We start from the raw sequence: 121896 nt of genomic DNA on the forward strand, positions 1-121896 counted from the left end.
GGCATGGGAGAGCCTGCAGTCGCGTCCAACTCGATGGTTAACACAGAAGGCAAGAGGCGTTTCTTTGGAAGCCTCAACTATGGGTTTGGATAAAGCCTGGCTCGGATAATGAATCTTTCCTTTAACAACACTTAAAAAAGCACCATGATTTGTACTTTGCTGTCTCATTACCAGTGTCCACTTGGCAGAAGCAGGAGACTTCTCTGCCCAGAATTAAGGCTTGAACCTGGGCAACTTTCCTGCTGTCCACCCACCCTCTCTTGCCTTTGCTTTCTCTCTCAGAGACCTGGTGCTTACTTAATCATGATTAATCGCTGCCTGGATAATCAGATACAACATCAAAAGGTTGGAGATGACAGTCCAAGGACGCTTGGGAGGAAACAAGGTATACCAGGCATTCATTAGCTTTGGCATGGCAGTCATACATTAGCCCCATAACCCTTTAGTGTCCTAATTAGGCTGAAGAGGGGCTGCTAGCGTTAACATTACCAGAATTATACATATATAAGGTACATGGCAAGCAGTAGAGTTTATCTCAACTTTTGGCCACATAGTGTAACGCTCACATGAAAGTCCCCTTAGTCCTGTTTTTTTTTTGTATTATTTTCTTTTCTTTCCCTTTTCCGCCCAGGTAGCGGTGAGTCCACAGAGTGTATTATGTTAGCTCACACCCGACCACTAAGCTGGGCAGTGTGTTTGATTTACAATCACTTTTCTCTGGACCAACATAAGACAGGCTTCCCCTTCCTCCATTATTTTACTCATCTCACTTCACACTGTGAGGTGCAACCCATACTGTATATTTCATTTCTTTTTTTTTACCCCCCCTCCTTCCCTTGTTTTAAGTCTCCCTGGATGGAGCCTGGCTTGCGGTGCACCATTTTCCCAGCTACAGTAGCAGCGGTGCTGGGCCCTGTTCAACCCCATTATTTCTGGGAGCCAAATTCCCATGGTCCCAGGAACAGGCGTGCCAGCTCTGCCTTCTTGGCTCTCTTCCCTGGTATTGTTTCCTTTGTTACATCCAGAGCTGCATTTCAGCCCGTTAATGTTTGCGCTGGGAGGTCCAAATTCCCAGTGTTCAGCTTTAGAAAAGGTAACTTGAAGTTCAGAATGCAACCACTTTTTTTTTTTCTGCAGCAAATGATGTTGTTTTTTCTTTTTTTCGGTTTTATTTCTTCCATTTTTGTTCTTTCTTTTGTGATATAGTATATACAGTAAAAGCAACGCCATGAACTTGTTCAAGACCAAATTATTGCATACAAAGTAATCATAAAACCCACCCACAAAGCAAATCTTTCAACCAGGTGTCTATTCTATATTTTGTTACTAGTGCATAACAACAATTAAAACATAAGGGATTTACCTCTGTAAGAACCAAGGTTATTTCACAGTTTTTTTCCACCTAATTTCCACCTAATGAAATGTGAAATATCCCCTCCCCTAATTCTCACAACGCGACTCTCTCTCTCTCTCTCTCAAGATTACACCAGGGCGGTCACCGAACAGCGAATCCTTATTATTAACATTTTCAGTTCCGACTTACAACTCAAGCCTGGTGGCATTTCCCCATCCCGTAATCCACTTTATCAGCCATCATTCCAGCCCCGGCACCCTAACTCCTTTTCTCTGATGTCAACTCGTGTAGCCACCGTCGTGCAGCTCACACATGGGATTAAATGCAGGGTTTGTTGGCTCAGCGCAGCATGGAGGGAGCGTCTCCGACTGATGTTGGCTGTTCCACTCCGAGCCACAGCACTTGTCTCCCAGAGCGCAGACACGACGGTGTCAGGTAATTCTCTGAGGAAGAGCCACACGCCCCTGCAGAGAGCAGTGGGGGAGCCTGTATCACATCTCAGGAGTTGTAATAGCAGCTTTGAAGACTCCAGTCCACTAATCCCACATCATGTGATCATGTGTCTAATAGACCGGTTCCTAATTCACAGCATTGTGGGGGATTTTTTTTTTTTAGCTGTCACTTGCGCCGGCAGAGGTTTACAGTGGCAGAGTGTTATGTTTTTGCGAAAATAGATACGAGAGTCTCTTGCGCGTGGCTACACTTGGACACACACACACACACATATATATATATAAAGAATTATAAAAGGGAAAGCAGACATTTTGTAAAATGTTAAACAAAAGTAAGAACAGAAACGTTTTCATGCTTCTAAAGTCACCAGAAGTATGGTCCACTGTGAAATAAAACGATCAACGGTGAATTCTCAGGACCAAAGCTGTTCCTTAATAAACAGTTAACAGAATTTATATTAGGTCGGCCTATGATCAATAATAGTATCTCTGGTGACTGCGCAGACAGTAAGATCATACATCACAGAGGATACTCCTTGTAAAAAAAAAAAAAAAATGAATCAAATACCTTGAAGACTAGTTTCATACAGTGGAAATTGTCTACTCCATAGTCATAAGCTGTCAAATCTTAGAAAAGAGGAAAATGCAACAAGACCCTCTGAGTATAGTGTGTGATCATTGCAGAAGCCCAGGTCTGTTGAGGTTTGTGTGACATTTTTAAGTCCTTTTTGAGTGATTATCTCTAAGGTGCTATGCACATTAAATGGCTGAGTTAACCTTAACACATGTAAAACCATTACGCCTATTGACGACTGCAGTGTGTAATCCTGCTTTGCAGTTTGATATTGACACTCATGATCAAATGCTAAGCTCCGCTAGCAGATAGGTTGTCCCTCTCTGGGGAACTAAGAGACAGGCAAATGAAGCAGCACCAGATTGATGAGAAATGAGTGCTCTGTAAATTGTGTGTGTGTGTGTGTCAGTGGTCGTAGAGGATGTGTGTGTGTGTGTGTGTGTGTGTGTGTACTCTTCTGCTGTAAGGGATACTGCAAAGCCAATCAATTAATACTTAAAGTGGAACCAATTCTTGTTTCACTTGGGAACTTACCGAGGGCTTTGCCCCTTCATTTCAATACTGAGGTCTGCATTCCTAATTATGAGCAGTGCAAATGGATGTTAAGCCATGCCAAATTAAATCTTAGTTCATTAGATATAAGCTCTTTAAAGATTGAAAGAAAATATTTGAATTTTTAAAAAGTTTCAATGTGCAGTGTCCCATTTTTAATGAGGACGCTGCAATGTGAGGGTGGAAAAAAAAGGGAAATGCCTTTGTGTGGATGAATAATCTAACCAATATGAAATATTAAGTCACTGTTTTACCCAGTGTTTCTCCTCAGGCTGCAGTGTTAGACTGGATAATAGAAGATTTTCCTTTGGTGAGGTTCTGCTTTGAATAAAATACAGAGGTGCATAAAGGGGAAGTGCAACTGTCTAGAGGCAACTGGAGTTCTGAATTACATTGTAAATATATTCATTATTCCTCAAAAAAAAAATGCATTGTTGACAGACGTCAGTTTCATCATTAGAAGTGCTCCGAGTCAGCCGGTAAATAAGTAAACTACTTTCATTTTCTGCAGGAAAATGCGTGAAACTTCAGAACTTTAAATTTTTGACGGTGTTTACCGGCTCCATGAACCCATCAAAAATGTTGCCTTAATCTATATTGAATGTGAAAGCTTACAACAGCACTGCCTTTGCCAAGGAGCAGTGCATTAGGGCTTACCTGTAGCTTTTAATGGGCTCTCTGGCTCGGCCCGTGATGGAGGAAGCAGACGCTTCGCTGCCGCCCCCGACTCGCCTCCCTCACACACATGTGAGGGGAGTTAAATTGAAAAATCTATAGAAAGTTCCACACTGGTGCCATTAAGGGAACATTTCTTCACCGGCCGCCGCTTCCTGAAACGTAACGCACAACGTAACACACACTGTTTGCATTGTGGAACCCCCCCCCCCCCTCACCACCCCCAATTACTTCTTTTCTTTGCTCTAATATCTTTCTGTTATTTGCCGGCCATTGAGCGCCTTCGCAGAGACGGACCTTGTTCTAAAACGGGAAGCTCCGAGGCCCCCGTCGTCGTAAGAGGTTTACACACCGTCCATTGTGTAACAGCTGTAAAACACAGACCAAATTATTATTAACTCTGCATGCTGCTCCGCCTCCGCCTCTGATAAAGTGGAATCCCAGAACAACCTTTGGATTTTGGCCAATAACCTTGGAGGGAGATGGTGATTGAAAACAGTGGTGTGAATCCGGGTCAGTCATTATGTCTACACTGCGGAGACAAAGATGCAGGACTGAGCTGAGGGCGCACCAGTGCCGCTTCATGCAACAAAGAAAACCACAGAAAGGGGAGAGTACAACCCCTCTTTGTTGGAATAAACGCCAACCGCAAAAGAGAACTGAACGCAGTCACCCGAAAACATTAAAACAAAGAGGTTTGCACACTTTTTGACCTGATTTAAATTCGAGCAGGAAAGCTCCCGCTTTCGATATTTCCAAACCTCCTCTAATTTCACGATCCTTCGCTTTGTTTGATTCTCACTTCACCTGTTGGGACAGACGGAACAAAACGTCGAATTCACTCTAGCATCTTTCAGCAGGATATGACACCCAAAACCCAGGAGTGACGGTGTCTCTTTCCCCGCAGGAGAAACAAGCAAGATGATTTGTTGAGGGGCCCCCGGGAGCGACTGCGCCTTGAAAACAGGTGGCGCAACAATCGCGCTGCAGCGTGCCTTCGGGGAATATTTTGTAGATATTCAGGAATGGCACGAAAAAACAAAAACATTTCCCCCCCCCCCCCCCCCCCCCGACTGAAGCAGACGCCACCTACAGCACGACACGGAATAAGGAAGTGATTAACTCCGCTCCTGACATGTTTCCCCTCATGTCATTTTCACAGGCTTGAAAGATTTTTCTTTCTTTCTTTCTTTTTTTTTTCTCAGACTTCTTCGCGATGACGAACGCTTTCGTCGTGACTCCGGCTCTCATAATATTCAACTGCCGGGGCGAGAAATATGTCGCCGTGGTCCCGTCTTCGTCCCCGCCGACCGAGCCGCTCACAGCTGAGCGAGATAGGTCAGCGGGAACAATTTCTTCATTTTTGACAAATCACTCCAAAATGTATTAGCGGAGAGGCCGACTGTCAATCCAGCTGCCCAAAGGTCCTTACAGGGCCTTTTGGTGGGGTCTGAAAAATGATGTAATCAGCCCGTCCTTCCCTCTTACCCCGGCTCCATCCATCCTCTCTAAAGGCCCGGTCCCCTTGGCCTCGCTCTGGATCAAGTCCCCATAAGGCCCCCTGACCCCGTTAGAGGCGCATGATGGGCGGCCCTGTCACTTCAAATGGCTGCCCGGGTCCGGCCTGAGAGTCACCCCTCACTGTGAGTAAACCTCCGCGTTATTCCTGCTTTATGGGCTACGGGCGGGTAACTGCGTGGAATGGATGTGGACAACTTAGTTATTGTCACTCAGGGCGAGGGAGCGAACGTCGTTACGGGGGTCGCGGATGGGACTCGATTGAAAGGTATGAAAAGTTATGTGGTGTAGTTTCACGGTGTGCGGAAGAAAAGTATAAGCCACATTTCTTGGGACGGGGGAGGGGGGGGGGGGGGGGGACGGGGGGACGGGTCTTTCGACGGATGTTGTACATCGCAGCGAAAGCGGAACTACATACTTGGCCGCAACTTACCAAAGACAATGTTCAAAGGACTTATTTAAATTTCAAGGAAGACGGATGACTCATATATGATGTGTATTTTCACTTCTGGAGAGCTCTGCGCCTTTGATGGCGAGAGGGGAAGACGTGGGTTTGTTATTGAAGTAAAGAATAATAAGGCCACTGCAATGTTGGCCGACTCTCACTGTACAGAGACCTTGATATGAGTCCAATGCACTATGTATGCCCCTCAGAACAAGCAGGGATACAGGAAAGCATGGGCTTTTGATCCTGCTTTCCCTCTGTTGCCTTTCATCTGACCCATCCTCCAAAATTGTCACTAGAACTCGGAACGCAGAAGACACAGCCGAGTTGTGCTAATCGAACCCTCAGGGGCCACAGTGTTTTTCTCGCTCACTTCCCCTTTTTGAATGCTCCTGGACATTTTTAGTCATTAACTAGCACAGGACAGAGCCTTAAGTCTTAACAACCTTCCACTCTGTAGATTGTGCGAAACACACACAACGGAAACACAAAACACAACTCAGTTTTGATTCTGGGATTTTTTTTTGTTACCTTCTTTTTAAAAAAAAAAAAAAAAAAAAAAGCTCCTCTTCCATGAGCAAACTGTGTTGAATCTTTGAAGAGGTGCCAGGTTGGTACCAGCTCCTTTTGCTTCCCCTTAGAGGTAGAGAGAGAGAGGTAGAGAGAGAGAGCATGTTCTCCTAAGTCTCTGCATGGTGAACATGTCAGCGAATTACACACTGTGAGCAACTGATTGAGGCTACGAAGAGGAGGGCATACCAAAAGATAATATGTTTGGTTTGGAGCCGATCCGCTGAACATACATTTTTCTCCCACATAAATTTCCCCCGTCCGCCCTGCACAGCAGAGTACCCCCCCAACCCCTAGCCCCCACCCTTGAAGACAGTAGCAGCCAACCTAAATTCACTGCATTCAGCGTTTCGACCAAACCTCACCCTTTTCACCTGAGGGTAGCATTTATAATCCAAAATGTGAGTTTATATGTACAGTAAATGATGCATTTGAAAGTTTTAGTGTTTCCATACCACCAGGCAGTGGCTCTGCTAGTGGGGGAGTATCCACCTCCGGGTGGTTATGGTCAGAGACATGGGCTTAAATTCCTGGTGGTCGCATGGACGAGCCCGTGAATTCAACCGAGACATTTGTCAAAATGAACAACGATAAAATAAGAGCGTTGGCCTCTGAGGTTACTTTTCCTTCTTCTTCTTTTTGCGTCACACTCTTCCTGAATATTTGTTTTGTCCATCTTGGCAAAACCCGAGGAGCGCAGTGATTTATTTAGTGCAAATAAAAAAAATTGGATTTCATTCTCAAACGCAACAACCCAAAAAGGCCATTATGCCAGTCTTCCGCATTGATTTAAAGTTTGCCACTTCCCAGGTAACAACAAGGTATTCATATGGTAATAATCATAATATGTCAAGTATCTCCAGCCATCAGAGATGCTAGTCTCAGTTTAATGATTCTGGGAAATTGAGGATTACCCAGGATATGAGAGCAAGCCTACAGTTTTCATATGGTGTGGGAGGTTGCAGGGCTCTGTATTAGTAATCACAGGGGAGAGCCGAGAGGTGGGAGAGAAAATCTGCTTCTTCTCTTCTCTCATTCATCATAGCAGTCCTCTGGTGAGGAAACATGGCAAATGGCCAAATGAATGCACTTCATAAAGCGCAAATGTCTCCTCTGATGTGCCTCTCACTGAGGATCTGGAGAGAGGGGGAAAGATTTCCACAGATATATTATTGTCAAACTCTGCTGCCCCCGCTTCCAAGTGTTATTATGATATTGTAGGAGATCTTACAATAAGATTTGGTGACTTCACTCAAGCAGTTACCATAACAATGTTACAATGATTGCAGCAGTTTTCAATAGCCGCCTGAAATGAATGAAGCATATTGTCAGACCGGATGATACGTTTTTGGGGAAAGAAGTTATTTTTAAGCGTTCTTTTTTAATGTTTCTCGAGGTTGTAATTTCACACGGAGAAGAAATTTCTCACTGTGTAGATGAGAGTGACAATAAGTCGAGGAGATGGAAGAGAAGATGTCGAGAGAGGAACCAATTCACACCACACACACAATGAGATGGTCAGCACCACAGGGAGGTGCTATGGATCTGTATCCTCTATCACACTCACATGCACTTTAATGCATGAATTACTAAATGTAACACATCTGCTAAAATCAGTTTTGGCCTATTTTGGAATATTTGATGTGAAGAAGGGTGTTTTTTAGAAGAAGGAATAAAAGGTAACAGTGGTCAGCCTCTTTGTAAAATTCTAGCAATAAGGAAACAGAATTAATAAAAGGTGACAAACATTGGGGCGAGATGTAATACTAATACATCCATTATCAAAATTCCCTCTTGACAAGATTGTATCTTTCTATTTTAGATCGATAGATGTATACAGATAGATACATTTTGCTAATAAATTAGTAATTTCATGATTGATGGAAAAAAGAAAATACTTTTTAATACAAGGTTTAAAATACTATGATTTATATTTGAACAAACACATTGAAGAAATATACCTCCAAAATAAAAGATTCCTTGTATGTTTTACATATGTTTACCATTTCTGTGTGATTAGAGCAATTATAGCGTTTGATGTATTGCCCCTCATTGTAGCATTGTTTTAATTACAGTATTGATTCAATACAACACCTAATGCCCAAGAAACATAAATCATATTTCTCTACTTAATTGTGTGTTTGAACTAATTAGGAGCAGAGCTGCAGCGTCTGTCTCAGGGAAACAGAAATGTCTACGATTGTTATTTATTATTTATTCCCTGGGCTTTCGTGATGGAATCCTAACCTGATTAAACTGTTTGTACGTCCTTAAGTATACAATTACATATATATTTATCTACACAGTAGAAAAATTGTGTGAACATATACATAAATATACATGTTTAAATATTTACATTTCTGTATTTTCTTTTCAAATGTGAAGATAATAACAATGGCAGAATGTCTGTGTGTCCCTTTTTTTAGCATTCATACGTAGGAAACAAAGGCAAGTTGATACATCTGAAAATATTTTTTCAAGTGGATGCCTCTCCAAATCCAATTTACAATTGCCTATTCCTAACAATACTGTACCGCTGCCAATCATGGCATTGTACCGCAGCTCTGCTGCATTCATCGTGCCAACTTACAGTTACATATGGACATCTAAAGTGAGAGTGTAAGGAAACGAATGGCAAGAGAGGGCAAAGGAGGCGGGAGAAGGAGATCCAAGAAGGCTTGGCTTGTATAATTACACTCTCAAGATGGCATATTTACCGCGTCTGCCAGCGAGGTCATGCCTTCTGTCGTAGTAAACGTAGTGAAGTATGAAAGAGCCAATTACAGCACACTGGGTGACCTTTTAACAACTATTACCACATCCCATCAACACATTATCATGATGGAGATTGTGATTCCACGAGAATTACAACATTATCCTGTCACATCCAGCCCGAGACGGGCTTGTTGTGTGATGGCGGTGACAGCGCAGCTTTGAAGAATCAGCGCAATAAAAGAAGACAAGTGAAATGAAAAAAAAAAGAAAAAAAAGAAGAAGAAGCAGAGTGAGAAAGAGAGAGAGATACGGAGGCAGGACGAGAGGGGGGTTAGAACAATAGCCCCGTACAGTACATTAGCTGTGGATGTCAAGCACCCCAGTCATTCCCAATGAAAAGCACAACAAATAAGACGTTGGCCTGTTTGTATTCATTATCAGTCAGCACATGCCCCGGCTCCTGCATTAAACATTAGACTGCCTCTGATGTCTGCTTAACAGTTTAATTCCCTCCCCGCCGCTCAGCCTGTCATAATAAACCCAGCGAAGCACACACAAAGTCAAATAAGAGTGTGAGGGGGCCGCCTTTGTGTGTATGTATGTGTGTTTGCACGGATGTCCTCGTGTTTGTTAGCGTGTGTGTGTGTGTGTGTGTGTGTTGAGCAACGTACAGATCACTCATAATAGCGCGTTGCCCTCTATTGCCAGGCCTTTATTGTGGTTTATCTTATCACAGATTAAGTAGATGTTAGAGTGGCAGGCCTGTCTGCCCATGAGTCTGTATGTGTGTGAAATAGTATTCGTATCTGTGTATACATCACAGTTAAAAGCGCGTTTGAGAGTTTATGTGTCTACTTTTGTTTTTTGTTATGTGTGTGTTTAATGTGTTCCGCATGTGTGTGTGTGTGTGCTTCCTTTTTTCTTTTTTTCTTTTTTTTTTCTGTTCGCTCCCTATCTCCCCGCCGCAGCCAGAGGTTGGCACGAACACCACATGGTCATAACAGTCTCCTTGAGAAGGGGACCAGCCTCTTAGGCTGGCAGCCTGGCAGCCTGGCACAAAGACGCCAATCTCAGTCAAAAAGGGAGGAGACCAATGGGCACAGAAATCCCCATTCAAAAGAGATGATTGGATTAATTAGATAAATCCACTGTATCCAATGCAATTGTGTGCTGTCCAGAAATATGTTCATGTTATTGGTAAAGGTATGGCCTCTGACATGAGCGTTCACACACTAACCCTGGCATAAGGGTGACCATCTGCTCCCTAATCTGACAGCACTGGAAATATGAAGTCATTCACTTCCAATGAACATTTGTGTTATTAGATTTTTTTTTTTCCACTTTGATAATTTAATCCACTTATGAATTTATTCAGTGTAGCTGGCTGTGCTAATCACTGGCTATGAAAACATTGCAACAAAAGCCTGTCTTCTATATTAATAAATCACAAGCAGTGGTGCACTGTAAATATGTTTCAGCAACATTATCAAAGAAGGGGAGGGTTGCTCTTATTTCTCTCTCTTAGGGAAAATATTGTAATTACCCCTTGGCATTGTAAGAGAGCAAAACTGTTTGGAGTTTTATTTTTTCATGACATTTGAGCAGAGATATAACATTTTAAGAAGAAAAAAAACATTGGTTGTCTATAATTCATATGCTAATGTATACTCCCTGAAAAGGGTGCGACATTAGTAATTCATTCACACTATTATTGTATTTGGGCTCCTTTTTGTCCTGGTGGAAAGCCTTTATTTGTCCTGTAAACGAGAGAAGAGATACAATGCATGAATGTCTTTAAAAAGGCATGCTTAGCCGGCAGAATGTTAACTAAGGTAAGCAGTGTTGTTTTAGCCCCTCAGTAACCACGGCAATTATCTGTAAACTTATTTTTTTCGACTTCCATGCATACTTAATGCATCCCCTGTTTCCCTCTCGCCATCTGCCCCCCCTTCCACCCCCCCCCCCCCTCCCCTCCCTCGCCCTCCCTCCCTCCATCCCGCCTCACCCCCCCCCCCCCCCCCCTCCAACCCCTCCCCCCTCTCCAACACTCTGGAATTTTTATGAGATAGGACAAAAATGGGCACTTCCCTTATTAACATCTCACAGTGGAAATCAAATATGCAAGGAAAGTAGTGTATCTACTAATTAGTGCTGAATTCATAATTACTGTGCTCATTGATGGAGATACATTTGAATACGTTCATTTCCTTAGGGAGAGAGGCAGGCTGTCCGGGATAGACTGGGAGAAAAAAAAAAATCCCCTTTAGCCCCCCTCCCTTTTCTTTTGGAAATTAGGGATCCGTGGCACATGGTGATACTACCAGACTAAGATCCGAAGTGCCCGCAATTTTCTTCAGATATAATTAATCAAGTGAAGCATGTAACCTAATGAATGTGTTTGATATCCGTTCCTATTCAAATATGGGCTTTATCGCGATGTGTGCCGGAATTGCTTGGAGCCATGCATAGACGGTGACATTGCTTGCAAATGTTCTTCAACAGTTTCTCTTTGCGTGTAAACAATATCCATGCTTGTCAAGGCATGAAAAAAACCCGACAGAGAGACACATTTTAATTGCAGTAAATTAATAACAATTAAGCCGGAGGATGCTGGGAATCTTGACAGTGCTTTGTTGTTGCCCTGGAGATAATTTCACTGAGTGCCTTGCAAGTCTGACAAGCAGGTGAAAAGGGAGAAAAGAGGAACATTGTGACTGATTTTCACAGATTCAAAAACAAGGAAATACTACTGAGCCTGGCTCTTTTTCACAGTGGATTAAAGAAATACCGACTTAAATAACCAACACGTTGACTTTGGAAGTTGCTGAATTATTTCAAGCCTTCGAACCATGAAAGTTGACGGATGAGTTCAACGTCGAATCGAAGAACTGTCCAACATTCACTCCCCCCCCCCCCAAAAAAATGAAAAATGTGAAAAGCGAAACTCACTCGCAGAGCAAGGAGAGCAGACAGAGAGACAAACGGACGTAGCGGGTGGAAGATCCATAAGTCCTTACCGTGACCTCAGAGTGTCAGAGCGGCAGAGTCACGTGACGGACAAAGGCTCTCTAATTAACAGAGAGGACTCTGGAAAGCCGCTCTGTAATGAGGCACCATGCTGGACGGGCCTCCAGTGAGGCACTCGGCCCATATGCAAGGCCAGCGTTGCAGGAATTTACATACTGCAGGTCAATTGAACATATGCACACTCAAAACTGACTAATGACTTCCACTAGCGCTCTGATTCTATTTAACAGCCTGCTCTCCGGAATAACATAGTATAGAACACTAATGAGCACAACATTGGTCGGCGTACTACTGCAAATATTAATACATGTATTGAGACAAGGGGCTCAGGATTAAACCTGGTTGCAGGTGGGAGGGGGGGGGGGTACAAGCGCAGCGTTTGCAGGTGTGCAACTTCAAGCTGCACGTCTCAACCTCCCGCGCAAAGGAAGACACGCGGTTCACAGTGTGGCTGATCATCAGGGAGCCGAAGCCAATGTCCAGTAAAGTGCCCATCCTTGTCTTTTGTGCCGCACATTTACTCTGAGACAGCTGATGCCCAGTACCTGTAAGGCCACCCATTCACTATTAAACTCTTCCCCTAAGCACCCCACAGCGTAGAGAGTTTGGGGGGGGGGGGGCTCGGCGGGGGTGTGTGTGTCCATCTGTGTGCGGCTGCGTGCTTGTGTGCTTGACTGCTTGCATGTGCGTGCAAGCGTGCAGCCTGCATGCATGCGTATGTATGTGCATGAGAGAGGGGGGGTGGGGGGGGTTATCTTGAGGGGGCGGCGGCGAGGAGTTGGAAGGTGTTAAAAGAAGGAGTGCTGGTGGTGGGGGAGGGGGGGGGGGGGTGACTCTTATTTGGCTGGGTGTAAAAAAATGCCCCCAGGTCTCCTGATGGAAGAGACAGGTATTAGCTCTGAGACCTCCATAGTCCCAGCTTGCCATTAGTTTCCTCTCCAGCTGCACCAGGATCCGGACTATGAATCTGCCATGGCTGGTCATTCATCAGTTTCACAGTCCGCACCAGCACACACACACATTCCAATAACAACATTGTGAAATAGTGAGTGAGTGAGAAAGAGACACACAGAGAGAGAGAGAGAGAGACAGAGAGAGAGAGAGAGAGAGAGAGAGAGAGAATAAAAGTGTGAGAAAGATATCTTGTCATACAGAGACTTTTACTTCAGGAAGTATGTATGGCCACTACATACTGTACCTTTGACTCAAATGGAGGGTACATTACCAGTCCAGAGAGAGTGTGCGTGTGCGTGTGTGTGTGTGTGTGTGTGTGTGTGCACAAGCACGCGTGACCAAAAAGCCTGGTGCTCAAAAGTTTGTCTCTGGCTGATTGTGTACATGTGTGAGTGCAGTCTTCCAAAAAGAGGCGATGAGACGTGATATAAATTAACTCTGGTTTCTGCGCGCTGCCGTTTCGCACAGTTGAGCCCTCGAACGGGTCCCACAGAGTGATGTGGAACTTCCTGTCAAACAGGAAGCGTTTAAATGTTGGCTGGAGAGTTATGGAATTGCCTGTGGAAACATATTTGGAGAGGTCAAACGCAGAGGTCAGCACTCCGAGACTTTCCGTGTCAAGGGCCTCGGTCATCGGACCCTTTGAGTTTTTTTTCTCGTTCTGCTGGTTCTTTTCAACGGTAACGGCCTGTGATTGCAAACCAAGCTGTGCAAAAAACATCAGTGACATCACCACCGCGCTTCCCTTACCTTTAACTTTCTTTCAATTTAAATAACTTACGTTTGGATATGCTACAGTGTTCTGTTTTCGTGCCAAAAGAACCTTCTTTTCATTTTTTTTTTTTTTTTTTTTTGCTGCCCCGAGTGAGTGAAGGCCACCCGCTTTGTCATGTAGTGTATATGCTAACTCAAAAGGAAGGACAGGTCCTAGCGATTCGGTCGCTTGGGTTGATGTGACCAGGACGTGGCCGTGGCAGCAGTGAAAGCCCGGTTGAGCCACGGTGACACGTCGTCTCCATCCATCTTCAGTCTGAAACATTTTACGCTAACTGACAGAGCGTGGCGCTTGCTTACCCACCTCCCAGAGGAAATAGTCCAGACTGGTGTCTTCTTGACATGCACTAAAGAGTGAGCAGTCCGGAGGTCCAGAGGGGCATTGTGTATTCAGTCCAAGACGAAAGGTTAGATCCTCTGAAAGGAAAGAGTAGTTCAGTATATATTGTTGAAAGTGACAATGACTTTTTTTTTTCGTTCGTTGTTGTGTTATTCAAGCAAGTAAACAATTCAGTCTGTCCTTTTGGATTTTTAGACCCTGTTGTGGTTGTGCAGAGGCGCTGTGTGCAGGTATAATGTATGTGTTTGTGTGAGTGTGTGTCTTTGTTCATAACATGGTGTCATACGGACGCCACTTTAGGTCAACTGACGGAATACCTAAATTAGGGAATCCTTAAAAAATAAAAAGTGGGGAAAATATCAAATTAACATACATTTAAAAACATGCAAAGTTATTGTTTTTTCTGCTTCATTTTCCGTAAACGCTTTGGTTGTTGAAGCTAATTATTTAATGCAGAAAATACCTCAAATATCCCAATACAGATGTAACCTGCCCGCTGACGTGCTGAATTTTGTCTACACTTCATATCCCGTATCTCGGTCAGGTACCATAAGAAGGGGGGAGGCAGAAAAGGAGAATTGAGCAGTGGCTGTAGTAATAAATCACAGGATCGCTGGTGACATTCATACAATACGGATACAGTGTTAACTCAATGAGTCGGACAGCCCTAGCCTGTTCCTCCATCCTGACCTTGCCTCCCTGTCGTAATCAATCATGTTGGCACGGCACGCACGCTCCTTATTTATTATTACTCTGGACCCGCATGTACAGTAAACAATGAGTAGAATACATTGGAAAGACTGAGAGAGTGGGGTGCTATTATAAGAGAGGGGGTAAAGGTCCAGTGGAATAACCGGGGGGGGGGGGGGGGGTATATGTGTCCGGCTGGCTGGTTAGAAGAATACTGGAACAGGACAGTGAGAAACCACGGTGGCCGATAGACGTCTGTGACGTGCAGAAATCACCTACACTAAGTGCTCATTGCAACACAAAGGTCACGATATTGTCACTAGTTACAATTTACAAGTGCTGCTGTTGATGCTTTGAAACATCATGGTGTCATGTTCACACACTGCCCTTTGTGCAGAGAGTGGTTACATATAACTCCATTTAAAGGAAGATGGTGTTAAAGCTGTTTTCTTCGTACTTCAAGATCACATTAAGAAACTGTCAGACGGATGACATTTCATTCTTCGCCTTTTGGCTGTTTTCCTTTTGGAAATATTGTAATTTCACTTCTGTTATTCTCAGGTAGCAGGTGTATATCCTGAGCGACAACCCGTTCTCTTTATGAAACTAATAGCATACAAAGTCAGTGTAAATTAACTATGACCCACTGTGAAGCCTTCGTAACACCACCATAACAATCCATGAAAGCCGGCCAAGCCCCACGTCATACAGTCCCATATGCAGCCTATGCAGGGGGCCTGTCTTGGCAACAAAACAGGGCCCCAATGTACAGCAGAGGGCCCCTGAACTCCTCATGAAGGATGGCTGGCTATGAGGAGGGCCGAGGGGGAGTCAGTTTAAAACACATACCATATGCAGTTAGGAAGAGCCTCATTTATCAGCCCCTGAAATTTTTTTTTACACCTCAGACCCCCCAGCACTTTCTCCCCTCCCCCGAGGGTCCAGCCACCTCCTAACTGTGCCCCCCCCCCCCCAGATGACAGGTCGCTGAGACCGGACTTGAACTGCAGACCCCAGCTCTGATTTGTCTCTCCACTGAAACAAGGAATTGATTATGTGGGTAATCTAGTGACAGGCTGCAAGTATGCGATGAATACGTCGTGAAACACTGGGATTTCTCATGTTTGAAACATGTCAGGCTACTTTTTTTTTTTGTGATTTCTTCTTTTTTTTTCTTTTTCTTCTTTCTCTTGTAAAGTCCATCAACCTCTCCTGTCTCTTTTGCCCTTCCCCTACCCTTCCTGTCCGAGCTCCTTCTTCGCAGTTGGACATCATCTGGCCCGTGAATGGCACATTGTTATGCTCGTTCCTCGGTGGCCGCGCGAGCAGATGCCACGAGCAGCCTTCAAACGCCGGTCCCTGCACAAGGCTGCTAGCTCGCAATCGACACACAGGGCCCGTAAATTACATCCCGCCGACACACAAACACTCTGCGCTCAACTGAGTTTTCTCGGGGCCGTTTGGAGCACCATTGGAGGAGCCGCGGCATATCCGGATTTTGTTTGAGTGAAGGCCCCGGTTTCAGGCAGCGGGGGGGCAGGGGGGCGGGGGGGGGGGGGGGGCGGTGGGAGTGGCCCCCGCGGCCTAGACGGGGAGAGATGGCGCGCCGACAGCTGGGCTTTGAACTTTTTACCCCCGCGTTCCGGAGCTCAACAGCTTGGTGGTCGCAAGGGTCAAAGCAGCAAGACGGCCCCTTCCACTGAACTGGAGGACTTGTTTGGACTGGGCCCCCGTGGCCCGATTAGCTGGAGGTGGTGCTCCTTGGAGTGATCAGGTGAAGCAAAGTTTAGAAATTACATTTGCGTTGTTGGCCTGTGCATCGGCACCTCAGAGTGTATCGGGGTAGAAAATGCTTACAGATACCTTCTCGAACTGTAAAAAAAAAAGAAAATCTGTTCGATGTAAGAACGTAAAAAAAAAAACGACTTGCCGACAGTGGGAGCCTTCATCTGAACAAAACTTCAAACAAAATCATGGAGTTAAGCTTGCCAGAAGTACGGTAAATAACGCTATAGATCTACGATGGGACACAATAAAGTATGATTTGTTATGATCTTGGGAAATACATGGCTCAAAATCCAATCAAACATATCACCAAAGTGTGTTTGAGCAAGAATCATCCTTGTTGCGACTCGCTACAGACGATATTTACACACTCGAAATCCCACGTCTAGTCAACGGATGCATTGTGGCTCGCTAAGATATATGGCTTACTTTATTCATAGCACTTCAATTACAAAATCATGTATTGGGGGAAGAATAAATTAATAATAAAAACCCCTATCTGAACTTCTAATATTTTGCTTGGCGAAGGGAAACGAATTACCCTTTTCAGAACTGATGATGTATTACTAGCGTTTGATCCTTGGAGGTTTCACCATGCTCACATTCATTACTTTCAAGTGCTGAGGTGTATCTGCAATTAGAAGCACCTTGCAGTGGAATTCTGACACTCCCGCAGACTTGAAACACCAGATCACAGAATCGTCACAGCATTATTCTGCAGGAGAGGGGACGGTGTCTCCTTCGGAAAAGGAGGTAAAGACGGGGGTGGGGGTGGTGCTGGTGGGCGTGCTTAATTTAACCATGTCCCCGTAAGTGAGGGGAGCCGGTAAGCAAATGAGGACCTTTCATTAAATCAAAGGTGATTTTTGTTCTGCTAATGGCTGCCCCCAAAAAATCTAGTGCAGCGCCCGAAACATGTGATCATTCTCTGCGGAGCTCGCTATACTGCTACAGACCGGTCAGGGCTATTCTTATTACAGTATGCATAATGTAATCAGCATGCTTGTGTAATTTAATCACGCTGAGTGGGACTGTGTTAGTGTACCTTTAAAACGACAAAGCCATACAAGCATGTGGTTTGATAAAAGAGAGAATAAATAATACAATCACTCCAGTTAATGCACTTGCTATTTCACAAATGGCAGCCATTTACATGGCATAGTGAGTTCATAGTACAGAGTAGTCATGTTTTGTTTTTTTTCCACCACGGAGCGCAATTTTACCACTTTTAAATAGCTTTAGAAATATTGTCCTCAAGAATCGCCATCACCCTCAAGTCCTCCGCTGATTGGTCATGATAAGGCCAAAATGGCCTCTGTGTTGAAACACCTCCGAGAAGCAAAGGAAGTTTAGCCAAAAAACACGCTGAGCCATTATGTTAAAGTAAACGACAGCACATCCTAATGTCATTTGGCAGTGCTAGCGCGCAGCAATTAGGGCCTCTCTTAATGCGACGCTGGGAGCATTTCTCCTCAAGGTTAGCGCCTCATTTCCCCACGATGGGTCTGCGGGGCCGCACCAGATGCATTGTGGGAGCTGGCGGGGGGGTGGGGGGGGGGTGGGCCGGCGGTGGGGGGGCGGGGGCGCGAGTTAGGACAGGTGTCCGCCACCTTGGATATCTCCCCTCGCAGCTGGCACCAGCTGGCACCCCCCGTGCCCCATCCGAACGGTCTGCTCTCCCTTCTCCGTGGAGGAGAAGGAGGAGAAAAAGGAGGAGGAGGAGGAGGAGGAGTGGTGAAAGGGAGTGTCTGGGGGGGGGGGGGGGGGGGCATGTCAAGGGCAGACCTGGTACAAGCTCACTCACAGGGCACCCATGCCATGACATGACCTGGCCCCTAGGGGACCTGCCGGCGGTGAGGGGCAGGAGTAATGTGGTGCAGCCGGGCCCGTTCGGAGACCTGCTCCAGCATCCCTAATGGACCGGCGATGATGAGGCCCAGCAGTGCCAGCGGGTCAGAGGCAGCTTCTGTGGAGGACGCCGCTCTCCCCACTGGAGAGCTGGGGATGTCATGTCTGAAGGTAGTCTCTGTGGATGCAACGCAGCCATTTTGCCAAAAAGTAAATGAGGAAAGCATCTCGGAAATACTAAATAACTGAGGTGTGTACATTTTAGTGTGCAATTTAGAAATTTGATTTATCGAAATCCAATCTTTGCTTACTTCGTTTTGTTTGCCAAACAGCCAATTTAATAAAAATATATTTACTATTGACGAATCCCACACTTGTTTTGTATTGTTTAAGCAATACGTATATATTTTGTACTACATATGATACCCATGTAAGGTATCAATTTTAATATGGACAAATGAATAATGAAAAAATATCATATGAAAATGACATTAACACAATGTAAAGCAACATAGTATTCATATGGGCTATATCATCGAGAATTTTAGAAACATGCATATTCTAAATTATAGTAAATTAACATGGATACCAAAAGGAAAGATCTTTTACAGAAAGATGTTTTTTTCTGTTGTGTGACTCGCTAAATGCTGCAGGGTTAAAGCAAATTATTATGAATGTAAACTGGAGGACTTGTCTCCAGTCAGGAGAAATCACTTCACATTATAAGCACATTATGTTCCAGGCAATACGACACAGTGATTCCCTACTCATGATGTGAGTTAATTCACTTAATATGTCTTTAATGGCGAACGGCTTTTCTTTGTCTGAAATGGTTTCCACACTGACCATTATCTGAAATCAAGCCTAATGACGGCTCCGGTTTATGATAATGACCATTATCACACAGACCACCATCATGTCTGCCAAATGATCAAATGATTTTGCATTCTTACTTGTAGTCTGAATTCGTTAGTCATGTAAATTTAAGCCCTTGATGAAGCTAAACCCCCCCCTTCTCCCCCCATCGACCCCTCCCCCCTCCTCCGCCTTTCTTCTCTCACCCTCCTGTATAATATTGCACATCCGATGCTTTTTGCTGCTGTTGTTCAGGCCTTATATTGAACTAAGGCAGCTTTTGAAGTCGATAACAACATATAATATATCATCTTCGCTCTCATCAACCCTTAATGGGCAAAAAACTAACGATAACGATAATACTAACAGAGACATGAGGGAATCTCGCAGTCGCCTTCGTTACCACCGTCATCAGTTTCAGCATATAAAGGGAACAATTTGTAATAACACACACTGGCGCTTGCTTTCTGATGCCACATGAATCCTTTGAAGTGCAGACTGTTGATTACTGTAAATGAGAGCTGTTTCAGGGTGGATTGTGGGTAATTATATGCAGTGCACCCGTGGGAGCAGTGCTAGGACCCAGGGGACAGCGGTTCCACAGGAGAGTGAAGCACAGACAGAGCAACACATGCTGGGCCACCGATTCCCAGCATGAAACAAGTCAACAGGCCTGTCTTTTATTTCTAATGTCTGTGATTTACATGAAAGAGCCACTGTCACCCAACCGCAACAGTGTGTTGTATACCGCAGTTTGATTGACAGCGTTTCATATTTGCACATGTCCCTCCGCCCCTCCTCGCTCCCTCCCTGCACGACTTGATGATGATTGCAGAATTCTAGCATGGAGCATGTTGCCGGCTTAGCTACTGTGTGAAATCTGACTCCTCTGTGTATATATAGCACGTCATATGGATGGCAATTTATCGTCTGTTACAATATGGGAAATTTAAAATGCAGCATGAATAATTAATGGTGTACATTTAAATAAAGAAAGTATGAAAAGGAACACACAAGTTTTATTGATATACACAGTGTACAACTATATTGTCATTGGTTATCTGTTCATACAACAGCATGACCAGATATATTTGTTGTTGTTTGTGCATGTGTGTAAACATTTAATGATATGTTTTGTAACACACTATTATGTAGTTGCACAAATATGTGTATAAATATGTCTTTACTTGTGTGTATACATCTGTTGTACAAACAGAAAATTAATAACGTGGTCAAACACATTTTAAACAACAGTAAACGTCTTCATATATTAAGTTATTAATGTTTATAATTATAGTGGAATGATATAAGGATTCCACATATCTGCTATTGACAACGTCATATGTTATACACCATGTATTACATGTTTATGTATCGCATTATAAACACTAAATAGGGAGGTGTTAGAGTCACCAATTATTCTAAGTACACATTTTCTAATTGTCCTTATCTATCACATATACATTGAAAATTGAATTCAAATTAGGATGCAATGTGAGGCAAAGTTTCCAATCATGCTGGGAGCCCCGCAATCTCTTTCTCTTCACTTGAGCTCATTTCTCCACTAATGACTTTGCCCTCTGATGCAAGCCAAGGGATCATCAAAGGTCCTTGAAACAAAAAGGGAAATATAGCAATTACTGTGACTTTCATCGGCAAGAAAGAGATTAAAAACCCTGTGGTTGTATAAGCACCCGAGAAGCAAACCGAGATCTGTTTCACTATTAAATGTATATTCAAGCAGTTTGCTGCGGACGTTATTCATCATCAACGTGTTCGTCCTCTCACCATCTTCATTCATTTTTTTCACTCCATGCATGATAATAGAATCAAATGTATTATGCATTACTAATCACATGATAAAAGCCTGTGGTGCTGGTAACGGATGTAGATATCCAAAATGCTGTGCATGTACAAGAAAAGTCATTGCCTTTTTAACAGTGGCCTAAGGGAATGAAATTGTCCCTTAGCCTCCATAACCATTGACACAAAAGGTCCCCAAACAATTTCAAATTACTGCTTTATTTCTCTCTCTTATATAATCCACCCACATTATTAAATCTACCACCTTCTGGGACTTTACTGATACAATAATATTACAGTGCTAAGATGTTTACATTCGAGACCGCTAGCTTTCCTTGTTATAAACATGTATGCCCTTAGGACTTGTACAATATGTATGAATACTACTTGGCCTAAATGAGGCAAAGGTCATTTTGTTTTTAAAAGGGGTCAACATTACCTCAAGCAAGGGGCCGAGGCCAACACTAGAACCTGACTGAGCAGAAAATGACGCCTGATACTCACAGATGAGATCTATTATACATTAAACATGCTTGTAAATATTCACTAGTCAGACCATTCAAATGGAAAATATGGTTTAGGTCAAAAGGTCTATGAAAATGTTGTCTCCAGAGGAAGTCCCCCTAGAATAGAGGCAATGATGATAACAGGGAGAAACACCCATAGGGGACCGGGGAGAACATTAAGAGTTGTTTTACATGTTTGAATGTGGGACAGCGCTGATACCAGGGAGATAAATGATGGGCACTTATCAGACTGGACGGACCTAGAGTTACGCACCATGCCTAATGGAATGTAACCCTCCCATCAATTACACGCAGTCAGGTCAAATTACAATGAATTTGTGTCCCATAAAGTTTTTTTTTTTTTTTTTTTTTTAACAAGTGTGTTCACGCATTTTATTAGGAAAAAAAAAAAGATAACAAATAATTACACGGATATGTTCACAAATATGGGGGATAATAAGCAGAGCAGGTCGGCTTTGTGTATTCAACTATACTTATTGAAATCTATGAATAGCAAAGCGCCAGAGAGAGAGAGAGAGAGAGAGAGAGAATGATACGTGGACGTCAGTTTTATTAGCCGTTCGTGTCTCTGACGGGATCACATGGCTTGAAAATTATTTCATCATGTTCAAGTCCGACTGTGGGACTACGGTGTTATCTTCTATTTTTGTCTCTCTCGGCCGTATTTTTTCCCCGAGACCAGGAACAATGTAGTCTGACAGACATATTCTTTATGAGGGGCTCGTGGCCTCTCTAATTTGACACAGTTGTCAGAGATAAAGCTCCTTAGAGAGTGTGGCCATGCTCTGGGTAAGAATGGGGATTAAATTAACACCCCCACCTTCACATCCTCTGACCCCAATACCGGAGAATAAAACATACATGGTGACTCACTTCAACACCCCACATCTCCCTTCCAGCTTCCTCTCTGAAGGTTTGATTTTTATTTTTTGCTAAATAAAGCAGCAATGCACCGCTCGGCTCCTTGATCCGGCATCTTCATTTCAAGACGGTTCTGTAAAATTAGGAAAGGATAATTTAATTAAATGAAAATAGAAAGCTCATTTTTGACCATTTCAATAGTCTGATTATTATATTTAGATGCAATCGTGTTTTATCAACAAGCATCTTGACGGGAAACGTGGCCAGCGAGAGCAGAGCGACACACGCCTCAAACAGCTCGACCACACGGCAAACAACACACACCTCCCTCTCCTTGGTAGTTTCCTATCAAATGACCCGAGCGCGTGAAAATCAAATCAACACTGGAATGGATCATATCAAATTCTAATGAAAACATAATGTGCTCTTAAAATGTGTGTTGGCCCGGCAGCCAGTCATCCAGAGAGTCCCCCCCCCCCACCCAGATGACGTGATGAATAGGGAACACTGATGGAATATGCATCAAAGTCGGCCTCATGATTTATGTAATAGCAGTCACTTGGACACTGATTAGCTGCTCTGTCAAGCGTGTAATACGAGAGGCACAACCCCTGGTTTATCAGTCATTTATCTGAAGTGCGTCCTGATATTATCACTGGATCCTAATGTCATCATTATGCCGCACAGCATGTGCGGGCCAGTGTGTCATGGCGCCGGCGACACAGCCTGTCAGGAGTTCAAGCCTCTTCATTTGCAAAGTGCTCAGACATTCATAGCGCTATGTCAACAGTAAAATAGAGGAGCCACATCATATCAGGGACGCGGGGACGGAGGCACAGAGGCGCACTAAATAAGTGGGCACTCGAGGGTGCGGAGACATTTTTGTCACGTCTTTGTGATTGCGGCATTGCTTATGCGACGATGGGGCTAATTCTTTTGAGAGGAATGGAATAACCAAGTGTCAAAGTGAAAAGAACAAAATAACCGGTCGCCTCTTCTTTGTGTCTTTTATTTTTTTTCCCCCCCCCGCCCCGGGCCTGCTTCACGGTTTGATTTAGAGGGAAGAGACCTTTTTAGATTTACTGTACGTTCACAATGAGGAGCGCCAAGACCTCCTCGGCGTGCAATGCGAGGCCCAGAGAGACGTTTCTACCCCCGATTAAAATGCACACTCACACGCGCCGCTGCGTGAGAGGATGCCGGGTTGTTCAGCCTGTCAGGACTTTCCTGCTCTCCTGGAGAATATCTGATATCATAAATGACTCCAACTCCTCCCACGCCAACACGAGAGTGAGATCGCGAACACAGGAAAAGACACACAGGCAGTGTACGACTGAGGCTGTGACAATCGTACACTAACCGGACGGACTGAACCGCTAATAAACAATTTGTGTCATTTTTTGACAAAAAAGGTTACGGTTGTTATTCTCACAAACATCTGGCGCTGTACACTAAAAGGAAACTGTGCAACGTATAAGTCCATCAACACCTCACACAAACAAAAATAGTGAGGGAAACTGAACAGGAAAAAGAGCTCTTTGAGTCTCAAACAAAAGACATCAGACCGGGCTGCCAACACAGACAGGGGCACCACACCTTGGCAATGATGCCGCTCACAATCAAAGGAACAGTCGTCACCAGCGCAGCCGTGTTTTTAAAGGATATCTTAAAAAGATTAAAAATATGTTTCATTATGGAAAACAATTGAGGCCGGAGCCATTAGGACTCACTCACACGCACCGCGGGCTGTTTAGTTCAGCACTCGAGTTTTTCCTGTTTTTAAAATAAACATTTTGCACGTTTCAGAGTAAATATACATGACTGTACAAACAAAATATTAAATGTGCAAAACAGCTTTCGTGTGGCGGCAGCAATTAGAATGAATATACACTAAATACAGGATGACAAAAAGCAAAAGTTGTCTTTAAACGTTTTTATATTTGCACTTTTAAAACTGTTTTTTTTCCATTAAATCATGTAAAGCAAATGCAGAAACTTCCACTGTGACTGCCACATACTATGATAATTGTCTGGCCACTGAATGCAGCATTAAAATGATTTCAAACAGTATGGCTCAGAAGATCCAGCAGAGGGGGCTGCTCACTGCAATCATATGCTGATTAATTGAGCTTGATTCTCCCCATGCTGCGAACATAAGTTGTCCCACACTGTAGGCTACATGTTGGTATGTGGGTAAAGGTTACGAGGCTATATCGAAGTCACCTTTTACCACAGGTAGCCCTTCACATCATTTTTGATGAACGTTAAGAAAACCGTGATTTTCTGATTACGCTTCATCAAGCCTATATCAAACTAGGTTATGTTCATTTTTATTAATTGTGCATGTTCCTCTCTAATTAGCTAATGAGAGACAAAAAGCCGGTTTAGAGCAGAAAAATGCAAATGACTCTTAGAAAATAGCACCAAAAAGTAAATGGCAAGGCTGAGAATCATCCTTCATTGAAATGTCAGAGATAAATGGCTCAAATGTCACATCAATTAAAACGGGGGACAGTTAGTAGTTCATTAAAGAGAGAGCCATATTGCACCGTCGGGTACCGTTGCCAACCCTTACTATCTGGGGCAGACTGGCAGCGGGTCCAGATGGCACGGAAATCCTCACAGATTTCAAAATGGTCTCTGCAGGGGTGGCGTTTTTTTCCCCCCGCTCCCACCCTCACCGCTGAGATGGGGCGTGGGCCACAGGCCCACGCCGGCCTACACATTCCAAACGGAGGCATGCAGAGAGCTGAAGGCAGCACAGAAGAAAAGAAAAAAAAAATTGTAAAACAAAGCTGCAGAGGACAACAGACACTTTTGAACAATACATGACTGATAGCACTCTCTTGGTCGTAATGACTGGAATCTATGCTCCAGGCAACATAAGGCAACTTAAGACCGCATTAAAACTGTGATAAAAGAACGCTGCCCCATGTGTTCTTCATAATAACACGGTGAGTTTATTAGTCAGTGTATCAAATGTTATTGGTCGACAGCATCACATAGGTGTTTTTTTTTTAACCCACAGACGTCATGCTTGGGACCCTGAATACCTCAAAGTCACTGGGGATAAATGATTAGATAAATGTTTCAGCTTTAAGAGGAGAGTTTGTTTGACGTTAACGTTCAAAAAAATCTGTTTCCAAATCAAATCAAATATCTAAATCACTAATATTACTAGTCTTCTGTGTACTGAGGCCCCTGAAGGACCCCGAATCCCAACATGAGACCTAAAAGACAAGCCCTCTGTGTCTGTCCTTCAGCAGGGGGCGGGGCGGAGACTTCATAACGACCAATTACAGAGCGATGTTTGACTTTTGCCTCCGGTGATTGGCTGACTTGGTCACGCAGTGCGGAGAGAAACAGGAAGACGCTTTCTCTCACGCTCACGTTGCGGATGGAACCGAAGCAGCCTCCCGCACGGATACAAAAGGGCTTCATTGTAAGCTACTGAGTTAATTTACAGTGTCAACATTGGTTTTTGTTTTTACAAAAGCTGACATGTTCCTCGGTTCAAATGTCATCCGGATACTCTCATGCTGATGGAGTCATTCCGCGCGCCCCCCCCCTCCCCTTCCGCCTTTTCCACATTTAACGCGCGCGCATTTTAAACTAACTTCGCAGAGAATTGCGTCAGGCTTTGGAGAAAAGGTTTCGGAAATCAGCTTCAACCTTAAATTTGAATTCCGCACAGCAAGCGTGCAAACGTGTTGCGTGTTTGCGGCGCCACGCAGCGCTTTTCTACTCCATTAAGTTCTGACCGGGGAGCCGGTGTGATGACAAACGAATGGAATGACACGACGACACAATCTGCTTATTGTTTGTTTGTTGTTCCTCACCGTGAAGAGCTGGGTAAACACCCCTAACTATCCCGAGTTTAGTCACTTTAGTTTAGTTTAGTGCACCGAACAGCGGCACGAAACACGATGGCGCTGTTTTGTAATCAGCGTGGACTATTAGCCAAGGCCATTATTGCCCAAGTCCATTATTCTATCGGTGAGTCTATTACCAGCCTGCTAAATGGCAGCCAGTGTGTTTATCCAAAGTGCACTGTACCATTGTTTGGCTCAGAGGAAAAAGAAAAAATCTCTGCTTTTATTGTCAGTTCAGGCAAACCCCCGATGAATACAGCGAGAGCTGCACGAGTAGAAACAAGAAAGTTGAAGCAGACGCATTTGTGATCGCATACCATGACAGATGTGTTGGTGGGGTGTGTGTGTGTGTGTGTGTGTGTGTGTGTGTGTGGAGGAAGAAGAGGGGGCAACAAAGTAAATGAAACACTGTAAATGCATGAATACTTTTTTTTAAAATCACATCACCTGTGCTTAATCTAAAAATAATGCACTCCTGGATCTATTCTTAATTTTAAAGTACAGGCTGCTTAGAGCAGTGCAGTTTTTTTTTTTTTTACATATGCATTGTGCGTTGAGGTCTGCATCAGGATTATTTAGGTTGCTACATAAAATATTGGAGAAAAGTTTGAAATGAGACAATGTGATGGAGCTCAAGGTTGGCGCTTGTCTTTGTCTGCGAACCCTTTGCTTGTCTCTAAGACAAAGGAAACAACAATTTCTCACATGTGACAAACAAGAAGTAGGAAATGTTTTCTTTCTTTCCTTTTTTTTTTTTACTAGAATAAATACATATAATGATGAATGGATTGTGGGGAGAATAGTTGCCAGATTCTGATTAATCAGTTAATTATTTGCTGGCTGGCTAGCTTTTTGTTGCTTGATTAAGTAATTAGTCTAAAAGACCACATTGTGTTAGAAGTAACTTTTGAAACAGCATTCACAGCAGTACCTGCTACCTTTTTAGTGTTTATTCATTTGTAAACTAAATATCTTTTGATCTTGGACTGCTGGACCGACAAAAGAACACATTTATAAATCGTCACCTTTCTCTCTGGAAGCCTGTGATTTAAATATTTATCCCTTATACTCCATTGATAGATTAAACCTTGTATTTATTAATTGAGAAAGTACTCACGAGGATAATGGATAATAAAAATAATCATCGGTTGCGACACAACACACAGCAAACAAAGAAGTGGAAAACCATGGATGTGAATGAAATACGCTATTAAAAATGAAATAGACAAAAAGAGAGATATTGTTGTACCCTTTAGACACTTTTTAGATCAAGGTTTCCTCGGTTGAAACTCTTGCAATCAATGTGACCTTTATTTATTATAACCCCCATCTCTCAAAAACTCACATATAACATAGTCAATCATCTCTCCTTCCCTCAAAGTAAAAATAAAAAAGGAACTGCTGTCTGGTTATTGCCAGTATCCATCTCAGTCGTCAGAAAAGCTGCACGTTTTTGCTGTTGTTAAGGGCTGGAAACCAGAATCCCATCGGAGTTGCACCCTGAGGAACAAATTTAATGCTAGAAAAACATCCCGACCATCAACCAAAAATGACGGATTGAAAATAATGTCGAGCTATCTTGGGAATCCCCCACCAGACAAGGGAACAGACTGCATTGTTTTTCTCATTTATGTGATATATAGAACAGAAAGAGGGTAAAAAATGGGCAATTTATTGGTTAGATAGGCGTATTCGTTTCCATGCACAAAAGAAATATCGTATAGTAATGTTGGGATCAAGTCGCATCATGACATTGTTTGGAGGCTAGGTGTTCAAACATGTAAGTCATCACCCGTTGGTGGCCCGCTAGCTTTTCAATAGATCACTCAATGCAAATATGTGTGGGAAATTGTGAAAGTTGCCACATGAATGTGTCAATGAACGGAGTGTAATTTGTGCTTCCTTAGCGGGGCAGCGGGATGAAGAAGCAGAAGGAGAGCGGCTGCACTCAGAAGACCATCTCGTTGCGGAGCCCCCTGGGGACCATCCGAGTCAGTGGATGTGAGAATGGTGTGCACACCATCCAGATCCTAATGGATGTCGCACCTGCTGAAAGGTACTGTACAACAGCCGGGCTGCTGACGTGATAAACAAAGGTGTGAAATTTACAGGCGGACAGAATCCACTCGTGTGATGGAGTGCCACCATTCCTCATTGGAAGCAGGGCATTTTTGTAGATCCCACAAGAAATATCCTGGAGAAAGTTGGGCAAATATGAGCAGGCACTAGAAATATGAGGGGCACTAGAATACAGTTGGGCTGGAAATTAGATTTCTGATGGCATGTGGTTGTGATTCTTCCTGCAGTATATTTGAAATTTCCAGAAAAATAACTTCTTTATTACCCACAAGGGAATCGATTACAGCGGATGTCTGTAGGGTCAGCAAAGGCCATTGGGAGCATGGACTGTTCGCTCCTGTTTATTTATGTTCCCTCCAAGTTGTATGCGGTAGTTCCGAGTGTCAACCGGCACTCAGAAATGTAATGTGTGATTGCATTTCGTGCCCCACCCATCCCTCAAAACTGTGAGAATGTTGCAGGTCTTACTGGAGCGATAGAAACTGATTAAACTCTGAGTTAATAAGTACTTATTTCTGAATTTTACAGGTCCACATCCTACATCATGGATTACTTTTGATTAGATTGAAATTAAATATCCATGTATCGCAGATTCGCATTTGATAAACTTGAATGGTTTAGGAAATTAAATGCGATCCAAATGCACCCGGATAGGAAGTTATCCGTTTGAAAGTGTATGTTCAAAATCTAATTTATGGAAACCCATTAATGACCTTGTATATTATACCTCAACATGTGTTTCCTTCTCGACTGTCTGCCATTTCCTAAAATTCATCAAGCAGTAAAAACATTCCACTTGTCGTTAATGAGTTGAAGTGAGAAAATTAATAATATGGAATTTTGATTATGGAAGATGTCCTGTAACCATGCGCAAGCACCTTTTTCCGCCTCCCCGTGAACGGGGTTTAATTTGTGTGTTCAGGTTCAGTAGGAATATGCAAATGCATTTAATGATTCGCATCACTAGATCATTCCTCAGTTTAATATCATTTGCTTATGTCGGCCATAAGTGACGCCGCCGCCGCTACGTCCTCAAAGGTGCGAGGAGCCGCTGCACTAAAATGTTTCGATTTCATCTCGACCACTTGAACGCGGCGTTATTGTCATACTGGGGGGGTTAGGGGGGGGGGGGGGGCTGGAGCCACCTCAGATATATACGGTGTTACAGAATGTAAACAGGCATTAAGGGAGGCGAGATAAAGTGACAATATATAGGCTTATCTTTGCAAGCGGCTTTACATGTAGATCTCACAAAAGCCTGCATGTAGCGGTGATAGTTCAAATCAGCCATTTCCATTGATTTATTTATGACATACTAAACAAGGCTCTCTCCAGCTTTGGATGTGGTGTGGTACAGGCTTAGGAAGTCAGGGTGATAAATGATCTCTAAGAGCATATTTTGGATAAGGGAAATGGATAAGACCCATGCATAACAGAAAGTAAAACCTACAGCAGTATATTTGTGAGCGAGTCACAGCTTTGCAGGCTTATGCAACTCTGTTTGCTTTCTTTTTTTTTTTTTTTTTTAAGAATTCACCATGTCTGTCTGTGTCGAACAGCCGGTGCAGCAACAAAAGTATGCGTGGCATTGATAGATAGTTATTGATAAATGCCATTATAGCCACATAAACGCCCTTGAAGTATTGCTCACACGCCGTGACCGTCAGCTCTTTCTAATAGAAACGTCTCAAGCCCCTTTTGCTTCCTAACTGATCTTAGGAACATTTCCTAAAATCAACCTCCTCTGCCAGTCTAACGACAGCCCTGAAGGCACCATCGGATGAACAAATTCATTACATCTCAACAACCCCTGTTGGGGCCCTACACACCAGCCTCCCTGTTAACCAGCTTTTCCCCTTTTTTTTTTTTTTTTAGTTCTTAGCATGGCCTCGGCGTTCGCAGAAAAATGATACGCATTTTGTTTACAGGAGATTACTATTATCTGAAATATGACGCGTCCTGCCTCTTTCACACAGAGCACAGACACATAATACAGAGGAAATCATAGAGTATTTTTTATTAGGGTGAAAAATGAAAAAAAAAAAAAAAAAAAAAAGGGCTGGACTCCTGCCCCGAGACATTTTGTGAGCATATTATTTTACAATGCTTTGATCAATTTGTCTGTCAAGCTGGCTGAGATGTGGGGGAGCAGGGAAAAAGCAATTTAGCTTGTGAGGTCCTCAATAGAAATGTACTACAGGAGGCTGTGTATGACATGTTGCATTAGAACCCGAGTAGCCTTTATTGCCTGATAATGTCGCAAGGCAATGCTGATATCAATCACCCTTTAACAGCCGGTGTGATGTTTTTTTATGAAAAGAAGAAGAAAAAAAATAATGCATGAAGCATTTCTTGGAAAATAATTGATTTAATTCTGAGCCGAGGGATTTCTACTTTTAACAACATAAAAAAAAGAAAAACGGGCACAAAATGTGCTAGAAGCTAAAAATTGTTAAGAACAAGCTCTTTGCATATGCTACTATAGAAAATTCTAATTAATTTTACACGGATAAACATTCTTATTCTCAGTCTCATTTGCATATAGATATAAACAATATATTTGTGCATCTGAATTCCCAGCACACACCAGTCACGTGATCTGCCTAAAATCCTAAGTGGCTAAAACCAAAAATTATCATTATATTTCCCAGGCCATAAATCCCCCCTCTTTTTTTTTCTTTCTCTGACACAAAGCCTTATAAATCTGTGTGTGATTTTTTTTTCTTCTTCACATTGCACATTGTTTTTAAATAATGATTTTCATCTGTTTGTTGTTTCTGTGATAGTGGGGAATCGTACCATATGCTGCGGCAAAAGACAAATGATTAGCAAATGGAATTCTAGACAGCTGTCTGACTGAAAGCGTTTGGTTGATAGCATTCTGCTACCATAATTAGCTTAAGCTTTGGGTTAATTAACTTTCTACCTGGATATGCATAATAATAGAATTCTGCAGAAAGCCAAGGAGCTTCCAGTATATCAGCAGCAAAGGCTTGCTTTTTATTTTGCATTTCGGCTGCATATTTCAATTTAAAGAGGCGATTTAGCTCGGCGGCGTCGTCGAATGTTGTAGATTTTACTCCCCAAGCCAGATAATTCTGAAACAATAGGAGTGTATTATGTGGCAGAAATGCCATTTCTGAATGTAATTAAAGCGGATGAAAGCAATCACCAATTTTTAAACGCTTTTGTCTAGCGCAAGGCCTACTTGTAAAAAAAATACCCATCAAGAGGAGAAAAGAGGCAAGAGAACCCCCAAGTCCTTATATAAGAGGCCTTTGAGACTGAAGTGAAGTACAACAGTAATTAGTCTTTTGTATGAATTTTGCCGGCCATGCTCATGATTAGTTAAGCATATGAGAGGACTGCAGGACTGCATTGGTCTTAAGGAGGAGGGTGTTAAAGTCTATTTATCACCAGTTATCCTCACAGCTTTCCATTATCACTGACAACACTGGATGGGGCCTGAGAACAGCCTAATTGTTCTGAGGTGGAGTGTTTTTGTGTCAAACCCGTCACCTCGGTCACATTGGCATTCATAAGCAGCCAGACATTTTCCATCTATCGAGCCCTAATACCCAAGCTGTCACAACAGCTTTTACACACTACCAATGCTAGTGTGAAATATCTGAGGTGATGCATTTATCGTTTTTCTCACACTCGTGTAGTGTTGTGAATCAATGTCCTGGTTCACACTGAATAGCTTTATGGTAAATGGGTTCCGTTTGGGGCCTGTTTACATGATGTGCTCACACACCGGGAACCGTATCAACAACTTTTTTTTGTTTTTTTTCCTCTATAATTTCCTTTTCCTCCTCCCCAGCTCTCTCTCTCTCTCTCTCTCTCTCTCTCTCGTATTTAGTCCGACACGTCATTTAAATCAATTAAAACGATTATTGTGCTAGATTTGTAGACATGGCTGTGTGCTATATAAACTGCTTACATTTGTAACTAAAATGCGGTGTCATACAAACAGTGGTCTGCTGAGATATTGAATGAAATCATCAATAAAGCAGAGGGGAGACTTTTAGTCCCTTTAGAAATGGTATGAATAATTCATTGTGTAATGATATTCAGATCATTTCTGTTCTATTTTTCCTCCCCTTTTTTTTTATTTTTACATTTTTTACTGCGGCCTTAGAATATTGTTTTGCATGTTGTGAAGTGCAGTACTCAGCTGCGTATTCATTAAGGTGCTGCTCCCAGTGGCCCTTGGACCCATCTGTGCTCTACGTTTATGCCCCGATCTCCCGGGACCGTCCCAATCAGGCTGCATGTGCCATTTCCTGTGCAAACCAACACCTGTGTAACACACTACCTGTAAAACGCCGCACGCAGACGCTCACTCGGATGAAAATCTGCAAATGCTGTGGTTTCAAAAGCAGATCCTCCAGGGCCAGGACGTGGAGCCGAGCGAGAGTTACCCTTCGCTGTGAAGACGCAGCTAAAAGCAGCTCCTGCAGTTTTTTGTTTTATTTTTGTTTATTTTTTTATTTTTTTCCCCCTGTTGTCGACCAGGAAAGTTTTTTTTTTTTTTTTTTTTTTCCAGGCGCGAGGGCCGCGGCGGTTTGTTTTAGAACTTGATTGGATTCTATATCTGCGAGGCGCAGAAAGTGTGCAGCCTGCGACATACCGAGGCAATATGCAGAGAGATGATTCCGCCCTGACATCTTGGAGAGGAGTACGAGTCAATTATGCCCAAGTGTTGTTCTTGCTTATCTTCCTGCGGCACCAAACAAGGATTTAGTCAAGGATTTAGGGGTGAGGGGGTGGTGGTGGGGATCATGGTAAGCGGTTCACAACAAAACACTCAAAACTCCTGGGAGCGGGCACTGATTTAAAAATAAATTACAGAAGACGAAGCGCTAACACTCAAGGGCCCTCAGCAGTGCTGGCGTACACAGGTGAAGATTAGCCTCCTCGCTAATCAGAGGAACAAGGCAGTAATTTGCTCTGAACACAGACAGTAATTAGGACTTGGTGACACTAGATTCCCATAATGCCTTTGTGCTTGACGTGGTCAAATTCTGACAGAGGCTATCCATGCAGGGTCACTGTCCCTCCAGTCTCTCGGCCCTCTTCAGCGGAGGCTCTAAAAGGTCCCTGCAGTTACAGGGGATCCCTAATGTACTTTATGCCTCCCTCACTGGCTCCTTACCATTCGGGTAATTGGAATCTCTTACTGTGGCACTTGAGGATAGAGGCTAAAAACACTATTTGAAACCGCTCGGTAGCCTGTTGCAGATAAACATTGCTGCGTCGGGGCGCGTGGGCACACTACATAATGGAGGAAGAGTTAAGGCTCTGGTAATACACGCCTTCACTGACTCCTGTGGCTGGCCAGTTGGGAGAAGACCTAATTGTTGCCTGCGCCGCACTATTCCTTCACCACCACCACCACCACCACCTGCGTGTGTTCCTCCCCCCCCCCCCCCCCTCCTTTTCGGTGGACGTCCCGCTAATGGGAGGCGTTCGGATATCCAGAGAGCGGTTTATCCAGGGCCGGGTTGTTTTTATTCTGAAACGGAAGCGTTTGCTTCCAGCCTCCCACTCCGAAAAGCTGTCGACTTTAGTGCCGCAGCAGCTGGATCGGCATCGGAATGATCTTCAAACGGTTGAACGCGCTGCATTGAGCAAGTGGCTTACAATTGTATCACAGCCTTTGGCTCAGAGACCATCAAGATCTTGACATTCATAGAGACATGCTGGATTTTTTTTTCTCCCCTTTTTTTTTTTTTAGACAGTCATTTTAGGCTTTTTTCATGCTCTCTTGAGTCTTTGACGTCTCTGAGTTAAGTATCTGCTGCTATAAGGCCGAGGAAAATATTGGACTGCTCTCGGCCTTTTCTATTTCATCCTCTGACCCGCCATGTTACCCATGATCGGTGAAGGAGAACTCTGGCAGGCTGTGTCAAAAGTGACAGCCGATCGAGTCGGGATGAGCGCCATCACGCTTCACCGGATGGAGGCACGAGTTCTGAGTTTTTCCCCTTTTTGTGCAATATACCATTACACCCTTCGCCAGATTCCTTTCAATTAGATCCTGTGGTTAACCTGTTTCATTCTTACGTCTGCAGCTGATAGAAAAAGTCTTAGTGAAGTCTTGTGCAACTACAGATACAGAATATGCCAAAGGAAATTGACAAATTGAACGTTGGCCTTTCTTTTTTTTTTTTTTTTTGCTTTGTCTCCTTTGATTGTTTCTTCCAGGATGAATGAAATAACCTCCAGCATTATATAAATGCTCAATTCATTCTTCATATTAGAGTAGAGAAAATAGGTGCAACTCCAAAGGACTCCCACTTTACGCAGCAATGATTTATGGTAATTGGAAATTGATTGTGACAGGAGCACAATATTAGACATTTTCTCAAATCACAATCTTGTATCAAGGGAAATATTCTTTTTAGTGCAGCAGATCCTGGCTAGTTTGGAATTAGTTTCTTATTTCCTTACCTGTGATGAAATAGTAAATGCCTGAAGGACATTGAAAATAAATATGATTGGATATGGTCAAAAGATAATAAATAACAATTTGGCCGTACCCAAATTTGAACAGTTATTCACAGTTTTTTATAATTCTTGTTTTGTTTTTTGTACAATGGATGCTAAGTACTTTCAAACAATATAAAGATACCAAGAAACTTACTTTTCGAGAGTTTCTTTGCAACAAGCCCATCATTTATCGCACAGCTCTGATCTCTCATTTGAAAGGCCAAGTCTCTGATGCGCCAGTCTGGATAACACCCAAAGATCACATGATGCCACTTGATCTGTAATTCATTGAAGCAACTGGAAATGTTGCCGGCGCAGGAGCTACATCTCCACTGCCCACCTGCTCTTTAAAAACAATCCCCCATTGCACCCAGAGGTGACAGACTTCAGCCCGACTGATGTTGTTCCACCTTTTATTTATTTATTTATTTCGGTGTTGTTTACCGGCCATAACATGTACTGCATTGCATTAACTTTTACCACTGTCAATGTTGTATCACTCAAAACACGCCTCTGAAGCCGGCGCATCCATATCTGGGGGGGGGGAGGTGGAAAATTAGCCACGGTGACAAGTCTGAAGTGTGCGCTGGAGGTCAAAGGTGCCGAAGCCTTAAGCAAAGGTGCCCTGGCCTTTGTCCGGTAGATTGTAAGGGCCTGCGGGTCCAACAGGAACATTTCCACACACAATATCCCCGAGCTGTCAGTGTGCAGCGGCTGGAACATCCTCTCTGAGAGAAAGAGGGGCTGCGGAGGGGGTAGAGGTGGTGGTGGTGGTGTAGGAAGGGGGGGGTGTGGGGGGCGGTTAGAGAGGGAACAGTGGCCTGAAGATCCTTTGCAAAGAGAAAGCGAGGTGGGGTGGGGGGGGGGATGGTGGGTGAAGGTGGTGTGTGGAGCCAAAAGAGCTGGAGTGGGAGGATAGAGAAATAGAGAGAGAAGGGGGGGTTGGTGGGGGGGGGGGGGGGTGTAGAAAGGAGAGACAATGACAAGTAGGGGCTGCCTGGGCACTCACCCATGCCGACAGAGATTGCCATGAGCCATGGCCATTGTTTGAGCGGGTCTCAGTGCAGGGCCCCGCCGGTGGGTTTTTTAACCACTCGACTCTAAAACTGCCGTGTGGTTTATTTGGAAATGAGAGTATTTGCACCTTTTTTTTCTTTTCTTTTTTTTTACTGTATTTACACCCGCTGTTAAAACGGCACCCGGGAGACTTCCATCACGCGGCCACGGACAAGCAGGCAGAGCGGGTTCCCTTGAAAAAGTGACCCGCTCGGTCATAACAGTCCAGTAAACCTGGGCTTCGCATGTCCAATATAAAAACGCTGCTCAAACTGTGACCCGCAGAAGTGTAAAAACACTTTAGGGCCGTGTTGTTACGGCAGGCGGGAGAGAGACGGTCTGTGTGTTTAACAAAGTAAATGTCTATTATTAATACCATACAGGATAAGCCAATTTTGAAAAAAGGGGGCACTTAAATGGTGGTATTATTTATTTATAAGTCCTGTACACCAGTTAATGGAATTGGCGGTCTGCTTTAGATCCACAACACAGCTTGAGGTCCACTTTGCAGTAATGCACATGCTAAGAGAGGACCTTCCCAGTAGGGTCTTTAAGTGTCAAATATGGGTCAGTCTGCTTGCATTGACCTGGGGGGTGGTCAGCAGTGGAGACAAATTCAGCTGTTAAGTGATGCCAACTCAACCGTCGGCAAATTCCTGCAAGCATCTACTGATGCTAAGATACGAATCCAAGTGCAGCGCTTTGCTGGCCAGCGCCGCTCTCGCCAGAAAAGAGAAAAATCCATTTATTCTTGTCATGAACTATAAACTAGACCCAAGCAGAGTTGAAACTGTTGTTAACGCTGTGCTCTTAACTTTTTTTTTTTTTCCGTACGAGCTGCAAGACTTTTCAAAACTTTATATCTTTGTTCTTTTTTTTTTTCTTCTGCTTCCTTAAAGTTGTTTGAAATAAACTGTTAGCGCCGTTCCTTATGACCCGGCGATGTTTCCTTTCATACTACATTTCATATGTTTGTATGTATGTGTGCACTTTGCCAAACGCCTGGATTTCTGTCTTTTTATTTTTCTAGTTCTGTCTTTTCACGGCTCTGACATCCATCACGGCGCTGACAGGAGCAACGCCAACATGTGAACCTTTTCCTTTTTTTTAAGGAATTCCAACACGTCTCGATCACCAACTTTGGTTTCACTCTGCAAATTATGCCATCTTGCATCTGTGTCACCCGTGGCATGTTATTGCACCTCCCGCGACGCGTTTTAGCACCGTTCAACCAAGGATCGGGTATTATGATCGCCCCTCTGATCCCCAGCTCAACTCGCCCCCATCCTGCGCCCCCCCCCCCCCCCCCCCCCCCCCTCCCCCCCTCCCCTCCGCAGGAGCAGCGGGGCCCCCCTGAGCTGTGTGGTCAACGACAGCCCGGCAGAAACGAGCCCCGAGTTGCAGCGCTGCGTGGAATGGCTCCGGGCGTACTTCAGCGAGCCGCGGACCACTGGGAGCCTCCCGCTCCCCGGCTTTCACCACCCGGCTATGCAAGGAGGTCGGTCCTGGATAAATATTTGCAGAGCCATGACTGGGATCGGCCTTTCACTCTTAATTGTCAGTTACATCACTTGCACTCAGTGGCTCACTGTGTTATAATGAAGTATTTTATGGCTGAGGGAGAGAGAGGGAAGGGGGGGGCGAGAGAGAGAGAGATAGAGAGGGGAGAGAGAGCGAGAGAGAGCGAGAGAGGGGAGAGGACAGAACACAGAGCCGTAACTTGGTGCAGTAATCTGTGGCAGCTCTTACCACGCGTGTTGGTCTTGGCAAGCTTTTCTATGATTCTTGGCACATTCTTTGAAACTGATCGAATTCCGCTCTTGACATTTTCAGACAGGAAGCGTTTTTTTTTTTTTTTCACTGACAACATGTGAATGGTGCTAAAGTTTGAATGAGCTTATTGTTGGCTTGACCAGTCACCCAGGACGAGTGAAATGAAAGCACCCCCCCCCCTACCCCGAAAATTTGACAATTAGTGTCCTTTCAACGGCTAGTTGTGACTGCCGAGAGAATGATTGAGGGGGGGGGGGGGAAGAAAGAGGAATTAATTATCCCTTGAGCTTTTGTTTGGAGGAAACAAACAATCCTCGCAGCCTGACGACTCACTTTTGAAACCTTGACCTTGTCGCACTCCTTTCTCAAACAATCGCAGGATGTTTCTTTGTCACACGCTGACGCTCGTCGCATTTTGACCTAAACATTTTCAGAAGTGCTCATTTGGACCCAGAAGCACACCTACACGGGGAAAAATAAATGCTCTCTAATATATGCATTTAACAATTGTGCCTCTCTTCCTTGGCAATCAGGCCTAAGTTGCTCTCTAATTTCATGCAGATCTGCAGTGCTTGAGTGATGGCATTTTCAATGAGCAGGTACTCCATCGAGACCCCGTATACAGCTATGAGTCCCACGCTCCCGCGAAGGCAATGCAGAAATACATCAGGACCAATTACGATATCAACTTTCAGTGTGATTCCCTTCGCCACCAAGTGCTTGTGTACCAGCCCCAGGCTCTTTCAAATCGCATCTCATCTGAAGTCTTTGGGGTTTTAATTAAATTTCAGGATAGATGGAATTCTTCATTAGTACCTGATCTGAATAGGTGATTGTGCTGTGTTGCACCTCTCTCCCTCGCCTGTTGTTTTGGGGCTCAGTAAATACAGGGTTTAGGCATTGCGTCGCTCTCAGTAGTCAGAACCATAGGCCACGCCAGTATAAAAATGTTAAATGTGAGCATCAAGAGTATTCGTCTTTGGAGGGAGGAAAATAGAATGTTTTCTTTTTTCTTTTTTCTTTTTTGCTTGTTAATTCACAAATGTTGAGCATTCGTTTTGGCCTCAGCGCTGCTGCACCCATTGCTACTCGATCTAAACCGCTGCCTGCACGGGGTAAATAAAAAATACAAGTTTAATCAGGTCATTACAATTTGTGACAACCAACTTTTGTTTGCTCAGTTATCTTGTGGGAGAAGCGGCAACGCGACGGCGCTCTCGCAGCACTTGTCATGTAATATTGAGTTGTGACCTTCACTTGAAGTGTTGCCATGTTTATTTACACATTTCTGACAAAACAAGCCACTTTTCATATTAGCTGTCACGACATACCTGAGCACCAGAGGTGACATGAAAGAGAAGAGAGGTGCAGTTTTTCCTATAGCGTCTGACTGACTGTCACCCGCGAGTTGGGTCGTTAGAGGCGGAGGAAGGGCGCGTGCTCGCCGGGCCTGTGTGTGTGTGTGTGTGTGTGTGTGTGTGTGTGTGCGTGCGTGCGTGCGTGCGTGCACTCAGAAAAACACCATCATGGCTTCTTAAAACGATGCATATTCTTATCTCATTAATTATACATCCATATGTAACAGACGAGAGGATCTTAGTCTCGGTAAGCGGCACGGGGAATATGCAGGGAGGGGGCCAGGCGAAGGGGGGGAAGGGCGCTCTTCAAAGCCCAAATGACTGTGTTCCTGCAGGAGGCTGAACCCCCTCCCACCCCCCCCCTGTGCACAGCACAGGGCGAGATGAGACGCTCACCAGGACTCGCCCCTGTGATGTGGAGAGGAATTAGGGAAATGAACGTTTTCAGAATATCGAATAATCAGAGAATCATCAGCACCCCGTCAGCCTTCAAAAGTATGGATCCCTCAAGACTCGAGAGACACTTTGACTGGGAGTCAAAGTCTTCCCTCCCATTAGACACAAAGGATAATGAGGTAGCTGCATTTCCACTATTGTCTCCTCATTGTCACCGTCACATGAGGGGTGACTTGTCAGCTGAAAGACCTCTCCCCAAATCTATCATTAGCTGGGCTGATGGAATTCGGTTTATTTCTCCTCTCAAATTGCCCCCACGTACAAAACTATGAGCTAATCAATCATACATGCCAATACAGTCATAATCACTAGATCTGTTCGATTTTCTTTTTTCTCCCTGCGGTTCAATCTGCCTCTGCAGTGGCCCCTATCACCCCCCCCCCCCTCCCCGTGGTAGGTAATGACCTGTGACACAATTATGGGATGTCTGTAAACATGTAAGTGCTTCCTCTCAACTTTTATTTAAACAATTGACATCACTACACCCCCGGATCTAAAGAGGGCCCTGACCCCAGACACAGCGCATTAGGCTCTTTATGAAGTATGGGGCTCGGGGACTGCTCTCCGAATCATTGCTGGTCACCTCGAGTGACCTGCATGAAGTCTCTGTCACTAGCACTGATGAGGGCAAAGTTCTTTAACCTCTCTGGCGGCGGATAAAAAGCGCAGACACTTTCAAGGGTTTTTTTTTTTTTTTTTTTGTCCAGTACTGTTGGAGATGCGAAACCTTACGGGAGGGGGACAAAAAAAACAACAAATGCCGCCGGCCCGGCAACGACTTGGGGTCGTTTGTCAGTACCGCTGGCGTCGGCCGGGGATTCGTGGTCGCCGTCGTCCGGGCAGGTTGTCATCTCGCCCGCCGCTGACGAAGCGATATCAGTGTGCACGTCGTCAGGCCAAATCCGAGCCTTATGAGGCTGGGGGGGGGGGGGGGGGGGGGGCTGGAGGGGGGGGGGGATAATGCATAAAAGAAATTTCCGGGGTGTATCTTATCTCCTCATAACATTAAGTCTGTCTGCGTAAGAGCCCGTCATCTCGTTGACAGCGTGATTATTACCTGAAAAATTATTAAACAGTACCTACGGGCCTTGTTCAAGACAAAGAACTCACATGGGTGCGCATCAATCAAAAATATCCCCTTTAGGTTTTACACTTATTCCCCCCAGTTTAGGCAAATTGCCTTGTTCGCGTGGCTTTGTGTAGCGGAGAGTGACTATAAGGTAGCGAGGGAGCCTGGGGAGCAAAGGATGTTCACTCTGTAGAAGAGAGACAGGGGTGTGACATGTTTTCACACAATGCCAATTTGGAGGGATTTCTCATAGATCACTTGTCATGTGCTCTCTTAGACCATATAAATGAGAGAGAATGGGAGATCACTAATTGAATTTTCATGACTGAGTACATGTATGCACTAGAAGAGTTTCACCCCCTCTTGATAACGAGACCATTGTTCCCCATCTTGTTCTCTTGTGCGAGGTGGGGGGGGGGGAAGAAAAGTGTTGTTCGCCGGCGACACTGGAGCCCGCCGCGTCAACGTCTTGACGGTTTCCGAGGCGCTTTCTTCTCTTTTTCTTCTGCGGCAATCGGAGCCAGACAAACATGCCTCTCAGCCACTGCCCGGTAATCCCGAAAAATAAATAGATAATGCTACCGCTAAAGTGCTAATGAAATCAGAGCCGTTAATGTGGTCGGTTAAGCTCGCGGATGATTTGAAGAATTCCGCCATTTAAGTGAAGATGATATAATGAATCTACTCTGAATAGAAAGCAATTAAAAGGACAAATTGGTCTGATTAACCTCAAAGTCATCCCACTGCCACAAATGGTGTGCAACATTCAAATTATTATTATTAAAAATCTGGAGCAGATTTGCAGTCTTTTTGGCCTCTCTTAATCCTTTTAAATGAAGGAGCGAACTTTTTTAATTTTAGCTGTGACCTTTCAAAGCATAACCTAGATTTTTCTGCCATGGAAATCATTTTCCTCACATCAGCTTCTGTGGCATGTTAATGCTAGTTCTAAGGTCAAATGGAGGGACTTGGACGTATTTAGTTGCTAATGAGTATCGTAAAGTCCTACAGAGACCCTTCGGGAGAAGAGCTAGCCCTCAAACACGCAGTCCGACACGAAGACGAGCTCAAACTTGTGATTTTTAAATTCCCGAACCGCAGTCTTTCTATTTCAAAGCAGTGAAACCGGCGGCGTGCTAAAGTGTTTTCCTTGTTGTCGTCCGCCTCTCGGGCAGCTGCCTGATTAAATGGGGGACTCCCTCTTCCTCTGTTCTCGCCGTCTGTTTCCCCCCCCCCTCCCCTCCCTTCCTCCCCCGTGTCCTCTGCTTCGTGGCGAAGACGCGTTCGCCAGCCGCGTGTTGCAGGTGCTTCTGCGGGACGTGAAGTTCGGAGAGACGGTGTCCTACAAGCGCCTCGCCGAGATGGCGGGAAACCCCCGAGCGGCGCGGGCGGTGGGAGGGGCCATGAGGAGGAACCCGGTGAGTGTGGCTGTCGTTGATTGACAGGCTTCTCGACCTGATAGGGAACTCATCATTTTTTATTAGAGGTGCGTGAACCTGCATGTCGTAAGCTGCCTCTAGTCAAAGGTTAATTATGTATAAATCAGGGATTTAAGTTTTAACTGGAGACAACACGACGTCCCTTCCAGGGTGAAATTAACTTAGACAATTTGCGACTTAAATGGCTACTTAAATGTGAAAATGTGCTTCTTTCTTTCTCTTTGTCACTAAAATCATGGTCACTTGGAAGCTGTTGTAGATATTTGTGACTTTTTTTCTAGTTCATCTAGAAAATGGTTGGCCGATTGAGCGATACATTCGATATGCTAAAATAATGTGTAATATTTTATGGGATGACACCGATTTTCTCTCCCTCTGTTTTGTTTCAACAAGGTAACTGTGTGCTCCACTTAAGTTTTCAAATGAAATAAGCTTATTATTATTATTATTATATTTTTTAACTTTGTGATGCAGGGTATGTCATCCAAACTGTAGGTGTGTTTAAATGTTGGAGCATGCGGCTCCCGGCGGTGAAGTACGACTCGACCTACAGCACGGTTTTAAGTCCACACCTTTTGTTCCTGTTCCCTCGAATCGTTGCGGAAAAAAACCCCGGACCGGCATCATTTTGCCAACGAATCCGCTGTGTACGAAATGGAGGCCTAGAGGGCAGGCGGTGCGTCTTCTTTTGATCAAACCCTTTGATCAAAGCCCGTTTAGCTGGGCCCATGTAGTGCTGTGGGCACCACCGGTGAGCACACTTCTTGTGCAGAAATGCAGCCAGCGAGGCGCTCCCTCCCTCACATGTGCGGTGATATGGCTACGTGCACATCCTCATCTTGGTACCGCGCGCTTCCTCTGACTCTGTTTTTGTTATTTAAGTAGGAAGAAATATACCGCATGGTCATTAATATTCACAAAACGTGAAGGTCTTCAAAATTAAGCAATAGTTTCTTTACAGACTTCACACGACATTGCATTACCCAGTGGCGTTGCTTCTTTGGATGTCTGTATGAAATCTCAGCCCCGTGTTGTACGGACGAATTTCCGTCCTTTTGTAAGGGAGCCTGGGAGCCTGAGCCCTCAGCTCCCGATACAGATCCAGAGTCAGATTGTCAGTGTCAATTACTTGTCAGTAAGCGCTGCTCCACTCTGGCTTCTTCGACTGCGAGAAGCTCAGCGCCCTCGATCGATCCTCGCCTCTCTGTGGCACTTCTTCTTCACCAGGATTTGAGTATCGATAAGCCTGGTGTAGTGCTCCCCCCCCCCCCTCCTGCAGGCCTTGAGGGTACCCTGCTCTCCCACCAAACACGGGGAACACGATTGATCCGAATACTCGAGCAGTATTTCTCTGTCTGCAAGGTTAATCTGGGCCTCGGAAAGTGTTATTGCTGTTGATATGGGAGCGGGTTTAACGATGGATCCGAACGGAAGCGCACTGCATGTCCAACTTTTATGTAAACTGCTGCCATCCGGTCGCAATAACCCTCAGATGGAAAATGGCGGTCAGGGGCGCGGGATCCGTTTGGGATGTTTTTTGGTTTAAGTGCAACACGAACACAATGGAGTGGAGAATATTTCAAAAGCAATAATTGCCGTGACTCATTCCAACCATTGCCACTCTTCTTGTTCTGAATGCACAGTGATCGAAGTGTTTTAGGCCCGCTTGTTTAATCTTTCTCCAGCCATTTAGTTTACAAAGAACCCGGGACCCCCCCCTGGCAGTCTTCTGCAACAAGAGTAAACGCTCCACTGACTTCCTCTTTTTAATGATCACAGGGTTATCAGATCTTAATGTTGACACCCTCTCGATTGAATATTCATCCTGCTGGTGTTTTTGCCCATTAATTTTTGATTGCTTCTTTGCTTTGCACTATTAAAGAGTAAAAAACATTTATACCCAAAGACTGAGCCATCACCCCGAATGTGAATTTGTGCAGGATCAAACCCGACACTTCTAGCGTGACACTTTGTTTTCATGCAGTGCATGAACATAAAAAGCAAAAGAATAGTGCAGATTCATATTTTCTGCACGTTGGTTACTTTTAAGTCCCACCGTTTATGTGGTATATCAGAGCGTTTCTTTCATACATAATACATAACTACTATCAACATCTCCAACCCTTGTGTTGCGGTGACAATAAATGTCAGCCTGAGAATTTCAAGCAGTCAAGCTGCAATCCTTAGTTTTTTTTTCTAGTAACGCATCCTAGTTACGTGTGTACTGATGATTTTGTTTCCTGCAACCTCCTCTCTTAATTAATGAAAGACAAATTGTCTGAAAAATGTCCCTATTTACATGTAAAATTGTTTGTGTATAATATTTTTGCAGAACTTGAATGTGTTTGTTTCCTCTGAGTTGAATTGTCTCTCCCGTCTTCCTGCGCCAGGTTCCTCTCCTCGTCCCCTGCCACCGAGTCGTCTCCAGCAGTGGACAGAGTGGGCCGTACATGAGCGGCAGGGGCGACCATCTCAAACAATGGCTGCTCACCCACGAGAGGCAGAGAGGCGAGGGCTAAGGCATGACAGAGGCCAACTGTCCTTCACACACACACACACACACACACACACACACACACACACACACACAAGGCCCGGAATTTTGTTTTCAACAACGCAAAACAGGGCCATAAAGTTTGGCGTGCTTGGCACACTCGGCGGAACAACTGGAGCTTCTTGTAGATATTCGGTTTATTCTTCTTTTGTTGCATCTAAGAATAGAGATGTTGCATTGTTAATGCGATACAGAGTTGTTGCGGAATTAGAATGTACAAAAATAACTTAAACAGAGAACAGTAGGAATTACAAACATATGCTCCCGTGGGTCTCCGTTGCGTTTGCCAGATAGTGCTGGAATGGTTTTTCTAAAGAATTATTATTCCCTTAAAAATATGTCTCTTGCATTGTTGTTGTTGTTGTGTTTCTTTTTTTTTTTTTTTCCTTAGCAGAATTAGTCTTTGTACCTCTCGTCGGTTTTTTAATTTCCTGCCAAGTGAATGCTTTGTTCAACATCCAGTTAAAGGCTCTGAATTTTACTGCTACAAAGCTTTGTAGTGAAGCATTTGTTTTGTCTTCATTTAGATCACATTGTCTGCTCTCGCCTAATAATCCACCTCGAGTGGAGTTGTCTTATGCATTATATACCGCACCTTTTGTTGGACAGGTTTTAATAAATACATCTCCAAATGACAAATTGTGCCTTTTCATCACTTTAATTGCATTTAATTTAAAAATTGATTTCATGTAGTGTTGGTTCAGTTCAGCTCATAATTAATTATGCTCTGCGTCTTCTCCTCGCTGCTTGCTCTGGATGTCAGGTCTCCTTCTTTTTTGTTTCCGAGTAGTGTTTTCCATTAGAGGGCAGTACAGAACGGGAAACAGAAATCAACATTTCAACCTTGAATTCATCCTGCACATTTAATCCCTAACTTAAATGTTTATATTCTATTTTATTTTCATGACAACCCGGTTTAATCCCCTCGGGATGAATTATTCTCTCTTGAAACCGCCATATGGAGAAGAGGGGCAGCAACGGTGGTGCGTGTTAAAATGAAACCGCAGCGGCTTCAATGCAATACGTCCTTTCACTTTTCTTGTCTACACCTTCCCCCGATGGTGCATTGCTACATTCACAGTTTAGCGAGTTTTTGGACCGTGTGGTGCAGCGCCGGAGATACCCTCACTTGCCCCATAGTTATTCCTTCTCTGTTCAGCCCAGGTAGCCTAATATATCCACCCCCTGAAATGACCTCGGCCCCCTCACCTTTTACGCTCCCCATACGCTCGCTGAATACGTTTGAACTTTGCTGCATTTATTTATTTTATTTATTTTTTTGCATCTCCTCGTCCTACCGGGGCTCCTTGTGGCCGTCTCGCCGCGCCGCTGCCCGCTGGAGCCCCGTCGCAGCGTGGATGTTGAGGCAGCGGACAGGCAGATGAAGAATGAGACTCAGTCTGTGGTTTTCACAGAGGGGCTAATGATGCCTGTGGTGACTACAGGCTACAGTCGGCCCCCCTAACGAAGGGAGCTGTGACACAGCCACAAGGGGTCCCATTTAAGCCGGGCGCACTCTGAAGTGCACTGTAAGCACCCTCTTTTTTTTTCTTCTCCTTATTCTTGTGGATAAGTAAATTCTGTGGAATGCTGGGAATTTCACAGCCGGAGAAACTGTCTGTGGAGGTCTGAGGGCTGATGTTAAAAAAAAAAAAAAAAAAAAAACACAAGTCCAGCATCAGAGCTTCAAACACGCTGGCAGTAATTGGCCTTGTAATTGCTCAGCTACCCGAGGAATCTCCTGAAGATAATTCAAACCTTTTCATTTTTGCATTTCAAGGCAATTCAATATTTATCAACAAATGTTAGCGGTGTTATTATTATTGTTATTATTATTACGTCTGTATTATTTTGACGGAGTATTTTCACCATGTGTACCACTTCTGTATCATGCTGGCTCAGAGATATAAAAAAAAAAGAAAAGGAAAAAAGGAATTAGATTAAAAGAGGCCGAGACGATCTCATCATCCGCACTGTTAATCTCTGTGAAACCTTTAATTTTGGCCTAATATCTGCCTCCATTTCAGAGAGCGAGAGAGACTACACCAGTGCGTGTGTGTGTGTGTGCTTGAGCATGTTGGCCAATGCGTGTTGGTGTGTGTGCACATGTGTATGTCCATATGTGTGTGGGTGAAGTGGATGATATTGAGTCTGACTTCATAAATCACCCAGACACTGATAAACTCCCCATGCACCCACACACCGCTAATGGGCAACCCTTAAGGAGTGTGAGTGTCTCGTGCGGCGTTTGATTCAACATTTATTAACCCCCTCACACACACACACACACACACAGACACACACTCATTTGAGCACGTATATGGTTGGTGGCATCCTTAGCGTTAGTACGGGGTTGTGACCTGGCCGAGCTGTATTAATCATGGCCGACGAAGAAAAAAAAAAGGTATATTTCAGCTCATGTAGTTGAAACCACAACGACCTTTGCATTTCCTAATCGTAGTTTCCTTCTCATAACTTTAATCCTGTCTCCCTAACTCCCCTCTTCCCATCTCATGTCCCGGCACCCATCCCTCATTATAGAGCAATTTTCTGCCCCCACATCAAACACAAACAGCCTGCGCTTCCATCTCTTGCTCCGCATACACGTCGGCTTATAATTCTGATGTTATCACAACCTGCGCCCCCCCCCCCCCCCCCTTCCCCCCCCCCCCCCCCTTCCCCCCTCCCCCCTTTTGGCACGAGTCGCTTGCTGCTTACCGGGGACCCTGCAGGAGTGGATCCCGCAGCTACCTCGCTGATTCGCAAATAGCTTCTTTTATTCTTCCCTTAAAAGAAGTTTGTATGCATAAAAAAAATATATATATATAAAAAAAATAAAAACGAGAATAACTTTTTGCAACGTGTTAACTCGGCCTCAAGCGCCCACGCTGCTGCCGGGGAGCCAGAGGAGTGTCCGGCATGCAGATAGCCGGTGTCCAACAGTCAGTCACACAGGAATAGATAGCTGGATGGGCAGACATTAGACTGGGGCTTGGCTGCGCTATCGGGTTTCCTCCCCCACCCCCCCCGCCTCTGTCTGTCTGCCGGGACAGCCTGGCCTCAGAGGCCCTGACACCGAGGCACCACGCAGCCAGCCACGACAGCTGCCACAGCAACATCTAATACCAACACACTCCACGCCACGCCGCCACTACAAAGAGAAATAGCATTTCAAACATGGCATACTTTGATGCTCTTGTAATGATCTTTGTGTTTTGAGAGAGAGAGAGAAAGTGGGTGGATGGAGAATTGGTACGGTGCCTTTTTCTATTGTTTAGTTGTTGTTTTTTTAGAACAAAGAGACCTCCCCCTCTCCTTCCCCCCCCCCCCTCCACATGAGCAAGTTAAGGACAGTGATGATGAGACAGAGCAGCATTAAATGAGAAAGTAGAGGTATCTGCATGCCAGTGTGCGTTAGCGGCCTCGCGTCAGTGTGTCGGCGTAACCCTCGTGAACCCAACCCGGGGACCCCGGGGACCCCGGGGGTCCCTAATTAGGACCGGCTGATGAACGACCATACATGACGTGAGAGCGTATCAATCCAGTGAGCGTGCGGCGCGGTTGTCAGTGCGGGTAAGGAGAGTGTCTCGGGCCTGGAGAAAGTGCAGGTCTAGCCTTGGTCATGTTGACGGAAGGGGCGGCACTTCAGAGGCTCCGGGACCCCGTGGCACCAGTCTCCCTAGTCCTCCCAACCCCCCCCCCCCCCCCCCCCCCCCCCAGACAGACTGGGAGCATCTGGGCTCTGTCAGCGCCTCTGGCCCCCGCAGATCCGATCTATATGACGGGGGGGGGAGTGGAGTGGAGTGGATTGGATCAGGGAGAGGAAAAAATATGAGCCGGATTCCTCTGCCTGGCGCGAAAAATGCATTCCATGCCAGTCTGCATGTTCTGCGCGTTGTGTTCGATAACACGTCGTAGTGATGTATGATGTGAGATAGGGGGTTATTGATTAGTGCAAAAGTCCCCTCTATAACTCGTCCAATTAGGCATTAATTAAAAGTGTGCGGCAAGAAAATAGGCAAAGCCCGTTCTGAGCGAAAACATCAAGATCAGACGGACAGATATGGTTCCAGAGTTTCCTTAAGAAAGCGTGCAGTGATTTGATGAAGTGGATATAACTCCTAAGCTCCGGCGCATGGAAACCGATCCAAACACACGAGACTAATTAATCCATACACTAAATTAGGAATATAAACTGCGGTCCCAATTTAACGGGGTCGGCTTTAACTTCTCTCTTTACACTTTATTTAACTATGTTGGATGGAAGAAAAAAGAAGAAGAAGGAGCCCTATCAATGCGCTTCGCTTATTATGATTGACGATTGATGATTAAGTCCTCCAGCTGACACACACCGCCGAAGCCGGTGAGTTGGAATTGGATGTGACACATACACAGTTCTGCGTGTTAGGTAATTCGTTGACGAGGGGCCAAATTCATTTATGGAACAGCGGTATTGGCAGGCACGGACACTCTCTGCAAAAACAACGATAATCACAGAGGTTTGGCGCGGCGTGACGAGGACTCTTCGGGGAAAGGCCCTTACACGCTGCTTTGTTGGCCCGTCCCTCCCTAAGATGGAGGGGGTAGCGTCCGCCAAGCGTTCTTAAGATGAGAGACGCCGCGAGCGGGAGGAGGGGGAGGCTCGTGGTTGGTCGGCGTGGGTGACGGCTACGGGGCTCCATTAGCACTTGTTGGGTCTGTTTGGATGGGAAAGCGTGCGCTTCATTACTACATCTAGAATGTTTAGAATCATCATTTTTCGCCCCCCCCCCCCTCCACCCCTAATTCAACCCTGCTTTACTTTTTGGGTGGAAGCGATAAACGCCTTTTTTTTTCGTGTGCAATTGATGAAATAAAGGCTCCAATAAATGCTCTGTAATGCAACATGAGGGGGACCCTGTCTCAACCATTTAATCTCTTTTCGCATTCTCCATTTTTTCTGCTAATGAGCCTTATTGACAATCAAACCGAAGCTGTCATCCCCCAGGATGCAACACTCCCAGCCTCTGCGTGTTTGTCATAGTGTCCTGGCAATCAGAGCTGCCTGCAAGACCAGGCTGGCAGTTAGTGGTTCTCACAGCAGCGCTGCCTGAAAATGGCACACTTCCTGTAGAGCTGCAGCTGCCACCTCTGCTACTTCCATTACTTTCTATAGCATGCAGATGTTGTATCAACATTCCCTGCCAAGGGGACTGCAATAACTGTGAGATTCATGCCATGTTTCAGAGGCACGTCAATTTCTCAAGTGGCACAATTAAAGAGGGAAATACAGTACCAGGTTTTTCACAGGCGGTGAATTCGGAAAAGGGCTTTTTCACCTTTTTTTTTTTTTTTTTTTTGTTCCAAAGGGGGGCTGTTTCATAAAGGTTCAGAAATCCACCTCGATTTTTACTGCCCTTTTCCTGAGTTGAGCTGCTCTGTGAGCCTTTGTGCGGCAGACCTGTCGTGACCCACAGCGGATATGGAAATGGGGCTAAGGTTTTATGGGCCAAACGGATTGGACACAGTCAAGCTCAGGGGGCATGAATATTGGATGTTATTTCTGCTCCCTTTTTATGTAATCCATTGCCAATACATTATTAATAGATGATATCATATCCAGAACCACTGGACAAAGCACTACAGAGGGGTACTATGAAAGGAGCTCTATGTGTTGGAGACTGTGGCAGAAAGTACAGTTCAAGCGATATTATTTTATCACTGTAGCCTAACGTTCCCAGACCAGGCAATCTTAACGGTGTGATTTTTAGAAGAAGTGAAGTTCATCGAAAGAAAATTATAGTGGAAAAAAAGTGGGGTTTTTTTTGCCAGCGGTAAATCCCGCATTTGTGGGTTTGAAATGCACTGAAACATTGATGACGTATCAAATGACACCCAAATACAAGTTTAATGGATTTTGAAGCACCGGGATACTTTGCTCATCCTCCTTGACTGCAGTGAGTGAAGTGGAAATCTGTGCGAGGATCTATAGTTTTTCTTGCAAAGCCGACCCCCAGCGTACAGAAGCAGGGGATCAGTGACTTTTCCGATGTGCCGATTCCCACATAGGAGACTGCGCTAATGTGGGACTGTTTAAAAAATATCAAATAAAAAAAAAAAATGGATTCCCTGTTTTTCAAATGTGAAATCGTACCAAAAAAAAAAAAGAAGGTCCAACTGCGTTTTTTTTCTCAAAGTTATGACCTCGGCAGTATCCCAGTCGCGTATAAACTTCAGGAGAGTTGCAGTCGCCCCCCCCCCCCCCCCCCCCCCTCCCTCACAAAACACATCGCTCAGCAGTTACAGGAATCCTGTCCGTCCCGAGAACAGATCCTGCCCATCGAGCAGATAAACTATTCCCCACCTTCTAGTTTCTGGACACTGTACATCAAATTGGCTCAAAGTTCTCAGCGCACCAACGTCCATTAAAAGTGATTCGCACAAGCCCCCTAAAAAGGAGTTACACAGGCAGTGGATGAGTAAGGTAATATTCTCCTTTTTAAGGTCAGTTTGAATTGTTTTTTCTCATGGGAAAACGGCGGATTGACAAAGAGCAAACAAAAAAACCTCCTCTCTGAATGCATGTCCTCCACGGCCCCAGTGAAGGTTTCATTCCTTTATACCGTCCAGCCCAATTCCCAGCATGCACGGCCATTGTGGCCCTTTCAGCCGGAGCCCTCCATTGACTGCTTCATTGTCCGGCCGCTCTTTTGTGCGCCCTATCGCCGGAGCACAATCTTTCACCTGAGCGGCGCAGGAGCCGGCAGCCTGCGATGCGGTCACGTAGGAGGAGGAGGAGGAGGAGGAGGAGGAGGAAGAGGAGGAGGGGGAGGCGCCCATTGCAGATGCCAGGCCGCACAATTAACCCGGCGCTAATTAAGAAACGCTTCGGCTCCGTCTTATCAACTTCTAAAAATCTCCGGCGATGCTTGTTAATAACGCGGTTATTAGTCGTGCTCAGGCAGCCCCGCGTCACACAGAGAACGTTCAATAGTGCCGCTCAGGCTTATATTATTGAGAGGAGTGTTTTTTTGAAATATAACAATGCACCAGCAGATGTTTGAAGCGGCGCCCTCGGCAACAGAAGGCTAGTTAAGATCGATATTGCTTTCAATATTTCTTTCCTTTGACAGATAACCAGTACTGAGGAAAGTCTTGATAAGAGTGGCAACATATGGATGCGGCGGGCCTCGCTCTCTTTTGATTGCATGACCCCCCTCGACCTTTTTGCCTGCGTTTTGCGAGGGGAGGCAGGCCACATGGTACGGTGGGGGTCTGTCAGGCTCTGGTTATGGGGCATTATTGACCCAGGATTTATAAATATTTAATGCACACATTAAGATCATGGTGCAGGGTGGCCATTAGAGTTCCCCCAATAAAGAGGCTCTCACGGTGATTGAGTGGTGTGGCAGAGCGAGCGGCTGCTCGTTGGCTACAGAGGAAACCTGCTGAGACAATCTACTGTACCTCCAGCCTGCCTGCCGGGCCTCCCGGCTCTTAAAAAACACGGCAACAACTGAGCGAGCTTGTCGTTTTTTGATTGCACTTTTAACCCCCGGAATTTTTCTTTTTGTGCTTTTTTTTTTTTTTTTCTTCTTCTTCTTCTTCTCCCCCCTCCCCCCCCCTCAGTTGGTTATTGTTTCTGCGATGAGAGACAGTTTCCTCGGTTCCGTGTTTTTAGGGGAGCGCAGACTAGAATTAAAACCTTGAGCAACACGGACGGATCAGAAACGCGTGGATGCGAAAACCCCGATGCCGAGCAGATTGCGCGCCAATTGTTGTCGGACCACGTGGGTCCGCCGGAGGGAATGGAAATTAAGATCGCTCTTTTGAGTGCATGTGTCCTTTGCGCTATCAGCAGCTCCTGGACTATCGCCCCCCCCTCACACCCCACACCAGATCCGTGCATGCCGCCTGACATAATAAGCCGCGATCCGCTGATTGCCACTCAGGTGTGCCGTTGTTTAATTGTGCATTAAAAGGTGGCCTCGGACAATGTTGCCTTGATGAGAAATTGACATTTTGTGACCTGCTCTCGGGGCGACCACTCAGGATGCCAGATAAGATGGGCGCTTGTTTTTAAGGAGAACCGCCGTTCTTCCCTCATACACTCCTATCCTTCTGTTTGACCCACTTGATGAGTATAGATTTCACAGCCCCACCCCCCCCCCCCCCTCAAACTATAAGAGGTTCAAAACGATACCGGCCCTTATAGACAAAGGATAACCTTGCTCTTTCAATGTATTGATTCTTTATTAACTAGGTGGCTTAATGCAATGAAATGAGGGATTTGAATGAGCCCCATTTGGGCCGCTTTGAATAAAAAGCTTGCACTGTTTACGAATGACTACAATGAACCTTTGAAGCACCACAGATGCAGGATATGCTGATACAAAGACCAGTAGGAATATGTCACAATGTCAAGAGTGCTTTGCTGAAAAAATAGGAGTAAAGAGCAGTTTTCATCTTTTATGGATGTTACACTTTTCCACAGGTTTCAAACAGTTATCTCTATGGCAAAGTCTAAACACTACAACTTACAGACGAATCACAGGTTTGTCCTCAGAGGTTTCTACTGTCTCTTTTCTTTGTTCTGATTTTTCAGTTTGTCTGCCAGCCAAACTGTACTTAAAACTGAAGAAGTCCACAGTTGAGGAGCTATTGTGTTTTTACTGAAAATTTTAATAAAACATCACTTATTCATTTCTGTTTCCATTCCAAATGTTGACATTTTTAAATTTTCTTCCCTGTAAACACATGTAAGCTATGTGGCAGAGTCATAAGTGGTGAGTAAAAATGACTTCTATACATTCTACAAAACAGAAAAAAATACAACCACAAATGGAGTGTTTTTTTTTATCTCCAAGGTTGTCCCTCATGCACATTAGTCTCTATTGGATCTTAACAACTATCATATGGGTCACAAACAATTTATTTGACAATACAACCAACAAAGTTTTCTCCAAAATGGTCTGTATAGATAATTTAAAATCAATATAAAAATAAACAATGAAGTTTGACTTCCCCTTTAAAAAATGGACAGAGAGTCTTGACGGAGTAACACAAATTTTTGAGGATACACATGAAATATATGCACATTGCATTTCATCAAATACAAAAAGAAAACAAATGAAGGCAACAGTTCTTGGCTGAATTATCTGTGCTGCATCACTATATTAAGGGCATGACGATTAATACATACATAATGAAAAGCAATATACAAAATTTCAGAGATAAATACATTATTTATAGTTGATATGTTACAAAATTTCCCTCAGTGAGCGCAAGTGTGTATTTGAACAGAAACATGACGATGAACTACTGTACTCCTACATTCTCAATGGATTTTAATTTTGTTTGTTTTTTAATGTTTTTTTTTTTGTTGATTTCAAAAGAACATGGAAAAGACAGATGTATAAATATTTAGCACAAGTTTGGCAATATCACAATAGTCTACAATTTTAACCACATATAAAACACATAAGGGAGTCGGAGCTAGAAGGGGGAGACTGCTCCTCATCAACAAGAAACAGACTTCACAGTAGCCTAGGAATGCATCAATATACAGTGCTAGCAAAAAAGTTGAAAAAAAATGGCAAAACACACTTGCTTAAAAGGAAGCTCTAGACATGGAAGTACATCATATTCATCAACAGAGCAGTGTTTTGTACACGTCAGTGTGCTTGTTGAATCAAAGAGGATTTTTTTGTTGTTTTTTTTTTTTTTTACTTTTGAAGATGATTTCTAGCTACAATAAATTACAAAATTTAAGTTAAAATGCAGGAATGAAACATGATACGACCTTACCCACCCAACCCCCACCCTTTTAATTTGTATTTGTTGGACTTTTAAGATCAATTCTACATTATATATCTCATATATTTTCCAGTTGAAATTCAAACTGTCTTGGCCCCTGTGTATTTTTCTCACACATAAAAATACAAAAAAGTCACATTATAAAGACACACAACTGTTGTGAATCTATTAAAAGAGAGCTGGAACAGAAAAACAATTTCTGAAGTTCATTGGCAAATGTACTGTACATCAGTGTTTTTACTTTACAACCAGATGGTGAGTCCACAGAGTCCCTTCCAGTATTGAATGTGTGGTTGGTTGGACGAATCCAAGGCCGAAGCACAACCCCCGAACAGGTATACAAAATAAACCCTCCGTCGCCTCGTGTCCTCTTCAAGGGTGACAAAATGGGGAGGAAAAAAAAAAGAAGAAAAAAAAACTCCCACAGAAAAAAAGTATTGTTCCTCATGAAATCCTCTTTCCTGTAGGTTGTGAAAGTCATTTAAAAGAAAAAAAAAAAAACATTTTTTTTTTGTCTTCTTCATCTTTAAAAACAGAACAGGCGTTTGACTATACATTACACCAGCGCTTTTGCTGCGTGCTCCTGTGTGAAGTGGTAACTGGTGTAGACTGGTGCTTGAGATGATGAAAGTGCATTTACATTGGAGGGACAACCAGGCCGGACATGGCTGAAAAAAAGACAATAAGGGAAAAAGAAGATTAGTCCATTTGCCTAAAACAGTCATGTATACAAATTTGAAGCATTTACTAACATTTTGTAATTCAGTGTGTGTGTGTGTGTGTGTGTGTCTGTGTGTGAGTGCACGCTTTAATGTTCCTGTTTGCGTATGTGCCGGTGAGTATTTGCCGTGTCCTCCTGACGGGGGGGGGGGGGGGGGGAGTTTGAAGCCCTCCCTCCTGCTCCTGACATTTCAGCCCCCCCAGCATGCCAGTCTCGCTATGTGTGATATTTCTCCTGGCGTTGGGGTAATGGCAAACAGTGGCCCAGACTCCCGGGGGACGCGGCCGCGGCGACGGCGGAGCAACAACACGGTCACTTCCCACAATGCCACAGTGCTCCGGTACTAGACACTTCTCAGACTCCCCTCAGATTCCTTCCATCCCTCCCCCCTCCCCCCCCCCCCCTCGCCTCTTCACCCTCCGCTCCCTAACATTAGTCCTGCGTTTCCCACATTCCCGAGTCGTGCCCCCCCCCCGCCCCCCCGCGTCATTATCCAAGAGAGATTAGGAAAGGTAGCTTCCATTATTTTACGGAGACCATCTGCTAAGGATATCATTAGGAACTGTAGCTCACCGGGCGAGTTTATACACGCAGTACTTTCACACGTTTTAACAATTAGGCGACTAGTGGAGTGCCGGGATGATATATTATTATATTGCTCTGAGTATATTTGTAGAGTCATGGTTGAAATGCTTTTAAGTTTGCCAGCGCAGATGATGGCAAGGCATTGCTCATTAATTTCTGCACAACATGTATTAATAAGTATGAACGTGTAGCAAGATGAACTTTAATTTCCCACTTCATTAAGCCCAATGTTATTAATCTTGGGGCACACACTACGGCTAAGCTTGTTTTCAAAGCAATCATGTCGGTTGTGACACATGCACAAAACCTAATAAACATAATTACTAAAACAATTCGGGGAAGGTCCTTTCCTGCGACATCAGAGGGGATCATTTGTATGAAAGGGCAACGAGGGTGTATGTTTGCGTTGCGCCGACGTGAGACGACATTTGCACTCCTATAACTGCATGTTTGTGTGTGTGTGTGTGTGTGTGTGTGTGAGTGTGTGTGTGTGCGTGTGTGTATGTGTGAACTGAAAGGTGTAAATTGGCCTGTCAAAATGCATATATTTGTAATGATTAATCCCTCACCAAACCGGACAGAGGCCTGAGCAGCGGTATCTGACCAGTAGTCCGTGGGGAAGGGATGAGGGGGTGAGGGGGGCTCACCTTGCAGTCCGTTGCCGTTGGCGCTGGTGCAGGAGGGGGGTGGGGAGGCCTGGGGTCGGACCACAGGGGCGAAGGCGCTCTTTTGTTTAACTGCAGAGACGATAGGGGAGGGGGGGGGTGGAGAGAAGGAGGGAGAGTGGGGCGGAGAGGGGGGAGGGGGGGGGGACAGTGAGAACGTGCTGCGGGTGGTGCCGGAGAGGGAGAGGGCAGTTAAGGTAAGGCAAGGATAATATTACTTCCCGAAGGGGAGAGGGTGGGGGGGGTACGCACTCACAGGCCCCTACCATCAACATCTTGTCTGCTTGAACAAACACAGGTGGCATGTGGGGAAAAACAACTACGCGCCCGCTACTCTGCGCTACACGCGTGTTCTCCGAAGTGCTGAAGCTCCAACAAGGCCCCCGTGAATGAATAGTAAGATACCTCCACCGTCAACAACGTCCCCCCCCCTGCCCCCCGCCCCGCCCTGCCAGAAGCGGTACGTAGAAGTGAAACCCGAATGTGCGAGCTGGAATCAAATCAGCAGGGGGGGGGCGGCGGCTTAGCGCTGCTCCGGCGTGCGACGGGCTTTAAACTCACTTCCATATGGGGAGTTGGCAGAGGATCCGTTGAGGAACCCGGGGGAGCTCGGCACTCCCAGGTTCATGCCGGCGTTGCCGTAGCCGTTCATGCTGTTGCTGACGGAGTTGTAGCTCGACTGCTGCGGGGTGCTGCTGGAGATGTAGCCCCGGGGGGACACGCTGCTGGTGTTCCGGCTGTAGCCCACTGGGGGGAAGGGGGGGGAAAAAAACATAGAAATTTAGGTTCATTCATTTCGTCCATTCGGTTCACCAGAGAAATGTTCACATTCTGCAGATGTTGCTTTAATAAGGGAAGAATCTGGCGTTCCGTCGGGCCCTTTAACGGCCTGCATCACAGGTGAGCGTGGTGGTCGTGAACCTGGTGTTTAAAAAAAAAAACACGATTTCCAGCCCTATTCTGATTTTAATGAGCGAAAAAATAGAGGGGAAATGCAACTATTTCTGCGATCCCGCCCGCGCTGGGGTCCCAGGACCCCGCTTTGGCGAAGCGCTGAGTTATGGCGGCGTACCCTCAACACATACCTTGGTCGTTCCCTTGTGACTCAGACACGTTGACTGCGAGCTGGCTGCTGAAGGAGTTGACTCCCATCATGCCGTGGGAGGCGGTGTTAGCGAGCGAGGGGATCTGGTTGTGGTTGCGGGGAACGCTGTACAGGGCTTCGGCGATGTCAGCTGCCCTCTTCAGGATGATCTCCTGAAAAGCGAAGCGAAGGCAGAGGGTCTTTTGTTATTCATGTGCCTTTATTTAATTTCTTTCTTCTCGTCTTTTCTAGCTGCGCTCGGGCTTCGATGCATGGGTTCGTGGCTATATGGTGAAGTCACAACGCACGTGGCCTACGTTGTTCCAGATATAGTGATGAGAACGCCCCTGTGCTGGGCTGTCAGTGAGTCGTCAATGTTTAGCAGAGTGTGTGCACACGGACCTGGTTGTTGTGGGGCATTCCATACAGGGCTTCCACGAGATCAGCCGCCCTCTTCAGTAGCACCTCCTGGTGAGGAAGACAGGAAGATGTGAATGTTAAGACCCCGGTGGATCCGTGCCGACCCTACGCAGCGTGGTCGTGTGGAATGTTTACTCGTTTACCCCCCCCCCCCCCCCCCCCCAAAAAAAAAGCCACGAGGCGGCGGCGCCACATTGACACGGCGCTACCACTTTGCCGCTCCCAACCATGCAGAGCGGTGAATAATGTTCCCTATCTTAATTAAACTGGCACAGCGCTTTAAAAACAACACCTCGGCCCTGATTCCCGGGCTCCACGTTTGCTCCCGAGTTCAGCGCCGAGTCTCCCTCTCTTCAGAACAATAAAGTGAATTAGCTCTGGGTTAATCTAGTTCTGTTGTAATGACATTAAGGAATTTTTCAATTAACCTCTTTGACTGGCTGTTGCAAAGGACTTCACAAATGACTTCCCATCCAGCAAGAGCTGGGTGCCTGTGCCTTGGGGGAACACGGATGCTCAGGATGTGGTCTTATCCATGTCTGCACGCTTGCCCCCGCTTGACAATGCGGATTAGCCGTGTTGCTTTGGCTCTTAACACTGAAAATGAGTTGGCCCCGGATCCCGTTTTCCCCCCACTGTTTCCGGGCTTCCAGCTAGGTGGGGTTTGGCCTGTTCCGCGTGTCTTTATCTGCTCTCTGAATTCGGGGCACTTTACAATTAAATCCCTCTCAAGCAACCAGACTGCTCCCTTTTGTTTTTTCTGCAGTACAGAGGGCAATATGCTGTGTGAAAGCCCTCCTCTCCTCCTCTTTTTTTTTTTTGGAGTGCGTTTAATCTGACAAAGGCGAGTTGCAGGCACCACTGCGTTCTTTTCAAAAAGCGCGCTCGTCGTCACCTGCTGTAAGAGCAGAGATTTGTCGTCTGTGCCGTTGGAACCCCGGTTTAAAAGCAATGCAAATCTGTCGCCACGAACATCTCAGATGGCGCTTGTTTTCCTCCCACATTCGCCGTGTTTTCTTTTGCGGGGCCTCGGTAATTTGTCTGAAGTGTTCCATCACTTGGCAATAGCAGCGCGGGATTAAGACGGCAGCTGCCGTAAATGAATGTAAACACAGCCTTCGCGCCTTCAAACAGCGGCCTCCAAGACTTGGCCTGCCTCGCTCCGAGGCGCGGCGTATGTGGTGTTTACGGAGTGTGTGCGCGCGGGCCCTTTCATCCTGAGGAGCATATCTACCACAGCCCTTGATTTATCAAGATGAATCACTGTAGAAGCCACTTCCAGGGTATGCCATGCTCTCTTATAGAAACATATCGCTTAATCCACCCCAAGTTACCGGATGGGCGGCTCTTAGAATGGGCATTTACCTCTGAAATTGGTGTGTATGCTCAACGTTGCATGCATCTAGTTTGCATACAAATAAAGAATTATGGTTGTCGTGAGGCAGGTAGACTAAATGAGAGGACCAGCTGTCTTGATGTGTTCTCATCAGGCAGAACAGATTTCTCTGTCTCTCTTGCTGAGTGAGATAAAGTGGTTTTCTTTCTTTTTGTCTGCAGTTAATAATTACCAATAATCTATTCTATCATATTTCAAGATCTCCTACATGGCTCTCAATTTTAAACAACAATTAAAGCAATTAAGACCGTCGCGTTCGCAAGTCATGTTTCATTCTGTGTAAAACGTCCTCTCCCTCCTTGTCCATATGGTACTTTGCAGCAGTGACATAAGGACAGCTTGGAAAAAGGAGGAGAGGAAACGATATTGCCTCTCATCCTTAATCTGTCGTTTACCGCGTGGTGTCTTAACTAACCAAGCTGACTCGCAAGGCTATGCTTAAGTGCAACCTAGTCATATCCGAGGATGATGAGAAGTGCTGCACCCAATCAGGGGAGAAGTTTGTTTTTTCTTCTGACGGGGAGACGCTTTCATGCAGATCAGCTCACGCTGTGAATACGATTAACACGGAATAGTGTTCTGAGGGCATTTCCATGTAAATCTCAATACTACTCTAGCATAGGTTTAATTGGCTTTCTTGTCATGGAGACATATCAGAACACCCCATGTTAAATTGAAACAATTAAAGGCCTCAAATGATTTCTGTTGTTCTGTGACAAATGCGTGACAGATTTCGGCTTTTGTTTGCCTCGCTGTGCATCAAGGTCCCGTGTTCAACAACTGTTTAAATGGGGCCGCTCAGATGACAAATCACCGTAGATTTAGAGGCTGTTTTTTTTTTTTGGTTGCGTGTTTAATGCCGAGAAAAAGTGAGGCGAAGCCATTACAAATTATGTGTTGAAAAGGAATATCTAACAATAGGGAGAAGTGGTCTAAAACGGCCCGAATGTGATTCTTCAAGCACTAGATTAACATGGATGTTGTATTTATATTATCACAGTTAATAAAAGAGGGCCTAGGTTATGTAGCTTGGAGTGCTAATGCCATTATAAAACTGTAAGGCAATTACTCTGTTAGCTCTTGCCTGAGGTAATGAATGCATTTAGAAGCATAGGGCCATTAGATGAAGGTACTTCAAAGAGCACAGGAAGAGGGATTCATTTAAATACATGGGTAATTGCTTGACATGAACACATTTGTAATATTTTCTCCTTGTGGATTACGCAAAGAATTGGAAAAGAATGGGCTTATGCTCATTTTGGGAGGAAAGAAAGGAATCCAAAGCAATCAGCCTAATAATAAAACAATATTGAGTTTCCACTTTTAATTTCATAATGAATCTAATTTGTTACAGAAGAAAGAAATTGAGTGTGATATAATGTGATATCCAGTCTATTTGTCCATTACTGCCAGAGGGCACAAAATGGTATTATAAATTGTCTTTTTTATATTATGAATAGAAAATTGTTTTATAACAAGATCTTAAAAAGGAGGGTGAATTCAAAAGTCTCTCTTCACTTAACGCGATGCCCGCAAACCAATCTCCTTTCTCATCACTTGACTGCTCACACTTATTACTTTCATATTCACCCTGGACTTTGCATTGAATTTTTATACCTCCACTCCTCCCACAGGGTCAGACTGTCATCTACGATGTTGTCTTAGAATTACGAGGTAAACTTCAATCAGAGGCAGCCGCCCCCCCCCCCCCCCTTTTTTTTTTCTTCTTTTTTTCTCTGTGTAGCAACAATATTAGCGTGCATCCCTTGCTATCCATGAGCACTCCCATATTGGCTTTCTGTCTCCTTACAATTACCACGTGTCTTACTGGTCCCAGGGAGAAGGCTTGTGGAAATCAATATAGCGCAGTAATATTATCAACTGGAGGGTGAAGTCATGGGAGGGGGGGGGGGGTTAGAGGCGGTGAGTGGACTTGGTGTCGATTTGCCTTTCTGCTAATGCACACCGCGCGTCCTCCAGCTTTATCTCCTTTTTATAGAGTCTCCCTGCCTCACCTGCAGCCTGTAATGGCTGTTCTCTATATGCTGCTTCTGTTCTCATTTCAGATGTACATGCGAGCGTCAGCCCGCCGCAGGGCTGTTTTATTGCGAATGTGCTTTTGACCCCGTGAGCTGACCCTCGGATGGCAAGCTTAACAATGACGAATCACTTGGTGGGATCATTTACATGCCCCCTGAACCCCATATTTGGGTCCATTAGAGAGCAAATCAAATATTTATGTTGTTTATTGGAAGTGCAGGGTTTCATCTCACTCTGTGATTGTTTCATGCAAAGGCCGGGAGAGCGTGCTATATTAAGCATATGCACACCCAGGAAACTAATCTCGGGTTCAGCGTCAAAATCTCTCTCCCAGCGCTTTGTATTCCACAAAAGAAGTCCGGTTTCTCCGTTATATATTTAAAAAAAAGGGTCTGTGTTCAACAGAGGTGGATTTCACAAAGACGCTGTGACTTTTTAAAAGGAAAGCAGTGCAGCCAGATTGACCGGTGAAAGCCAAGCGGATGTTTACTTTACCTTTTGGTCCACGATTACAGTTGGTATTAGAGTAACATTTCATGTCTAGGTGTTGTTTCCTGTCTCCGCAGGGATCGACTCTAATTGAAACACTTCATACACGGAAACCAGGGGCTGGCTGTGACGTTCCATCTCTCCACGTGGGCCTTGGTCAAACGTCCACGGCTACCACACAGTCTGCTCTTTATTAAATTGTCCGTTGGACGTTAATGATATTGCTGTGTTGCATGCTGGGATTTAATAGATAAGGTCTTAAAAGGTTTTTACAGTATTATTAAAACTCTGAGGTGGCCACCACTTTACCACATGCCACGTGGGTTCTGAACGTAGTAATCAGTTACATTATTACACTTGACACATCTGGAACGTCAGTCACCGAAATGGTTACCGGCAGGGTGGCAATTAGTGAAAACACGCCCGTTAGATTGTATCAATAGGAAATGGAGAGAGTAAGAGAATCAAAGGGAAGAAAAAAGTAAAAGAATCAAAGAGTTTCTGCACTGGAGGAAGAAAAAAAAAAAAAGACACGTGCCCCTCGGTTTTCACGGGCAGGTCTTTTTTTTTGGCAGCCCATTCATGTGCCGTACTGGTGTGTCTGAAGCCGATGTGGCTTTCAACTCCTTCACCCAGGTTCAAAAGAAAACAATAAGAAAGCCAGAGCATAATAACATGCAGTCTTTGTCTATTAGCTGCAGTAAGACTAGGGGGTTTACGGCACAGGGCTCTGTAAACAAAAGATTAAACCAAATCGAGCCGCAGAAAATGAAAGGAAAACATGAGTGGGGTAATAAGGGTGCAGACGTCGCTCCTGACCAGATTACCATCTCCACAGACTACTGGAGAGGAAAACGCCTGATTGAGCTATTTTACCACACAGAGAGTTTACGCCTCTCCCCACACGCAAAACCAATACCATTACCACGCCGGTTAGTGGGGAAAGCCACATATGTGAAGCAAAGCTGTTACGGTTTGGGGTCACAGTGCTCTGCCTTGATGGCAATGTTGTTTTGTTTATTTGTCACATTCACGGCACTGAAGCATTAGTACCCAGACTGCTCTGGTGCGTTTGCTGTGGGGTGTCTTTGGAGCAGAGAGACTGTACTGACCTTTGGTAACCTCTCAGGATCGCCGGGGTGTCGGGGGATGACCTTCTGCAGCCTCTGGAAACCATAGTCAATGGTTGGTTCGTTTAGGGCTGGAAGAAAGAAAAAAAAAAGAAAAGGGGGAGGGGAGGAGGCCCAGGGGGGAGAAAAATTAGAATCATTTCAGGGCTAATTTTGCTGGAGACAGGTAGAAATTAATTGAGAAATCTGTTCTGTCGGAGTTTACGGAACAAAAGTCATTTCAGAATGCCCAATTTTAAAGAGACCTCTGGGGCGAGAGGATGTTTTATGAAACATCCGGGAGCATGGAGGCTGACACGGGTTCCTTTGACACTTGTGTCACCAAGTGTCATTCCATTAACAGCCGTGATGACCTACATCCCTCTGAGAATCCTTCAGAGGGACCCTCCCTCTTTCCATCTGCTTAAGAATATTGACTACAGCAAACTACAGAGCGGCGGTCTTTTAATCTAACCAAGCTTTAATAATTTGTGAAAGGCTGTCCGCACATTGATCTAGTGCACGTTGCTGTCATTTCCCCCTTCTGCACCAACTGTACTGCAACACTGGCCCCGTGAAATACGGCAGCAGATCCCATGGAGCCATTAATCTGCTCCACCCCTCAAATAGTAATCTGGGGCATGAGGCATATTGGGCGATGAATCAGAGGCACAAAGTAAATGAATCATAACCCAGACTTTGGTGAGAGCAGGGCGTTTTATGTCTGACAGTCCTAATGGGTAATTGAAGGCTTCCTTACAGCTCCGCCTGATTCTAAACAATCATGTGCGCACTCACGGGCAGGACAAGGGGAGGGAGGGAGGGGAGGGCAGAGGAGAGAAGGAGGGGAGCAAGGGAGGAAGGCAGCGCAAAAGGGGGAAGGAACGACTTAATAGAGAACATCACTTCTCAATGTAGATATCATTTTCAGGAGAGTAACTCCGCCGCGCAAGGCGCTTCATAAATCAATGGCTTTCTATGGAGACTAATAAGAGCTGCCTGCCTCTATTCATTGTTCAGCCTGTAATTTGGCCCATCACTCATTACTCAGCATGTAATTTCAGCATTAACACCGCACAGCTCGCTGAACCTGCTGAACACCAGAGAATGTGAAAGCCAGCGAATGCACACACACACACACACACACACGCATGCAAGCAGGCAGGCAGGCAGGGCCACTGAAGCACGGGGGGGGGGGGGGCACGGCAGGGAAACGAACGTTCATGTGTCTCACTCTTTCTTTTGTTCCCCAACATCTAAATACACGCAAGCATGCAGGCACTGTACCCGCTCACGCATACACACACACACACACACACACTGTGCGGCAGACACGTGCTAACACGCGGCCGTACGATCGAAGCACGCGGGCACCACTCCCGCCAAAAAAAAAACCCCTGAATACAGTAATCGCCGACTCGACCGTGATCAAGTGGAGCAAGTGTGTGTTGGAGCGTGGACGATGCGAGGCGCTAATCGATAGCAAGGATCTAGCTTGCAAATACAGCGGTGACCAGCCTTAGCGGTTAAGCACACCAGAATAACCCCCCCCACCCCCCTGCCACAGCAACATTCACTGCTGGAAATCTGATTTGACATGTCATCATGTGCCCCAAAACGACAAAGGTCCGCAATGTGGGGGAACGCCATCTTCTCCTTAATAAAAGGATTGATCTGCCGTATTGATCGTACATGACAAGGCTGTAGCAAGGAATTTGCCCCCTTTCTTTTGTTATTTCCATCCCCTTTCTTATCTATGCACTGTGGCAGTCCGGTACATGTGTACACACACACACACACACACACAAGCATCTCGGGGTGTGTGTGTGTGTGTCATGCACGTGCCCGGGCTGAGAGAGTGTGCACGTGCACGGCAGCCCTGCCAGACCCCGCTGCTCAGTGTGATGTAAATTGTGTATGTGTAAAAAGCACTCCATAATCAGGCCATCCATCATCAGAGGCTGTCAGTGGGCTCTCTCAGGGTGATACATCACGCTCTCCTGTCCTCTGCCTCAGCTGGGGCCTACACAACCCGCCAGGCATGCTGGGAACACAGCCGGAAAAGTCGTACAGTACAGGACGAGGCCTAGGTTGGGGCGAGTTGTACGGCGCGATGTGCCTTCCCCAATGATAACGACGCCCCACTTTAAACGCGGCTCCATGGTGACGAATGTTATTCGGGGGGTTAGGGCATCCTCCGACCCGCGCGGTTTTCGAGCTACATTCCTTCCCGCGGTCTTCCCGGGTTTATACACGTTGATTAAATGCCTCCACATGAGGGGAGTCTAAACGTGTCAAAGATTACATTTCAATTCAACTCATCTCCGTGCAGGTTTACACGCGGCTCAGCGTTCCCGCAGCCGCAGTCCGAGCGCCACGCGTGATCTCCACATGCCCGAGGTGTCGCCATCTCATCTATCATGGAGATGATCTTTGTAACAACCCCAGCGTAATGAAATTGGTGACACAGACCGCCATCTGCTATTGATTTCATGCAAATGCTTTTGACAGCTGATGGAGACTTGCATTAGCGCTAAACGGTGCTGTCAGTTGATGAGTTGACAGTTTTGTAGTCGTAGCATGTACACCGGTGCCGACAGACACAGACAATGTCAATAATCCTGTAAGAGCTGCTGATGGTATATACTGATATTCAATCCGGACGATGAATGTGTTTTGTTTGCATCCACTCCGCACATGATTTCTTCAGGGCAAAGATTTCCTTTCATCGTTTTTACATTGACTCATCGGGACTTCCCCTCTCCCTCTCTTCTTATACCACACACATCGACAGCAGCCGTTTCTCCCTTCTTTTTTTTGTTGTTGTTGTTGTTCCCGCCTCTTCGCTCCACGTCCCTTTCATTCCTCGGCCTCGTCATTATGTTCCCACTTCACACTCTGTCGCAGACTTTACTAAAGTGGGCAAATCTAGCAGCGCTGCCATTCGCGCGACTCCACGCATCGCCAGAACGAGTTTGGCCCTTCCGCCACAATATGATAAAAAGGGGTGTGTGGAAGGAGCGTGTGTGTGTCCCCCCCCCCGCCCCCCTTCCCTCCTCCCTTATCCCCCCTGCGAGGGGGTCTCAGTCGCTGCAAGGAAACATGAAACCCTCCACACACATCCCATAAATCCTGCACAGGGTGGGGAGTCTAGCCAAGGGGGGGGGGGGGGGGGGAACGAGGAGGGTGGGGAGGAACTGTGGGGAGGTATGATAAGGGTTGGTGGGGAGGCAGTGGGGGGGAGTGGAGGGAGGGGGAGGGGGGGTTGCACGTTCCAGTCACGCCCGCTTCCCGGCTCGCGGCCAATCAATACCACTTTCCTGTTTTAGAGGCGGGTAATTATGAGGTGGAGAGATTGTGTGACCTCTCACCCCTGCTGCATTACTCGCCTGATATTAAGATAAATTGCCTGATTTTGGGTAAACATATGCTGCAATTCAAACTGTCAGCACTGGTTTGCTCAGGGATAATTTGTATTGATCTCCTGGCTTCTTCCCCATTTTGCTTACTGACCTCATGGATAATTAGAGAAAAAGAGACACAGGGAGGTAAGGCAGGGCTTGCATTTGAATACTTTGCAGGAGAGATGAAGAGCGCATGCGAAGGGGGGCCCAGGGAACATTATGGACTAATAGAATTTTCATTTTCTATCATTTTCTGTTCGGGTTTAGACAGGTTGCACACTTTGTTCAATTACACCACTTACATATTCTACCCGGCTTGCGGGACCATAGAGAGAGACATAATTGTTTGTACATTTGTTTCCGTTGTATTACTCCAGAGATGATTAGCGTTTAACAAAAGTAATGAGAGAACAAAGTGACAGCGAATAGGTTTAATATGTAAAGGGTTTTGCAACTTTTATTGGTAAGAACACGGCGACCGAATTCTTGACCAAGAAAGAGACTTGCTGCCTCTACGCCGAGGGTTCAGAAGATCTTTTTTTTCATGAATTATTCGGCCATTCTCTCACTCTAGAGGGTAAATGATCAGGTTTCCGAATATGAAGAAATGGAATGCATGACTCGTAATGCAGCTGTGACCATATCATTTCCAACTTTCAATATCACACATGCGCACAGGCCTCCATGGCAGCGCTTCAGTAGAATTCCACTGCCTGGAATGTGCACTTCCCCGATCTTATTTTGATCCGATGCCACAATCTTTTTCGTCCTTTCCCGCTCCCAAAACACATTTTCTCCGAGAGCTCCTATAGCCGCCCCGGCTAGCCACTTCACTTAAAATGTAGAGTGGACGCCGTGTACATGGCTCCTCCTCCTCCATGTTCTCTGGAAATAGGACACGAGTAACCGCTCTACGGGAACGGTGTAACACGGCCGACGTTGGCAGCCAGAAGTGCTTACGTGGCAATACGCTACTGTGTGTCCCCCACCCCCCCCCCCCCCCCCCCTCCACGGTCTATATGGGGGTGGATTGAACACGTGTATTGACTTACAGTATCTGGGTATAAACGCAGGGAAATGTTGGAGCAAAGCAGTAAATTTAAGGGAAATTGTTCCTTGTTAAGTCTGTGAGCCTGAGTGGAAGCTTGCACCGAGCACCAGCATTCCTGCCAGCCATTACAGCTTATTACGATAACTCTATCTTTCCAGGAGATAAAAACCTAGCCTTGTTGCCATTTGCCAGCTATTACTTTCGCTAATTATACTTAACTGCTTCGAGCTTATCTCCACTCCTCCTACACCATTGAGCACTTCTTTTTTTTTTTTTCTTTCCCCTTAACACAAATTAGAGGTGGAGTGGGAGTTGGAGACAGATAAACAGCACGGGCAGAAGTTCATCAAGTGTTATTGCATTTGTGACTTGTCAAACAGTCCAACTGCAGCCTTCGAGGCACCTGCGGTCTGTCGGGTGAATGCAGCTCAGAACAACATTGTGGTGACCTCGTATCGCCGATGTTCTCCGCACTCTGGTCTCCTGGAGATGTGTGAAGAGGGAATATCTCCTCCGTGTTACCGTAAGGAGTTAAAATTGAATAGTAGGTAATAGGTCAGACATCCAGAGGTCACGCTGCTGCTCCACAGTCGATACGTTTCGGGGTTGAGAGAATAGAAAAATGCATGCAGGTGTGGAGACCATCTTAAAAAAAAACAAAAAAACAAGCCAAATTGGGATTTTCACTGCAAATCCACGCAAAGCAAACCCCATCTGTTTCACCACTGACCATGTCATCTCCATCCACTGCAGCCAGTTACCACTGAGTGATTCCATCTCCAGCAGCCACAAGATGAACAGGAAATTCAAATTTCAAAGATCTGCAGTTAGGACGAATCAATAGAGACGGATCAATGTTCATTGAAATTTCATGAACTTTGAGCCAATACAGATGAAAAAAAAGCCTAGACAGTAACAGTCTCTAGCAGATATTGCTCCTGCAACAGATAAAATGTAATTAACACGGTTAAAAGGGAGCAATGTTACAGATTGCACATCCATAATTTCAGACTGCCTTCATATCGGCTGTGTTATTAGAAATGGCCAAAGACACCTGTTCAATCCTCTTAGATGACATCTAAAGTATGTGTGCCACTCCTCGGAGGACGTCGGCGGACCTTCACACATCACCGGCCAACAGGAATCAAATGGGTTTCCCTTCACAGCTGATTGCAAGCGCAAATTAATATTGTAAAATGAAGATCAATACATGGACGGGGCACAGATCGATGGCGGCTAAATTACGGCCGCGTTTTCCCCCTCATTCAAGATGAGTTGTGTTTTCCTCTCAAAGTCAATACCGTGCTGCCTCTCTCATTCATTTCTCAATAAACTTGCCGATGAATTTCAATCAAAAGGCGGCGGAGGAGGGGTGAGTGGAGTACTTTTAAAGCCCGTCGGGTGTGGATCATACTGAAAATGGGGCAAGAAGAGGAGGAGAAAGGAGGAGGAGGAGGAGGGGAGAGATCCTCGTCTATCAAGAGCCCCCCCCCCCCCCCGGCCCCCGCCTCCTCTGTCTATCTTTCCCGTGGCAAAGGACTGATGCTGTGACTTACTGAGGACAATCCATTTTAAGAGCCATTACAAAACAGACCTCTAACCATACTGTGGGACAAAAAGTGGGTCCAATTAAAATGAAATCAATGAATACCATCCTTACTGAGCGAGATAAAAAAAACAAAAACACACACACACAGCCTTACTTTCATTTTTCTCTTGAAAGATACCCACAACAGCGAGGTGTAACGGCCGAAAAAACACACGCTCAACTGCAAGTGCTCATTTCAATCAATTTCCCGGAGCTGGATTTCACAGGTCACTTGCTGATAACACGCTGTGGAATAATGCCACAGTGTGCTTCTCAAAGCCTACCTGACAAGCTGCCTGACAGCGGGGGGGGGAGCGAGCACGTGTCACGTCAGCCCTCTAATTGGACACAAGGACCTTCCTCCGTGGAACCTTGTCGCGCTCCACACAAGCTCACGGGGGCCTTCAAAACCGGGCCCGTCTGACTTGGCAACGAGTGTCTGCCCCACTCCCGTGGAGCCGGCGCTAAATACCAGCGCAGTAATAAGACAGGCGGGTACGGGGGGGGGGGGGGACGCGCCTGGTGGATAACATGCTTTGACACAGGATAAAACTGTTGTGCCAAACTGGTTGCGACCCGCTTGACTGTGGCGATGACATTTACATTTTTTTTTTAAAAACACTATTTTTTACCCCTACTTCCAGCACTTCACGAAAGAAAAGAATTAATCTGTGGATTTACTTTGAAAGTAAAGGTTGTGTGCTTTAAATGCACAATGCTTGATTGAAGCACATTTCGTGTGCTTTTGCCAGTCCTCCCCTAAAACGGATCTGTTTACATACTTCTGTGAATGACTTTGATTACAGCCTACTTTGCTGTAGGCCACACCCCATTGCCGACCAGCAGCCGACCGAGAACCAAACCCAACCCTTGCAGGACAGGAAATGAAAAGGAAGCGCTCCATCTGATCAGCGTCTGAGTCTGAGACTTCAAAGTGACAGCAGGGCGTGGAGGAGACGTTTCATAGGCCCAACGTGCGCAGGGCCCTATCTGATTTGTTTGTTTACTTCCTTTTTGGAGTGAGAGGAGGTGGAGGCTACATGATGATTTGGTTTCGCCGTCTGAGAGGTTTTGTCACTATTTTAACATCTGATTTTCTACAAGTTTAATTTTGGTGGACGAGACATTTAAATTTAGATCGTCCTGACGTAAGAAATTGTGGTCGAGGCTTAACTAAAAAAGGGAACTGGCTCCTGCACAATGAGCCATCTTCCTTTTTCATGCCTTACAGGGCTGACATTTCTTGATCTCCACCAGTATCGAGTGAAGCACACATGACCCCTTTGTCCTTATGTTGATGAATGACCGCCTCATACCCATTTTGTCAGATTTTGGTGCAGCGGAGTCGATAGCGTCACCTTGACGAGGAAAGTTTGCGATCCATCAGCCCTCAAGGCTGTCTGGCCTCAGCTAAGGTCTGGCGAGAGCAGCTCACTGTATGGGGGCATCGCCTCCATCCAAAATCCTTCACCCAGTCTGCTGCTACCGTGTGAGCTCGAATGAGTGGATCCTATTACTGCTGCTTTACAGTGAGGAAAGAAAAAAAAAAAAAAAAAGAGAAAAAAAACACTTGACTTTTACTAATAGCTGGGAAGCCATGCTGGTCACCAAAGGTCTGAAGACGAAGCACCCTGTCAGTGCCCAGCTTGGGAAATTAGCAAATAATGTTCCCTTCCCCCTGACAAATGTGTGACAGCTCGCCTTCGCCAATCATTCTCTCCTAACGTTATGATGCATGTCCCGCATCCCCACTGGAGGATACAGGCGAAGTTTACTGACCCTCAATTTACCCGTGACAAATGGGGTCCCCGGTAAATGTGCGTTTTCTGGGGCGCGGAAGGGGTTCATTTTAAGCAATCCTGGTTATGTGGATGTCACTGATTAGGATAAATAGTGGCTGAGTGTGTTAGGACTGCTTGCAGAACCATATTACCAAGGGCCTGCATCGTTGCCCCTGGAGGGGAGCTCTTGTGGAAACTCTGGGCCAAGGTAGAAAACCAAAAGGTCTGATGCGATTAGGCCGCTTTAATTGGATGAATTGTGCGGTCAAATTCTTTATTTATGATTTACTCAGAAAGCCACCCTAACAATGCAGTAAAAAGTTTAAGATGCTGCAAATGAGGCTGAAAATGGATACTTTAAAAAGAAATCGTCTGATCAAACAAGCATGCATGTTGTAGTGCAGTGCTCAATAAAGTGTAAAGTAGAATAAAATATTCACCCAAGGCACAGCCGAGGCTTTCTACAACCCTCGCGGCCAGTCGGGCCAATGGATAACCAATACATAGATTAAACAGAGGACAGGCCAGCAAGCTCCAAGGGACCATGTTTTGTAAGAAGGTGAAAGGCATGGACTGAGATAAAGCAAATGTAGCCGACATGTCTTTCCTTTAAGGGTGTGCCGATAAGCAGCAGCCAGTGAACCACAGCCCACTAAAGTTTTATATGGTATGTCTGTTTGTCTCATTAGTGTTTTATACGTTCAATACAGTCAATGCCAACGGGATTGTTTGACGTACACATTACAGGGTGCTCTCTTTCTGAGAAGGGATTGTGGGTTTTGGAGCCGTTCCAGGTCACCGGCAGCGAGCGAGGACGCGTCCCTCCGCAGTGCCGCGTTGGCTGCAGTCTCCTCCGTGTTGACTCTTGGCAATTTGTGATAATTTCTTAAATTAAGCGAGTTAAATCTCCACAATTAGGGTGGTGGTGCGAGAAGAGTCAACAGGGAGAAGAAAAAAGAAAAGAAAAGGTGCCCCTCTCAAGCCGCGCTTGAAGCCGTGTTGTCGGATAACTACGCCTTTTGACATGACACCACCACGTTGTGTGCCCTTCCAGACAGCGCCGTGTGTCACTACATGCCCGTTTCAGTTCCAACTCATTTGCTATTGTAACAATAGGTCATTTCAAACCTATTTGCTCGTGTAGAGCTTTTTTTTTCTTTTTTTTTCACTTGAGCGAAAGCTACGGTTTTGAAACGAGCTGTTCCGCTCTCAAATACACGATCCACTCTCTTGCGCTCGATGCGTCGGCCCAGTTCGCATTTTACCGCCGAGGGAGGAAGTAGCTAACATCCTTTCAACTAGCAATTACTGTACATATGGAATCAGCGGAGTCTTAATTGTGGCGTTCTGCGTTACTGCTCCCGTTAACGGTTTCATTCATTTCCCCCCCCCCCCCCACGCGTCGTACCCTCCTACAATCAAGGTGAGACGCGCGTGGAATAGCGAGCTGGCGGAGCCGGACCTGTCTATTGGTGATTTTCTCTTTTAATTCAGGCCACTAATCAATTGTACCGCCGTTGCCTCCAGGGGTAATTGTATCTTTACACTAACTGGAAGTGAGTAGGAACCCGGCGAAGACGGCGAGAGAAGAATGGAGGCGGGTTGGGAGGAGAGGGGGGTGAAAAATCAACAAAGATAGAGAGAAGGGGACACGTTTCCCCAGTAAAAACCTGATGGTAATCATCCCAATCCGCTTAGCCTCTGTGACTAATGGGGTCTGTTCTTAAGGGACCTGGTACTTTCACCAGGGTGCTATAGAAGCCATTAATGTCTTAACTTATACACATTCTGCTGGGCGGTAGCACATGTACACACACACACACACACACACACACTTTTCTTTAAACCCCCCCCCCCCTTTGCTCGCTTTCACAGTCTCACAGAAACAGACGCACATACACTAACGCAGCCACACTACACTCCTGTTTCATTATCCCGGTGCCTTGTTGGCCTCTGCTCCGCTCCTGCTAGGGAGGTTAAACGCAGGAGAGCCGGGCCAGACTGCACGGTTGGAGTAGAAGGGGACGGATGGCTGGGGGTGGTAGTGGTGGTTGCAGCGGTAGTGGTGGTTTGGGGGGCAAAGGAGAGGGAGGGGAGGGGCCCGGGGGGGGGGGGCTTGATGAGAAACAGCTGCCCCGGGATGGAGGGGTCTGGATGGGGGTTTCCGAGGAGGAGGTGAGGGGGGGGGGGGGGGTCCACACTTTGCAATTCTGCCGCGTTCAAGGCCAGAGCTGTGCTGGGGTGGGGGGGGCTTGGTGAGAGTGCTTTGACGCGCCCCCCGTTTCATTCTGCCCATCAGAGTTAGAACAGACAGAGGCTTCCAGGTCAGACAGGCTCTGACCCCTGCGACCTCTGTCTCCTCGCCAATGATGACAGATAAGACCGCCACTTCCCTCTGTCAGCCAAGATAATCAGATCCCTTACTTATAGTGTGACACACACACGCACCCCTTGGCTCACGTCTCCCTCGTCCGTCCACACGCTTCCTCTCCCCTGAATCCGTATTGAACACACACGAGGGTAAGTTCTTACTCGCTCATGCAGATAACCTGGATAGAGCTTTCGTAACCTGACTCATGAAATGAAACGACGTTTTGATTTACAAAATCTGCAGAATGGCAGAAAGCATTTCCTGTCCTGCAACAGGAGAGATAATGGGAATTGTCCCGACGAGATATCCTGACAGCTTGGGTTCAACAGAGCTTGGCAGCGCAGGTCAGAGGGGGGATCGGGTTGCACTTGAAGGAGCCCCTCCCCGACAACACCTTTTCCCTAGCAGTGCAGATCTCACACTTTAACATTCAGCAAGCAGGGCCCTGGTTAGTTCATTATTAGTGCCTGAGGAGGTCCATCTAGACAGGGGGGGTGTAGCAGGGTTTTGACTCACCAGTGTAGACAAATCTCCCAGGGGCACCTTTGCAGAACTGCTTGGACTTGTAGGACAGCGTGACTTCCACAACTCCGGGGATGTGCCGAGGTGGAGTCTGCACACGGATGGCGTGTGGAGTTATCAGCTGGATTACAGAGGGGGGAGAAAAAGAAAATATTCAGACCGTTGTTATAATTAACTAGAGAGTTTGTATGCTATCGGCTGGAAAGTTACAGAATAAAACTAGCCAATATTAGTCAAAACTACAATTCCCCAAATCTCCCAAGCGTACCTCGCTCCATACGAGCATGGTGCCGAACACGACTTGTAGGCCGTCGAAGAAGTTGTCCCCTATGATGATGACGGTGGCTCCTCCTGTAGTCCATCCCTCACTCGGGCTGATAGCCTTGATGCACGGGGTGGCTGCTTATCCAACACAAAGAGAAGAGCAAATTCAGCACCTGAGCTTCCACACTCAGCCCCATGTCTCCCTCCACATGGACACATTATCGCATCACGTCACCATGTCCGTCTCACAAAGACGTATCATGGAAATTGCCCCTGGAAAAAAAAAATATCAAAATCATTTATCAGCGCGCTGGAGTGGTGTAGTTAAGCAGACCCTTCAAATGGTCCACTTCACAAAGGCTAAACGCCGGGCTCGCAAGGAAAATGATTTGATGGAGCAAATTATGTGTCAGGGCAAACGCAGCTATCAGAATTGATTAAGCATGCACCCGCGTACAGTAAAATCTCAAAGTTGAACACGTCTTAAATGAGTCAAGAATGCGCGCTGTTAAAGTGGACATGACAAGCCAAAGCTTTGCCGGTTTACATTATTTCATTAATTTTGTTCTGCATGTGCAGCACGGTGCAGGGACGCTGCGTATATTCAGGTTTCATGAGGTGAAATGCACTCGTGAATTATTCAGGTTGAGCTTTTTTCCCCTCCTTGTGATCGATTCAATCCATTTCATATTGTTTATTACAATGCTTTTCATCTGGCGCTACTTCTGCTACCTAGCTCTGCCATTCATCAACAGTCTGGGCTGCTATTATAATCTAATTTGAGTGATCTGCTGCCTAGCATTCACTGTCATTTGATGCATTACCTTAATATGGTGTTGAGCACAACACTGTGTTTACAACAGAAATAGCATGACAGCTAGCCATAAAATAGCAATATCAAATTTAATCTATTTCCATCAATATCCTTTAATACAATATGAATTACCAAATGTTTTTTTTTCCTAGTCTTCAAAATGTGAGCAACTATTCCAGCAAGTTCCCTTTTTCTTCTGAAACCTCTATTCTCCCTTCCATCCAGTAAGTAAATCACAGTCGGCCATTGTTGTATGGATCACCTCCGACAAGACATCTCCCTTTGTTTGCCTTGCTGTTGGGTCTGTTGGGGTCATGTTTGCTCTCTCTCGCTGCCCATAAAGTGCACACACACACGTTGGTACTACAGGGAATCTGACTTTAACAGGCGCTGTTGACTTCATGCTAATCACCTCGTACAGATTTTCATTTGTGAGGCCTGGAGGAGTGACATTTGCTTTCCTTAATTGCGAAGCGGAGCGCCTGAAAGAGGACCAACCCTCTGTGGGCACGCTGGCCCCCCTCTAAGGGCCTGACCTTCATCAGTGCGGACGATTACAGCAAATAATTCACCCTTCAAAATTACTGTAAACAAATTGACTTTGGGGAGGAGAGAGAGAGGGGGGGGGGGGGGGGGGGCAGGAAGGAGGAGGAGGAGGAGGAGGAGGGGGAGGAGGGGGCTAGAAAACGGCCTGATGGTGACGGTGCCTGTTGGGGGGCAGCTGCAGCCTGAAAACCTACGACAGGCATACACACACACACACACACACACACACAGACGCGCAACCTCCGAAATCCCAGCGCCCCCTCCCACGCACAGAAGGACCCATGGAGAGGCAGCGACTGAGGCCCTAAGCCGTCCACCCTTCTGCCCAAAAAAAATTTGCATATGTCTCAATGCACAGACAGAGAGGGGAGCATGTGCTGAATGGGGGACCGTGGCGAAGTGGATTACACAGTCAGCGCAGGCGATCTGATGACAGACACGCACAATGCCCCCCCCCCCCCTCGGCAGATGATAGGCATCACGAGGAGCGGGCGGACGAGGCAGCCTGGAGCCAGCTTGCCCCTCTAAGTGTTGCATCACCAAGTATTTACAAACTTTGCGCTGCGGTAGAGGAAAATTCACCCCCGTTTCAGCTCGTATGCCGCAGCTTGTTTAGGGCGGGGGGGGGGGGGGTTCTGACCCTGAATTCTTTCCATTTTGTATGTGTGTTTGAATTTATTACAAGATCCGATGATGTGCTGCGAAATGACCTCGGGAGGCTGATCTGTGATCCGTCCTAATCTCTTCCCTCCGTGGTTAGGGTTAGCCGCGGAGGGCGTCAAAACGGATCCCAGATCTGAGCGGAGGAGGTCTCAGTCCTAGTATTGTCACACTCAAACAGGTCTGATGTGGCCCCACGAAGCCGTCCTTTGTTCTGCCTGCTGAAATGTGTTGTAATTGTGCTGTGGGATGTCCAGATGGTCGGTTGATAGTGCAGCTGATGGGATTATACCTTTTACCTCTCCCTGGGCCATCTGTTCCCTTTGACTCTCCCCCGCTCTCTCTCTGACTCTCTCACTCTCTCCCTCTCTCCCTCTCTCTCATACTCTCTCCTTCACTTTCTCCTATCCTACACCCCGACCCCCCCTTTCCTTCTTGCCTCCCTCTCTTTCTTCCTCTTAGGCCCAGCAGTCTGGATTCACTTGTCTTTATTGCATAAACCCTAACAGCATTACAGCCACTTGGCATGCAAATGAGGCAGGCGCTGCAGGCTCTATGCTGAGTCTCCTATATTGTCTGGGGCTCTATAATAGTGAAGCTGAGCTAAGGAACGTGTGTGTGTGTGTGTGAGAGAGAGAAAAAGAGTCAGTGTGAGCGTCGATGCCGTGATGTTCGGGTGTGTGTTCATATGTGGGGGGGCTGACGCTGTGTGTGAACGCCTCGGCTATTTGTGAGCATGTTTGTGCACCTTTGAGCCCGAATCCATACATGTTTGAGTGACAGGCTGCCACAAAGCACATCCGTGTCTGAATGCGTAATACGCTTGTTGTGCGACAGTACACACACACAAGTGAAAATAAAATGTCACATGGTGATATTCGGCCCGTCACAGCGCAGGCTATCCCGTGCCTGCGCCAATAGGGGGCAGCACCTCTTGATCCAAGCCGGAGCAAGTGCAGTGTGGGCTGAGAGGAAGGATGCCGCTCCGCTTCAGACACACAGGCACTCAGTCAGTCAGTCAGTCAGGCAGGCAGTCACTCAGGCAGTCACATATCTCAGGCTACTCGCCCAGTGGAGGAGGAATGTGTTGCTAATTTAAAGCAGTCTGTCTGCCTGCTAGTTGTCAAAGCACTGTGCAGGGCATGGCCCGAATTACATTTTATGTTCGCCTCTTCTCTTCTCACGTCCCTGTTTGTTAAAGGTGACTCAAACAAAGCCAATTTGTGGTTGATGCATGCTAAATTAGTTTGGGAGGAAGGAAAGAAGGAAGGAAAACAAAAGGTCTCAACTTGCGAGAGCGCACGCGGCTTATTCAGCGGGAAGGTGTATTAAAGTTATTAGACAAAGACGTGTTCAACTGGGCGGGTGACACTGGCTGCTTTACGGGGCATCACTCTGCTGCTTTGAGGAGTGTGGTGAAGAGGAGAAGAAAGGGATGGGTTGGGGTAACCTGTAAAGAACACAGGCACACACACACACACACATCCATATACACACAAAACACACAGGATCCCATGGGAGAGGGGGAACATGGAGGCGAGGGCTCAACCTCTTTAATTGCTCCCCTCATTAAGAAACTGGTTGCTAGGCGATCCACACCTATCGTGTCATAAACGTGAAAGACACAAACAGAACGTCAGCGAACATAATGACTTTGGTGCTCCGGGCAGGACTTTAATTATTTGATTTTGTTCTCCAGTAGAGGAGTCATTAATAAAGACAAAAACAAATAGATTAGCTTTTTCCCCCACTACGACTGGAGAGCAAGGAAATATATTAATTGTCTAGTGTTTTTTTTATTAGCCGTTGTTGTATTAAACATTACATTTGCTTTTGGTGATAGAACCATTAATGCCCATTAATGTGTTGAGAAGCTTGTTTTAGTCAGTGGTGGATATAAACTGTTTGCCCAGCCATAATTGGGTCTTGAATTCTGATGATAAGCAATTTGCACAATTGGCCCAAGTCAGTTCTCTCCTTTTCCTTTTTTTCCCCTCACAATCTTTCAGCTGCATGTGCTCCCATCTGCGAGTGGAGGCCACAGGGGTCGTAAGGTTATGTTTAGTGCATTTTACTTTTTGGATTTCCCATGGTTTGGTGGTCCTTCTTTTCTCTTTTTTGGTTGAGCAGGCAATCAGTCTATCATATGGAATCAGTTGGAAGAAAAACAGTAAGTTCTGTTTTTCTCATAGGCCGCCCCCCACCTCCACACACACACACACACACACACACAAACGGTCAACCCAGCCTTTCCTTCCCCCTCCCTTCTCTCTTTCTCTTTTCTCCCCCTGTTTCAGCTCACTCACAGCTAAATCTGCAGAACCCAATGACAGGAAATTGACCTCACAGCCAAATTCTTAAGCAATTTGATCATGTTTCACAAAGAGCTTTTAGGACAAATGAAAGGTTGCATTAGGAGACTGGAAGTAGCGTAACATTTTAAAATCGGAAAATTAGCCTGAGTATTATCCTCATCATTAGCGATATCGATGAAAACACAAAGTAATGCACGCTATTTCCAGTCAAGCCACGGCAATAGTTGTGATTGGAAAAAGTGAAAATGAAAGTGATGGAGGAATACAAAATTCTAAAGGACAACTAGGTGCAACTTGGTAAGTGATACGTGAAATGGGTGGATGTCTAAAAGAAACTAAGAGGAAAGGGAGCGTGGCAAATTATAGGATGTAAAATGTGCCTACCATTCTCCAGATATGGAGGCGTACCTTCTGAAGGGTCGAGTCTGCGAGCCCTTCTCCCATGCTTGGAATTGTTGTGTACGAACATGTTGTCGGATACAGCCAAGACATGGCCGTCCACATTGACGGTCGTCGATACGACAACCTGCAACAAGAGTGAAGGTGAAACATGCAATTTAATACATTGCGAGATCAGAAAATGTAGACAGAGAAAAATGAATGCTGCAGGGGGGGGGGGGGGGTACAGGTACAACTCAGCTGTGTCCGAGGTGCAGGCCTGTGTGCAATCCATTTCCATTGTCAAACCTCTCCAAGTGGCTGTTGTCTTTGCACATATCGCATTGCAGTTCCCCTGCTTTCTCGGCCCTTTTTGTTTTTTTTTCGCTTTTTAGCGTCTCGCTTCTGTGTGCGGCTAATTGACTTTTCAATCACTAAAATACCATTTCCGTTTACTGTCTTCAAAGCCCCAGCTCGGAATTATTGATCAGCGGGTCCATCTATTTGAGGATGGAGGGCCTCCCTTTTCAAATTTACTGGAGTCATTAGCAACTGAAACACGCTCCGTCCCATCACTCAACAAACATTTTACTAGGATCGGATTCCAAGCCACACTCCATATTTCATAAGGCTTATTTTTGTTGTTGTTTTTTTGGCCGCCACATCTCCAAAACAGTGAGCCGCATGTGAATGGCCAAAGTGTTTCTGAGCCGGAAACAGAGAGCCCCTCTCAGGTTTGCTTCGCCGGTAAGTGACCCCGGTGTAGCAGTGGAATTTAGGGGGGGCGGGGGGGGGGTGCCTTTTTTTTTGAGGGGGGGGGGGGGGGGGGTTGGTTTTGGGAAGGTTGGGGGCTGTAAGGGGGAGGAGGGGAGCGAAGGGGAAGTGAAAGAGCTCCATTCTTGTGAGCAGGTTCAGAGGCTGGGCCAAGCTGAGGATGATGGATTGGGCCCTCTATGGCCTCCAGCTGGTTTTTTGGGGGTAATAAGTGGAGTGGAAGGCATGCAGAATACACAACTTTGGCCAGAGCAACACCTACGGAGGAGCATCTGGGAAATCAATTTAGGGTAAAACGGCACACTAGACGAGGGATGATCGACTCGTAGCGAAAAATAAATAAATGAATCTTGTTATTTTTAAACTCAATGTTTAGTTTTAGGGAGAAAAAAAAAAAAAAAACTTATTTTGCATTCCTCCTGACACACGGGAGGGGGAAGGTGGAAGCCCTCGGTGGCTGTCACGCATCAGTCCACATTCACCCCGAGGGAAGATTTGAGCAGGCAGGGGAAGTCTGATGGTGGTGACATCAGAAGGGGGACACCCTGTCTCGTCTGTTTCATGTCTAAGTTTCCTCCTGGAGGATGCCGACTTGTGGGTCTATCGCACAACAGTGCTGCGGGTGACGGACGCCCTCCTGTAGTTTTGCCACTGTCCTGATAAGACAAATCACACCAGACTCTCCCGCACGCTCACCTTGACCTAGTGGGCTGCCCCTGTGGGGTCTGGGGGGGAAAAATGGAATGGCCGGTGGGATACCTGGTTTAGCCGGAGGGGGGGCGGGGGAGGCAATCATTTCAAGGCCCGGACACATTAGAAGCGAGAGGGTTAAAGGGGCCAGTAAAAAGTTTTCAAACGGCCGCGTCCTTTTTGTGTGTAAATCGCTGCGTTTGGTCAGCCCGCAACGATGATGTTTTTCAGATGGCTTAAGATGTTTTTCATCATTGGCTATAAGCGGAACTGCGTATGCGTAGGCCGTAAGTATATGCATATGTGGGTCGGAATGAGAAAGAGATGTAGAGAAAGCAAATATATGCAGTTCTAGCTTACGCGGGCATACTTCCTCCATATGTGTGTGTGTGTGTGTGTGTATAAGAAGGTATGCGTTTCCGCTGCCAGACAGATCGTGAGTTAACACTGTTGTTACATGTGGTTGGATCCTCCTCCCCTCTGCGCTGAGGCTCAGAAAACTGTCAGGAGCACAATTGATGGCACTCTAAAATCCTATATCCTTATTTGTGTCAGATTCTATTCCCCTAATAAATATTCTGTCCAGAGCACACAGGACACCAAATCTCTCTTCTGCGCTCTCTGGGTTTTTTGCCTCCTTTAAATAATTTAATTGTTTTCATATGTGTGTGTCGATTTGACTTAGTGTCGTGCGTTGGCCCGTGTGTACACCTGTGTGTCTGCAAAGAGAGGAGGCTGTGGGGAATCTGTGTGAGACTTCAGTCACCTGGAATCGACGCATGTCTCGTGGATTCCCCGCATTCTTCAGACAGTTCTGATTGCACTTGAGAAAGAACTTCAGGAAGAATCTGAAAGAGAGCACAGAACCAAAAGCGGAGACGGTTAATCGCACCGATCTGCAAGAATTATCACTCCACGCCCGCCTCCCTTCATCGGAAATAAACATTGACATTTGCGGCACCTCGGCCTGCGGAGTCACATTATTCACCGCTCTCTCAAAGTCAAGAGAGCGTCAGTGTCTTTGTCGCCTCATCCGCTCACCTGAGTTCACGGGTCTTTCCCAACACCCATCTGCCACTAACATACAGGAAGTCACTTGATATTCCACCCACCTCTTTAATCCCAGGACACCCCCTGTGCAATTTAAAGTACTCCTGTTCAATAGGGAAGCAAATGAGGCCCACCTGTGACCAGGTCTTGTTTGAAGAGCATCAGGGATAAAGGACCTAACAAGGTGGGGAGCGCGCCACAAAACTTATAGTCCCTGTCAGGCAAATTAGGCGGGACACTCCTGGGACCACCGTATGCCGCGCACACACACACACAGACACACAACGCACACACACACACACACCCGTGCATTGGTGGGTGGGTGAGGGCAATTATGCCACAAATTACAACCTGGCTAATCGTCTCTGAACAAATGTCACGTCTGAGTGAGATCTGGGCTTGGGTTTAGTTTGCGCGCACGCCTTCCTCTCCTTCCTCTCAGGTGTCACGAAATGTATTGATAAAGCCTCGCGTCGAGAGCCGTGTGTCAGATGTGGCCCCACAAGCCAAGTGGAATGGTTAAAGAGAAAGATTAACAACAGGTCCAGTGAAAGAAAAGAGTGTAGCCCATTGTGTAAATTCTTGCGCAACCGCACAGAATAAACAATAAAATTGACTTGTTTGGTAAATTCTCCCCAAAGAATCACGACCGATTGTGGCCTTTGCTTTCTCTCCGATTCATTATTAAAAAAAAACACGCCGAGATATTTATTTTTCATCAAATTGCGCTTGCATCGCTATATGCAATATTGTGGTTTCCATTGTAATACTAGCTCGGCTCCCAGAAACACAGCGGCTCATTGGATTACCATAGATTGCACCATAGATTGCGCGGCCATTTCATTCCGCTAAATACAGTGGCTTGTGTGGCCTGCGAGGACGCTTTCACAATTCTCGTTCACCCAGTGGGATCCTGGCCAGGCCATAAATCAGAGTCTGAAAATGACCCTTCTAACCTGGCCACATTAACACATGCACCGGTCATTTGGAAGCGGTCTCCGATAGACTCCCGCACCTTGGGCCCCCCCCCCCCGCCGAGGGCCCCCCGGGAGGGAGAGGTGAGGTGAGAAAATATTTTCACTCCACGTCCAAGGAAGCTTTGGCCTGGACATCAATAAAAAAAAAAGACGTTTTGACCCATGCCGGAACGCTGATTGCCTGTCGGTGTGTGGCGAGGCCATAAAAAACCCTGACTTTGTCATTAGTGCATTTCGCTTGATTGTGTTCACTGTGTTTTTTCGGGTTGCATCTGTTGGCTGATCATCAAAATGACCATTATGTACTCTAATTCCCTGACCCTGTTTTTATTTCCCCAAAGAGTCATAATGTAGAGCAGCAGACATCTGCGGAAAGCAGACCTGAAATACGACTTTTATTTGTCTGTCGCCTCTCATACAGAGTGGGTAAGACCACTGTGTGTGTGTGTGTGTGTGTGTGTGTGTGTGTGTGCAAATCTACACGGGTATGTTTGTGCGTGTGGGCATGTGCATGAACATGCATCATCCGTTGGTAGACAATTTATGTCAGAGCAAGGGATAGAATACATTGGCGCGGAAATGCATTGACTCCGTGAAAGAAACACATTCATTTCCGAGTTAGTCTTGTCTCTCCTCTCGGATACTTTAGTGCTCTCACGGTCCGTTCCCACTACACAGAAACCAAAAGTTCAGAAACAATAAACACAAGAAATTGAGTGCCCACGCTACCATAAAGTGGCTCCTTTATGTTTACTATCATGAAGGCAATTAAGCACAATTTCTCCTGCTAAAAAGATAAGCTTAATTTTCATAGTCCACAGCAGTGGCAGTGCTACAGCATCCATTACATTTGAGTTGGTTAAGATTCTCCACGAGCACGGTGCAAATTGGTCCTTGGTGAGAAGGAGAGCAATTAAGACAAGGCCCCGCTCTCTCTCGCTCGCTCTCTTTTACTTCTTAAATATCTACGGAAGTTTGTGCTGGTGTTTTGGCACGCACAGAGACAAAAGGAGGTTGTTTAATTGTTTTTTAATGGGATATCAAGTCGTCGCTGCCATTAGATGTTGGCAATGGAGGGCAAAGGGGGATAGAGAGAAAGAATGAACTGCAATTAGGTTTGATTAAAGCTATCCTTCTCAATAATCAGCTGTTCTGACAGGACAGGGGGACCCTGGTGGCCGCCGAGATGGAGGAAGGTGTTGAGTGATATTAAGGCCAATGAAGGGGATATTAACATGGCTAATTAAAGCTCTTCCAAAGCCGGGAGAGGAGGCTCTCAGTGGACCGCACTGGATGAAATAATCGGCCAAGGCAGCTATCAGTTGGAGGAGGGAGAGGAAAAGGAGTGTGGGGAGGGGGTGGAGGGGGGGGGGGGGGGGTGTAGTCCATCTGAGGGAAAGGGGGGGGGAGCAGAGGGAGGGATAGTGGGAAGGCGTAAAGGAAAAACTATGAAGTGTGAAGAAAGACAAAGAGGAAGACATCGACAGGCGTACGGAGGAAGACTTCTGGTGCCGCCACGGAAGCTCAATTTGACATCAACCCCTCTCCCGTCTGCGTGGCCCCAAGTCTGCCAGCACAACTAAGACCTGACATCAGCTTTTTTTATCTCCGACAGCCAGTCATTCGGCTCCACCAATCAACGTTTCAAAACAATCCCGCTCATGCTTCGGTCTGAGGCAATTAATACGGTCCTCCTGTAGTACCTCCGTGCGCGCCCCCGCTGCCGAAGCTACTAATCATGCCATAATGATTTCTCTCCCTCTGGTCAAAGGGGAAATAGATTGTCTCTTTAGTAATGCAGCAGGCTCGGTGCCTTCCACTCCCCCGGCTTCACAGACCTGGTAATTGAGGAGAAAAAGGCCGACTTTGGCACTTTGACTGATTTGAGGGCTGCTAGACCCTCTTATCTTTACTCTGATCATTTTAGGCTGACACTCAAAGGAAGACCCATCGCCCTAATTCTAGCTCACCCTCTCCCATCATCAAACAGAGGGGAAATAGAGGAAAAAGAAGAAGAGAGGAAGGGGGGGGGGGGGGAAACAAACAGGCAGGGTGAGGAAGGCCTTCTCTCATTTAAATGGCCAACTTAATTGCAGGGTTGATTTCACTCATGCATAAATGTCCATCCCTTTGATTTGAGTGAAGAGGGCAAATAAGGATAATGTTATATTATTAAGGAGGTTATTGCTCTCCTGTCAATTTTATTCATCCTTTTTTTTCCAGATTTGCATTATTTTTAATGAGTTTAAAGAAATTCAAAGTTCAGCCTGAGCTTTTTGAAATCATTTTCAATCGCTGGTTTCTTGAGTTACACACATGAGGGATATTCTTTTTTTTATTTTTCCTCCTTTCAGTACCGCACCGCATTGTACAAAAAGCGCTTCCCTCCTTATTTGTTTAGGCCGTTACACAATACACCGACAGACGGCCACAGTATCTGTAAGTCAGACAATCTGCTGACACAAGATCTCTGCGCTGCGATGGTAGTACACGGGTCAATAGCATATCGGATTTCCAAAACGCCGGGGTCTTAATGTCAAGCCTCCTGCCTCTCCTGCCTACTGCTCCAGTTATTAGGCACTCCACTGAACTGCATTCAGATTCCTGTTGTGACAAGGCGGAGCAGGTAAAAACGAGAAATAGAGACACTCACAGATCTTAATCTTTCCAAGCACTTATTTGTGCAACTGAGTGGTCTCGGGTATATATATATATATATATACATACATATACATATATACATGGCAGCTAAGTCCCTGAGAGGCCGAGGCGAGCTACGTGGCCGTTCCCCGTCGCATTCCGGTTGGCCCGCTTGTCTTCTCTCGTTGAGCGGAGCTGTTTTTCTCGCCTTAGCTGGAGTAAACCACAGCACATTAACAATATTTGCTCTGCCCCTGTACAAGCGCCGAGGGACCAGACCCACAGATCCTATCACTTCTTTATCAGGGAACAAGTGCCTCACTATCCAGCCTTATTGGGTTTGGGAGTTTAACCCCTTCCACCCCGCTAAGCTCTGCCCATCTCCTCCGAGAGCAGCAAGGCAGATGTCACTGTGATTATTATATGTTCCACATGTCCCAAATACAGAGAATTTATTGGGCCTTTTTGTATTTCTTTATTTTTTTTCGGGCTGCTATTGTCAGTTCATTTTGTTTCCTATTTCCTATTTCTCGTGTGTGTGTGTGTGTGTGTGTGGCGTCGGTGTCACAAATAATAGATGCACTTCCTCTGCACCCTAACATGTAGCTGTGTCCCTCCATTCATCCCTCTTTACCCTCTCCTCCACCACCCTCCCCTTTTCTCTCTCTAATGGGCAGAGTGGCATTGACATTATTTCACTTGAGGATCCCTCACTCTGTCAATCCCTCTTCATTTACTCCATGGCTGCAGGACTCATTATTGTGTCTCTTCCTCCTCCTCCTCCTCCTCCCCTTTCTCTCTCTCTCTCCCTCCCTCTTGTACTCTCGCTCATTTTCCTCACCTCTGGTCTCTCTCTCTCTCTCTCTCTCTCTCTCTCGCCGGACCCTACTTAAGAGAATCGCTCGTCTTCGCGACTGGTTCCACGTGAAACCCGCTCCGAGCGACCCCCCCCCCCCCCCCCCCCCTCCCCCTCTGACTGCAGGCTTTGGCGCAGGTTTACTGTAACAGATTAGACGAAAACTCTCAGCGCTCCTGCTAACTACCCATCACTTGCCAACAGTGGACCAAGGCTGTGTGCTTCATGCAGCTTTTAGCTCCAGCCCGCCACATACTGCATGTTTAGCCCCCGAGCTTTCTCTCCGCCCCCCCCCCCCCCCCCCCCCCCCCCCACACATCAAGATGCCGCCGAGGCCTGTGTGCTGTTGCACGCTGTTCTTTGCTTTACTCTCAATGCGCCTTTTCTCCACCCCGGACTTTGAACACAATATAATAAGACACGAGACATAAATAATTCTGCGTTGTTTTGTCTTGCGCGCCGCCGTTGTAACAACAAATCAAACACCGGTTCGCCGCCGTTGGAGCCGGCACCGTCTACATCCAAACTGGAGCTCATGAATACTATTGAATCATCAACACCATAAAACCCCGTGTGAGGATGATTGCCGGTAATGACTGTGACCGCCTCGGCGATGTTGGTGGCGTGGTTGCTGACATCGCAAAATCACTGTCACGCACGCCAACAGTGCCGTTTTCGGGCATTTAACGTTCACCCCGGGGGGGGGAGGGCGGCAGAGGAGGCGTCTCCGGGAAGAGGAGATATTTGGTGCTTTGATTACCGGTCAGCGTTGGAGCTCGCAGCCTTTGAGGAAATACCAGTCAGCACCTGGGCGCGCTGGTGAGATGGAAGATAAGCACATGTTGGAGGCGCTGGCAGGGGTGAATAGTAGTATTTAGGGTGCTGGATATGTGGGGGTCCTGGAAGGCCCCCGGAGCCGGGCCAACAATGAGAGCCATACAGCGTCTCTCTCTCTCCTGTGGCAGCTTGGAGTGATCAGACCCGGGCAACACGCAGAGGAACGCAGCTGTACAGGCGAGGCCAGCAGGGGGGCTTTGACCGTTTACCCACAGCCATGCCAGTGGGGGCTTATTTGCATGTGTGTGTGTGTGTGTGTGTGTTGCATACAGGTCGGTGAGTCGGTGGTTTTCGCTGTGTGTCCATGCATGCTCAAATGTATGCGAGTGTATTCCTACACCAGATTATTACTAATGTATAATACATACATCTAAAGTGGCTGTCGGGACTGGTCAGTCGTCATAAAACATGAGGCAGCCACTCCGACATCGCCGCCACATTAACGCGTCCTCAGAAGGAGGAGGAAGAAGAAGAAGAAGAAGAAAAAAAAACACCCACTGTGGACTGTCATGTAGGCAGCGGGGGGATAGAGACAGAGAGACAGAGAGCGGGTCGGTGCTTAAAGCTAACAGGTAACCTTTCTGTGCACCTAGGACAAAGGCAGGGGGGGAAAAAGAAAATGTCAAATTAAGAGAGGCCAGGCAGAGAGACGTGGCTGCCATATTTGTGTGAAAGCCCGGTGCTGTTGGCAGCAGAGATGGCTGCTTTCTGATTCATCTGGGGCCGTATGGCAAAGCTTTGTCAGTCTGTGCGAGGTATAAATAATTCAGGGTGAGAGATGGCAATTACAGGGCCCTGCACAACCAAAATGAATATTTTATAAGGACTAAAACTGCCCTGGAATGAATCACACACATGGAGTCACACACACATACACACACACACACACACACACAGACGCACACATGCACACACGCACACACGCACACACACACAAGCATAAGTGAATGGGTGCACGCGCGCGCGTAAGCACACGTGCACCCAAACACACACGCACACAAAGGTAGCACATCATATGAACCCTTAGCTGTGTGGTATTGTTGACAATGTAACTATTTTGTCAAACAAACCCCTGTATTGTGGGTTAATGATTTTTAATATGCTCACGTGTGTGATTTCACTTTGAGGGGAAAAACATTTTATATTTTACCACCACAAGCAAATACCTGTTTAAGATTTTAGCAAACCCATTTTGAGAAACATTAGCATAAAATGGAAATAAAAAGCAAGTGTTCAATATATGGAAAAGATCCATACAAAAAGATGTCTCCAGAGCTTTTACTTTTGACCCTGTAAATATGGTCTTTGTGTGTGTGCAAGGGGTGGGCAGCCAGAGGGGGGGCTGAGGGGGGGGGGGAATGCTAATGGGAAAAGATTAAACCCAAAAGCCGCCTGGAGCATTTACCTCTAAAGGGTTTTGTCTGTCAGGTTTCCTGCAAAACTCTGTCTTTATAATTCTGAGACAAAAAATAACATTGTTCCCGAGTCCCGAGGAGCGCAGCGGCTTGGTTGAATGGCCATTGTGTGGCCCGAGCTAATGATACCTAAGCTTTTGTGAGAGGGAGGCCAGGTAGGTCCGTGACATCAGCGCCACACAAGTGCTCCTCTGTCCGGATGTTTAGGGAAGGATTTCGTCCACGGTGGGAAACGGCTAAAGGGAATAAACAGGTCCTGTTTTGGTACCTGCATTCTGAAACCCCCCCCCCCCCCTTTCGCCGGAGACCAGGGTGGTAACTTCTTTAGTTCAAATCAAACCGGAAAATATTATATATGTACATCCAGAAGAGCTTGAAGGAACCGCTCCAACAGATAATGATGTAATTCCAGGGGTGTATTTTTTCTCTCTCTCTCTCTCTCTCTCTCTCTCTCTTTTTATTTCAGCGGGAATGTGGGCGTTCTGTTTGTCAGTCCAAAGGGAAGATGGCAACCCTCTAAGGGAGGAGAGACCCCAAGCATGAAGACACAGATCACACGTGTTGGAAAAAGTGACAGCGAGGCAAATGCTAAGAGAAAGCTGCTTCCTTACAGAAAGCGCGCACTGTTAGCGACACGTAGCCGGCCGCTGTGAAGGCAGCTGACAAACCCGTAGCGAGGCACGTCTCGCCCCGTTTGTGAGTTTTCAAAGAATGTGATTTTGCAAATAACATGAGTCTCTGGGCATAGACCGGGCATGTAAGTACGGTGAATAAAGCCCCCCCTCCCCCTGCTCTTACTTGTCGGCTCAGTTCTTTGTCAGGAACCTGACAGATAAATAGACAGTGTTTCGGGCGCCGACTCCTTCCCGCCGCATGCGTCTGCTTCCACGTGCAGGTAGGCTTGCTTTAGGGGAAGGACTCGGGGCAATGACTGAAAATACTGTGGGCCACTTCAGACAGCCTCAAGACAACAAACAATGGGAGGTTGACGTGTAACCAGATAAAACACAGATCGGATAGCTGGGCCTGAGCACCACTACAGGGCCTATTTTTCATGCAAATTACTACTAATGAGCTTCCTGAAATCTGACTAATTATATCAATGTGATTTCTTTAATTAGTTTGTAATAATTCCTCGCATAAACATCATAGTAAACAGATTAAGCTATATAAAAATATCAATTTGTCACACTTTATATGAGATGCCGTGCAGTTGACGCTAATCTTGCATCTCCAAAATGCCAGAGCAAACATTTATTAAAGAATTAAATATGTACTTAGAGAATCTCTGGTAACATTAAGAAAGCATGTCTTATGCATATTTCTCACGGTTTTCCCGTAAATGGCGCCTCTTTAACAGTACCCTCTTAGAAAAGTCAGTGGAATTACTTACACATATGTAATGAGTGTGAGAGAGTTATGTTAATTATGTAATAATAATATTGAATACAACATCAAATTCTATAATTAAAAGTTATAGAAGAATCAAAGTGAAACACAGCAAATATTATCGTGATGACGTCAGAGATTACTCCACTGAGGGGCTGGATATACTCCATGTCAAATTCAAAGAGCCATTTGAAAAATAACAGACGACTTCAGAAAAAGATAAGAAATTGCATTTATCTACCACTTTGCACCTCTCGTTAATCCAACAACATTCCTCAAACCCCTGAAGAGTAAAAAATATCTCATATACTACCATTCACAAGAGAACACATACGACTACCGATCTTTCTGATACCCTCAATCTGCACTGAGATGGATTAAACATTCAATTTGTTACTCGCCAGACCACCGCCCAGGTTCACCACTTACCATACAAATGGAAAACACGCTAGTAATCTATTAGCCTGCCTGGTCTGACACTGTATTATGTTGTATTTGTATTATATTTACTTCAGGGAAATTACGATTCAAGTCATATTTATCTTCATGTGGAAATGTGTGTCTAAATGGAAATCACCTATAGTGTGAGGGTAGATGCAGAGCAATACTAATGTGATCCATGAACCGTGCGATTTAGTCACCCTCTATGGATGCACTATGGGCCGATTCTACATATCAAACATGCTCTCCCCATGTTAAAGCCCGTACACAGAGCCCCCGATGCTGTTTGATAATTATTACGCTTACATTACAACACAAGACCTTGCCTGTGGAGCTGGAAGAGCCGCCTCCTTCCCCATAAACACACACACACGCACGCACACGTACGTACACACACACGCACGCACATGCATGCACGCATGCACACACATGCACGCACTGCCTTTGTCATATACTGTAGTAAACAGCTTCCCAGTAAGCTGTTTGCACTTCACTGCCCGCTCTAGGAAATAAAAACAAAGAGCAAATTGGGGGTTTTGCGTCTCAGTGAATAAATAAGGTTGTTTTACTCACCGAATCCATTACCTTTTAAAACGTGTGCCTAATGCGTTCAGCCCTTTCATTTTACAAACAAAGCCTAAATTAGGAATTAAATACATTCCTATTTAGATAACGGCATTAGCGCTACGACATCAATGTGAAAAAGTTGGACGCCATCCATATCATTCCCATGCCTCCATTGTTACGTTAAATTGCAATATTAATCCTGGCTCAAACCAAGGTACTGTAGCTTTTATGCGGTGCACTTGAATTATGCTATTGAAGTAATTGATAGTGATTCAGCCATTGAAGGTACTAATCCCATGATTCAGTTCATCTCTCTCAGTGCCATTTACCTCCAGATGTTTAGAGTTTGGGGTAATCAATAAAGAGGGAATAAAGATTGGCATTCACAATACTCCCCTTGACAAGCTCCAGCCGAATGTTTGTCAAGCAAATTAAACACACTTAGACTTTTCACCTGCTCCTACAACGACACCACATATGGCCGTGAAGTTAAAAATAAGAAACTCTGCATACATTACCATGCATAATGCACAACTCCCTCCATTTAATATGCAAATTTTGTAAAATATTACTGAATACCTTCTGTTCGGAATGAATAAATTTGAATTGCAATTAGAATAATCTTGTATAATTAATGAAAACTGTCAATTTTGGTTCCGAAGTAATTTGATTAGCATGTTGATAGGACACTTATCAAGTTCAGTAAACTGTTAGATTAAGAAGATGAAAAAAAGATTCTAAGGATATTTTTCTCAACGGCTCTGACATTTTCCCTTGGCATTGTAAACAAAGACAGTTGCTGGCAAACTTCCTGAATCGAGGGGGGAGGGAGGGAGGGAGGGAGGGAGGAGAAACAGAAAAAGAGAAATAGAGACGAGGACAGAGATAGAGAGCCTCTTGAGATAATCTGTGAATCTCAGTCCGCAGATGAAAAGGAGTCTATCGTCAAGGCTCCTGAGTGAGCCACTCATCTCTGCCCTCTGCTCTCCAGCTAAGCCCAAGTTTATGGGATTTATCTCGTGCACCATTTGTAGTTTTCACATCACATGATGAGTTAAAAACAGCACACGGCTCTTCTAAATGTTTCCAGGCTATAAATGCACGAGGTCTCAGCTAAAAAACCCACAGACAAACCCCGAATCCCAGCCTGCAATTCATCTGAGAGTAGCTATCTATTAGCGATCAACAAATTGATGTACGCCATTGTTGCATTGTATAAAACGCAACCATCTGTACTGTCTACACATGAACAGAGCTAGTGACCTCATTTTCCCCTCTCTTTCTCTGCTCATTAGCTGCCCTGAACCTCTTTCTCTCCTGCTTTCAGTTTTCAAACCCCCAAATGAGACCTAAATCGCTTGCAATACAGGTTAGCTTGAGGAAGGGAGGAGGAGGTGGTGGGTGTGTGGGGGACGGGAGGGAGGGGGGGGGGGGGGCAAACATCTGTCGCGCTAGGTACCCACACGCAGCTCGGGGTATCTCCTGCGAGGAACTTTGGGGATGTTTAATTCATAAACGCTGTCATCCATGTAAACCTCCTGATTTCATAATGACTAACTCTTGGTGGTTTAATTAATTTAATAATGCCTTTCAGAAGCCATAAATGAAAGGGTCTCTGAAGTGGTGCATTAATTACCCAGTGCCGATGCTAGCCCTGTCAGACTGGTGGCTGTCAAAAGCAGGGCAGAGCGGAGGATGGGCACGGCTGACGTGCCGAGGTCAGAGGTCGTGCCAATCACGCTGCTCACCACGCTTAATGAGCCATAATTTGTGTCTAGTATACACATGTATTAGGGTCAACCAGTGGTCATGTCTATAATTCTCTCCCCTTGCTAGAATACATGAAAATAACTGCCGGGGCGACAGGATAGTTTCATTCTCGGGTAATAAGGTGTGGCATGACCACATTATGTTGCTACTTGTATTTACAAGGCAACCCACCTCTGAAAGTACCATCCGTCAGATCTCTGCCTTTACCTTTTTACAAGGTTTGATGTCATTACCATCTGCATTTTTCACTTTAATTAGTATGTAATGGCTTATGCTCACAAGGTTATAACATGGAATAAATCAAACTTCATTAAAAGTCTTGGCAACTCAACGCATGAGCACACAAAATCATCACAGAGCCCACCAGATTATATTCCAAGCTAACTCCATGCATCTCATAAAGAGGTTGTTTTCCTTTTTCATATTTCATAAACATGAACCAGGGAGGTTTGTGTCTGTGCCTGTCCATTTATTACCATAAAAATCAGCTGACTGAAGTATCTCACTATCTATGGAGGCAATTAACTGTTTTGAGAGAATGCGTAATACGGGACTTTGTAATGGTATCATTTGGAGTCAAGGCACAGATGCGCCGTGCGGAGCCATACTGTAATTAGAGAGAAACGCTGTACAGGTTTTCCACTAATTAGCAAATTATGCTGAAAATAGCATCAAGCTAATTAACAGTTATTATGGCATTTTTGAAAGTATGACTTTAATTAGCAAAGTCCTGACGCACGCAATTTCAAACTCGTCTCCAAGAAGATGAGGAAGAAAAGAAGAAGAAGAAAAAAAAAAAAGAAAAAAAAACATGGGGCATGATCAAGAAGATACCCAGATTATTATGATGCCTTCAAAAACTAAAGGAAGGGGAGAGAGACTGGGTGAGTGAGAGAGGGACGAGACGAGGAGGAGGAGGAGGAGGAGGAGCACCGGGGGCGGCGGGGGGGGTAAAGCTTTTGTGTGTTGTGTCTGAATCTCCATCCAAATGAGGGGACATGTGTGCCGTGCCACGTTTGCCAAGAGGAGCCCTGAGCCGTGTGCCCGGTGTCAGGTGGCAGCGGCTCACCCCTCAGCTACCAGGCGAAGACGAGAGTGAGCTCAGCTGGTGCCCACAGCCACTCACTTATTCTACTCCGCTGCACATTAAAGGAGCCCTCGAGTGGAGCCAAGCAACGCCAGCCAGCCAACCTGACAACAACACTCCTCCTCATTTCCAACAGTTCCCAGGAAGCCCACCTTGGACCTAATGACGGCCGGCGGCGGATAAACCTGGAGAAATCCAGCGAAGCGACTGCCGCGCGGAATCACTTCGGTTTAGATAAATGCCACTCATTACCGCCCCAATTGTTGATTAGAAATGGACTAAAGTGAATACCTGGGAAAATGCCTCTTTTTTTTTGTTTTCTTTTCTCTTTTTTTTTATTTTAAAGGCACCTGTGCCGACCCTTTTTGAAGGGAGGAAAGTGTCACCAAGTGGAAGTGGGGGAAAGAGCGAAAGAGGAGTGGAGGAGATGGAGGGAAGAGCGGGGTGGACTGAAGGGTCTTTGAAGGCCCAGTGTGTGTGAGAGAGAACAGAAGTGTGCCTAGCCCCAGGCAGCCTACGGCTCAGGCCCATTAGCTAGACTGACCTTGCCCGCGCCTTTGTCTTTGTGCTCTCCTCCCGCTGCTTCCCCTTCTCAAGCATTCCCTTTTTGTTGTTTCCGAGCGAGATTGGGAAAGGGGCCATATCTTTCAGCTTTCTAAAACCCCACCCCCGCCCCCCCCCCCCCCCATCTACAACTCCACCACCCCCCCCTCGCCCCCACCCCCCCCCCCCCAATGCACGCGCGCACACACACTCTGCCTGGAGCTTGTGCCCCAGAGGGGCTCGGTGCAGTGACACCCCTAGCCGGTGGCCACCTCTGCCCGCAACGAAACTTGGCTGCAGTGGTCAGTGCCCCCCCGAAGACCCAGAGAGAGAAAAAAAAAGCTTCATTTTACAAGGGGGCAGGAGGGGGGGGGGGGGGGGGGGCGCTGCAGTCCTTGCATACATGCACCCACTCTGGGCAGCCTGCCTCTTTATTGCCTGCTTCTCATTTGAGAGGATGGAGCCGTGCTGCCAAGTTTTGACACCGCCACATATGGCCTCCTCCATCAATCGGACTAATCAAGCATCAAGGGGAGGCAGGACCGGCTTAATTGCCAGCCAGATATAGCTGCTCTCGCTTGACGTGAAACCTGAAATAGAAACAGGTCGGAGGAGACATGACAGAAGACAAATGAATACGGACATTGTTCTAATAATTATATCAAAATACAGGAATTCTTAAATCTGCATTTAACAGATCCTGTTACGTCAACAGGGGAAATCAACAAATATTGCTTTAATATAGCATCATCTGCTCATTAAAAAGTGGATTATGTTCGCATTTGTAATGTTTGGTACCTAAGGTTAGAGAAGTGTACAGTAAGTTGTAAGGGATTTTTTTTTTTCCCTCCCATGCAGGCTGCAGTGCTCCACTCCTCCAGAGTCCTTGAGGCGTTCTGCCTGCCTCTCTCAACTTCCTGTTTCCCTCCACCCCCCCCCCCCCCCCCCACTGGGGTAGCAGCCACGGAATAACTTAGCACACGGAATGAGAGGGAAGAGATCAACAGCGGTGATCCATTCATCTTGAGTTTCTCCTGTCACTCTCCCTTTTCCCTCTGTAAACACCGAGGGTCTGTGGTCAGAATGGCCTTTTGTCCGCGGTGTTTTTCTGCGTCCCTCTCTCATTCACTTCAAAGGTAACAAGTGACAGATGTCTGTCTTCTCTGCGGTCTTAAACACTGAGGCGCCGCGATAGCATCTGGGCTGAATGTCAAACTGTGAATCTTCCCTCAGAATGTACTGTGGTTATGCCAAGCTCATTGTTATTAATGTCAGGGACACTGCCTACAGAAGTATTTAAGATACTCCCTGTTGTTCGCAGCGGGGTGCACATTTGAAGGGGGGTCGGGGGGGGGGGGGGGGGGTGGGGCATGTATGTAAAAATGATGGACAACAATTATTGGAAACAAAATATTACAATGGAGAAATTCAAAGTGAACAGCTCAGTTAAATGTGTATCAAGGCTTCCTGCCGGGTGTTCGACTTCCCGGAGAATCTGACTCCGCGTAAGTTAATTTAGCCACAGGAGATGATCAACAACAACAACAACAACAACAAAAAAGTTAAAACAGAAGTTATTGTTGGATTCCAGATTTCTTTGTAGTCGCGGGAAGTATGAAAAAATGGCAAAGGTGGCTGGTGTTTTGAGCTTGTAATCACAGCACGGTGCTGTGTTTATTTAACTTTCTCATCTGCGTCGCTGCCTGCTCGCGGTATTTACATGTTTAATTGAGAAGTGTGCTCCCGGTTTCTTGTGCCCATCTGCCGAGTCCCTTCCTCTTATCAGGCTCATTCCTCAAACTGACAGCTCTCCCTTTCTGCATATCTCTCTTTCCCTCCCGTGCCACTACATTACTAACTCCTGTCTCCCTCCCTTCCCCTTCCCCTCTCCAATCTGCCACAGCCAGATATGAGTAATGACAATGCATTTTGCCGCGAATCAAACCAATAAGTAGAAACATGCACAAGCAGCTTCATGAGAAAAATAATCTGCAACGCGAGTATCGCATTATGAAACTCTCTGTTGTGCGGTCAGGTTTTTTTTTTTTTTTTCACCCCACGTCTAAATCACCGCCTGTCAGGCGCAACATGTGTGTCATTGTATCCCCATCAGCGTGTTTCATTGTACACACTACCACCTCTGAAGAGCTGCCTCTTATCAGTCGAGTGTCAGAAAGCCCCCCCCCCAGCACCACCACCCCCCCCCCCCCCCTCCTGCTGCCTTTCTAAACGCTTTTCTATTAAGAGCAGTGTTGTGTCCCTCCGATAGCGGCAGCTTCTCCACTTCATCATTCATAATCCCAATGGGCGTCGATGCACTCTATAGGCCCGCTATCCACACCAAAGGCTTTGTCAGTCAGCGCAAATGAGAGGAAAAAAAAAAAAAAAACCTAAATGAGGGTGAGAATCTGAGGGGTGGAAATCGGCCCAATAGGCCCGAGACACTCCAGTCATGAATAGCCCACTCCACAACAAGACATTGTTGGTACCTCACATGTTTTGGAGTGGGCTTTCATTCTATCCCGACGCCACCAGGCGCACGCGGGCGGACGGCCTTTTCGCGGAGTGTAAAGTGATGCCACTGGCGCGCTTTGTCTTTTTAAACGTCGTTCTATTTGCATGATGTGACAGAGAAACAAATAAAAAATGAATAACCAATAAATTCCCAGTGGTAGAGAAGTGTTCAATCAAGGAACGAGAGAAAAGAAGGAGGAAAAAAATGATTCACCACTCCACATTATAGCGAACTTTCACCAGCCTTAAAAGTCTGAAATGATGTTCCCGCCCTTCCCAGCCTGCAGGAGTCCCGCTAGGGGGGGGGGGGGGGCGCCTCAATGTGATCAGCAGCATCCCCACCACGTCTCCTCATTATTGAGTAAATAGGTTTGGGCATGTCCTCAGTAAACAAAGCCAAGACTGACAGTTAAGGGAGTGAGGGGAGTGGGAGGCAGCCTCGTTCCCAATTAGAGTCGCCTCGGGCAAAACTTTAAAGAGGAGATCAATCCTACAGATCGCTAAACTGATCCTGTCACAGGCTGGGGATATTTAAACCGCGGCGCGGCGCGGGGCAGTTCTCGCTGCAGTTTGACTGCGCGTGCTAATGACTTGGGGGGTAGGCGCTCTCACCAGGACACACACCCCACAGCGAAGCCGCCGTGATTGACGGGTGGAATCGGACCTCAGCTGCGCTCCTCGGCACAGTGGGGGCCAGATGGGGAGGAGGAGGGGGTGTGTGTGTGGGGGGGGGGGGGGGGATAGTGATTTGCCTTTTTTTTTAGTATGCAGCTCCTGCACTTACGGATATTCCCTAATTGTCTCCCTTACTCACCTGTGAGGCTGTTTCCCCCATCACAGATGCAGAGTACATTTCAAATTAACCCAGGATGTTTTGATTCCTACACCTTTGAAGCAGACTTATTAAAATGTGCCGGTGTGTCTCATCCCCCCCCCCCCCCGTCCGTCCGTCTACTTGATGTGGAAAGAGTGGGTCCTCGCTAACGTTGGAACCCAAATAAAGGGACTAACAAGAGGCGGACGCGGCCCACGGTGGCGGAGATGACGCCACGGTTTAATTGCCATGTCGAGCCGCGACGCCCTGCTAAAGCAGCAGATACTGTACCTTTGAGTACGGTGTGAGCGGCCCAGACGGCGCACACAGCTACACCGGCCGTCTGCGAACGAGGCCTTGTATGTATGTATATACTGTATATATATATATATCGCTGAGGGTTCCCGTGCAGGAATTAATCACGATCATAAAGCCAAAGACAAAAACAACACGCTAAGGCCGCTGCTAAACTGCTGTGATCCGACGCGAACCGAATTCATTTTTCACGCCGTTAAAGATAAAGCAAATCTTAAAAGGTTTGGTTTTGCTTGTCTGCGTCTCTTATTGAGAGTCATTCACTTTCAACTTTATTTGCGGATTATTGCAAATCCCCGGTACAAATCATATCATGAAATCATGTAGCTGGGACATTGGATGTGTTCTGCTAATGCTCAAGGAAGATCCCCTGAGGGAGCCGTCGAGTGGGGGGGGGGGGGGGGGGGGGGGAGAAAGGGAGAGGCAGATAGAGGGAAAGGAGGCAGGAGAGAGGTAGAGAGCGAGTCACGGGACGAGGGAAGGGAGGCAAGGAAGGGCGGGGGGAAAAGGAAGACAGAGAGGAGGAGGGGGAGGGCAGCCGCAGTCAAGCTGCACTTTATCCTGACAGATCTCCTTTACACACTAATTTCCTTGTTAAAGAAGAGAAAATGGCACTCAATCCGGAGAAATCCCTTTCTCCTGGAGCAAGCCTGTCAGCCGACGGGATGAGTGGATAGCTCCCCCCCCCCCCCCCCCACCCCACCCCCTTGGCACACAGCGGCTAGGCTAGCGCTCGCAGCCAAAGCTCTCCTATCCATAGGCGTGATTAGCACGGCATCGGAATATATAACGAACCGCGCCGCGGCTGTTAGACGGCAGCCATTTAGGCCGCTTTGCTGGGGAGTCAGACGTGGGGCGAATGGATTTTTTTTCTTTCGATCGCGTCGTCTCCGTCACAAATGTGCGAAACGGATCGTGCACAGACATGTCATGTCCCAGTTGCTGTTTCGAAACCTTCCCCATGACAAAATACGGAAGCCACCCCCCCGGCCCTTCACTCGTTCATTCTCAGGCACGTCTTTCACGTCTTTCAACATATTTATCACCGAATTTGTAATTCAGCAAAGTGTATTAGCTTGGATTTAAAGAGGGGAGAAACGAAAAGCCTTTTTTTATATATATTTTAAGTCGGGGGTGTTAACTGTTCAGTCTGGATGTTCTCATCTCCCAAGATTACTATTCGCGGGGTGTGTGTCGAGACTACTTTTCAGAAATCTCGGTAACAATTCAGATGCGATCGATAAGGAGTGACAGTTTATTCTAAGGCTTAAGCACGGGCCAAGAAAAGAGCGACTGAAGCATCAAGTTTAGAGGAATGAATTTGTTTTCTATTTGATTTTTCCATTAAATTTATCGCCACTTTAACTCTGCCTTGTCCCCTCTCCTCCCTTGTTCCCTCTCAGTTCCTCCTTTGCTCTGTCACTCACGTCAACAACGAGGCCGCAAACGGCTGTCAATTTCTCATCTGTGATTTCCACGTCTTCACTTTCATCCATTTTTGATTGCTTCACACCCTAAAAACCTCTGACGCCTTCGGTGCTCATCGTCGACCTTGTGAGACGACGGGGAGAGTTATAAAATGCCTCTCTTTTTTTTTTCGTGGCAGAGTTCCGTTGCTCTTTATAACACTTCATCATATCTGCTGCGGATGGAGAAATAGTTGAGAAATATTTTCTTACGAAACCGCCCAAACGCTGGTTCGGCACAAAATATCATAACGGTAAATCTATTCCCACTTTGTCAAAGAGAAACCACCCGAGGTTCCCACGGTGTAGCAGCAGGAGAAGTGGGGAATTGTGACCCTGAAAACTACAGTCCGGTTTCTCTTATTAAAGTGTTTTTGGGGGGGGGGGGTTTAAGGGTCATTGAGGATGCCAATCAGAAGGACAGGCCCGGTCAGAAAGCCAGCGGCGTGAACAGGACAGGAACCAGCTGATGAAATTCATCCATACTTCTCACTTATGATGACATGATTGATTTTCCCTCAGAGTGCTCAAATGTAGGATTGTCTTCCTACTCCCCCCCCCCATCTCCTCCTCCTCCTCCATCCCGCCTCAATCTGCCCACCCACCCGCCAAGCCAACAGCTAATGGATAAAGCCTCTGTCTGTCTCAGGCGCGGCGGAGAGTTGACGACTGGAAGAACAACTGCAGCGAATGAAGGGTGAAATCTGAGAGTGCAATTTTCCGTCTGTCAATCTTCCTTCAAGAGAACGAGTTGACCACCAATCAGCGGAGTCGATTCGTGGCCGGCGGGTTGATGGCCGCCTTCTGAGTGACACTCTCATGTCGCTACATTAACACAGCAATGAAAGACATAAAAGGGATTCTTTTTGAAGGGCCCGGCCAGTTATTTGATTTTCTGAATGTGATTTTTTTTTGGGTGGGGGGGGGGACTATACTTTTCTGCTTTAACAAATGAACAAACTGACAGGTTAATGCATGACATTTCGCTGTATAATTTATGGTTCTGATTTTGGGAGACTCATATCATCCACTAGGCGCTTCAAAATACAACCAATTAAACTTTACTTAATTATTAAAGGTAGAAAGTGAGGGAGAAACATGCCTTAAAAACTCTTGCTTGCAGTCAATTACGATAAAACTTTAATGAGCCTGGATAGAGAGCCATAAAAACTGATAGCCCCTCCGTCATGAATTATATATCCATATCGATTTTGTTTCTTTGCTATAAGAATTGCAGGTAATCGTATGTTACCACATGTAAAGTGCACTTCCCTAGTGAGGATAAATATTAACTATCAAATATATATGAGGCGTGTGCATTTATGACCAAGCTCGTGTGGAAAATGAAGCGCGGAGATGTCGGGCCGAGGGCCGTTGGGAATGGATGAAGGGTGCCATATCTGACAGTAAGAGAGACCCTTAGTGGTGCTGCCTTGATATGTTACCTAGTTAGCGTCACAGAGAGAGGAATAAATAGTTCTTTATTATTTGTGGTTGCCATCATGTCTCTCCTAATAGACAGGCTATAGTGAGTTTAAACCACATTATCCTCTGCGAGACCATCGCAATTACTCTTGAGAGCTAGGTCTGATGTGTGGATAAGGCAGGTCGCCCATGTCTTAATGAACACAAACAATGTGAAATGGAGGAAGTAGCAGTGGGGGTAGAGATAATGGCAGGGGAGGGCTTGTTTTAATAGAGACAGCACTAAGTTGTTTGCTATGATCTACAGCATTCTAAGTCTGAGAATGCCGAAAACCCCCAATGTTAGTTTGTGGAGCTCGTTTTTTTTTCCCCCCGTGATCCTATTACCCAATCAATCCGCTCCCCCCCTCTTTTTTTTTGTTCTCTCGCCGGCGAACAACAGGCACAAAATCCTGTTTAGCGGATCTCCGGTTGTGGAAGTCGTGCGTCTCGCTGTCATTGTCGCGCGGCCCTTTCCTCGTTGGACACACTCGCGGTGAGGTCAAAGGCCACCAAACTGGATCACCGTGACGCCCCGGACGCCGAGTGTGTTATCCCCACAAGCACAAACGGCTCAGCGCCGGGTTAATTGATAAACTGCCGCTCCACTTCATTAGCCAGACAGACCGGGCTTAACGAACGAACACGGAGAGAGTGTCACTCTGAATATGTTAATCATGACCGGCCATAATGGGGCTCTTCCCTCCACCTTCTTGTCTCAATCCCCTACAACAACAAAAAAGAAAACGAGCCGCGCGGACTCTCGGCTATTCGTCAGCGACAACGGAAAAGACGGGACGGACGCAAGAGTGGTCCTTGGTGTTATTGAATATAAATATATAATAACCATTTAAAAAATGCATCATTTGGCCTTTTCACAAAAGGCGGTTGTAATATAGCGCTAGGTGAGCACTGTACTTGACGTACACACTGGAGGTGAGGGTGTCAGGGGAGAGCTCGCCGGAGCGAGAGGAGGTTTTTATTGTTGCCCAGCCCTTCCGCTTAAGTGCACATGGCTGGGAGGAAGCCGGGACCTCCAGCTCTGACCTCTGCGCATGTATATTTAATAGGCCATCAGTTGGCCGGGGCAGCGCTCTGATCAGGATTCAGAGAGGGGCTTTGAACACCCCTGTGTATTCCTGAGCGTGCAGCCTCAAGCTGCTCTCCCCAGCTGTGTCAATCCGACAGCACTGTTACAGGCACCCAGACAAGGCGCTGGGCACTCCACTGCTACCGCCTAATGACTACAGAAGAAGAAGAAGAAAAAAAAAAACACACACACAAACACAAAAACAATAGCATTTGGCGTGCGGAGCGCTGCTATCATCTAATGAGTGTTTTTTTTTTTTTTAAAGAAGTGAAATATTACGATGCCAGCTGATATAAGCTGCAGGGTGCGTGGGATGTGTTTGGCTTATATCAGATACACGCCGCGCTGTGTTCCCCTTAATAATAACAAAATGGCAATCTCACGGCGACTGCACTACGCACCGGCGGTAACGATTGAGGGAACAAGGCGGCAAACAGAGAAGTGTCACTGGTGTGTCTTGTCTTTCTAACAAGGTATCACTACTCTTTGAATCAAGTCGGCCCGCACGGCGTGTGAGCGCGCGGGTGTCACAGTGCACGCACGGCTGTGCGGGCGTGTGTGTGTGTGTGTGTGTGTGTGTGTGTGTGAGGGCAGCTTAACGAGGGTGGTTCATTTGACAGGCAATTAGTTTGCGGAGCTGCTATTGACAGCCCCTGTGCTTGTGTTTGTTCAACAGCTCTGGGTGAGTTCCACGCTCCCTGAGCTACGTGACAAAGCACCTCCGACAGGGAGCTCCTGATCTCCACCGAGGCTCGGAGGCTCGCGCTGTGAGGCGGGGGGGGTTGGGGGGGGAGGGGTTATGTGACAGCCTAGCAGAGAGAAGAGAAAGAGAGGAGAGAGAGAGAGAGAGAGAGAGAGAGAGAGAGCGAGAGCGGTACAAAACCCACAAGGGTCTATTAGGGGGTTGTTGCAAGTTAATGTAGCTACAACACACTTTTTGGTGTCGTATTTTGAAAGGCCTGAGCAATGATGTTGTCATTTGTTGTTTGATTGCGGGGATAGTGGAGGGTAATCTTAGGAGACGCGCGGGGCTCTCACACTGCATGCGCGCACATAAAAATGGAGAATGGAGAAGGATCTGGGGAGGGGGGGGGGGGGGAAGCTAGAGGGAGATGGAGGAGAGTAAAAATATAACAAGATCCAAATACTCTTTTATCCTCGAAAATCCCATATTCTAATGCAAGGGCCCATCCCTCTTTTAGTTGCCACCATTTCGTTTGTAGAGCCCGAGCTCCGATCAATATCGTTATTTTCACAGAGGATCGAAGCGCCTTCACCGAGTTAATGGGGGATTGAGGTGGTAAACGTTTACCCTCTCACTGTCAGCCGAGCAGTGGTCCATAGTGGGGCCCCGGATGACAGCGCTGGCCCGGCTGTGGACACACTGTGTGGAGATGTCCTGTGGGTAGACAGGCTGCATGGACTGTCAAGCCGCCTGCCATGCCCTGGACGGCCTAACATATCAGCCACTTGAGTTGGAGCAGCAGCGAGGGCTTCCGACTTCTGCTGCAGCTAACAGAAACAGGAAGCAGCAGCATACCTGCACTCCTTGTCTCCTTGTTATTGTTGGAAATAAACTCGTTGTTTTTTTTTGTGTTCCTGTGTTCTTTTTTTTTTTACTGAGAATTTTCTACGTGACGCAGAGGTCATTAGGTAAAATGTGAAATAATAATAACTGACATAAAACACTATTTGGTCAATGCCAGCCCTCCGTATGACGGTGGATCAGCTGTTCTGTCGGGTTTAGGGGGAACGAAGACTAATCTGCAGCTGGCAACTGCGAAGCAAATTCTCTGGGATAGCAGCATATGCTAAATGGCTCTTCAAGCGCGCAGATGCATTGCTGTAAAATACTTCTCCTGTCCGCGTATCTGCATCTCCCAGATGGGTCCCGAGCTGTGCCAAACGGCATCTCATCAACTGCTGTGAACTATGGCATCACATGACCGCATGAGATACGTGGAGTCCCATTCTGTCCTGCCTTGGCACGACGCGGTCAAGCGATGCATCATGGGGGAAGCCCACGCTTTGTCAAAATGGAGGTAACTGAGAGTCGGGCAGAAGGCCGGGCAGGACGCTCCTTTTCCTGCTCAAGGTGTTGAAAGTTCTGTTGGATTGCAGGAGCAAAGAACAAGGCTTTTTGTCCGACTGCTTTCGTTTTCCACTTTGAAAAAGAGACTAATCAGCAAGAGTTCGAGTTGATTTGGGTTTGCATGAGGGCGTGACAGAGCAGTGAGAGATTTTCATGCGACATTGCCCCATGATTCATTGAGTTATTGGTTTCCGCCCTGTTTTAATCGCCGGCGGGGCCCGAGCCCAAAAAATCTCGGAGGATTCCCGGAGTGCTTCTTTCTCCACCATTCAGCAGAATGGAATTTGGTCTGCAAGCGCCTCACGTCATTCGAGGCGTCCTTCACAGTTTCGGGGGGCCCTAATTCAAACCACATGGAGGCCAGCGTCCGGTTACGGACCTCTGCAAAAAAAAAAAAAAAAAAAAAAAAAAAAAGGACACATTCCCATTGGCCGCCCCGAGATGGGAAATGGGGTGTCTTGATGGAAAAAGATAACAAACACATCTAAGTAGGAGTCACAACATACACACACACATTCACATGCATAAATATACACACACACATGTACATACACAGTGACATCTACAAATACACACCCATGGACACAAATACACACGGCCTGAAACAGGCACTCATGGGCCTGCAAAAGCTGTTTGCTTGACATGATGGAAGAATGAGCAGCAGTCTCTGTAATATTGCTCCTATTCTTCATTGACAAGCATATATATTTTTTGCTGTTCCCAACTGACTTTGCAGCGCTGAACTCCATTTATGAATTATCTGACATATTTCCTGCTATTTTTTTGACAGGAGTACTCAGAGGAAATTTCAAGGCACCTTTCTCCTGACAAGTAGAAATATCAATATTTGAATAAATTGCAGATTTGGATCTCCTCACATGGATGCTCCCCAGCAAGAGTGTGTGTGTGTATGATTGTGTGTGTTTGTCTGTGTATGTTTCTGCGTGTACTTGTGTGTGTGTGTGTGTGTGTGTGTGTGTGTGTGTGAGTGAAGGGAATGGGAAGGGGTTTGTTTCATTCTGTTACCACGGTCTTATCCCCCCGAGCCCGCAGGCAGAAATCTGTATGCTGCATTTCATTAGGAGGGAGCTCGACTGAGTGACATGTGAAGCACACCTCACCGTCGACCTGATGAAGTTTACTTCTCTCAAACGGCAAAAAGCCACTTTGTAGACTAGCCCTTTTTTCCCACAGAGGAAAAGAGGGGGTGATGGCTGAGCACCAATAAAAGAATCATGAATGTTGCTTCGCAGAATGACAGGCCTATCTGTACACAAATATTTCTCTTCCAGAGAAATGTAAGCTTCAGAGCCCCCCCCCCCCCCCCCCCCCCTCCTCTCTTCTCTTCTTAAAGTAGATTTGAATTGATAGAACTGACAGTCTTCAAAATATGATCACCTAAATTCTAACTCTTGTAGGAAACATCTAACAAGACTCAGAAAAAGAAACGGATTGTTCTTATCTTACGAAAGTGGCACGTGTTATGCGAGGAAAGTGGCATCCCGGCCTAAGAACTAAATCATTTACACACAGATACACTATTGTCCTACAACCTTGATGAATACTCCATGTCTGTATGAGAGGTCAATGTCAAGCATCCATAACACTCAGCGCTGTCGTCTTAAAGCTCCTGGTGTTACGTATGAGAGACTCGTGCCCATCTGTCTCACTCTGTTTAGCCGCAGTAGCTGCCATTCTGTCTGCATGTCTGCCGCTGCCGCTGATAGATCACTCTCCTGCCCACCCCTTCGCCCCACAACCCTACGCCCTACGCCCCCCCCCCCCCCCCCCCTCCGCGCCCCACCGTCATTTCGAGGGGGGCCCTGAGAAATGGCTTCGCCATGTGAGGTTACTCAGGTACCGACAAGGCTGTGACCCCCGCGACCCCAGCGAGCCGACCCCCGCTGACCCCGACGCCGTGCTTTCTCCCTCTCTCTCTCTCTCTCTCTCTCTCCGGCAGAAAACAAAAAAGCAAACCTTATCACGCCGCCTCCGCGGCTCAAAGCAGAACAAGAGGGGCCCTTATATCAATGTGGTGCTATGACAATCATCTATCCACATGACCTGTGATTTCTCCGACAGGGTCTGTTTGACACTTATAACAGAGAGGTGACGGCGTGCAGGTTGTCCATCTCTCGCCTCGCCTGCCCTTATCTCTTCCCCTCTCCTCACTCCTCCTTGTGTGCACAACTTAATAAGCAAGCAAGGGGTAGATTGCCATTATGGAAACCCTGGAAAATAGCCCGGACATTTCCCCCCCATATCTGGGATCTCCATTTGGAGACGGCACTCTCTCGCTCTCACTGCCCCCCTCTTCCAATCTCTGTGTGTGTTCTGTTGAGGTTATGCTGCAGAGATGGCTTTCACTCTCCACTGGCTACAATGAGATTGGCCCACCAGGTTGACTCTATTCGAATCGACAACCCATTTCAATAACGTAACAAAACAGAACAGAGTGGCGATGCTGAATAAAACATTTTTAGAGGAGTGCCCGAGGGGCTCGATGGGGGTTTTAAATTATCTAAATCTGCGAGACTTTGGAACACTTTAGCGGAAACGTAGATTCATCTACACATAACGTAATCTGTCACATACTGATTTAATAATAGCGTGTCATTTGGTCGTCCCGAATGTGCGCGTCACTACTCTGGCATCACTCGGGGCAGCTCCATAACCGGAGTGTATAGTTAACACTCTAATAAAGATTACACTGAGGTCAGCGAGTCACTAATCCCCGGCGTTATTAGTAAAAACAAAGCCTACGGCTCCGCGCCGTGCACCTCATCGCATCCGAGTGCCTATGCACGTGCATAAGGTCCCGAACATTATATGGTGTGACTTAAACCACACAATGGGAAGAGAAAATAAATATGCGAAGAGCAGCAGGGGCGGACCGGGGCCAGGCCTCCGCGGACCTATGTCATCACCCCCCCCCTTCCCCCTTCCCCCTTCCCCCTCCCCCGGTCCCGGCTGAGCTCCCCCACCCGAGCGAAAAAAGGCTCAATGATTACGGAGGCTCAGCTTCCCTCTAAAGAAAGCAAACCGGAGCTGAAGTCCAAACAAGGCCGAGCCAGCGGCGAGGGAGCACTGCTACGCCGGGGCGGCTCGGGTTTACCCCGTTGCCTCCGACCTGGCTGGCCCCCGGGCTTGCATTAGTCCCCCCCAGCCTAGGCCTCTCTAGGACAAACAAACAACCACCACTTACACAGTCGGGGACGAGCAGTGAGGCAGGGAGAGCTAGTGCCACCAGCGCTGTGTGGAGGGGAACTTGACCCAATTGGATTTGCTTTATCACCCCACATAATGATTGCCAGACTGGCCTGTTCCAGTGGTAGAAAATAAAATTACCAAAAAAAAGGAAAAAAAATCTGCCTGCCTGCCATTCTGAGTTTGGCCCAAAACAGGCAGCTCCCCCTAAAACAGATGGGGAGGCATCTCAAAAATGTTCTCTGCCTCTGGGGACGTGTGGTTTTCCCCATCATTATATAACTGTAAACTCCTGGATGTCAGAGATTGGGGATAATAACTTTCAGATGTTGGCCGGGCCGGGCCCGATTGCTGGGACCTGCTGGATGTGAGCGGTTATTTGGCAGAGGGGAGGAAGTCCGAGAGATTAGGACTAAGATGTGACGGGGAGGAGAGTGGATCTGGACTGGAGCTGAGTGGGCCGCCTTAGTCTGTTCCAGTTTGTAACTGGCCCTAATGACGGCCGTGTGGGAGGCAGACAACCGCCATGTGTGTGTGTGTGTGTGGGTGTGTGTGTGTGGGTGTGGGTGGGTGGGTGCACGTTAGCAGGCGGGATAGAGAGTGAAACAAATTAATATCAAAACCACAGGAAATCGTGTCACCCTGTTAACGCGCCAAAATCAAGCTAAAGTGCTCCCGCTTGATCCCCCCACTTTTAGCATTCCGTTGCAATTTTAAGATAGATTTGATTTGACAGTTTTAGCACTCCCCGTTGCAGGGCAGATGTGCCACTAATTCAGAAACAGACACACCTCCTTCAATAAATGAGTCCTTATGGAAGTGTCATCCCGTTAAACCATTTTTATTGGTTAGTCTGGCATGGCGGAGAGGATCATTGTTCACTGCGGACGCGGTTGCCGGGTGTCGGCGTGGTCAAGGTTTGTTCACTTAAGCTCAAACGGCTCGAAATGAAAATAAAACATCACCTCGCATTTTTCTTATTTATTCCAGCTGTTCACTGCATGGTAACAAAAAAAAGAAGAAGAAAAAAGAAGCACAATCCCATTTCTCTTCCTTTTAAATATTTCTTTCCCCCTTTGCCTTAAAGTATCGAACGCAGTGCTGAACAAGCAGAGGAGTGTTTTTTATTGTAAATCAATACTGATCGATCGGCTGCCTGGGTGTTGAATACGGATCAATATCACACCGGGCTGTGGAGGAGATCTGATTTCAATTGGCAAGAGAAACCCGCAGCAGGTTTTCATCAAGCGGTAATTCAAGACACGAGAACATAAGTCAGATGGATTGATATAGACTAGCCGGGACCTTTCTTGCCACTGAACCAGCTCAAGGAAATTTCTGTCATATATCATTAACGCAGTTGGGGCGGGCCATAAAAAAAAAAGAGGAGGGGGGGGGGGGGAAGAGTACCTCAGTGACCCTAAAAGAAGAGCACTGGTCAAACATTGAATAAATACTCCATTATTAGCATGAATGGTGCCTGCGTTTTCAAAAATGAAACTTCAGAATAAAAGTCCCAGCCATTAAAATAGATGCTGAGGTCCTACTCCCTCTGCACAAACACACACACACACACACACACACAACCTACGGCGTGGTCATGTTCTGTGGAACTTCTGGTACTGATTATGCGGAGGTCAGCTTTAGATTCATACTGTAAGCTGTTATTAATTTACTGAACAAATGTCCTGGAGAAAACTGGTGAATTGTGAAACATTTATCATACGGTCGATCTTTATTAAACCTGCACGACTGTTTTATTCAAGCACAAGTACATCGTGCGATTTAACAGCACACACGTGCAAAGTGCAACGGACACGCGTGCGTACGCTTAAAACGCAGGTCGCCTCGTTTCATTCATCACTTGTTTGTGATTCCTGAGGAGAAGGGGGGCGCCGTTCCAAATGACAGCGTTGTAAAACAATAAAAAACAGCTATAGTTAGAAATAACTTGTCACTTTTAATAAATGACGCTGGTTCAGGGCTCTTTCTCTGGGGCTTCTCCTCCGATACATCCGAGGCACCCCTGGGGCCACCGGGGCGGCCAGCGGACCAGCTCGTTTCCCCGAGGTAACTGATGACCCCATCCCGTCTTTGTCCTGTGACCTCACACCAGCGGGAGCGGGACCATGTCCGATGAAATCTCCAGACTGCTTCCCATCCCTAATCTTCCCCGTGTCACACGACAAATTGCTACATTCAGAAAATGGAAATGGATTGAGGTGGAGACGGAGGGGAGGAACTGACGGAGGTTAGGGGAGAGGGTGGGGAGGGGGAGCGGGTGTGCATCGACGACTGGTCCCCCCCCCCCTAAGAAGGAAATACTTGTGAAAAGAGCGACTCGGGAGATCCCGACAAGGAATCACATCTCTTGGCGAACATATTGATCTGATTTACAAAACCTCCACTCTAATGCGAAACAAATGGCGTGGGCGTGAACTGGTACTTAACCATAAAACCCCAGCATTACTCCGTCTCCGATGAAATACCACATATATCCCTCACCAAGGGCCTAATGTGCTGTTTTACAGCCAGATACGACTGAGGTTGACCCAACAGTTTGTTTGACAATTAGGGGAAACCTAATAAGGATTGAATGAGAGTGAGAACATGCCGAGGGAAAGAAAAGAGACCCCTTTTTTTTTTTCTTCCGTAGAAAAGAAATGGCCAAAAGAAAAACACTGGTCTGAGTGACCTAAATGTGATTCAGAGAATCGGGGAGCTGTTTGACAAAAGCTCCGGCGTCATTAATGCTTCAGGAAACCAAACAGCATCTTCAAAACAGCCACGGAGCTTAATTATAAAGAAGCGCTGTTAAATATTTGAGAAAGAGTGGCATGTTTTATTCACTTCAGACTTAATTTCAATAATGTAATATTTTCACCATGGCGGCTTTTTTTTTTTTTTTTACAGCAGCGTGTCAGGGAGAAGTAAATAAATCTCAATAGATTTGTTTTCTTTCTTAATATAACAATATATCACTTCCATGGCTCCACAGCCGGATTTGAATCACAAAACAACACAGCGCTAAACTAAGTCGTCGAATACAGCCGACGACAATAAACTTTAACAACGTGCACACCAAGAGAATCTTTGATAACATTTCTTCTTCCTCCTCAGTGTGTGTGTGTGTGTGTGTGTGTGTGTGTGCGTGTGCGTGGGTACGACACCCCGTGTTGCTCTTGGCCCTGCATTCATCCCATCACCCCAGCTCTGGCCTTGTTTCTGTCAGCAGTGAACCAGGGGAGTAAAGAGTGAGGGGGGGGGGGGGGGGGAAGCGAGGGAAGGAGAAGAGGAGAAGGAAAGAGGGAGAGAGGAGGAAGGGGAGGGGGGTGGTAAAGGGGGGGAGGGGTTGTCTCCACGGACAGATGGACTGCTCTTTCTCAACACATGTGGAACCATGTTTCGTCTTTCACTGGCGTCGAGCTGGAGCCGAGTCCGTCGCTCGGTTGGCCCGCCGCCGCCGCTCTCTCGTGCTGCACACCTCTCTCTTTAGCACGCCACACAACACACACACACACACACGCACGCACGCACGAGTGCACGCAACGGGGACAGGCATACATAAAAACACGCGCGCACACGCCACACAAACATCTCTGAGTCTTTCTCGGCACACATGTTAAAGTCATCACCCCTGCTCAGCGCTAGTAAAACACAACACCCCCGGCTTCTCTGCTGTTGTCAAGTCTTGCCATTAGCCGATGCCACTGGGGAATCCTACCCCAGTGAGGTGGGTCTCCCCCGGGAACACCAGGCACCGCGTTACGTTCAGCCGCCACTCATGTGAACCCAAACATGTGAGCATAATTTGGAAAATATCATTTATACTGTGCGTCTTTGTACGTGTCTTGACATTTACAAACTGCGATAAAACCGACATGAGGGAGGAGGGAATAGAAAACAGGGCGAGAATAATTTGAGGTAATGTTTTGCTTAGTGAACAGTATTACCCAATCCTGGATGTCGGCGCACTGGAAGAAGGGTTCTGGCTCCGGGGCTGCAGAGAGGGGTCTGGGTTTCATTTTTCGGTGCAAGTGCAAGCCAAAGGCGAGCTGCCAAGTACAGCTTTTTCGCTCTCAACACTTCCTGCTCTTCCTCCTCTGGCTCGGGAGCAGACAGGCCTCACTCAAACATTGCGTGGATTCAGACAAGGGTGGCCAGTTTATTCTCCAATTTCTCAATGGGCATCAAAAACGTATGGCATCTGCCACATGAATTACACGAAAAAACCCAGCCGCAAGTGAAAAAGAAAAAAAGAAGCTGAGATTGACGTGTTGTTTAGCGGTGAATAAAAAGGTGTGTGCAGGTGTTTGCACGCGTGTGTAAACATATCGGAAGAAAGCGTTTTCTACGGACGTTAACAGCTTTAAATGACTCAAGCGGGAGTCTAAAAAAAAATTTAAAAAACGTTGCGGCGCATGTCCACTGCTCAATGGTAAAATGTAAAAAAAAAATAAAAAAAAAATCCAGAAGGAACACCTGCAGCAATCAACTCTCTATCACAACAACAGTGACCCTGTCCACTGCATCATTTTCATTATGGATGGTGGGAGCACAATTCTAGATTAAAACTACCCACCGAGTGCCTTCTTAATTGCTTATCTACAGATGCGGTGAAAACACGCCATTTAGGTACTTCACAAACAGACTTCCCTTTGCAGGTTATCAAGACAGCCGCTCAGTGAAAACACACCCTCTTTTCCCAAATGCTGATGTGCAATTAAAATGGTTTTAGAAATCCTCTTTGACAGTCCCGGGCTTAGCCAAAATGTAAATGACATTAAAGGAGACAATGAATTTAATTTTGTTTAATGTCCCCTTTCGCTGATTCTCATTTACATCACATTTCCACATAAAGGGCTGACCTTATAAATACTGGCATTTGTTCAGCTTTTGGAGGTAATCACGGTTTTGCAAAAACAGATGGGAGCACACAAATATTGCGATTTATTTCTTAGGAGGATGGGGGGGGGGGGGGGGGGGGGGGGGGGGGGGGCGTGTGTGAGACGTTCTAAGGCTGCAGTCTTTTGTTTCTGGTAAACAACTTGACAACAAGTCAAGTGCACTCTGGGAAATGACCTCGTAGGTGTTCCGCAAATGAACGATAAGGCAAAGTCATTTAGAAAATACGGCCTCGCTAATGAGGGACATAACAGAAAGCTAAGCAAAATTTACATTAGGCCAACATTTAATCGCATTAACACACAAACAGGTGCGGTGAGGCCTTTATAAATGAGCTAAATGAATAAAAGCCTCCCACAGCACTACCATGTGTGCTGACCAAAAAAAAAAAAAAACAGACAAGGGGAAAAATAAAGGAAAAAAACAAGTCAATGTCATGAATAATTCAGTGGCTGGGCTGCACTCCAAAGGTCAGTGCTCCTTGACCTTTGTGACAGGAAGTGAAAGGGAGTGCCGTGGCCGCTGGAATAAATGGAGCTGACATGTTTAGATCTGGTCCAGAATCTGTTTGTGAGTGGCAGCGTAAATGGACACAAGATGTTAAACTGTATGAACACACATTAAATTCAAAATTCACATATGAGAGGAATACAGATTGATAAAACATTCCCTCTCTTTCTGTCTCGATTTCACTTGCATAAATTGTTCCGGCTTCTCAGAGTAAAACGTGACCTTTGAACCCTGACACGCAGAATGAGTCATTTTCTCTCCTCTTTCAACAACATGTGCCGTCTTATTACAAAATCCATGTGTAAGCCTGAACAATGTATCTAATCTTTCACACAAGAGAAGACAAAGTCAATATGCAAGAGAGTGAAGACAGATACCAGACCAGGAGAGTCATCGCAAATTGAGTTATGTTTGGCTAAACACATGCACTGTAAATGGGAAAACCATCTAATCAGATATTGGGTACCTCATCACTATAATTCTAAAGACTCAAATTACCGACTGAATAAACCTACACCCCCATCTACTTTAAGGCACCATTAACTTATAAATGTGACATCTGTAGCACTGCCGCATTTATAAAGGGGGAGAGATGATTATACCCAACTGCGTGGCAAAAGTGCCTTTGATTTTATCCAATCACCAATTGAATTTGAACATTTGTATTTCCTTGAAAACAAACACGCACGGCATTGAAAGATAATACGCAATTTTCTGGAGAGCACATTATGCACAGATTCTTCTAAAGCCAAAAACTCCCCCAAAATGTAACAAAAAAAAGGTCTTTCTTCATCCAAAAAAGGAGTATGAATAATGCAACGGCATCAAATGTAAGTGCTGCAATATTTAAAGACCAAGCATTGCTGAAACTTTGTGACAGCTGTTGGGCCTATATCTAACCAACTTTTTTTTTTTTTTTTTTTTTTTAAGAGAATCCTTCCTCTTGAAAAATCTGAGTGAAAATCTGTATCAAAACTCTGAGAGAAAATAGGGTAAACAGATGTCTGGCTTGACCGCAGGAAAATAGGACACATTTGGAATGATAAGTTTCCCAAACTCCGTTGGATATGCCAGATCCATGGGAACGCCAGTTAATGTCTTGCTAGATGCCAGCTAGCTGTGTGCGCTTTCCCCTCTTACCATCTGGGAAAATGTTACAGCGCATGAACGCCATCAATGATTCACTCCAAATCTGTTTCTTAAGGTTCCGCCATGCTACTGTTTCTCTGGGAAATGTGGCAGTGCTAGATGGTTTTCATCCTGTAATCGCAGACAGATGAGACTTTGCCCCGATTCAACAATCAAACCTCTCCTCTGGCTTCACGTCACTCAACTATGTTCTACTCAATTGGAAATAATCAGTTTCCGCCAGCAGCGACCGCGGCACAGGTGCCTGCGATGATGTGCATGAGAAAAAACGACAGATGTAAAAAAGAAAATGGCTGTAAAACATGGGAGCTTTAACTAAAAGCGGGAACGGTCAAGTAATTGCAAGTTGCATTGCAATTGCGCCTGGCCTCGTCCGTGACTCTCACTAAACCCTGCAACCCTATCACAAGCACCCCCCCCCCCCCCCCCCCCCGCCCCCCTATGCAGTCACTGGGAACCTGTGTGGGTCCGTTAGGGCGAGCTGACGGGCTCATAGTTACGACATGGAGACAATGGGAGGGTCTAATGAGGAACATATGCTTTTGTGTTTCAACAGAGCCGCTCATTGTGCAAGGAAAGGGATACTCTGCTCCTATTCAGACTCGTCACAATGAAAATCCGAGCCCTCCCTGAGCCGGTTGAGCTTACAATATCCATCCGCTTCTTCCCCCCCCCCCCCCCCCCCCCCCCCTCCCTCTTCTTTTTTTTTTTTTCCCACCCCTCTTTCTTGACTTTAATTCTTTATGCATTCATTTCGCTTATTGCGCTTATGTTACATGTTTTGTCCTGCAAGTGGAAGAATAATGGAGTGCGAAACTTGAAAGGCTAAAAAGGGCCGCGGAGAGACTCGCCGCTAACGTGGGCAGCAGCGGAAATGAAGCAAAGCAAACCTTATATACGTTAATGCCGCCCGCTGGTCAGCGGACGCCATCGACTGATGAGTTAAGCAGTCGGCTTTGTACGAGATACTGCGAATGAAATGAGATTTAAAAAAAATAATACAAAAACAGCCCTGTCTTGACATCGTCCTTAAACACCTCTGCACTTTTTTCCCCGCACGACACCCACCGTCGAGCATGAAAGCCTAGGCAACAGAAGCGCAAGCGTCCGTGCGTGTGAGCGTGCGTGCGTGGGTGTGTTTTTGTGTCGCCGGCCTGCGTGCGTGCGTATCTGCTTGTGTCTGCGTGAGTTGTGAGTTCAGACAAGCAGTAGCTCTGGTAATCCATCCAGGCTCCCGGAGGCAGCCGGCTCCTACTTCCTGATGCATGAGAAGCCGCTGGAGTGGAGTGGCAGCAACAACTGCTCGGCCCTATTTGATTACTAATAAGAGAGTTGTCCCCTCTGTCAGATACCAGGCATTCTCCGCTAAGCAAACAGCGATTCCGGCTAGTCAAACATTAGCATTGCTGTCCCTCCCTGCTACGTGGTGAGAGTTACATTGAGATCGACGCCCAAACGACACCCCCTACCTCCCCCCTATATCCATCACACACACACACTTAACTACTTGAACATATTCACGCTGACCAGGACATGCAATATAGTTTCACAGTGTGAGAAAGACGTCAATGCCTGAAAGCAGACCATTAATTCTACCTCTTTAGAAGGTGATATAAACGTGGCAGACGCACACTTCCCTGAAGGTGCAGAACAAAACAGCACACATAAAATGTTTATCCCTCCTAGAAACAAACCTTTAATGGCTATCTAGCTCGCAGCTAGCTCGAGAGAAGGAAACAGTCAATGAAAAAACAAACTATTGACAGTGAAAGCGTCACCGTCGTAAACAAAGGCGGGAAGCCGGCCAGATATATGTGAAGTTGCCTACGCTAATTAGCTGTATTCCCAGCATGATCCTCCAGTGATTGAACCACCTGTGATTGAACAAACCCCATCCAGGTGGTGACCGCCCCTCGGTGCACAGGTACCTGGGAACGACGCCCCTCAGCCGCTCACACGGAATCGCCCTCGGTTCCCACACTGTGTGGGGGCCCCCGCAAGACGGGCGAGTCAGCCCCCCAAACCGGGCCGTCTGACACCGCCGGGAGGGGAGTCATTTGTTCACCAGCTCGTCCATGCGCCTGCTCATTTACTCAGTCACTCATCCATTTAGTCACTCAGACACTCACTCATTCACTTACCCACCCTCACACCCCCCCCCCCCCCCCCCCGTTCACACACACACACACACACACACACAGAGAGAGAAGGAGCTGCACATGGCCTACCTGTCAATGATCACAGGGTCTGATGGAGTCTCGTTCCTGTTTCCACAGCTCTTCTTGTCGCAGCATCGGCTGCAGGGACACACACAGACAGTGTATTTCAGAACATAACAGGAAATAAAAGTAAGTAAATAATGCACACGAAACCACATACATTTATTAAGTGCCTTGGAGTGATTTTGATATCGGGGGGGGGGGGGGGTGATATATATTTGACAGGAGATTTCCTTCACTCAATCTATCCATTCCATTGATGCTGATGGCTGATAAAAAATGGTGAAAACAACATGTTGTGTTGTTTGGCTTAGTGTTGGAGGGGAGGGGGGGGGGAGTGGGGATTGGGCCAGGAGGCAGGGGAGTCACTTTTCACAGCTTCAGCTTTTGTTTACCTCTAATTGCCAAGCTGCTATTTCTGAGGGAGATGCAAGGTGCCACCCTCAACCAATATTTCTGCAGGGCATTTATCAATTATGGCCTCAAAAGCACTAATCTATCTTCCTCCACATGTTTCAGCCATCTCCACCCCCCCCCCTCTCCCCCCTCCCTAAGCCTATAGCTAGCTGCCTTTCACTTCTTTGATTGGGACTTGAATCAAAACTGCAAAAATAAACAAATACATCATCCTAGCTTCCACTTGAAATGAAAACATATAAACATATGTGAATAAGATTGATTTATGCCAGGTGCGGAAAGAAAAACAAAGATTCCGTGCAACGCCACTGTCAGTCAACCTCACATTATTTAAATATGTCTGATTTACATGACTTTCTAGCAGCAGTAATAAAGATGTGTTTTATGGCTACGGTGCTGGAGTGTATTAGAGCATAAGTATAATTCAGAAACGACATGTATGGCATCCCTAACAATTAAGATATAACAAGGTAAGATATCAAAAGATAATTCTTATTATGTTCTTATTATGTAGCTATTCTTATCTGATAATAGGCAGCAGTGAAAGTAGATCTTTATTCACCAGCAAAATGCACTTCCTCTTGACAAAAAAAATATTACCTCTGGAGTACGAGCATATTCAACGTGTCAGAAATAAGTGATGGATGCATGTATAAATTGAGCATGAGTGATGAGTTTATGCATGGAAAAAGACAAATCATTCTCAGCTCTCATGCTGCACTTGCTCTCAACCAGCAACTTGAACAATGCACCGGTGCAACAAAGGAGAGGTTAACCGACAGTATCCGAATTCAATGTTCACAAAGCCCATGCTGAGCTCAACAATAACAACAAAAGGCGTTTTTCCTTTTAGTATCAATGACACTGCTGAATAGCAGCGCAATATGAGAGGTTGAGATTTATGTGGTTAAATGACGCTAAAAGGCTCGCTGATCATTGTTGACAGGTGGGATCAACCGAGAACTGACTCTGTTTCTAAAAGAGAAGGAGGAAAGAAAAAAAAAGAAAAAAAAGACGGATACATGGCATGCAATGCATATGCATAACCTAACAGAAAACACATTGCGTTTGGCAGGCTTAAATGATGACATACCGATCATAGAATTTAAAAATGTATAAACTAAAGACTAAAAAAACATGACTTGTGTACTTGTGAGTACGTTCAATTTCCCTTCACTGAAAAAGACAGCCGCTTCATTTCACTGGCATATTCACATCATAGTTGAATAACATCGTATCAAAGTTAGAAATGACAGCATCTCTCTTTCACTCTCTCTCTCTCTCTCCCTCTCTCTCTCTCTCACTCTCTCTGTGGTTACTGAAGGACCACGAGACAGTTTGGATTGCTGCATCACATCATGAGTGTCAAAACTTATTGAAGGGGAGGGAATTACTTTCTGCCTGGATCTGCAAAATGGACGGAGCAAAAAAAAAAATAATGCTTACCTGCACATAATTTCATGGGTGAGGAGAACTCTGCACATTTCTGGATTCTTGTCTTGACCCTCATAAATGATGGCCTTTGAAAGGAAATGAGATTGAAACAAAGTGAAAACATAGTCATCTCTCGAACACTTCTTTATTCACATGAATTCCTAAACAATTGGTCTAACATATCTGCTATATTTGCATTTAATAAAATAAATCAGGGCATGAATACACATGATCTTAGGGCCACGGAATATATTAGTAGAGGGCAAGGGGTAAGTTAGAAACATGCTTTGGATAATCACAGCAATATCCCACTGTTTAAATTACAATAATTCATATAAATAACAACCTTAATAAACAATTACAAATATAACTATGACTAATAACAACAACAGCAACCACAATATTTCCAGTGGCAATAATAATAAAAAATCTAATTATTTTTTTTAAAGTAATAATTATCATGATAATAATAAGAAATTGTATTTTTTTTTTTATTAATCTAGATTACATCCTGTGGCTCAGAGAGACAGACCGAGAGAGAGAGAGAAACAGAGAGATTTTCATAAGGAGAGATCCAATAGAAGTGTCATCAATATGCTTATAATCTGGGGATATTTGGGGGAAAGTGTTAATGGGCAATCTGTTGTTTATTTTGAGCCGCTAACAATGATCTTTCTGTGGATAAAAAGCGGTGTCTGGCGGTACGGTTGAGTAATTTTTGAGCATTGGCTGAAACAGATGGCGTGGAGCTATCAGTTCTGCCGCTCTTCTCTCCCTCCCTCGATCCCTCCCTCCTCCTTCTATTTCTAAGGATAGACATTTCTCTCCCTCGTATGCTGAACCGCCACCATGTGCGAGCGCAGGCGAAGCACCACGTTATTGATTAAAACACTTTAAGAATATAAGAACAGGAAATATATTTAAAAAACAGCGTGAATATTTTTTTTTTTATCATTTGATGCCATTCATGATTTTTGTGTTTTGTTTTTGTTTTTTTTAACACGCGTGAGGCAAATATTAGAGAGTGACTTTGAAAAAGTGACATATCGGAACCAGGTCGCATCGTATTCTCGCTTTTTAAACGCTGTCCCACTTGACCTGGGGTTTTTTTTTTTCTTCATTTTTTTTAATTTGTTCTAGGAACGGGGCGATTATCTATATTGGTTTGATTTATGTCGCTGTTTGCAGCTGTGGAAACAGAAATCCATAAATTGCTTGTTCTGCGTCATTGACTCGGATCATTCGCACAGGAATGTTGTCTGTGACCAAGCAGCTCGGGCTTCACGGCTCTATTCGGAGAGCTCTACCTTAAACGCTGCATTTAATAACAAAACACGAGGCGCACAGCCCAAAATAACGACGTCTGATTTTATCCCCCCAAATTATGAATAACTTTGAAAAATCTTTACATCGGGCTCGAGGTTTGCATTAAGTCTTAATGGCAGACATTTTTTGCGGGTTGGGCTCCTGAGTTTAAAGTCACCACAATGTTTGTGAAGATGATACGTGCGGTGAACATGTAGATTTAGCAATATAACGCTTGGTGCAAATTTAAAAATATGTATATTAATATATATGTATATATATATATATATATATATATATACGGTTAGAGCGTCACCTCTGACTCTTCACAGGAAATGTCCAATTAGTTCACGTGTAGCAGACGCTGTGTTTAAATGTGAATAGGCGCCCACAAAGAAGCCTGACTCTTACAGAGTTACATTGACTTTAGGAGACGTTGAAACGTAAGCAATCAAAAGAATGCAAGCTGTGTCCCCTTTGTTTACGGCAGTAATTTGATTTCATTTGGTTGCACAACTCTTTTTTTTTTTTTTTTTTTGGTTGTTGTTTGGCGAGCAGATTTAAGAAAACAAAACACACACAAAAAAAAAACCGTGTGTGCATCTCAGGGGGTGACGATTAGCACGGCGTGTGTGCATGTGTGTGTGTGGGGGTGTGTGGAGGTTTTGCACGAGCGCACCGTGGGCGCGAGCAGCGTTTGCACCGCGTGCGAATAAGCAAGTGTAACAGCAGCTTACCTGCTTCGTCATGGAATCGATTAACCGTATGTAAAGATCCTGTTCCGTTCTGACGCCTGGGGAAGAGCATAAGAAGACCACTTGTGAGTTTTGAGGCATTGTTGGCAATACAATTTTTTTTAAAGCCCTCCAAAAAAAAGTTTAGTCACATATAATGAAAGATACAAAGACCACAGACATTGTTTATAAATGTAAAATTACCAGACTGTTTATATCATCATTATTATTATTATTTTAACTATCATTATTATTACACGTGGTTTCAAGCAGGCAGACAAACACGTGTGATGTATATTTGCACGTGTTTGCTAGATCTCAAAGGGAAGTTTACTCACCATTGCTGTACAATAACTGTAGTTTGTAATGTATCCCATTGTTAGTTTTTTCACTGGTTGGTTCCTGCAGAAGACACAGTTTGTGAAAATCAACACGAACACAACAACTGCCTCCATCATCACCACGTGTATGTCGGTTTACAATTTTGTAAAAGGCTATGTGACGTTTCTTTGCAACAGAAGATAAACGGCGTTAGAGGCTAAAACGACTCCCTGTCACCAACGAATTGAGCTCTCTTTTTTTTTCAAATCAATATTTCACGTGACTTCCCCTTAGCAACCCATCGCCATTTGAGAGAACATCGTTTCGATACATGTGCTGATTAAGTGCAAAGGGGGTGCACGTATATTTTCCTTCTCAAATACACCGCTTACTTTGTCTTTCTCCACAAAGTCCACAAAAGCTGTCCTTTCGATCTCCACGGGCTGACCCTGTCTGTCATACAGCGCCAGGACGAAATGGAAAAAATTGGATTTTCTGAGGTTGGAAGGGGGCTGCTTTTCATAATGTGCCCGTGCCAAGCCGACACCGCTGCGGGGAGAAAACAAGAGACCATCTCGGTTAAGCACCGGACACCGGGGATACTCGATGATGGAGAGAAGCTGATGGAAACAGTGGAGATGCAAGAAGCACGCTTGAGTACGCGTGCGTGTGTGTGTGTGTGTGGGGGGGTAGATTTCTTGATTTGTCACAATAATGGGTAATCTGATGTAATGAAAGAAGGGGAAAGCCGAAGGGGGGGCATTTATTGGGAGACCGTAATTGATACAGAGTATTCAGGGGATTGAAGGGTCGATATGATGAGGAGGGAATGCGTGAGGGAAAAAATCAGATGCTTTTTGGTTGTTGGCATGCGTACCTTTGGGCGGCTGTGTTCGCGTCCACCACCCCAGCTGTGTGCATCCAGGAGCGGACCGAGTTGAGTCCACCGAGCGGTTCCTCCTTCATCGTCGTCCCGCCCCGCGGTATAGTTTCCTGAATTCCAAACATTTAGGACAATTTGCGTGAAAAAAGAGCCTCCTGCGAAATTAGGGGAATAAACGTCCAAGCGCGTTATCCTTCAGGGTCGGTTTTTTTGTTTTTTTTTGGTGGGTTTGTTTTTTTGTTCAAGGGGATAAGCAGCGAGAGCCGATTCAGACTTGCGAGGGAAAACCCGGTCCACAGGTCTTGCCTCCCTCTTCAGTCCGTCCGATGTGAACAATTCTCAAAGTGCTGTACTTAGTTAGAGCGGTATCCACAGACCGGAAAAGTGAATTGTTCAATAGACAAGATTTTTTTGTGTTGCTATTGTTCCTCTTTGTTTTTTTCTCTCTCTCGTTTTTTCTTTTTTTTGTGCTATTCACAGAAAAATCGATGGCAGTTGTTTGTGTTTGTGGGTGATGCTGCTCTCAAAGTGCCCACATCCCTGAAGCACCGCATCCAAAACCTTCAGGACTTCTTGTTGAATAAAAAACCCACTCCTGAAAAGGTGCTGCTGCTTCTCCACAAGACAAACACAGGCAAAGGCTGATCACCAGTGGAGGTGTTCCTAGTACACAGGAGAGGTGGATAAGGGGCCCTTTCGCGTCGTGCAGGATGGATGGGAACATGCAAAACTAAGCCCTCTTTCCCCGAGGACTGAAATCTTTCCCGGGAGCCAAAACTCTAAACCCACGGGAGAGGCGCTGTCAGAATATGACGCTGAAGGGGCGGGGCTTTGCCCAAATATGGAGGTCTGACGGTTCCTGTCAAGCAGTGGCGCTGCGCCGTACGGGTACAGCCCTATAGAGCAGAAGCCTGAGAACACTCACTCGCTCCACTTTTTCCTCTTGCTTAGGCCCTATATGTGGTGAGTTTGATTTTTTTAATGATATGGAAAAATTCGACCGTGTGTAACCATCACACATAATGAGGAAGGCAAAAAAAATTAAAAATAACAATATATAATAATAACTCGAAATTCAGGATGGCATCGCTTATCATTTTTAGCCGGCCTAATGATTGCAATTTCCGTGATTAGTTTTATTATAGTTGATTATAATCAATAGTTTTTGACATATTTACTCGATTAGATGTGTTATTATTACAAATTGACTTGATGAGATTGCTTGTTCGGTGTAATATATCGAAAGCATCGCAATAGCTGTGTGAATGCATGGCATAAATCATATTTCAATAATGACAGATCATGTTTCTTCACATAACATGTATATTTGTGCAGTTTTATGCTTCACGCTGCGGGTTATTCCTTTTTTTTTAAATGTAATGAATCCAAAAATGATTGCAGAGAATCAGACGGATGATTATAAATCTATTAATTAACATTACAGTTGTATGGGGCATTTTTTAAACAAGAGACTATTGACTTTCAATTGTTTTGCTGTGTATCGCAGAGCAGATGGCGTCTTTATTCAGGGCGCTATGTATATAATGTGAACA

At 45.9% G+C, this 121896-nt stretch overlaps 2 protein-coding genes across 5 annotated transcripts; one reads left to right on the forward strand and one right to left on the reverse strand.

Annotated features, from left to right (window-relative positions):
* The first annotated feature begins 25647 nt into the window (after positions 1–25647).
* mgmt (O-6-methylguanine-DNA methyltransferase) lies at positions 25648–44855 on the forward strand. The gene is made up of 5 exons (XM_037466581.2): positions 25648–25761; positions 28099–28247; positions 37159–37319; positions 41756–41895; positions 44307–44855. The coding sequence occupies exons 1-5, from the start codon at positions 25717–25719 to the stop codon at positions 44433–44435; spliced, it is 624 nt and encodes a 207-aa protein (XP_037322478.2). The 5' UTR covers positions 25648–25716; the 3' UTR covers positions 44436–44855.
* An 8255-nt stretch (positions 44856–53110) lies between these two features.
* ebf3b (EBF transcription factor 3b) lies at positions 53111–121067 on the reverse strand. Of its 4 annotated transcripts, none has more exons than XM_037466579.2 (16): positions 120338–121067; positions 119853–120009; positions 119478–119541; positions 119143–119198; positions 117113–117186; positions 115259–115327; positions 80699–80780; positions 78499–78616; positions 73760–73890; positions 73486–73612; positions 62778–62866; positions 57723–57788; positions 57322–57493; positions 56798–56983; positions 56219–56308; positions 53111–54933 (listed from the first exon to the last, which is right to left on the reverse strand). In XM_037466579.2, the coding sequence occupies exons 1-16, from the start codon at positions 120466–120468 to the stop codon at positions 54902–54904; spliced, it is 1644 nt and encodes a 547-aa protein (XP_037322476.1). In that variant the 5' UTR covers positions 120469–121067; the 3' UTR covers positions 53111–54901. The 4 variants fall into 4 exon arrangements, with proteins under 4 accessions (XP_037322476.1, XP_037322474.1, XP_037322475.1 ...); XM_037466577.2 differs by having other exon boundaries at positions 56141–56308; XM_037466578.2 differs by having other exon boundaries at positions 73760–73893.
* Positions 121068–121896: the final 829 nt, after the last annotated feature.

Source organism: Pungitius pungitius, chromosome 13 (assembly GCF_949316345.1).
Source record: "Pungitius pungitius chromosome 13, fPunPun2.1, whole genome shotgun sequence".
In the NCBI taxonomy this organism is placed as follows: domain Eukaryota; kingdom Metazoa; phylum Chordata; class Actinopteri; order Perciformes; family Gasterosteidae; genus Pungitius; species Pungitius pungitius.

What these genes read in the sequence shown, in the direction of transcription:
- mgmt (XM_037466581.2), top strand. Translation starts at nt 25,717, where the DNA reads ATGGAACCGAAGCAGCCTCCCGCACGGATACAAAAGGGCTTCATT. An exon ending in GGATACAAAAGGGCTTCATT is followed by an intron (nt 25,762 to 28,098) that starts GTAAGCTACTGA and finishes GTGCTTCCTTAG; the next exon opens with CGGGGCAGCGGGATGAAGAA. An exon ending in CCACCCGGCTATGCAAGGAG is followed by an intron (nt 37,320 to 41,755) that starts GTCGGTCCTGGA and finishes TTCGTGGCGAAG; the next exon opens with ACGCGTTCGCCAGCCGCGTG.
- ebf3b (XM_037466576.2), bottom strand. Translation starts at nt 120,468, where the DNA reads ATGTTTGGAATTCAGGAAACTATACCGCGGGGCGGGACGACGATGAAG. An exon ending in GACCCTGTGATCATTGACAG is followed by an intron (nt 80,781 to 115,258) that starts GTAGGCCATGTG and finishes GCTCTCTTTCAG; the next exon opens with ATTCTTCCTGAAGTTCTTTC. An exon ending in GAATGCCCCACAACAACCAG is followed by an intron (nt 57,494 to 57,722) that starts GTCCGTGTGCAC and finishes TTCGCTTTTCAG; the next exon opens with GAGATCATCCTGAAGAGGGC.